Source organism: Muscardinus avellanarius, assembly GCF_963383645.1.
Source record: "Muscardinus avellanarius genome assembly, chromosome: 5".
NCBI lineage: Eukaryota > Metazoa > Chordata > Mammalia > Rodentia > Gliridae > Muscardinus > Muscardinus avellanarius.
The window spans coordinates 58431617-58575795 of record NC_137790.1 but is presented as its reverse complement, the minus strand read 5'-3'; the positions used below and the strand labels follow the sequence as shown (position 1 = coordinate 58575795).

Below are 144179 nucleotides of genomic sequence, written 5' to 3'. Positions count from 1 at the left end.
ATGGGATGGGACTATAGAATAATACAACTTTTCACTTGTGAATGAGCTAATATTGGATGGTGAAGTTTGAAAAAATAACCTTCCTCTTCTAGTAACCCAGAACATCAAAGGCATTAAATAACATCTAAGGAAGATGGGATTGCTTTGAAAGGACCTGGGCTCCTTAACTGCACAGTGGGACTGCATGGACCCTAGCCTCAGGAAAGTGGGCTTGTTCTTCAATAACAAGAATGGGATATTTAAAATAAATAATTTAAAATGATTTAAAATAAAACCTCATGCCGGGCGTGGTGGCGCACGCTTGTAATCCCCGCGCTTGGGAGGCGGAGACAGGAGGATCGCCCAGGTTCGAAGCCAGCTGCGCTGGCATAAGAGACCCTGTTTCCAAAAATAAAAAAAATAGGTCTGGGAGTGTAGCCGGAGGAAGAAGGGCTTCCAGTGACCCCAGTACCACCAATAAAATAAAATAAAATAAAATAAAAAATAAGAAAAAAATAAAATTAAATTAAATTAAACCTCATCAGTTTGTATATAAAGGATACAAGTGCTAGTCTGTCATGTGATGAGAGAAAAGCCTATAATGAGAAGAACAGGAACGTCTCTGCTTGCCTTGTTTTTTCAGCAACCACCACATGTGGGCTGAGAAACACCAGAGGACCGCCATGGGGGTTACAAGTGCCCTCTAAGTGAATTTATGACTTTTGTTCCAACAAACACCAAGTAATTCTAAATAAAGTTAGTGCAGACTTTAACGGTGTAGGACGGCTTGTATTTGATTCGAATGAGCATAAGACTTTACTTAACATAAAAACAGATAGGATTTTTAGACACAATGTATACCGCACCTGGTATAGCCACTAAAGGATTTCTTTATGATCTACACCACTGTCTACCATATCCACAAGCCCTTCCATCTCAGAAAAAGGGTAACTGAGACAGATGTTTACATAGAGCTGGGAAGATACCATCTTCAGACACAGCAGAGAAAGGACGCCTGCGCAAGCGAGCTTAAAAGGTTTCCGGGGCTTGAACATATCTCATTCATGTTATTGAGCTTTTAAATGTCTACTAGATATTGACGTAACACTAAATGCCTTGAACACATTAGAAATCACAGTAGATAAGTTGCCTGAGTGCTTATCTTTAAGTGTATGATAGCTATCATTCTCACTTACACTCCGCCTTTAAAGAAGGGTTTAGGGACTGACTCATTTACATAAACAACAAAGGATTTCTTCATATAAAAAAGAATCAACTAGAATATGATTAAAAAAGCCTTTGATAAAACACATAATTCAAGGAACTTTACTAAAAAGTAAGGTATATATACCATATAAATGTTTATATGAAAAAATCAATCATAGCAAAATTAGAAAAAGTTCTCAAACCAGACATCAAAAGTAGCATCAAAACAAAATCTAAGTATTTATATGAACATGAATGAATATCAATACATAGAATAATATAATGGGAGGAGACTAGATTTGGGGTGTTATCAAGAGGGACTTTCCTTCCCTCTTAGAACTCAATTCATTTACCAATGGTGCTGGTTACACACAGCCTCTGGAGACAGGTGGGCTGGCTTCCAGTCCTGCTTTTGCCACTTTTACATGAACTTGAGATAGTTGCTTAGTCTAATTCTCAGTCTCCTGAGTAGGAGTAGTAACACTATGTGCCTCGTAGGGCTGCTGCTGTAGTTTGGGTCTGGAATGTTCCCTGAAGGCACACCTGTTGATGCAGTGTGCAGTGGTGGTGCTTTGGAGAAGGGATGTGATCATGGGGTCTCTGACCCTCATGAGTGCATTAACCCAATGATGGACTCATAATTTGTTGGCATTATTGGGAGGTGGTGGAATCTTTAGAGCCTAGTGGGAAGAAGTGGGCCACTGGGGGTATGTACTTGAAAAATAGACATCCCTGATGCCTTCCTCATTCTCTCATTTTGCATGGGGTGAGCTGCCCCCTCCACTACACAGTCCCTAACCTCAAGCCCAGTGCAACTGGGCCATTCAACCATAGGCAGAAAACTCTGAAACCATGAGCCAAAATAAACCTTTCCTTCTTCAAGTTGATTTTGTCAGGTATTTTGCCACAGAAACAAAAAGCTGGCTAACATAGCTATTGAAAGAATTAAATAGATTAATGTATGAATATATGTGAAACATCAGATAAATATTAGCTTTCCTTTCTGTGCAGTTAAAATACATTTGAAGCATGATTTTCTAAAGTATCAATTCAGGGCCTAGTACCTAGTAAGTGCTCTGTAGTGTTATTTATCTTTATGGAGCTGACATTTTAAATACATTGCTCTGTCATTGACATTAATCTTCTCTTTCTTGTCTACATCAAATCACTGTTTATTCTACTGCAAATGGTAGTGAATTTGGCAGAATAAGGCCTTTATCAAAAACAAAAAGACCAAGTAAGAAGATAGGGAACTGTGGCAGGGATCTGTCCATTTATCATCCCCGAAGAGATAAAGAAGACATTTGTGAAGCATTAACTTATGGGCCTAGAATTTTAAATTACATTACCTATAAATCTAAGCTCCCTGTGAGTGAGACTTATACCTGGGCATGAAAGTAGAAGAAAAATAGTGTTATTTATCTGCTAACACCCTGTCTATGGCAGAGATCCCGGAATTAACATTGGTAATCAAGACTGTTGAAGAAGCACTGACCAGTCTCAATCAATTCCAGGTATTCTATCTGAGGAAAATCTCTGCAGAATAAATCAGAAAGGAAACAAGAGTGCTGTTGGAAGGAAATTCTTTGGTCATAGTTTGTTTACTGGCTTTGGGTGGTTTTCAGAAGATGGTGGTTCTTTTTTGCCCCTGAAGAAAAAATACGATGCTGCTTTTTTTTTTAAAAAAAAAACCCTCATTGATAGTTTTTAGTTTTATTTTCTTCATTCAAGAATTTGAAAATCTCAAGGTTTGTTTAACTGTAGGTTCTCCAGTATTAGAAGAAAGTAGAAATTAAGTTAGTCTTCGTTATAGTAGACAAAATAGTTTCCATTTTAGATTAAATTGTCTAGCTAATAACTAAAGAGAATGAGATGTTGTTTAATCACTGGTTCCTCTAAGGAGAAACATTGTGGATTTTAATGATGTTAAAAGTTAAATATATATGTGTGTGTGTGTGTGTGTGTGTGTGTGTGTGTGTGTGTGTACAAGCAAATGAAGCATGGACCAAATTGAGTGCACACAAAATAACCTATTAGGTATTATATAAATGCCTTAGCAAAGAAAAAAGATAAACCATTCCTTTTAACATTTAAGATAAGCAAAAAATACATAACAAATAATACAAAAAAAATCCTTAGAAAGGTATATCCTTTACATAATGTTCCCCAGGTCTTTCCATTTTCTTGTGAATGACATGATTTTGTTCTTCTTTATAGCTGAGTAGAATTCCATTGTGTATATTTTCCATAATTTTTCAATCATTTGTTGATGGAGACCTGAGTTGGTTCCATGTTTTGGCTATTATGAATTGTGCTGCTATGAACATGGCTATGCATATGTTACTGTAGTTCTCTGGTTTCAACCTCTTTGGAAAGATACCCAGGAGTAGTATAGCTGGATCATATGGTGGATCTATTCCCAGTTTTCTAAGGAATCTCCACACTGATCTCCATAGCAGCTAAACTAGTTTGCACTCCCATCAACAGTGTTAAGACAGTTGTTCCTCTGTCCCCAAATCCTTTCCAGCATTTGTTCTTATTTGATTTCTTTATGCTTGCCACTTTGATTGGGGTTAGATGGAATCTCAGAGTAGTTTTTATTTGCATCTCCCTGATGGCTAATGATGTTGAACATCCTTTCATGTATCTATTTGGCCATTTGTATCTCTTCTTTTGGAAAGACCTGGAGAACATTATGTTAAGTGAGATCAGCCAAGCACAGAAAGAGAAGGGACATATGTTTTCTCTAATATGCCCTAACTAGGGAATATTAGGAATACCAGTGGGATTCTAGATAATGGAGGGGAAACTTCAGCAAAGCTGAAATGGAAGGGTAGGAGAGGAAGAAGGCTGAGGTTGATTAATGGAGGAGCTACATTCAAATATGTGTAAAAGTATGAATGTAGCATGGTTAACCTGGACACTCATTGTTGGGAGGGGTAAGGGGAAGTGGGGGGGGGAGGGCACCAAACACAGTCTGAATATCTGCCATTTTCAATAGGATCGACAGAAAAAAGAAAAATAAATAAAAAATTACGAGATCTTCCCCCAAAAAAGAAAACAAAAAAGAAAGGTCCATCCTTTAAACCAGTGATTTCATTTCTAGAAAGTTGTCTATAGAGAACAACTGTACAAGAGTCTCAAAATATGTTTAGTGATCTAAACCTAAATATTCATTAGTCAATTAGTTTAGTGAATTAAAAAAATATGAAATTGAATATCATGCAGCCATTACAAATAAAGATTGGTATTAAATTACTTAAAACCAACCCAGGTATATCTGGATCATAAAACTTGGGGTAATTATAAATTTCATTTTTATTATGTTTCTAAAATTTCTTTTCTTTTTCTTTTTTTTTTTTTTGGTGGTACTGGGGTTCCTGGAAGCCCTTCTACCTGCAGGCTACACTCCCAGACCTATTTTTACATTTCTATTTGGAAACAGGGTCTCCTAAGCCAGCGTGCGCGGCTGGCTTTGAACCTGCGCGATCCTCCTGTCTCTGCCTCCCAAGCGCGGAGATTACAAGCGTGCACCATCACGCCTGGCTGTTTCTAAAATTTAAACAATGATTTATCTTAGTGACTTAGCCACTGCAAAGAACTGTTAACAAGGATAATAAGTGATTTCTTATAAAATTATCAACAATTGTTTGGACTTGTAGGTGCATGAGTCCAGGTCTCAAGAGACAGTTGAATATTGAATTTATGCTTCCAATATTAATGCTTCTATTACACTTTCTCTTTTTACTTTTATGGGTGAGTTGTAATCAAACATCAAGATGAAGTTCAGGATGAAAGAGGAATGCACCCAGCACTTAGTGAGCTCCCCCCAGTTTCCCTCCTGCTCCCTCTGCTTCCTTATACCTGATATTGAGATTGGCCTTGATGATTCTGTTTATATACATTGTGTCAACTGAAGTGTTTTCTTCATTAAATCTCCCTCCTCTTGCCCACCTTCTCCCCATCACTTCACTGGAGTTCTTCCTCCTTTATCCGGAGTTCCTTTTATGTCCCCATTTCTCCCTGGCTTCTTCATATGAGGGAAAACATGACTCTTCAATTTTCTGTGGCTGGATGGTCTCATTTAGCATCATATTCTCTAGTTCTATCCATTTTTCTGGGCATGACATAATCTTGTTCTTTTTTGGGCTGAATAGAATTCCATTTTTTAATATATTTTATAATTTCATAATCTATTCCCCTGTTGATGGACACTTAGGTTGGTTCTATGATTTGCATGATTTGGTTATTGTGAATTGTGCAGCCATGGACATAGACATGCATGTGTTACTAAAATATTATGATTTTGATTCCTTTGGAGAGATGCACAGGACTGGAACAGCCGAGTCATGTGCTCTCCAAAGTGGCTGCACTGATTTGCAATCCCCTCAACAACGTGTAAGTGCTCCTATTTCCTCACATCATCACCGGCATTTATTATGGTTTGTATTTTTTGGTGATTTCCATTCTAATTGGAATTGATACCTCACTGTAATTTTGATTTGAATCTCTCTGATTGCTTAAGATATTGAACACTTTTCATGCATTTATTGGCCATTTGTATTTTTTCTTTGGTGAAGTGTCAGCTTGCTCATTTTTGATTGGGTTTATAATTTTTAGTATTGTCTTTTAAGTTCTTTGTATATTCTAGATATTAGTCTTCTATAGAGGAATAGCTTGCAAAGATTTCTCATTCTGTCAGTTCTCTCTTAAGATTCTTGATTTTTTTTCTCCAATATTAGTGCCTCTATTACTCTTTTTAAAAAGCTCTCCACTTTATTTTCTTTCTTGGTGCATTGTAGTCATACATCTTAATGGGGTACAAGATGGTGGAGGCATACAGGCACACATCACCCAATTAGCCTTTACCCAGTTCTTGCCCCATCCCTTCCCCCTCCCTTCTTCTCATGTTTGGCTTAGTGATTGACATTGATATATTTGTTAATGTACATCATCTATTCCTCTTTTAAATTCAATTTGGTGTGGCGTGCACACCTGTAATTCTAGTACTTAGGAAGCTGAGACAGAAGAATCGTAGGTTTGAGGCCAGCCTCAGAAACTTAGCAAGACACTGTTTTAAAAAAATAAAAGATAATACGAGCATAGCTCAGAGTCAGAATACTTTTGTATTCATCCCCAGCATCACACACAAAAATGTTTTTCAGAATATAAAGAATTTTCTATTTATCGGTGTAAAATAAAATGTTCTGCTAGGCATGATGACACATGTTTGTAATCCCAGTACTTGGGAGGCTGAGACGAAAGTCACAGGTTCACAGCCAGCCTCAGCTACTTAGTGAGGCCCTCTGCAACTTACTGAGACCATGTTTCAAAATAAAGAATGAAATAGGGCTGGGAGTGTTGCTCAGAGTTGAATGTCCCTGAGTTCAAACACCAGTACTGAAGAAAAAAAAAAAAAAGAAAAGAAATGTTCTTGTGACTTTTGTTTCTAAAGAAATAAGAGCTTTTGCCTTTCCCTGGATATTTCACTATTTCGGGGCTTTCTTTGTTGTTTTTGTTTTGCTTTGCAGTGTGGTTATTGAGAGAGATGATTTTGAGAGAGAGAGAGAGGGAGAGAGAGAGAGAGAGAGAGAGAGAGAGAGAGAGAGAGAGAGAGAGAGAGAGAGAGAGAGGTAACCACTTTCCTTTTTACCCCTTATGTTTCTCTACTAATAATTATCACCAAAGCTCCTCTATAGCCAATGTGAGGACTAAAAGAAAAACATGCATTAGAAAAAGCATGATGTTTGAAGGTTACTGGCAGTAGTCTTAGAATTTTAATTAAGGATGCTAAAAAAAAACTATACAGAATCACACACAGAAATGATTAATCTTTTTATATAAAATTGACACCAGTGATATTTGCAAGGTCATAGTACCCCATCCTTTACCTGACTTTATCTAATAACCTATAGACAAATTAAGCAGGAATATTATCTCAATAGCCTTCTTTTTTTTTTTTTTTTCCGGTGGTACTGGGGTTTCTGGAAGCCCTTCTACCTCTGGGCTACACTCTCACGGGCCACACTCCCAGACCTATTTTTTAAACTTTTCATTTGGAAACAGGGTCTCTTAAGCCAGCGAGGCTGGCTTTGAACCAGCGCGATCCTCCTGTCTCTGCCTCCCAAGCGTGCGCCACCACACGCGGGGGATTACAAGGTGCGTCACCTCGCCCGGCCCTCGATAGCCTTTTAAAAAGGTTTGACTCTGTTTATTTATAGTTTTAAAGAATTCATAAACAAGGGTCAGATAAGCATAGCAGTCTGGGCTACTCATCAGTTATTCTTCCTTCATATTTGAAGTAGTTTTAGCTCTATTCTATAAAGCCGAAAAATAGTCTCTGTTTAACAACTATTTTCTACATATAAAACAATAATAATTCAAAAAACTACACACAAGCAAAAAGTAAAAGAAAAAGCACATATGATATGCTATCCAGAAATTACTATTATAATTTACAATATATTTCTCTAGTGTGTTACTATGTAGATACAGCAATATTATGAAAAATTGTATCGAAATGCCACACAATTTTTAACCTATTGCTTTTTTTAGTTACTCGCTATTCAAAATTTTATCTAGTCATTCAAAATTCTATCACATTTTTGCCATTTGAATTTAACAAACATTTTTTTAGAGATGCCATATACAGCCCTCTGTTAGCCAATAGAGAGGAGAGGAGGATCAGTCAATGACAGCTCTGCGCACAGACATAGAAGCAATATAAGTCAGGTGAGTGTTAGAAAGGGAGTGAACAGGGGTCTCTGTGTCTCTCTCTGTTTTTCCCTCTCACACACTCCCTCTCCTCTCCTCTCCTCTTTCCCTCTCTCTTTCTGGCCTATGTAAAGAGGACACCCCATGTGTTCTCCCTCTGCCTTCCATCACTATGCCTTGAGATCTGTGGTCCCCAGCCTCACATGGCTTAAGCCCCAAACTCCACACAATTCACAGTTGCCAAACTATGGAATCAGCCAAGATGTCCATCAACAGATGAATGGATTACAAAACTAGGGGATATGTACACAGTGGAATTTTATTCAGCTGTAAAGAAGAACAAAATTACATCATTGGTGGGGAAATGGATGGAACTTGAGAACATTATCCTAAGTGAGATTAGTGAGTCATAAAAAGTAAGAAATTGAATGCTCTCCGTAATATGCAGAAGCTAAGGAGAAAAAAGATCATAGGAGGAACTCTAGACAATGAAGCAGAAACCATAGATGAGCAAATAAAGTGAACTGAGGGTGATGGGGGGGGAGGGAATTCCCTGATGTACATGATGTACATTCACAAACATATCAAAGTCAATCTCTAAGCCAAACATGAGATGGAGGGAGGAGGAGAGAATGGAGTGGGAATTGGGTGAGGGCTAAATATGTGACATGGGCATGTGTGCCTCTACCATCTTGTACTCCATTAAGTTGTATAACTACAATGCACCAATAAAAAACAATTTTTTTAAAAGAAAGGGAGTGGACAGGGTATGACAGAGTTTAACACTCAGGAAATTATACCTTGATCGGAAGTTAGGAAAGCCCTTCCAAGAAAGTGACTTTACCTAGTAATGAGAAAGCAAGCAATGTTCCAGTGTATGGATGTACTTATGGGTATTATTTGTTCCCATCTGGGGCCTCTTCACCTTGTTAGGTCTACCAGGTGTTTATATCTATTTTAATACAAAGCTTTACAACTCTTATTGGCCATCCATATGTAGATAAGCTTTGTTCCCCCTGCCTTTGTCAATCAAGAGACTATTTGTTTTCTAGGCACCCAGCTTTTGATGATTTAAACAGTGGTAACTTAATATTTCTCTGGTTTAGCCTCAATTTCTTAGCTCAGCACACTCTAGGCACACTTCCTATATCCTAACTCCAGCCTGACCGGAGACAGTGGGGAAAGTGTCAATTCCACTCCATGCTTTTCTCATCTGTAAAATGAAGGTAATCATTCCACCTCATAAATGTGCTGTAAGGATCAAATGAGAACATTCATGTGACGCCTGGCTTAAATTTAACATTAATATTCATGTATTTGACTGAACATGGCAGGAAGAGAAAGGAGTGGAAATTTGGTGTCTTATACAACCTTTCCATATTCCCCAAGCGACTGTTAACTTTCAGTCAAGGTGGTTTTTCCGGATTGTTCCTAGCACTCTTGGATGGGAGCGTGGCCACCTAGAGGGGCCATCAGGTCTTCCCGTGCTGGGCTTCAGATCACTCCATTGTTGAAGGGTTTCCCTTCATTCTTGTCTTTCCATTGTTTCAGCTCCTCTCCTCCCAGTTTGAATTCATTTGAGTCAAGAAATACACTGGTCGATATTAATGTTAAATTTAAGCCAGGCATCACATGAATGCTCTCATTTGATCCTTACAGCACATTTATGAGGTGGAATGGTTACCTTCATTTTACAGATGAGAAAAGCATGGAGTGGGATTGACAGTATATTTTATTCTACTCCAGCTAGTCATTTCAGGATTAAAGCATCAAATATTCTTTACATCAAGGAATTATCAAAATCCCTTTTCAAAAGCCATCTTCTAAATTAAACCTCCTCTATGTTTTCTCCCTGATTTGTGGACAGAATTCAGATTTAGGATTTCTTTTTTCTATTTCCGATTTTTGTTTTGTTTTTGCGGGGCATCCTGCTTACATGATATAATTTCCCTAACAAAATTTTAATTTTAATTTTTTTCTGTTTACTAAATTTTCATCTTTGATTTTATATCTAAAGAGAAAAAAATAGAATGAGGAAAACAGATTTATAATACTCAATTCAAAAGAACATTCTGAACTCCACATTATTTAGGAAGTCCCTAATCACATATTTGAGTTAAGAGATCTCTTGATTTTTTTTTTTTGAAAAGGAATCTACTTTACAGCTGAAAATTTTGAAGTAAATATTTTTTCTTGCGTCAATACAGAAACTTAGAAAAGCATAATAGTAGTTGTATATATATGTAATATATATATTATATATATTAGTTTATATATCTATTTGAGTCATGAGAAATGTAGGACTTAAAGAGAGATGTCTTCTCATTAACTGATTATTTGATCATTTCTGTGGATGGATCACAATTTCTGAGTCTCTGAGCCTTGAGTTTCTGTTTAAAGAATCCATCAGCTAATAACTGTCAATATGACAGAAATGTCATGATGATGACACATTTATGAAAGTGATTTGCAAATGTTGAAAGTCTTGCACAAGTTAATTATTTTGAGTTTTTCTACAACAAACATTACAAATATTTAAGAAATAAAAATACTGCCATCAGGCTTTTTATTTCTGTTGACAATGATTTGTAGGAAGTATTTAAATTGCCATATGATTTTACTTCATTTGACAGCTAAGAGAGAATAATATCTGAGATTTTGATTTCATCAACCAATGAGAGTTTTTGTTCATTTAGTGTTTCTTTTTAATCTTTTGAGCCATTGCATTAACATTTCTGCTGTTATGTTCCTGAAGATTTAAAGTTGGGCTCCAGAAGCAAATGGTGGGAATTGCAGTTTGGTATCTGCAAAACTGGTGTCACCGGGACATAACTCACAATGCCCTGCAGGTGTTCTCCATTTCTGTTTTCTCTCTTTTTTTTTTTTTTTTTTTTTTTGCAGGTCTGGGGATGGAACCCAGGGGCATTCAACCTCTGAGCTACACCCGCTGCCCTATTTTTTTATTCTTTATTTTGAAACCGGGTCTCACTGATGCAGATGGCCTCACTAAGTAGCTAAGGCTGTCCACGAACCGCGATCCTCCAGGTCTCAGCCTCCTGAATGGTGGGATTACAAGCATGCACCACCACGCCCAGCTTTGTTTTCTCTTTTTAAGATAATAATTCTGAAGCCGGATGTGGTGGCGCACAGGCAGGAGGCTGAGACCTGGAGGATCGCGGTTTGCGGACAGCCTCAGCTACTTAGTGAGGCCCTCTGCATCAGTGAGACCCGGTTTCAAAATAAAGAATAAAAAAATAGGGCAGGGGGTGTAGCTCAGAGGTCAAATGCCCCTGGGTTTCACCCCCAGACCCGCAAAAAAAAAAAGATAATAATTCCGACTTTGTGGAATGTTTTGAGAACTAAATAAAGCAAGTAATAATATGCAATTATACAGCATGGAGATGAAAAACTTTCTTCCTCCTCCTATCTTGGTTGATTCCTTTAAGTAGCCCTTCCTTCTCCACCCTTTGGACTGACATTCTGGTATCTCCAGCTGAGTCCACGGCCACCTTGCTCCAGCACAGTGAACATCAATTTGGTACCAAATGCAAATCTTCTATTTGGAAGGATCTGGCTGTCCAAGACTATTTCCTTGGTGTGATGCTAATTGCTTGTTCGTACAGTTTTATAGAAACATGAATTCAAATCTGCGTCTTGATGAATGTCTGCTCTTTGAATGTGCACCTATTTGTCACAGAATGGCAATGACGATTCTTTCTCAGAAAGAAATATTTCAGATTTACATATCTGTGGCTGATGCATGAAGTGGGTTTTATAAATCACTATGTTATCACCACCAAAAAATGCCCTCCAGCCATATTAAAAAGAGCCATGACATGAGGCCTATCAACTTGAATGGAAAGGCCATAAAACCATCAGTTAATTTGACATAAAACTGATATATTATGTGATAATGCTTCAAGTAGGACCCGAGACCCCATTCATCATAAAGGCTGTTCCACATTAGGTTCTGAGCTGCGTGTTAATGAAACCGTCACGCTTCACTCACGCTGCAGATTGCACTCCCCAGCTGGCACTGGGGACCTACACACCAGAAAATGTTCCCGTTGAAAATGTGTTTCCTGCACTAATGAACTTTCCTGAAAGAAAGCTACATCAGGACAGAGGTCACACACCCTCTGTGTTGGGGATACAGTGTTCTAATGTGTAAAATGACAGATTAGATCCACAGTTCTAAGAGAAACACATCTGACTCATTTAGTTGGCCAGCTGATAAAAGAAGTGCAGGGGCTGGGGCTTGTATCTCACGGGCTTGTATCTCACAGGGCTTGTATCTTCAGCTTTATAAAGTTCTCCAAGTGATTCTCACCTTAGTCTTTATAAAGGTCTCCCAGTGATTCTCAATATCCCTGGAGTTTAGCTTTCCTGCCCAAAGTATCCCAGTTCTAATGACATTAGCATTGACTGGGATCTTACTCGATCTGCAGAATCTCAGACCATACCTACTGAAAAAGAACCTAAATTTTAACAAGATCCCCAGTGGTTCCAAGCGTGATGGAACAGCATTAGAAAAGTGTTTCAGAGTCTCAGCTGTGCCACTGATTCAACTAAATCAAAATCTCGGGGTAGAACCCAAACATCAGTTCTTTTGGTTTGGGTTTTATTTTTTTCTGTGACTCCCTTTGTGTTTCTAATGTGTGGCCAAGCTTGAGACTCATTAGCTAAGAACCTCATTTACAGTTTACACTGAGGCTTCAGCTCAAGTCCCCAGCATAAGAGGAGAGTATTTACAGTGGCTTGAGGAGAATGCTTCAAACAAGAGCAGAAAGAAGAGAGGCATTCCTGCTGTGCTTCTTCAAGTCAGGTGCAGTGGTTGGGATGCTGAGTGTCCGCCAAGGTCCATATGTAAAGTCTTGATCCTCGGGGCTATGGTATTGAAGGTGCTGTGGATCCTTAAGAGCCAGGGCCTTATGGTAGATATTTAAGAGCCTGCCTCAAAGAGGACTGTGGGACTTCAGGGTCTCTCTTAGTCCCTCTGCTTCCTGGCTGGAGATGTGACTATTTTGCTCCTGCGCACACTCTCACCATGAGGTGTCACCACCTTCCACGCTCACCAGAACTGAGCCCATAGAGGTTCCATGCCTCTGAACCTCCCCAACTGAAAGCTAAAAAATCCCTTTCTAATAACAAGTTGCACTAGGCATTTTGTTTTGGTAATGTACAGCTGATTAGTATACAAAGTATCCTACCATGTTTTTTTATATGTACCTTAAAAACAACTTTGTGAAGCAACAAGTGTTAAGTATTTTTAAAATGAGAGAACTGAGGCCCCAAGAGGGAAGCTTTGCCTCCAAGGAGATGTTAGATTTCTTTAAAAGGTGAGAACATGGTTTCCAGAGTGATAGAAGTAGAGTGATTGATATGTCCAGGGTCATGCTATGAATATCATCAGAACAAAATGAGGAGAAAGATCCAAAATCAAGAGCTTTTTCAGGAATGGGTAAGTAGAAAAATTGAGAAACAAGATCCAACCAAATAGGTAATAGTCCCATGTGGAAATTTGTCTTAACATCTTTGCTCCCTTTGAGCAGCCATAGGATATAATGACTACACTACTGTGCAAATTAATGTTCACTTTCTAAAGTGACTTGAGATGTAATAGGCATACCATAAGGTACACATATTTAAATTACATAATTTGATACATTTTGACCTATGAATGTACTTATGAAACTATCACCACAATACATATGTGTCACCTTTCCTAACTACCTATTCTGTTTTTTTTTTTTTGGTTTGTTTGTTTTGCTACTGGTATTGGAACCCAGGGACATTCTACCTCCTAGCTACACCCCCAGCCCTAGTTTTTATTTTTTAATTAATTAATTTATTTATTTATTTATTGGTGGTACTGGGGTTCCCGGAAACCCTTCTACCTCTGGGCTACACTCCCAGTACCTATTTTTATACTTTTTTATTTGGAAACAGTCTCTCAAGTCAGCGCGGATGGCTTCGAACCTGCGCTATCCTGTCTCAGCCTTCCAAGTGCGGGGATTACAAGCATGCGCCACTATGCCCGGCTTTTATTTTTTATTTTAAAATAGTTTCTAAGTTGCAGAAGGCCTCACTAAGTAGCTGAGGTTGGCCACGAACCTGTGATCCTCCTGTCTCAGCCTCCCAAGTACTAGGATTGCAAGCTTGCAACACCAGTTGTTTTTTGGAATAACATTCGGTCCCTCCTGGACCCTCCCTGTTCTCAGTTAACTATTTATCTGCTCTCAGTCAATATAAATAAGTTTGCGATTCCTACCCTTTTATAAAAAAAAGCTATACAGAATAGACTTTTCTTTGTCTAAGTTCTTTGAATCCATACAGAGAGTCATGCAAATTGTTTCATTATAAAATTTCCACTCTCTTTATTGCTCATGCACTTACCTGTAGAGGCATGTTGAGATTATCCAATTTGGGGATGATATTAGTCATCTTCCTATGGCCCCATGCTTTCATTTATCTTGGCTAAATACCTAGGTATGGAATGTCTGGGTTGTATAGAAGATATGTTTAACTTTTAAAGAAAATTCCAAAATTATTTACCTAAGCAGTATTTTATATTCCAAAAGCAGTACAGGTATATCTTATTTTATTGTGCTTTTGCATATATTATATTTTTAAAAATTGAAGGTGTGACAATCCTGTGTTGAGTATATTGGCATCATTTTTTTCAATATGTGTTCTCTTCCTGTCTCTATAAGTCTTCCAACATTTCAAACCTTTTCAGTTATATCTTCACAATGGTCTGTGATCAGTGACCTTTGACATCATGGCAATTTTTTTTGGCACCACAAACTATTGACATAGAACAGTGAACTTAATGAATGTGTGTGAGCAGGTAAAAGAGGGGTAAGAAAGTGTCATATTTTATTGGTTAATTGACCAACTGGAGAACCAGGATGATTAAAAGACTCAAAATCATGTTACTTGTGAATGAGAGGTATGTGAAATATCCCTCATACCTAGGATAATTATGGATCTACATTAATTCTATCAGTTTTGAACAGGGCTTTTTTATGATACATACCCAAATTGAATACAGTTATCTCTTCCTTGAAATTAGTCTTTTGTCAGTCATTAACATAGCTATGCAAAGCTCATTTAGGTTGGTGTTTACATATAACTTCTATATTTTTAATTTCCACATTTCTGTATTTGTATATTAAAGATGTCTCTTTTAAAATTAAAAAAAAGTTGTTGCTATTCTTTCTTCTTATTTGGTTTCATTTTTATAATCTGAGCTAAAAATCCTAATTTTTAATTGGAAATTTTGGTCAATATTTTATTTAATATAACTACTATAACATTTGCATTGAAACATACCATATTGCAGCCGGGCATGGTGGCCATGCTTGTAATCCCAGTACTTGGGGGGCTGAGACAGAAGGAGCCTACAAATTTAAAGCCAGCCTCAGCTATAGAGTGAGGCTCTCAGCAATTTAGTGATACCCTGTTTCAAAATAAAATATAAGGGCCCGGACTGCTCCCGGAGAGGCCCGGTTCCGGCCTGGGGGCAGGCGACCCTACCCACTCCCCAGAAGGCCTGGTGCCGGGCTGGGGGTGGGCGGCCTGGTGCACTCCCTGGAATGCCCAGTGCCAGGCAGGAGGCTGAGCTGCGGGTACCCAGAAACTTAGTGCTGCTGTGCTGTTCCAGGCTGTGATGTGCTTAGAACAGCAGATCCTGCTCTACGTGGTGAGGCTGTGGGACTCCGCTCTTGGGAGAAAAAATTCATTGCTACTGAGAGCCTGATCCCACAACCTCTTCAAACCACACGTACTGTCTTCTCTTATTCAAAAAAATAAAAAGAAAAGAAAGGAAAAGAAAAGAAAAGAAAGGAAGGAAGGAAGGAAGGAAGAAAGAGAAAAAAGAAAAGAAAAAATATTGGAGAGGGGTTAAGATGGCCGTGGTGGCAGCCAGGATTCTGGAGATGCAGACAAAACATATCCAACTGATCTGGAACTTTTGGAAAAATTCCCTGCAAAGGGGGATTGCTTCTTTCTTACATGCTTAAGAATCCTGGACATCATCTGTAAGGAAGGAGCTCAGCAGAGACCTAGGAGGAAGGCGGTGTTGTCAGCGGCAGCTGTGGTGGCGGTGGAGGCTTGTATTTGGGAGAGGCAGAGATGTGATCCAACCTACCCTGATCTTGTGAAGAAATTGCCCCAAGGGAGGAATGCTACCGTTGCGCATGCTCAGGAATACTGGACAACATGCAGTGTGGGAAAAGAGTCTGGGAAAGAATTGAGATGGTGGAGGCAGTGGGAATGGCAGTGGCCAGTACTTAGGAGAGGCAGAGATCTGATGCAACCCACCTGGATCTTTTGAAGAAATAACCCCAGAGGCAGAACACTACCACCACGCATGCTTGGGAACTTGGAACAACATGCTATGTGAAGAGGGTGCTGGGATTGAAGCCTACCAAGGGGTGAGGCCGGTGCGGGGGACAGCGAGGCCGGAATCGGAGCCTGCCATGAGGCAAGGCCAGTGCAGGGATCTCTGAGGCCGGTATCAGAGCCTGCTGAGGAGTGAAGCCAGTGTGGGGGCCAGCCTGGTCAGGATTGGGGCCCGCCATGAGACAAGGCTGGTGTGGGGACCTCCAAGGCCAGGACTGGAGCCTACTGGGGGTGAGGCCAATGCTGGGGCCACCGAGGCCTGGATCAGAGCCTGCCATGAGGCAAGGCTGTTTCTGGGGCCTCTGAGGCCAGGATGGGAGCCTGCTGAGGGGTGAGGCCGGTGCCGGGGCCACCAAGACCAGGATCGGAGCCTGCCATGAGGCAACACCCATTCTGGGGCCTCTGAGGCTGGAACCAGAGCCTGCCAAGGGGTCAGGCCTGTGCTGGGACCAGTGAGGCTGGGATCGGAGCCTGCTGTGAGAGTAGGCTGGTGCTGGGGCCTCCGAGGCCGGGATCAGAGCCTGTAGAGGGGTTAGGCCGGTGCCTGGGCCAGCGAGGCCGGGATTGGAGCCTGCCATGAGGCAAGGCCAGTGCTGGGGCCTCTGAGGTCGGGATCGGAGCCTGCTGTGAGGCAAGACTGGGGCTGAGCCCTCCAAGGCCGGAATCAGAGTCTGCTGGGTGGCCAGGCCAGTGCTGGGGCCATCAAGAGTGGGATCGGAACTTGCAATGTGGAATACACAGAGATATATCATGGAAAATAAAAAACCAGATGCTTTCCCTAATATGCAAAAACTAGGAAGAAATGGGTAATAGGAGATCTAGCTGAAGAAGGGGCCCTAAAGAGGCGCCATTAAGGTGACCAATCAGAGGGGATGGGATGGGGGAGGATGGAATCTCTTTAAAACTCATGATGTATATAAACAGATGTATCAAAGTTAATCACCAATCAAGCATGGGATCGAAGGAGGGAGAGGTAATGGGATGGGGATTGGGTGAGGGCTAATTGGATGATGTGTGCTTGTACATCCTCACAAGTCTTGTATTCCATTGTGATGTATGACTACAATATATATATATATATATATATATATATATATATATATATATATATATATATATATATATATATATTATCCCCAAATCTAAACTGATACTATAAAAACAGGAGAGAACAAAATCAACCAATACATCAGAAAAGGAGGAGAAAGCATGAACTCTTCTCTATAATAGAATGCTTGCTAATATATGTAGCAGGAATGATGGAGTTTGAAACCAACATTTTGTAATTTTTGAGCAAGTAATCCAAATTTGTTGAAAAGAATCAGTTATTTCTCCACAAATTACTTATAAAGGAAAAAACATTGTTTATGGTGGAGAAACCTTAACTATACGTCTAAAGTGAACCTTAACTATATGTCTAAAGTGAACATCCACAAATTAAAGGGACAAACTGACATCATTTGAGTCCTGTTGTGCTGCCCTGGGAAGGTCACAGCATCACTTCTGTGTTACTCCTGACCCAAGTGCAGAATGTGAATACAGTTATAAAGAACCATTGGAGGCTGGGCATGGTGGTGCACACTTGGCTTGTAATCCCCATGCTTGGGAGGCGGAGACAGGAGGATCGCGCAGGTTCGAAGCCAGCCACACTGGCTTAAAAGACCCTGTTTCCAAAAAAAAAAAAAAAAAGTATAAAATAGGTCTGGGAGTATAGCCCGGAGGTAGAAGGGCTTCCAGGAACCCCAGTACCACAAAAAAAAAAAAAAAAAAAAATAGGTGATGAGATGTCAGAAAGACAAGTTGAGCAACTATTCCAGAGGTTACAGAGAGGACAATTAAATGCAAAGCATAATCCTAGACTAGAACCAGAATTAGTGGAAACATTTTAGAAAGAACTTAATTAAAATAATTAGTGAACATCAAATTTGGAATATGCATCAGGCAAGAATAGTTTATTAATACACACAATGGAATTTTACTCAGCCACAGAAAAAGAACACAGTTGTGTCATTTGGAGGGAAATGGATAAAATTAAGTAGTAGTATGCTAAGTGAAATTAGCCAGTACAAAATGTGAAGGGCCAGTACAAAATGTGTTTGCACTCATATGTGGAAGCTAGAGAGAAACTGAAAAAATAAAGGAGATTTCAGATAAATGAGGGAAGACCTGGGATAGGGAAGGGGAATGGAGGAGGAGGGTGGCTAGGAGAAAGGGAAGATTTGATGATGGAAACAAATCAAATAAAGCTTTTTTCATATATAGAGTTATCTATATCAGTGTAAATATTGTGTGTGGGGAGGGACCCAGAAACATACAATGAATTTTATGTGCATGTATATTTCTGTGACTTGGAACCTCACTATGATGTAGAATTACAATGCACCAATAAAAAAACTAAATAGAAGTCTTAAAAAAACAAACAAAAAATAAATGAATAAAATATAAAATAGGTCAGGGGCATAGCCTGGAGGTCGAGGCCCCTGGGTTCCATTCCCAGGATCACACATACACATACAAAAAGCCCATACTATATTACTATGTGCATACTGTCTTTTGTGTGTTGTTGCACTTTTTTATTTCTTGACTTTTTTGGCTTAATCAAGTAAATTTTATAATTATATTTTCCATTATTATTATTATTATTGTTATTATTATTATTATTATTATTATTATTATTATTTTGTGGTGGTACTGGGGGTGGAACCCAGGGGCTTTCTACCTCCAGCTATACTCCCAGACCTATTTTATACTTTATTTGAAAACAGGGTCTCACTAAGTTGCTGAGAGCCTCACTAAGTAGCTGAGGCTGGCTTCAAACCTGAGTGATCCTCCTGTCTCAGCCTCTCAAGCGCAGGGATTACAAGCGTGTGCCACCACGCCCAGCTTTCCCTTATTTTGATAGTAGTGTTCTCCTTGTGCTTATATTTTCCCTTACTTTGATAGTGTTCTCTTTGTAATTTTAAGTGGTATTCCTATTGTCTATTGACAATAAATTCAGTAAATAGGAGTAGCTTCCTATTACTCATTATTACTTTCATTAACTATTATTGACTCATTGGATGGGGCTGTAATAGTATGTACTTTTTTATTTCTTGAGAAAGTTTAAGAGTCTACATTTTATCTCAGTTATAACCAACATTTTTATTGTGGTTATAAATTTTATTATTTATTTATTTATTTACTTTTGCAGGTCTGAGGATGGAACCCAGGGGCATTTGACCTCCGAGCTAAACCTCCTGCCCTATTTTATATTCTTTATTTTGAAACCGGGTCTCACTGAGTTGCAGAGGGCCTCACTAAGTAGCTGAGGCTGTCCGCGAACTGCGATCCTCCTGTCTCAGCCTCCCAAATGCTGGGATTACAAGCGTGCGCCACCATGCCCAGCTTGTGGTTATAAATCTTAATTAACATTCATTTTAAATATGTTAAGGAGGGGGGAGGGAATGGAGGTAGGAATTGGGTAAGGGCTAATTGATGTGTTCAGGTATGTCCATCATCATCTTGTACTCCATTAAGATGTATGACTACAATGCACCAATAAAAAAATAAAAAACATATTAAGATATTTTTCTTGTTCTTTTAAACATTCTACATTAATATGGGTTTATTTATTTTCTCTTTTGGATGCTCTTCAGTCTTTTCTGTATTAATAAGATTTATGGGAATGTTTCTTCTGCCTGTATTTTTTAAAGTGTTGGTCTATGGACAATAAATTAAGTTTGTGTTTGTTTGAGAGGCATTGACTCTTTAGTTTTGTGGAATATATTCACTGGAAATAACATTCTGTATTGGCAGTTGTTACCTTTCAGTTTTTAAACAAACCATTACATTATCATCTGGCTTTTTTTTCCCTTGTGAAAAATCAGTGGCCAGTTTGAGTTTTGTTCCTTTCAGGCTTAAAACATTTTTAAGATGACATTTTTCTGGCTGGCTGTCTATGATATGCCTGGATATGGTGGTAGTAGCAATGGGTCTTCCTCCGTCTCGAAATACTACTTGCCATTTGAATTGTTTCTTCTGTCTGTAGTTTGATGTTTGTCAGTTTTGAAAAAGATATTAATATATCTTCATATGAGGCTTCTGATGTGTTCACTCTTCTTTCTGTGAATCCAATTACATATGTTAATGTTTTCATTTTTACCTTTTTCTGCAATTTCCATTATTTTCTCTAAGCTTCAGCTGAAATATATTCTCTACGACTGTATATTTTCATTCACTGATTATCTTATTTGCTGTTTCTACTATATTATTAAACTCACCTATTGAACAAATAGATTAGTTATTGAATTTTGTTAGTTTTTAAGTTAAATTGTTCTTAAAATATTCCAATTTACCAAATGTTACTCTATCTTTTAAAATATATCAGTTATGGTTAGAGTTTTTAATCTTAATACTCCAATATATGGAACACCTCTAGGTCTGATTTTGTTATCTGTTGTTTCTTAGTTTTCAGTATACTTTTAGTCCCGTTCATTAGCATATTACTTTTTTTGTTGAGGGCTAGTCATCATGTATAAAAAATTTGGGAAGCTCTGGATTAGGATGATCTCCCTCTAGAAATATTTGCTCTTCCTCAGCAAGCGGGAAGAGCATGAGCAGATCACTTTATTTCAATCAAGCTTGGGCTAATTTATCTATTCTCCTAGGACTTAAAGTTCTCAATGGAATCAACCCAATTTTATCTATAGAATTGTGATAATGACCAAATCTTAACTTAGCTTTTTAGCTTCTTTGCAACTCTTTTCTCACTTCTGTTCTGTCTTGACACATGCACAGCTTAGGAATTGGAAAATACTTCATGAAGGAAAGTGCATACAGAATGTCAAAGTCTTATTCTTCTATGATTCTTTTGTCTCTGGGACATTGATACCTTAGGTTCTAGATTTCTTATTAGCCAAGAAATCCACCCTTTCTTCCCCAATCCAGTGTTTCCTTATGCAATATGTGGATGCTATGTTTTCATCATCATCCATAAGTATGAAAATGTCTTGAGGAGAAAAAGCAGCGTTAAGTACAGAGTTCATCACAGTATACATGCATTCTTTCTGGAAACATGGCTCCTAAAAATGTGGCCATCTCAATTACTTTGTAGTACTTCCATTAGATGTTTTAAATTTTCCAGTTTTTTGCTGGGCGTGGTGGCGCACGCTTGTAATCCCCGCGCTTGGGAGGCTGAGACAGGAGGATCACACGGGTTCGAAGCCAGCCTCTGCTACTTAGTGAGGCTTTCAGCACCTTAGTGAGACCCTGTTTCCAAATAAAATATTAAAAAAAAGGTCTGGGAGTATAGCCCGGAGGCAGAAAGCTGGGTTCCACCTCCAGTACCACCAAAAAAAAAAAAAAAAAAAAAAAAAAAAAAAAAATTTCCAGCTTTTCTCAAAGTAGTATTGTAATACCAGCTTTTCCATAAAAAACAAAATTTTATAAACATTTTAAAAAAACTTCCTAATAACTTTAAAACTCAAGATTTTAAATGTTTCCAATACTTTTTTTTTTCCAGTACTGGGAATGGAATCCAGGGGCACTGTACCGCTGAGCTACACCCCCAGCCCCCCCTTTTTTCCCCCCGTGAAACGGTCTCACTGAATTGCAAAGGGCCTCCCTAAGTAGCTGAGGCTAACCACGAACTGCAGTCCTCTGGTCTCCTCTTCCTGAATGCTGGGATCACAAGCGTGTGCCACCATACCAGGCTTAAATGTTTCCAATATTTAAATACTATTCATATAACACACATGTTAATAGTACTTACAAAATATTTTATATGGCCACCTATAAACCATGACCGAAAAGAATTCTCAAGGGAGGACTGTGCTTCAAGCTATTGTCCTTGTCTGAAGTAGCTATCCTATATTTTTGTGTAAGTTTATTCACAAGGCTCATTTTAAATGACAGATGGTTTTAGGCAATGGACAAGACAATGGTGACAAGACAGATAAAGTTCTGGTAACATGTATCTTACATTGTGAGAAAGAAAATAAACTACACTTTAATTTTTTTATATTTGCATTGTATTTATACATAATGGGGTAAAACCTTGTGTAGACATAAATGCACACATTATCCAGCTAGCCCTCACCCAGTCCCCACCCCACTTCCTCCCCATCCCTTCCTCCCATGCTTGGCTTAGAAGTTGACTACGATATGATTAAGTACATCATATGCTTTAAAGAGTTTCCTTCTTCCCCCCTCCCATCCCCACAGTTAGGTTGCCTTATTTGCTCCTCTATAGGATCTCCTCTTTTACCTGGAGTTCCTCCTATGACCCATTTCACCTTAGCTTTCACATATTAGGGAAAGCATCCGATTTATTAGATTTTGCGACTAATCTTGCTTAGCATAATGTCCTCCAGTTCCATCCATTTCCCTGTAAATGCTGCAATTGTTTTCTTTTTATGGCTGAGTAAAATTCCATTTTGTACATATCCCACAGCAATACCACTTCTGGCTATCTACCCTAAAGAAAGGAAACCAAACTACCGAACTAATGCATGTGTATCTATGTTCATAGCTGCACAATTCACTATAGTCAAACTATGGAACCAGCCAAGATGTCTATCAACTACACTTTTAGATAAGAAAATGTTATTTGTAGTAGTGAAGACAATCCTAGTTTTTGTGGCAGATGAGGAATGAATGCTAGAGGTCACATTTTAGTAGAGAAGTAAATGTAGGGAACATTCCAGGAATGTTCCAAGTGGCAAGCACCTAAGGTAGCATCTTAAAGTGATTGAAAATCAACAAGGCTCATCTCCCATTTTCGAAGAAGGGTTCTAACCGCCCCATTTTGCAATGGCAGTATTTATTGCTTGTGATTCATTTGGCACTGAATGTACATTATGTTAGTGAGTTATATAGAAAGCTTTAAATATACTCTTTTGCAGAAAACATTCAACAAATACTGATGAGCCTGATCATCAAAGGCCTATGCAACTGGACTCCTACATGAATGCTGTTTTCTCCAAGCTGAAATAGCACTCAGAGATTATTCACACTGTAGAGGTGTGTTACTGTGATACTAAAGCCATAATAGTGACTGTAAAATATCATAGTTTGAAAAACTGATGTCATGTGGGTATTCTAAATAAACACCAATATGGTATTTGAAATTAAAAAAGGAATAACATCTGGTCTTTGCCTTTTAAAAGGATTGATCAAATACCACTGACTTTGTGTGTGAATGTATGCCATTGTCAATATGATCCACATTATGATGTGAATCTATAGTGTACCAATTAAAAAAGAAGACTAAAAAATAGGGCTGAAGGTGTAGCTCAAAGGTACAATGCCCCAGGGTTCCATCCCCAGTCTGCAGAAAAAAAAAAGATAAAAAACTCTAATGATCATTAAGGAGTAAATTTCAACAGTTTATATGAGCAGTAGCAAATTTGCTATGTTGGAAAACAAATCTAATAAATGTTCATTAAATAACTGTCAAGCAAGTAGCTTTTTTTTTTGTCTCTACTTCCCCCAAAAAAGGAACTGGTTGAGAAAAGCTAAGTAATTTGTTTGTGATCACACAACAAGCCTCTTTCTACTAATACCAATGATTTCCAAAATTTAATGCGCATCAGAACACCTATGGTGCTCACTCCTAAGGCCGATTCCCAGATGGCCTTCTGGAATATGCATTTCTATAATCATACCACGTAACGAAGTTGTGGTCCAGGAACTCATTAGCTCTTGAAGAACATTTTCGAATCTACACAGCTAGTTACTGAAAACTGCCTAATGAAGAAAATCAGAAACTATGTATTTTTAGAATAAATTAGTAATCACTTGTCATTTTTATCTGGCTATATGAGAATAGTCTCAATTACTCTGATCTTAGAATTCTTACCTATTTAGAACATCTTATAAATTTTGATGATTCTCGCCAAATTTGAATATGAAAAAACAATAAGCCTACTTTTCCTGAAGATAACATTTCTCATCCAAACTAGAATACTTTTGAGAACAAAGCATAAACTATAAATATTTATGTCAAGACCAACACTTACTAACTTGAACCAGCTCAAGCAAACCATAGGAGGGAAAAGTCAAAACTTCTTTCACTATATCCTACAGCTATTATTTCTTCTTGTACATTCAGTGTCACAATCCTAGTAAAATGCAAGCAATAGGCTTACCATGTTTTTAATTTTATTAGTTGGAAGAATATTATAGGAAGAAAATGCCACTTTTCTTGTGCGTATTAATACACAAAGGAAAGCAAGTGTGAAGTCCTAGAAATGAATACTAACTTAGGAAAAAAAGATATGCAATCAATTGTCAAAATGCCTCTTTGTAGCTATGTTCTTGGACAAATTATTATCTTCTTTTTTTTTTTTTTTTGCACTAGGGATCAAACCCAAGGGGCATTATATGCCTGAATAACATCCTCCAAGTATTGAGATTACAGCCATATGCCTTTGTACCTGGATAAATTATTTCCTTCTTGAGTATAAATTTTATCACCTGTAAAGTAAAAATAATAATGTCAGCACTGTATTTATTAGTGGACCAAATGAGGTATCAAACACATTTGAATGTGTCTATAAAAGCTATAAAATGTTATACACATGGAAAATAATTATGAAAACACTATAAGACATATTCTTTAGCAGCAGCTTCAATATTATTGAATATATGCAAATTGTTTTTGATATACATATTGCAATGATAGCAGCTCTCTGGTCTTCACTGGATTTCTGGGCGGGGTAAAGCACGTGGATAATCCCTTAGTACAGGCATGACAGAGATCATAATTCTTTGTTCTAAATTAGTGAGGCCCTCCGCAACTCAGTGAGACCCTGTTTCAAAATAAAGAATAAAAAATAGGGCAGGGGGTGTAGCTCGGAGGTCGAATGCCCCTGGGTTCCATCCCCAGATCCGAAAAAAAAAAAAAAAAAAAAAAGTAAAAACAATTCCATTATCTTTAGCACTTGCAGAACTAGACATAATTTATGGAGCATTATCGTACTATATTCTCACTACTTATCAGCTACTGTGTTAATTCTTCTGGTCTCTTTATTGGAGCTAAGAGTGTCAGGTTGGCGCCAATCTTAGATTTTGTGAAAAAACCATGTGACAGAGCATGAGCATCCTAAAATACTAGGAGTGTCCCTGCCATTTTCTAGCCACATGACTCTGGGCAAGACATACATCAAATGAGAAGATACATCAGAAGATTAATAAGGACCCAATAAAGTCTGACATTCTATGATTCTAAGACACTGCTGGCACTTACAAGTCTAGATGACTGGCTTTTTGGATATTGTCTGTCACATTTTTCTATTCTTTCTCAAAACAAAAGACAAATTTAGGAATAAACAGAAATGAATGTTTGACATAGACATTTAAAGTAGTTTCTGATATATTTAAGATGAAATACACAGACAAAAATGGTTATTCAATTAAGAAACATTTATTCTTTTCCACATGAAAATGAAAGTACAGCTGTAATATGAACTAAGAAACGAGTTGTAAACATGAACAAAGTTTCACAAGGTAAATTGCTACACGACCATAACCTTGGGTTGCTACACAAGATTAAAGGTCCTGTAAATTCTGAATCCAGCAATTGATATATTCTTGGCATTTTACTTATGATGACTGCCATTTTCCCCCTCACATTTTCCAGTCTATTTTTATTACAGAAAAACATTTAGCATATAATTACAGAAATACTTTTTAAATAGAAATTTAAAGTAACTTCCAAATACATTTACACTGAAATATACAGATAAAATAGTTACTGAGTTAGAAAACACTTATTCTTTCATAAATTAATGATACTGAACCTGTGAATATGAACCAAAGAATATCTGTATCACAAAGTAACCTGAATTACTTTAATTTTGAAACTAGAGACATGTACAACACTTACAGCATTTACACAATACTATTTTCAAAATAGGCTTTTGAGTTCTAAGAATTACAGTTCTCAGCAACAAGCTTATATATGCAACTTAGCCCAGTTGGTATCAACTGTGTCACAAGAAGTAATTATGTGCAAATTGTTTTCCCCCTTCCCCAGAACAAGAAAGGGAAATTAAACTTTTAAAGTAGAAAAGGAATTCCTCCAAAATGAAAATAATAAAGGTCCAAAGAACATGTTTATAAAAGAACAGAATATTTCAATTATTCAACTTAGCAAGTGCCTTCATTTGCACGTTAGACTACCACCTCTTTTTGCCACCTCCTGATTTCAGATTCTAGGAATATTTGTTCTTCATCTAATGTGCAAGGCATTGGGAACATATATGTCTTGTGGTGTGTTGGTAAATATTTAAGAACTAGCTCTTGAGGGAAAGAAGTCTTCATGTAGAGCATTTCTTCATCAAGAAATTTATATCAATTTCATGGTATAAATATTCCCTCTATAACAGATTTTAAGCCATCAATATTTTGATTACTGGTTTACAAAATTCCTCAAACTTGAACAATCATCTCTCACAAGCCACTATAAGCCAGTTCCACTACACCACTGTCTGGTCTCTACTCTCAAGTTGCTCACAGTCTCTTCATGGGTACAGATCTTGAGGACAGAAGAGAATAGGAAAGATAGGAATATAATTCAAATAATTCAATTATATTTTTATAGTTAGTTTTAAAAGTTAAAAGGAACACTAAAATCTATGGAAAATTTTCTAGGTTTTTTCTTTACTGTTCTACTTTTTCTCCAAATTTATTTTAGGAAATTGTAGTGTTCTTGACAACAAGTAAAGGAAGAGTAGAATAAGAAGGAAAGAAAAGAGGAAAAAGTCATCTTAGGAAACATACTAATAGCAATCATGTTTACAGAAAAAAAAAACCTATTAAGAGCAAATATAATGTAACTATTAAAATTCCATCTTCTTTAATCCCCTTCAGTTTACAAGTCCTGAAGATTTGTCTTTATCTCTTTGGAGGCTGCATTGATGTGATTAGGTAGCTTCTTTAGCACAATAAGAGAGTACTACTTCACACTACTCACATAATTAGCTCAAAATAAAAGGCAGAACTAAATTTTGGAATCTGAAAACTGGGCTTTTCGTAGTCAGCCACCTTGTATCAGACCTTGGGCAACTGCTGGCTGGTGTGACCAGGAAATTCTTCTGGTAACAAAACATGGAGTCTACAGGTTGGGCATGTCCCCTGCTGCATCAACCAGGGTCTAATGCACTAAGGAGCAAAGAGATTCATGTCAGTCTCTCAGGTTTTGCCTAGCAGAGGCACTATCTATCACTTTTTGTATCAGGATTACCAACCAATATGTTTTCTGGTGGATCTTAAAGCCTTATCCAGTGGATTGCCAAGGCACCTGCTACAACCAAGGCACCTTCCCTGTGGTTTCCTAAGCAATGATCTGGTAGCTGTAGAACACTTTTCAGCTAGCTTATTCTATTAAAATTCTTTCCAACCCCAGTATTCATAATGACTACCAATTCTTCCTGATAAGGAGACGGAAAACTTGCTATATTTTTTCTCTGGTTTATTTAGTTATATATTGTCTTCATTTATAATCCAGAAAAAGTCAAAACGAAGCATATAAGTCACCAATACCTTGTATAAAGTGAATCTCATGTTTGAAAGCTAAATCCCTAGATGATGAATAATCAGATTGTTTTCTATGGTAACAATGGTAGTAATCTACAACTATGAATTAGATGTCTGTTAAATCATTTGAGTACCGATTTTCCAAAAACCAGTTATTTAGACCTGTATAAATAATGGAGAGCAAGGTCTGATGAGACAGGATTAAGAATAGGCACTATATATGAGGGCCCACTAACTCTAAAAAGTAACCCAAGTGAATTATGTGATTTCTGTTCAATGGGCAATGATAAAGAATAGAAGTTTTGTTCAACATTTACTTTGATAAGTTGTCAGGACTTTCAAAACTTCAAATGAGGAAGTCAGATGGCTAAATTATCTTTTTTCAAGATCTTTTGGGATTAACCATTTTGCGTCTATCTTTTCATATCAAAGCAGATGCAACAAGTAATTTTGTACCAGGCACCACATATTTTATCTTTGAAGTGTTTTACATTGAGCTTGAATGAGCTGGTTATTTCCACTTCCCTGGGAAGGCTTTCTTGTGTACAATTATCTTGTCCGGTGTCAAATTACATCTCTCTATAGAGGACATGGATCATAAATTGTATATGAATGGCACTTACACAGCAGAAACACTAGGAGTTAATCCATATAAATGTTAAGAATAAGTAACATGCCAGCCTTACATTTTTCTAACATTAAAATTTAAGCTTGAGCATCTTCAAAAAACAAATACAGAACCCTGGATAGATGATTAAGATAGTCTTATGCTTTACAATAATAGGTAGCCATCATTAGACAGGGACAGAGAACACTATGTAGAATTTATAACAAGTCAAAGCATAGTGGCACAGTTGTGTTACAAGTTCTGTCAGTACACTGTCAAGACAATCAACATTTCTCCCAGTTCTATTCAAGGAAACCAGATACTGTGCACTGTTTAAATCTCAACATTGTTTCCTTCTCCTGTAAGGTGTATGGAGATCAGAGAAAGCACAGTTCAACCATGGCCATGTACAGGGGACAGGTACAAATGTTTCTGTGTGGTACCCAAAAGTTAAGTACAGAGTTACACACAGTGGAACTGGTAACAACGGATGATGATGCCTGTGTATGATTTTAAGTAAGGCAGTGTGAATCTCACTTAGCTAATTAATGATAAAATATTAACAGGACAAATTTAAAGAGTTACCTGAGAGTGGAATTTGTGTGCACAAGGCAAAACTGAAAGGTTTTCTGGAGACAGATTTTCATGACAGATCACACAAGGTTCCTCTTCTTCCTCCTCAGCCTCCTAGGGAAAAATACACAAAATGTCAAATTTAGCCTATTTGTTTCTCCCAAATCTAAATGTGTTCAATTTAGCAACAATTTCAGCCTCACCACATTGCTGGCTCCTTCCCATGTGGCAGAACCTTGTGAACTGAGGGGCCTCCAGGCTGGTTTTGGGGGCTGGGGAGCATTAGATTGTGGTGAAGAATGGCTAGGTGAAACACAATTACCATTTGGCACTGATTTTCCTTGACTCTAAAAATAAGAATATTATATTTATTTTTTAGAATTGTTCTAAAACAATATAAACAGAAAATTGGATGCCACAGGATATAGCAAAAGTTAGCAAAAGCACAATTAGATTCATGAGAAATCTTGACACATGTTGACAATACATGTTACAACTAAGTAAGGACAAAATCAACTCTCTCTATATTTTAAAATTAAAATAAATCCTTCCAGATAATTAGAAAAACCCATTAAGAATTAATCAAAGTAATCTACAGAAAATTTCAAGGTCAGTTTTATTCCAGAATGATCCAGTGAACCAGGTGCCACTAGAATACCGGTGATAGGTACTCCAAAAAGAATTCTTGCATTATTTGTCAAGTTAAAGTCACTGAATGCTTTTTTTACTGCTAATCAATTATCAGATATTATTAGAAGTTACTGATTTTCTAAACATGTTATAGAAATAATGAAAACCGCTAACTATTAGAGAGATGAGAGCAGTATATATATATATATTTTTTTTTTTACCTGAGATTTCTTGGAATCAATAAATTGGGAAACCTTGCAAACAATTTCATCAAATGTCAATCCGGATAAGGACTTCCCATGAGCATCTCTGAATTTTCGTAAGAAATCTGTAAGCTCCTTTCTGAAAAAGATTGAGGACAGAGAAGCAGTGATTTTCCCTAGACCTTGAGGATGTGTGCCTTCCAAACAAAATATAAAATCCTATCACATGCTTATAGAGAGTAATATACACGTGACTCTTTAGATCTTTGATCTAAAAAAAAAAACGATTGAAAAGCATTTATGTTAAGCCAAAATAAAAACTAATTGTGCATATGAATGATATTATGTTCACGAGTGACATAATTTAGTATTTATTTTCTTTCCAAAAAGAAATTTTTAACTTTTGTTTTGAAAGCTCACTATTGTGAAAATTGAGTTTACCTACTTATGTACTGAAATCTTTATATCATCTCTCCTAAATCTCCCTCAGAGCTACAATACTCTTTTTCTTAAACTATGTTGCTATCGGTCTCTCTTTTATTAGTCTCTCTTTTCTTTACCAGTGTGAATAGTTTTACTTTTGTAAAACTCATAGAGAAAATAAAAATAGAATAGGAAAGCAAAGATTAAAAGGTATATTCATTATACAGTAAAATAATCTACAATAATTGGTATGTTCTTTTGTAGCTTACAAATTATATTAATCCAGAGCCCATATCCAAATTTTTCTGTTTTGTTTTTTGCAGTTCGGGGGATTGAACCTATTAGGTGCATTCTACCTCTGAGCTTCACTCCCAGCCCTATTTTTTATTCTTTATTTTGGAACAGGGTCTCACTAAATTGCAGAGGGCCTCTGTAAGAGCTGAGCTGGTCATGAACCTTCGATCTTCCTGTCTCAGCTTCCCAGCTACTAGGATTACAAGCATGTACTACCATGCTGGGCTTGCACCCACATTTTTGATAGGAGAGCAGGATTAACTATTTTGCCTTCCAAATGAAGTGTTATAGCATTAGCATTGTACAACTAGTTTTGACTTATGATTTATTTTATACTTGCTTGTTTATAACAACAGTATAGAAATTCTATCTTTTCATAATTTTGTTATTGAATTTATAAAACCATAATCTAATCCTGATAGCAATAACAGGCACAGGAAAGTGCTGGTCTTCAAATGAACATACTGGTGAAAACTAGGATTATTTCCTTGGATATGAGGGATTAAAAAAAGAAAACTTCATTTGTATAAAAGTAGAATTAAATATTTTTTGTCAAAGTTGGACTATGAAAACCTCAGTAAAATCATGAGTTCTTGAATTCAGCTGTGTTATTTAACAAAGAAATCATAAAGACCTTTAATAAAATTTAGGAAATAGGAAGCTAAAATCTGATAATATTTGGGTTCATATGGCATGCAATTATCTTAAAATTATTTTGGAAATACATTATTAAAGTAATTATTACAGCTGGTGGCACTAAAATTGAATAGGCTTACCCCTACTTATACTTTTAGTAATGAGCAAACCTAAATTTAAAAAGCTATTTTTCATGATTTAAGACTATTAGTATAGAAGTTTAGCATTTATATTGAGCAGTATGCCTTCTTGGTAAATTTCATTTTCCTAAACAAGGCCATAGTAAAGAAATATCTGTACTTTTTTGTGTGTATTTTATTTCTCTAAAATGTTTCATTGCCATGATTAGGACTATAGAAACTATACCACTAAATATGTTCTGTAACCACTAAATAAAAACTAAGGTACCTGCTCTGTTGTGGAAAAGCAGTTTTCAGTCTGTCTATAATCCTCTCCCAATTCATCATGGTAGGATCACCTCCCAGGCTTGCAGCACCGGAAGGCCCAATATCTCCCACAGGGGTTGGCATAGTCCAGGCTATGCCAGTCATCTAGGAGCAAAGAGCTTCTGTTAGTAACATTCCATGCCAGTATGACATTTCCATACCTCAGAGAATGAGTAGAATGAAGAGTAATACTGACTTATGCATTTTAAAAGTTACTTTTCTTAGCTAGTGCAACAATATTTTTAATTTGTTATATAGCTATTTTAAAAATAGGATATGCTTCCCTCAGTTATTATAGGCATGTACAGAAATATAACCAGGGTATTTATTGCTATACTTTTTTTGTGTGTGTGGGTCTGTGGATGGTACCTAGAGGCATTCTACCTCCGAGCTACACCCCCTGCCCAATTTTTTATTCTTTATTTTGAAACAGGGTCTCACTGAGTTGCAAAGGGCCTCACTAAGTAGCTGAGGCTGTTTGCAAACCGCGATCCACCGGTGTCAGCCTCCCAAATGCTGGGATTACAAGCATACGCCACCATGCCCGGCTGCTGTACTTTTTTTAAAACAGCAGAAAACTGAAAAAAAAGAAAAAAAAAAACCCTAAAGTTTGTAAATAAGAGAATGAATAAATAAATACATTATGGTACATCTAATCAAGTTTCTAAAATGGATTTATATATTTGAATATGAAAGATGTCCCCAAGATTGTTTCTAAAAATGTCTGAGGCGCACCGGGCGTGGTGGTGTATGCTTGTAATCCCTGCGCTTGGGAGGCGGAGACAGGAGGATCATGCAGGTTTGAAGCCAGCCTCGCTGGTTTGAGACCCTGTTGCCAAATAAAAATATAAAATAAGTCTGGGAGTGTAGGCCGGAGGTAGAGGGTTTTCAGGAACTCCAGTACCATAAAAAAAAAAAAAAATGTCTGTGGCACCAGTAGTGGTGGTGCACGCTTGTAGTCCTCACGCTTGGGAGGAGAGACAGGAGGATCGCTCAGGTTTGAAACCAGCCTTGCTGGCTTAAGAGACCCTGTTTCAAAAAAAAAAAAAAAAATCTGGGAGTGTAGCCTGGAGGTAGAAGAGTTCCATCACCCCATCACCTGTACCACTAAAAATGTCCGTGGCACAGTATTTCCCTTCCTTTGGTATTAAAATTTTTTAAAATTTGTATGTATACATACACACAGGAAAAGGTTTGTAAGTTAAATCATGTGCTATCATGAAAAATTAGCCACTACTAAAAGTAATGAGAATAACTTATACGAAGTCCCATAAGGAAGGAGCAGACTATTCAGACTATTGCCCAGAAACTCAATGTATTTCGGTACAGAACTTTCCCAGTAATCAGAAAGTAATATTACTGGAAAGGTTAAGGTGCTTCAATGTTTTCAATAAAATTTTATCAGTTGGCAAACCACTTGAAAAACACTAATAAGGTGACAAAAAAAATGTGGAACCTATTTAAAATACTAAGTCTTATTTAAATTTTTTTTAAAAGATAACTTTTTCAACAAATGTGGTTGGGAAAACTGGTTATCCATGTATAGAAAAATAGAATTAGACCGCAGTCTCTCACCTTGCATAAGGATCAACCCAAGATACATAAAATACTTAGAAATTACATCAGGAGCCAGGCATGGTGGCTTATGCTTGTAATCCCAGTACTTGGGAGGCTGAGACAGGAGGAGGATATAGAACAGGTTCGAGGACAGCCTTAGCAAATAGTGTCATCAACCTAGTGAGACCCTGTTTCAAAACAAAAATAAAATAGGGCTGGGGATGTATTTCGGAGGTAGAATGTCCCTAGTTGCCACAAAGAAAAGAAAAAGAAAATAGATCAGAAATTTTCAATTACTAGAAAAGGACAAAGGGTCACTCTCTAATTCATAGACACTGGTAGATTTCCTCAATAAGACCCCCAAAGCTCCAGAAATAAAAGCAAGTATCAATAAATGAGATAGCATTAAGTTAAAAGCTTCTGTGGAGCAAAGGAAACAATCGAGAGTTTGAAGAAAGCCTCTGCAGAATGAGAGAAAATCTTTGCCAGCTATTTCTCTAGGAGGACTAATATCTAAAATATACGAAGAGCTTAAAAACATTTTTGGGGGGTGGAGAGGAGGAATGGGAATGGCGTATTTTACCTCTGAGCTACATTCTCAACCCTATTTTTTATTCTTTATTTCGAAACAGGGTGTCACTAAGTTGAAGAGGGCCTAAGTAGCTGAGCAGCAAACCTGTGATCCTCCTGTCTCAGCCTCCCAAGTACTGCTGGCATGTGTCACCAGGCCCAGGTTAAACTTAACATTTAAAAACCAATTAAATCATCAGGCGTGGTGGCGCACACTTGTAATCCCCACGCTTGGGAAGCGGAGACAGGAGGATCATGCTGGTTTGAAGCCGCTTTGCTGGCTTAAGAGACCCTGTTTCCAAATAAAAAATATAAAATAGGTCTGGGAGTATAGCCCGGAGGTGGAAGGGTTTCCAGGAACCCCAGTACCACCCCCCCAAAAAAAAAATCAATAAAAAATGGGCAAATGAACGAAAGCAACACTTCTCAAAGGAAGAAATGCAAGTGGCCAATAAATATAGTAATCTGGAAAATGCAAATGAAAACTACACTAAGATTCCAATTCCAGTTAGAATTGTAATCAAGAATATAAACAATAATAAATGCTGGTGTGCTGGTGAGGATGTGGGGAAATAGGAATGCTTAGACAGTGTTGGGATTACAAATTAGTATAGTTGCTATAGAGATCAGTATGGAAGTTCCTCAGAAGACTAGGAATGGAACCATCAAATGTGACTGTGTGGCCCAGAGGAAGTATAGGCCAGCTGAGGATAAGACCCTGCTCACCCTGTGTAGCCGCAGATGAGCATTTAGTTATGTAAAGGATAATGAGGCAGGTCATCCTGATCAGCTGCAGATGTGTATATAGTTACATAAGCATACCTAGGTAGTACACTACATGTATATGCATGTAACACTGTATGACAGGCATCATTTTTCCTGGAACCCTTTATAAGGGACAAGTCTGTAAAAACTGCTAATGTTCTCCTCCAGATGGCAACTCCTCATGCTTTTTTCTTACTGGGGATATCATTGCCAAAATCTCCTCTGCAACCACAGCTGGTCTCTGACAGGGTCCCTGACAACTAGCGTAATTGGCAGGAGGAGGTAAGTACCCTTGTACCTCTCTGGAGAAGTAACCCCATGAGAAGATCCCAAATGAGATATGGCTCCCAGCCTTTCTGGGATATTTCTGAAATATCCCAGAATATCTTTCTAGATATTTCTGAAATATCTAGTGGTATGGACCCCGCTAGAGGATGGAGACGAGGGACTTCCCCAGCTGAAAGAAATCTAGATGGCTTTAAAAGTGCTGGAGCCGCAGATTCCAGTGCATATTAGGAGCTCTGTCGGCCAGGCTGCAGCAGTGGAGGTGCAGAGGCTGGCTGGGTCTTAAGAGTGACAGGGATGGTGTGGCAGCCCTGGGTTGTGTAGGGCCCTGCAGAGGCAATGGTGTCAGAGATTGGAAGAGAAATTAAAATGCCACAGTGCTTTTGGCATTCTGGCAGCAGCTTCGTCCAAAACAAAGGCACACCCCTTTACCTCCCAAAATAACCAAGGGAATAGCTAGTGATATACATAATATACATGCGGTTGACTTTCTCCTAGACTAGGGACTTGGCTGGGGAACCTTGTTAGTGAGGGAACTGGCTGACCTGAGGCCACATGTGTTATTGAGTATTTTACTGGTTCCTCCTGTAATGTGCAATGAATCCTGGCACTAGTTGACTAGTTGATATGGAAGCAGACACCACCCTCCTCTTTGGAAACCTGGACAAATCTACTGGATATAGGGTTGCCATAGGGTATTATGAAAACCATCTCATTACACTCTTACATGCCTTAGTGATTCTGGGAATCGGATATCTGCCTCCTAAGAAATACAACATGTATATATTCCCCATACCTGAGTATAACGGGGGTGGGGGTGTGTGTGAACATGTTACATGGACTGACTATGTAAACAAATACTGGTAAATTTCAGCTATGGGTGTATGTGGTAAACACCATCACCAGAGGGCATCCTCATCATGCTCCCTTACAACTCCCTTAAGCCATGAGGATTGTGAATGTACAGTAGTACAAGTTATCAGGGGGGCAGGAGAAAATTGGACTAACTACACTAAAGCTAGATGAGGCAAGCATAATTTGCCCAATTCAAAGCCCATTCAACTCTTCCATGTGGCTCATGAGAAAACCTGACAGTTTCTGGTGCATTACAGTGGACTATCAGGAGTTCAATAAAGTTGCATTGTCTTTGCATGCAGTAGTACCCAACATTTCAAAACTAATGGATCATCTTTTACATGAACTAGGACAGTTTCATTATATTGTAGACTTGGCAAATGCCCTTTTATCCAATGACACTACCCTGGAAAGGCCAAGAACAACTTGCTTTTACCTGGTAAGGGTGGCAATGGACCTTTTTGGTATTGCCCCAGGGATATCTGCATAGTCTCCCCTTATGTCATGGCCTAATGGCATAGGATTTGGCCTCTTGGCAGAAGCCTTAGGCTGTATGGTTGTACAGTATATTAACAATATTATGCTAACCTATGATTCTCTTATAGTGTTAGAAGCAGCTGAACGCAGTCTCCAAGCTGCTCTCCATGAATGGGGGTAGGCCATCATCAACAAAGACAAGGTCCAAGGACCTGGGTGCTCTGCCAAATTCTTGGGAGTTTCTTGGTTGGGTAAGACAAAAGTGATACTCAAAGTAGTGATAGATAAGATACAAGTGTATCATCCTTGACCATAAATGGTCAGAAGTTACAGATGTGTTTAGGTGTTTTGGCAAATGTTTATACCCAACTTAGTTCTGCTCATGTGCCCCTTACACTGTCTTGTTCATAAAGGTGCAATCTGGGACTGGAACCCTGAAATGGAAAGTGCATTTACTACCACCAAGAGGGTGGTGGCACTGGCACAAACTCTGCAGTGAGTAGACGCAGCCCTCCTTTTCCTGCTAGCGGTCCAAGTGGATGACACAGTTTTGGATGGGGGTTATGGCAGAAGCAAGGCACTAGGACTAACCCAAATAGATTTTGGTCACAGCTACAGTTATGGAAAAGAATAGTGATGTGCTACTCTCTCATTGAAAAACAGCAGGCATCTATGTTCCCCTCTTAGTTTGTGAACCCATTACAGGTACTGGGTCAGTGATGGTGCAGACTACCTACCCTACTGAAGGTTGGCTGAGGTCTTGGACTCAGACTCCCTAGACAAGGATAGCCCAGATACCCACTCTGACAAAGTGGGGCACATGCTTAGAAAAACAAGCATGGTTTTCTAGTAGCTTTTTGTCTCAAAAGTTACATACTTTCCTGGGGTCAGTACAGTTCCCAGTAACAGCTCCCTTAGAAACCACAGAAGTTCCTATGTAGAAGGGAAAGTTTTGTTTGGGTCAGTGTACTTCTGAGTGGCAGCCCCCTCAGAAGTAGGGGATGCCCCACATCCTTATGAGGAAGGAAGAGCCTCTATTGAAGCACAGTATACTGATGGCTCCTAGCATGGGCAACAGCTCTCATGGATGGCTGTGGCCTTTCAGCCCACCACAATAACACTTCGGTATGAGACCAGTGCTAGAAGATTCAGTCAATGGGCTGGTCTCTGGGAGGTCTGGTTAGATCTTATGAAGGAGATTGGTCCCTTGCATATCTATACAGAAAGCTGAGCAGTCTACTGAGAACTAATCTTGTGGCTGACCTTATGGGCAACACAAGACTGGTTGATTGAGCATCATCCAATGTGGGGCAAGGATATGTGAGAGGACCTGTGGAAAGGATGTCTCTGCAAGTTCCAGGGCAAAAGCCTTGGCAGGCCCCTGGTAACAATGCTGCCAATACTTTAGCAAACGTGTGGGCTCTCTTATTGCTCCTGGAACCCTTATCATTAGCATCATGGTTACACAAGAAGCTAGAACTTATAGGTACCCAAACCATGGGTACTGCAGTCTAGTAGTAGGTATAGACTCCTACCCACACTCAAGGGCAAGATGCTATATAGCAGTGTCTTTGGTGTGCAGAACACCACCCACAGAGATGAAGGATTCCTACAACCCTTAGAAAGGTTCCCTGTGGTACTCAACTTTTCAAAAAATGGCAGGTTGACTATATTTGCCCAGTGTCTGTGGATTAGGGACTCTGGTATATTCTGATGGCCCTGGATGCAGTAATAGGTTTAGGTTTTGCCTACCTGGTAGCACAGACTAACCAGCAACATACTATATCCACCCTTAAATAGGTGTGTGGTTGGCCCTGGTAGTGGCAAGTGACAGAAGTTTTCATTTTATAGGCCAATAGATGAAGACTTAGACTAACAAAAATGACATGCATAGGCAGCTGCATGTTCTCTACCAGCTCCAAGCAGCCAGAATGACTGAATGCTTTAATGGACTCTTAGAAGGAAAGTGAAGGCCTTTGCACCCCATTGGAAGAGGTGGTGGACAAAATTGCCAGTGGCAATGAAGCTATTAAATGAGTAACCTTCCCACATTGTGTAGGCCCTCTTGGTTAAGGCAATAGCTGGAATGGCCCATGTTTTGAAGGTAATAGGAAGCTTGAGGGAACTCTGGTTGCAACCAGAGGTGAGAGGAGGAACCTTCTTATTCCCTGAACCTCACTGTCTAGGGACAGTCATGATGTGTGCAGGTTTTTTGGAGGTTTGGGTTGTACTGTTGAAGCCATGGTGCCTGAGACAGAAGGCCCTGTTACAAGTGAACCCTGGGTTAGCTGACTGTCCCTGCATGGTACAAGTCATGCTTGCCACATGGTTGGAAGGCACAGTTCTGAACAGTATGCATGTCATAAGGCTATGCCTCTATTCCTTTGTATTCATGGAAGATGTCCCCACCCCTTTACCTCCTTCCCAGGGCACTCTGGTGTGTTACCATCACCCTGGAGGGGCTACTGTTCTCTTGTAAGATGGGCATGTCACCTGTATCTTCTTGAAAGAGAAGGAGTTCCCTATGATGGGCTCTCTCTGCTCTATTCTACTGTCCAAGTTAATGGCAGGGAATATCTTGCTTTTCTGGTCACATACTTTTGCAAGACTGCATTAACACCTCCCAGTGCTGGGTCTATATAGAATTAACAGTAGAAGAAGCCGAAATTTTCTGTGGTTAATCATTCCTACTATTGCAAGCAGCATGGTTGGAAGGCACAGTTCTGAACAGTATGCATGTCATAAGGCTATGCCTCTATTCCTTTGTATTCATGGAAGATGTCCCCACCCCTTTACCTCCTTCCCAGGGCACTCTGGTGTGTTACCATCACCCTGGAGGGGCTACTGTTCTCTTGTAAGATGGGCATGTCACCTGTATCTTCTTGAAAGAGAAGGAGTTCCCTATGATGGGCTCTCTCTGCTCTATTCTACTGTCCAAGTTAATGGCAGGGAATATCTTGCTTTTCTGGTCACATACTTTTGCAAGACTGCATTAACACCTCCCAGTGCTGGGTCTATATAGAATTAACAGTAGAAGAAGCCGAAATTTTCTGTGGTTAATCATTCCTACTATTGCAGACTGCAGACTACTAGACAAACCTGAGTCACAGCAGCCCATAATGAGATGGACAACATTGCATAATAGAAGACTTATTGTGCTAATAAGTCCTAATAATGCCTGCCCATCGGGATATGCTATAGAAAATGGATGTGGCTGGTTAACTGGAGAATATGTAGAACTTGTAAGTATAAAACACCTTTTTGTATATTGCAGGTGAATTGGTTTGTGACCATTTGAAAGGCTGAATTGTTGCCTCAAGAACTATGTCAGAATGTTACTCGGTTATTGGATATCAATTGGTGGTAGATCCAGCAGAAACTAGAAGCCTAATGATTCTCTCCCAGCCTCTGGGTTTGTGGACATTATAGCTGGCTGTACCTCCCTGCCCACTGGGCAGGAAGGTATACCTGGAGAAGGCTGTGTGTACAGAAACAAAAACTCCCAACTCTTCCTCATAAACCTAATAATTGGGACCCTATATACAACCACTGGCACTGTGTATACTGGACCATGGGTAGTTTTACTCTTTAACCTTGTTTATTCCAAGGGGTAGTACTATGGATGTAGAACTACAGGTAAACTACATGTTGCTAAAGCTTTAAATACGTCCCATCAGGCTTCTTCCCTTTTGACAGACAAGATCATCCAGATGTGGGAGGTGGTTCTGCAACACAAAATGACATTAGCTATGTTCCCTACTGCTCAGGGTAGAAGGTTTGCTCTTCTGCCGGTAGAGTGTTGTGTATACATTCCAGACTACCAGCAGCAGCTACAGTAAACCTTAGTGGAGTTGGATACAAAGGTATTATTTAGGCCTTACATGAGAACCCACTTACAACTTGGTGGAACTCCCTGGGCTCCTCCTGGAGATGGGTATTAACTATCATCACTGTGTGACTAGAGACCTGTAGTCAGCTATTGCACCCTCTATTGCTGTTGTGGTCTATGGGCCTAATGTAATGCTTTCTGGGTGAAGTCTCACACTACCATTCTGTAGGGGCAGAGTATGGGGGACAGAGGAAGTACAGGTTGGCAGTGAGGATATAATTCCTGCTCAGCCACTGCAGCTGCAGATAAACATTTAGTTATGTAAGGATGATTAGGCAAGTCATCCTGCGTAGCCACATATGTGTCTATAATTAGTTAAGCTTTACTAGGTAATACAAAACATGCATGTGCATGTTATGCTGGTGTGATGTGCACAATTTTGCCCAGAACCCTATAAAAGGGAGGGGTCTATAAAATAAAGTTGCTATTCTCTTCCAGATGGCACCTCCTTGAGCCTTCTTGACTCTGGGTCAAAACTTTCCCTGTAACTGCAGAGCATCCCTGACAGTGACCCAGCTGTACTACTCCCACTTATCTTTTCAAAGGAACTGAAGACAGAATATTAGAGTAATACATGCATTTCCATGTTTACAGCAGCACAATTCACAATAGCCAAATTATGGAACTAACCTAGGTGTCCATCAACAGATGAATGCATTATAAAACTTGTATGTAAATACAATGGAATTTTATTTGGGCAAAGAAAATTGGGACTTCCGGGAAGATGGCGACCGAGAAAAGGGGGGCTTAAGAGCCCCACTAACAACCAATCTCCATTAACACAAAATCAGCGCCTTTCATAGCCAGAAAACACCATCACCAGAAACAAAAAAATCACCAGGCTCCAGAGAGAAAGCGGACTGAGAACAGAGCTCAGAGCCATGGAGGAGATAACCGGCCTCACGCCCGAGGACGCGGCAGCAGCGCCATACTGCCGGCGGCAGCGGCAAATTCACCGGAAGGCTACAGCAAGCCGAGGTGAGCCGCTGCGGAACAGCCAGGCGGGATTTCTTGCTGCAGGTAAAATCTAAAGCTCGCAGTGGCTGAGCTCAGCACATGCCGCAGGGATTCAGAGTGAAAATCAAAACCAAGAAGAAATACACCAGCCTCACGGCCTAGGGCGTGGCAGTGGCGCCATATTGCCACTGGCGGCAGCAGCAGAGAATTCACAGAATCCAGTACAGCTACATCTGCGTACTCAAGAACAGTGAGTCAAATTGCGGGCCACAGAGGAGAAATCCCAGTACTGTACTCCCTGGGACTTGACCCAGTGGGGGAGTGGCGGTGGCAGAGATATCACACCATAGGAGAACGTGCAACCTGGCACCCCCCACAGTCTAAAGCAGCCTCTATCGACTCTCTGGGTCGGAGACTCTGTGATACAACCCAGTAAAGGAGTAGTGGGGTCTGAGATACTACTGACTCGAGATCCAGAACACCTTAAGTGAAGTCATAGTGACCCAAGGGAAGAACCCAGAGAAGGCACAAACTTCCGAAATCATGGGAAAGAGGAATAATACTGGAGCAATGAATGCCCACAACCCCACAACATCAGAACCCGATAAAACAGAAAATCAGAGATTTCTAGAAGATCAAATCAGGAAAATAACTGTAGAAATAATAGAGGTGCTTCGAAAAGAACTCAGAGAGAGCCAAAGAGAGATAAAGGATGCAATTAATGAAGTAAAGGCCTCAAATCAAAGAACGAACAACCGATTAGACCATATGGAGAACAGAATCTCGCTCTTAGAAGATGATCATTCCAAAAATGAACGCATAGTTTCTAATCTAGGAAAAAATATCCGACAGCAGGAATCTGATATTGAAGAAATATGGGCCCATTTTAAGAGAGCTAACCTAAGAATAATTGGAATAGAGGAGGGAAAAGAAAGTGAAACCAAAGGGATCAACAATCTCTTCAAGGAAGTAATAGCAGAAAATTTTCCAAACATAGAGCAAGAGGTCGATACACAGGTCCAGGAAACTTATAGAACTCCCTTTAGACAGGATCGGAGAAGAGGATCCCCACGCCACATAACTGTCAAAATGACCAATGTGGAAGCCAAGCAGAGAATCTTAAAGGCAACAAAAACAAAGGGCCAAGTGACATTCAGAGGCAAACCAATTAGAATCACTCCAGACTTTCCAAACCAAGTCATGAGAGCCAGAAGGGCTTGGAGTAACATATTCCAAACTCTGAAAGAAAACAACTTCCAGCCAAAAATTTCCTACCCAGCAAAACTTTCTATCAAATTAGATGGAGAAATAAGAAGCTTCCATGACAAACAGAAACTGAAGGAATTTTTGTCTTCAAAACCAGCACTAGAGAAAATACTCAAAGAGATTAACTACAAAGAAGAAATAGGTAACACACACCAGAACCAGAGAAACAAGAGTTTCCATCCAACAGACAACTAAGATTTGTTATCTGTGGAGATTCATTACTTATGTTAGTCTTTTACCTATCTCTAAATGGTATTGTTTGCTTTTATTGTTGTTAATTTTTAGGATTTCTAGTTGGAATATTAATATACCTTTAGATATAGCATTTGGAAATATTTTATCCCATTCTATTAGTAACTGTTAACTCTGTTTACATTGTCTTTGGATATACAATATTTTTTTTTTATTTTTTAGGGAGTTTGTATACTCTTCTGTTGCCTGTGCCATTGAAATCATATCCAAGAAATCACTGCCAATTTCAGTGTTGTGAGGTTTTATGACCCAGATTTTCTTCTAAAAGTTTATAGTCTTAAGATTTATATTTAGGTCTTTTATCTATTTTGAGTTAATATTTGTATATGGGATTAGGTAAGGGTCCAACTTTATTCTTTTCCATGTAATTATTATGTTTCAACAATATTTAGTCAAATATTATTATTTCTACCCCCAAATGTTCGTGGAAACCTTGTCAAAAATAACTTGACAATATAGGGAAGAATTTAGCTCTAGGCTTTTATTTAACTCCAATGGTTTATATATCTGCCTTTAGAATAGTAGTACACTGTTTCAATTATTGTAGCTTTATATGGTTTGAAATCAGAAAATATATATCTTCTAGCTTTGTTCTTTTTCAAGATCGTTTTGGGTATCTAGAGTCTATATTCCATATTAGGATAGTTTTTTTCTGAAAAATATATAAATATATGATAGTTTCACCTAAAAAAAAATAGAAAAAAAATATTCTCTGGTAAGAAAGAAAGTAAAAAAAATATTGAAATGTTATCTTTAAGTCATCAAAAGCTTGGTATCAGACAAATGAAACTGTTATGTGAGATTATCATTTTTAATTTTGGATAAATTGCTATAATACTAGATGTCAACCACTAAGCCAAGCATGGGAGGGAGGGATGGGGAGAGAATGGGGTGGGGATCGGGTGGGGGCTGACTGGGCGATGTGTGTATGTATGTCTACAAAAGTTTGTATCCCACTATGATGTATGAATACAGTGCACCAATAAAACAAAACAAAACAAAACAAAACAAAAAAACAAAACCAGATGGCTGAGATCAGCCAGTCCAAAAATTATGAAGGGTAATTTTTTTTTTTTTTTTTTTGGTATTGGGTGTTGAAACCAGAGGCATTCTATTTCCGAGCTACAACACCCAGCCCTATTTTTTATTCTTTATTTTGAAACAGGGTCTCACTAAGTTGCAGACAGCTTCACTAAGTAGCTGAGGTTGTCTGAGAACCTCAATCCTCCTGTCTCAGTCTCCCAAATGCTGGTATTACAAGGGTATGCAACCACGCCTGGCTGTAATGTTTACTCTCATATGTGGAAGTCAGAAATTGGGAAACAAAAGGGATTTCAGATAAATTAGAAGAGATACCAATAGAATAGTGAAAGGAAATTTGAGGAGGGGAAAAGGAGACTTTATAAAGAAAATAGTTAAAATAATATTGTGTTCATATATGAAATTATCAAGACCAATCTCAATAATATGTACAGGAAGTGGAGGGGAGTATGGTGGGATCAGGAAGAAAATAGACCAAGTGCTGTGTGCACGTGTATTTCTATCACTCTGAACCTCAAAATGATGTACAAGTACACTGCACCAATAAAAGTATAATAAAAATGTGTATTTCAATAAGAGAATGTTGGTTCTCTCTATAGAGAATGTGTGTGTACACACCTACATACACACACAATTAACTGCCTTAGAATGTACTTATGAGAAAGTGACGATAAGATCATTTCTTTAAATTATATCTAACATCATTGTGTGTGTACATGCACGCATACACGTACATATGTATGTGACTGGGTATTGTATCCAAGGGCATTCTACCTCTGAGCTACACCCCCCAGACCTATTTTATTTTGAAACAGGGTCCACTAACGCGAAGGGCCTTGCTATGTTGCAGAAGTTGACTGATAACCTGGGATTCTCCTATCTCAGCCTCACTGGGATTACAAGCATGCACCACCACACCTAGCCAATATAACCTTTAGAAGATTATTTTAATAAAAAATTAAAATTAAATTTTTAGCCAAAATTACAAGTAATATTTATAGATACTTTTTTTATAGTTTCTTTATTCCCTCATCAAGCTTGGGGAAAGCATATTTGGCTTTTTGTAATAAGAAGATATAATTTTAGGGTATATATTACTAAGTGATGCTATTTATATATTTTTGTAGGTATAGGTGAAAACTGTGTGTTGTATTTGTGTGTACATGTAAATACATCTTTTGTGAGCATAGATGGACTTCCAGGAAGATGGCCACGGAGCAAAACGGGGCTTACGAGCCCCGCTAACAACCAATCTCTATTACCACAAAATCAGCGCCTTTCATAGCCAGAAAACACCATCAGCAGAGAAATAAAAAATGTAATTTTAAGGGACAGAGAAAAAGAGGGCTGGAAAAACGAGACACCAGAAACCAGACCGCAGTGCTGCAGCCGGAGCCGTGGCATGATGTGGCGGGCTCCATTTTGCCTTGCAGCACCAGGCTCCAGAGAGGAAGGGAACTCATAACAGGGCTCAGAAACCAGAGAGGAGATACGCCGGCCTCACGCCTGAGAACGCGGCAGCAGTGCCTTACTGCTGGCAGTAGCAGCGAGTTCACTGGACGGCACCAGACCAACACACTCAACAGCCCACCAGGCTCCAGAGAGGAGCGGCGGACAGCGAGCCGAGGTGAGGCGCTGCGGAACAGCCGGGCGGGATTCGGCATATTTCTCGGCACAGGGAGCATCTAAAGCTCCCAGGGGCTGGGCTCAGCGCACCCTGCAGGGACTCAGAGTGGAGTTCAAAAACAGAAAAGAAATACGCCAGCCTCACAGCCGAGGGCGCGGCAGCGGCGCCATATTGCTACCGGCGGCAGCAGCAGCGAATTCACCGAGTCCACGACAGCTCCACCTGTGCACTCAACAGTGAGTCAAATTGCGGCCCCTAGAGGAGAAATACCAGTACTGACTCCCAGGGACTTGACCCAGTGGGGGAGTGGTGGTGGCAGAAATATTACACCATAGGAGAACGCCCAACCCGGCACCCCCCAAGGTCTAAAGCAGCCTCGATTGACTCCCAGGGTCTGTGACTCTGCGATACAACCCAGTAAAGGAGTAGTGGGAACTGAGATACCATAGACTTGAGATCCTCAGCACCTTAAGTGAAGTCGTAGTGACCCAGGGAAGAACCCAGAGAAGGCACAAAACTCTGAAATCATGGGAAAGAGGAATAACAATGGAGCAATGAATGCCCACAACATCAGAACCTGATAAAACAGAAATTCAGAGATTTATAGAAGATCAAGTCAGGAAAATAACTGTAGAAATAATAGAGGTGTTTTGAAAAGAATTCAGAGAGAGCCAAAGAGAGATAAAGGATGCAATTAATGAAGGCCTCAATTCAAAGTACAAACAACCGAGTAGACCACATGGAGAATAGAATCTCGCTCCTAGAAGATGATCATTCAAAAAATGAACGCATAGTTTCTAATTTGGAAAAAAATATCTGACAGCAGGAATCTGATATTGAAGAAATATGGGCCCATTTTAAGACAGCTAACCTAAGAATAATTGGAATAGAGGAGAGAAAAGAAGGTGAAACCAAAGGGATTAACAATCTCTTCAAGGAAGTAATAGCAGAAAATTTTCCAAACATAGAGCAAGAGGTCGATACACAGGTCCAGGAAACTTATAGAACTCCCTTTAGACAGGATCGGAGAAGAGGATCCCCACGCCACATAATTGTCAAAATGACCAATGTGGAAGCCAAGCAGAGAATCTTAAAGGCAACAAAAACAAAGGGCCAAGTGACATTCAGAGGCAAACCAATTAGAATCACTCCAGACTTTCCAAACCAAGTCATGAGAGCCAGAAGGGCTTGGAGTAACATATTCCAAACTCTGAAAGAAAACAACTTCCAGCCAAAAATTTCCTACCCAGCAAAACTTTCTATCAAATTAGATGGGGAAATAAGAAGCTTCCATGACAAACAGAAACTGAAGGAATGTATGTCTTCAAAACCAGCGCTAGAGAAAATACTCAAAGAGATTAACTACAAAGAAGAAATAGGTAACACACACCAGAACCAGAGAAACAAGAGTTTCCATCCAACAGACAACTAAGATTGGTTATCTGTGGAGATTCATTATTTATGTTAGTCTTTTACCTATCTCTAAATTGTATTGTTTGCCTTTATTGTTGTTAATTTTTAGGATTTCTAGTTGGAATATTAATATACCTTCAGATATAGCATTTGGAAATATTTTATCCCATTCTATCAGTAACTTTTAACTCTGTTTACATTGTCTTTGGATATACAATATTTTTTTATTTTTTAGGGAGTTTGTATACTCTTCTGTTGCCTGTGCCATTGAAATCATATCCAAGAAATCACTGCCAATTTCAATGTTGTGATGTTTCATGACCCAGATTTTCTTCTAAAAGTTTATAGTCTTAAGATTTATATTTAGGTCTTTTATCTATTTTGAGTTAATATTTGTATATGGGATTAGGTAAGGGTCCAATTTTATTCTTTTTCATGTAATTATTATTTTTCAACAATATTTAGTTAAAAGATTAGTATTTCCTCCACCAAATGTTCGTGGAAACCTTGTCAAAAATAACTTGACAATATAGGGAAGAATTTATCTCTAGGCTTTTATTTAACTCCAATGGTTTATATATCTGCCTTTAGAACAGTACTACACTGTTTCAATTATTGTAGCTTTATATGGTTTGAAATCAGAAAATATACATCTTTTAGCTTTGTTCTTTTTCGAGATTTTTTTGGGTATCTAGAGTCCATATTCCATATCAGGATAGATTTTTTTTCTGAAAAACAAATAAATAAATGTATGATAGCTTCACCTAAAAAAAAAAAAGAAAAGAAAAAAATATTCTCTGGTTAAGAAAGAAAGCAAAAAGAAATATTGAACTGTTATCTTTTAGTCATCAAAAGCTTGGTATCAGACAAATGAAACTTTTTTGTGAGATTATCATCGTTAATATTGGATAAATTGCTATAAAACTAGATGTCAACCACTATGCCAAGCATGGGAGGGAACGGGGTGGGGACCGGGTAGGGGTTAACTGGGCGATGTGTGCATATATGTCTACAAAAGTATTTTCTTTATACCATTATGAAGTATGAATACATTGCACCAATACAAAATAAAAAAATAAATAAATAAATACATCTTTTGTTTTAGATCTGTGGAATAATTTAGTTTGTTGTGACCTGGCTTCTTTGCTTTTCAATCTACCCAAAAACCATGCTAAAAAATCAATTATCCAACAATACCCTGCATTGTTGCCTGTTACAAAAGTTAAACTGTAATCATGAGGATTATTTAATATAGAATGTTTATCTTTTTATCTCAAAACCAAACTAATATCAGTTAATGGAATAACTAAATACTATAGGTAAATACCTTTAGTTTTTGTTTTATAGGAAGTATCTATTCAATCATCATTATTAACATAATGAAAAAGAACTAGTTAGTATATCATTCATCAAGAAAGGATCTTACCAGGGGGCCTCTAGGTTGGCCAGCGGCAGAAATGACCCCAGGGCAAACTGTAGGCATTTGAGGAACAGTAAGTATAGGTCTGAAGAAAGAATCTTTCACAAGTGGTCTGCCCAAGAACTGTTGCATCTAAAATATAAAAAATAAAAAAATGAAAAAATCGACACACATTTGCTTATGTCAGCAATATGAGAAATAAAAGAGTGATTTGATCACATGGTAGGTTCATTCCCGTTCTTCTGAATCTTCCATACTGCGTTCCAAAGTGGTTGCACTAATTTGCAATCCCACTAACAATGTATTAGAGTTCCCACTTCTACCCCCTCACCAGAATTTGCTATTGTTTGTGTTTTTAGTGACTGCCATTCAAATTGGAGTTAGGTGAAAACTCAGGGCAGTTTTGATGTACATCTTTCTGATTGCTAATGATATTAAACATTTCTTCATACATTTATTTGAACTTCTTCTTTTGTAAAGTGTCTACTTAGTTCACTTGGCCATTTTTTGATTGGGTTATTTATTTTCTTGGCTGGTTCCATAGTAATGCAATGAGGAATGTGTAGCTATGAACATAGATACAAATGCATTAGTTTGGTAGTTTAGTTTTCTTTCGTTTGATTAGATAACCAGAAGTGGTATTGCTGGATCATATGGTAAGTTTGTTCCCATTCTTCTGAGAATCCTCCATACTGTTTTCCAAAGTGGTTGCACTAATTTGCAATCCCACCAACAAATATTCAAGTTCCCACTTCTCCACATCCTCGCCAGCCTTTGTTTTTGTCTGTGTTTTGAATGATTGCCATTCTAGTTGGAGTTAGGTGAAATCTCAGGGTAGTTTTGATTTGCATCTCTCTGAATGCTAATGATGTTGAGCATTTTTTCATGCATTTATTGGCCATTTGAATTTCTTCGTGAAATGTCTATTTAGTTCCCTTGCCCATTTTTTATTGGGTTGTTTTCTTAGTGCTGAGTTTCTTGAGTTCTCTGTATATTCTAGATATTAGTCCTCTTTGGAGGAGCAGTTGGCAAAAATCTTCTCCTATTCTGTTGGCTCTTGGTTGAGTTGTTTGGTCTTCTTAGTATCATGTCATCTGCAAATAGTGAAAGTTTGAGCTCTTCTTTTCCTATTTGTACTCCTTTGATTTCCTTTTCTTGCCTTATTGCTATGGCTAAAGTCTCAAGTACTATATTGAAGAGAAGTGGTGATAATGGACATCCTTGTCTTGTTCCTGGTTTTAGGGGAAATTCTCAAGGTTTTTACCCATTTAATATGATGTTGGCTGTGGGCCTATTGTAGACTGCCTTTATGATGTTGAGTTATGTTCCTTCTATTCCAAATCTCTGCAGTGCTTTTAGCATAAATGAATGTTGGATTCTGTCAAATCATTTTTCAGCTTATTGAAATGATCATGTGATTTTTAATTTTGGTTCTGTTTATATGATGAATTACATGGATTGACTTTTGTATGTTGAAACAGCCTTGCATTCCTGGGCTGAACACTACCTGGTCATGGTGTATGATTTTCTTAATGTGGTTTTGAATGCGTGTTGCTACTAGTATTTTGTTTAGCAGTTTTTGCATCTAAGTTCATCAAAGATATAGGCCTGTAGTTTTCCTTCTTTGAGCTGTCTTTATTTGGTTTTGATATTAATGATGTTGGCTTCATAGAAAGTATTTTAGAGAGTCCCATTTTTTTCTATTTTACAAAATTGATTGAGAAATATCAGGATTAGCTCTTCTACAATGGTTTTATAAAATTCACTTGGGAAACCAACTGATTCTGGGATTTTCTTTGATGTTAGGCTCTTTATTGCTGTTTCTATCTCTTTGATTGCTATTGGTTATTTGTTTTCTTAGTGGTGACTTTCTTGAGTTCTTTGTATATTCTATATATTATCCCTCTATTAGAGGAGTAGGTGGAAAAATATTTTCTCCCATTCTGTCAGCTCTCTGCTGAGGTTCTTGATAATTTACTCTGCTGCACAGAAGCTCTAGCAATACCACTTCTGGGTATCTACCCAAAAGAATGAAAGCCAAACTATCAAACTAATGCATGGGTATCTGTTTATAGCTGCACAATTCACAGTTGCCAAATTATGAAACCAGCCAAGATGTCCATCAATAGATGAATGAATTACAAAACTGAAATATGTACACAATGAAATTTTACTCAGCCATAGGGATGAAAATTATATCATTTGCAGGAAAATCGATGAAACAGGAGAACATGATGCTAAGTGAGATTAGTCTTTCACAAAAAGTAAAAACTTGGACACTCTCCTTAATAAGTGTAGGGAGAAAATAGGTCATAGGAGGAACTAGAGACAAAGAATGAGAAACCTTAGATGAGGAAATAAGGTGACCTAACTGAGGATGATGGGAGGGTAGAAGAGAGAAACTCCCTAATGCACATGATGTACATTCACAAACATATCAAAGCCAGTCACTAAGCAGAACATGAGAAGGAGGAATGGGGGAGGGAATAAGGTGGAAATAGGGTGGGAATAGGGTGGGAAGTAAGGAAGGGCTAAATGAGTGATGTGTATATGCATGCCTCTATCATCCTGTATCCCATTAAGATGTATGATTACAATGCACCAATAAAAAAAGATTGATTTGAAATGCACCAATAAAAAAATAGTGACTTAAAATCCAGATACAAAGCACATTACAAGCAATGTGTTAACAATTTAGATCTTAAATGCTCCCCAAAAACCCATGTGGCCTGGTCACCAGTCTGTGGAACTATAGGCAGAACCTTTAGGAGGTTGGGCCTAGTGGAAAGAAGTTAGGTCACAGATAGCATTCCTTTGAAAGAGACAAGAGGTCTCTGGTCCTTTCTCTCTCTCTGCTTCCAAATGCCATGAGGTAAACAGATCCCTCCTTTACACACTCCCTGTCATGATGCATTGCTTCGGCACAGGCCTAAAGGCATCTGGACCAAGCAACCATGGACTAAAACCTTCAAAAGTATGAGCCAAAATGAATCTCTCATTTTTGTTAGGTTGTTAATCTCAGGTGTTTTGCTACAGTGAGAGACAGCTGGTTTGGAAATAATGTAAGTCAAAACAGTAGCTTAAATATACAAATATTTGAAAAGGCAAAGGGCAGTGAGATGTAGAAAAGAGCATTAAGGAACTAAAAAAGGAACTTGGTTTTATTTCTATTTTCTTTATAGATAGCTACTTAAGTAATCTTTAAGGTTTTCTCCCAGTTTCAGTAATATAGGACTATGTAAAAGAGAATCTCAGGGCAGGCTATTTTGGTGGATAATAGTATTGATATCCAGAAATCTCACAAAAGCTCTCAAAGTTATCCATAGAAAATATTGCTTTTTTTATTACATACTGAAGGTATCACTTGATGGACTCACAACTCTGTATTGAGCTCCATGGAGAATAAAAGGATAAAGAAAGGTGATCTAGGGGATAAATTCTCCTTATAGTGACGACTTGTAGATATGCTTGTGGGTCATTGTACTTCCCAAGGGTTTATGTAAAACTGACCTTCTTAACAACTGTCAATGGAAGAGATACCTTGTTTAATAGAGAACAGAAAGGGACAGATTTATTAAGCAATTACCATGTGTCGGGACTAGCACTAGAAGAAAGTTCAATAACAATTTGTTGAAGTAGAAAGGTGAACATTAATAAAGCTCTAAGTAATGGTCCTAAAATAGCAAGTGAAAAATTAATGGGAAATTATATAATTGATAGATTAGGTTGATATTATATTTTAATACCACTAAAATACAGACATTATTTGTCTTATAGGTAACAAAACATTTTTGAAACATCTGAAGAAGTATAAGATTGAACTAAATATTAGTATTAAATTTTTTATAATTGTCTTAAGTAAGGTAATGGTGTTGTGATTATATCCAGTAATCTTTAAGGTGGTGTGATTATATCCAGTAATTCTCATATTTTAGAATATATCCTAAAGTATAAATGCATGGAATTATATAATATCTAGGGTTTGCTTTAAAATATTCCAGTGGAGAGGAACAAGGAGATTATATAAAACAAAACTGTCAAAATGTTAATAATAAGAATAATAAGCCGGGCATGGTGGCGCACTCAGGCTGAGACCTGAGTATCTCAGTTCGCGGACAGCCTCAGCTACTTCACAAGGCCCTTTGCAACTCAGTGAGACCCTGTTTCAAAAATAAAGAATAAAAAATAGGGCTGGATGTAGCTTGGGAGTAGAATGCCCCTGGGTTCTATCCTCAGTACCGCAAATGAATGAATGAATGAATGAATAAATAAATAAATAAATGGACTAAAAAATAGGGCTTGGAGTATAGCTCAAAGGTACAATGCCCCTGGGTTCCATCCCCAGTACTGCAAAAACATAAATAAAAATAAAAACTAGGGCTGGGGATATAGCTAAGAAGAGGTAGAATGCCCTATGTTCAATTCCCAATACCATAAAAAAAATGTTGATAATATTAAAGATAGCTTTTGGGTTTGTAGAGGATCATTATACTATTATACTATTTTAATATATGTTTCAAAAATTTCATAAGTTCTTAAACAATGAATGAATGAACGGAAGGTATTAAGCTTTGGCAGCTTAGCAAGACTTTCTCTTAAAATTAAAAAAAAAATTAAAAAGCGCTGGGGATATCACTTCTGGTTAGATAGCCCCTTGTTCAATTCTCAGTACCACAAAAAACAAATAAAAAGAAGAAAATAATCACTATTATCTAATATTTCTCTGAGAATCAAATAAGCCAAAATACAGAAACAAGATATTACAAAACACATAAAAACAGTAGATTATATGCCGGGTATGGTGGTGCATGCTTGTAATCCCAGCATTTGGGAGGCTGAGACATGAGGATCGTGGTTCGCAGACAGCCTCAGCTACTACTTAGTGAGGTTCTTTGCAACTCAGTGAGACCCTGTTTCAAAATAAAGAATAAAAAAATAGGGCTAATGGTGTAGCTCAGAAGTAGAATGCCCTTAGGTCCCTTCCCTAGTACTGCAAAAAAAGAAGAAAAAACACTAAATAATAGGGGTGTAAAAAAAAAAAAAAAAAAACGGGTATAGCTTGGAGGTACAATGCCTCTGGGTCCCATCCCTAGAACTGCAGAAAACAAGCAAACAAACAACCCCACTAGGTTAATCTGGGAACAGTTCACATTATCCAAGATTTCTCAGGTTAGTTCTCTATACACTTAAAAGTCTGGTGACCATTCCTTACAATATTATAATCTCAGATACAGATGGAACTTTAATGATCAGATCTTCTAGAACAATTTCCTAATTTACTGATAGAAAAACCAAAGTTCTGGGCAGACGATTTTTCCAAAACCAGCATAAATCTTCACAGTGTTAGGAAATAAACCCAGTCCTCTTCTGAGTATTTCCAAGGTAAAACCTCCATTTATAGCAAATAACACACAAAAATTTCTAGCATTTTTCCCCCAGAGTATTTCAGTGATACTCAATGGTCACTGATGCTTGCATTTTAACACAACCATTAGTTTAATCAAACATGGAAGAAGAAGCACAGTCAGGAATACAAAAGATATATGCGTACCCCTCAGACTATTAGCCAAGGATGCTTATAAATTGCCATTGAGCCTGCCCGTGGGTTGTGTCCTTAACTAACCTCAGGCAAGCCACATACAGAAGGTCTCCAGTGGAATAATGGTCTAGAGGGCCTGGGGGTCAAGGTTTCACTATCAGTTATAGAGTGTCACTGGCATTTGTCAGTCAAGGCTTATGCAGGTCTGGTTTCAGAAAGCTCCAAAAAATAACTCTATCTAGCTTCTCAGTCTCTGGAGTTACTTTACATTTAAAGTCATGGGGAAGTTAATCACCTGGTGACTATCATCTGCTAATTATATTAGCAGGTATGGATATAATTACATCTGGTATTCAAAACATGTGCCTATTCCATTTTGGACATAAATTTAACATACTGCATATTCAGTGTTTTACATGTTACTATTTTATAAAAATGTGTCATGTTTCTTACCAGTATCTCAGGATTAGGTGGTGGTGGAGGAAGCTGGACTGGAGGCAAGGAACTCAAGGCAAACCCTTGCTTCACCTTGTTGATTTGTTCATTGTACTGGGTCTGACAGAAGAGAGTATGCATTTTAGAGCAAAATTAACTTTAAAAATAATATACAGGGATACTTGATGCCACATTAAATAACAGAACGTTATTAAATACTACTTTGTTAAATTAAATAATTTAAATTTAATTAAATAAGTGGTTCTCGATCCACTGATAGAAATAATATAGTTTCTGACATAAAATCAATTATATAAACCACTATACCTATATGTTAACAGCTATATTTTAGAAGTATCTGTTGATTGACAAGAAACAGTGCACAAAATTCACTGTTCCTTGTGATAACTTCTTGTGTTTCCACAAAATTTTCAGTTCTAAAATAGGAACCACTGATAAAAAGTGAATAATGAGTCTAAAGACAAACATGTATAACAGAGCTACTTCTAAGTGTTCACTTTTAAAAGCCTGAAGGAAAAACTTTGGGAAATATTTATTAAATGTCTACTTTTTTTTTTAAATCTCAAAAGCTGGGCCTTTAGCTTGCTCCAGAGAGGATTTATTCTTAGATTTTACCGAATATGAGACTCCAATCCTGGAAGCTTATCCAGGATTGCTGCATGTCCTTAAATTTTTTTGGCATTGTGCCCATTTTGTTGTACCTTATTATTTAGTAATTAACTCATAAGAACTAGAAAATAAAGTTTTATAAAATATTTAGAAGTTTCCAACAGAGAACATGTGAGTGGAAGAAAATAAGGATAGAGAAACAAGGGCCAGCTCTTTAAAGACCAGCAGAAGTGCTAAGTATCACTGAAGACTAAGTAACAAAAGAGCCTGAGGAGAAACAATCAAAACCACCACCAAAGCAGAAGCCGGACAAGTCTGCATTGCTTTGTGATAGCTTTTCACAACTAACAATCATTGCCTTTCTGCTGGTGGCAGTGTGAAATCATGAAACAATCAACATTATAAGTCAACATTTTTATATAAATAATTTACAGCTGGGCCTGGTGGCGTACGCTTGTAATCCCAACATTTGGGAGGTGAAGACTGGAGGATCGAGGGTCTTGGTTTGCGGACGGCCTCAGCTACTTAGCAAGTCCCTTTCAATTCAGTGAGACCCTGTTTCAAAAATTAAGAGACTAGCTGGGCATGGTAGCGCACACTTGTAATCCCAGCATTTGGGAGGCTGAGATGGGAGGATCGCGGTTTGAAGCCAGCCTCAACTACTTATTGAGGCCCTCTGCAACTCAGTGAGACACAGTTTCAAAATAAAGAATAAAAAATAGGGCAGGGGTGTAGCTCGGAGGTCGAATGCCCCTGGGTTCAATCCCTAGACTTGCAAAAAAAAAAAAAAAAAAAAAAAAAAAAAAAAAGACTAAAAAAATAGGGCTGGAGTGTAGCTCAGAGGTAGATCTCCAGTACCACAAAAAAAAAAAAAAAAAAAAAAAAAAAAAAAAAATTTACAAACCAAAAAATATTAACTGAGTTACCTCTTTGGATTTCTTTTGTATGGTCTCAATTCAACTAGATCAAACTAAGAATTATTTTAAACTATGGAATAATTATATACAAAGTTAATACTAAAAACGAGAACAGGTCTACTTGATTTTCCTTTTAATTCTGTAAATACATTATTATTCAGACCTAGTTAAGACACCTATTTCTTACTAGTGTAGAACTGGCTTTGAAATTCTAGGAAAACAAGATGGAGGAACAAATTTTGAGTTTATCATTCCTAAACTAAGGATCTAAAATGTCGTAGGTATGAGTGTCAGATTTTACATACTATCAATTATGTAAAAATAATCTCAAACTGAACATAAACTTTGGTCACTAAATTGGAAAAAAAAAAAGTCCTTCCTTAAATTTCTCTCTCATTGCTTTAATGTTAGATATATTTAAGTATATACCACCCACAATACTCAGATAGTTTGTTCTAAATATACTTTGGGACTTACCCTGAGATATGCAATCTTGTTTCTAACATCTGTCACAATGGTATTCCAACTATCTACTGCAGCCTTTAATTGAAGTGATTCTAGGTTGCTGGTGTAGAAAAAGGAGACACAGAGAAAGCTCTTTCTTTTTAAATAAAACTTAGGTTTCCAAAAATTCCATTATGTTCTGTAGCACACATGTAAACAATAAAACAATAAAATTACCTCCATCATTGACAATTACCTCAAATAGGATCTAAGATGTATGGAAGAGCTCATTACTAAAACCAAAAACTCCTAACACATAAGCATTCCTTTCTCAAGGGAAAATACAGCTTAGGCTTCCAGAATACCAATTCTTTCCTACCTTGGTGCTATTTTTTAAAAACCTTTGTATAGGAATATCTGTAATGAAGTAGGGAAGTAGAGAACACCCAAACACAGAAATTTCTTGTGTCACCTAATGCAAGAGGATTTTAAAAAATGACTCATTTAGCTGGGCGTGGTGGAACACGTTTGTAATCCCTGTGCTTGGGAAGTGGAGACAGGAGGGACGCACAGGTTGGAAGCCAGCTTAAGAGACCCTGTTTCAAAAAAAAAAAAAAAAAAAAAAAAAAAAATATATATATATATATATATATATATATATATATATATATATATATATATATATGTATGTATGTCTGGGAGTGTAGCCCGGAGATAGAAGGGTTTCCAGGAACCCCAGTACCACCCACCAAAAAAAAAAAAAAAAAAAAAAAAAAAAAGACTCATTTGGAAGCAGGGTTTTGACTATCTTCATATTAATACTGGCATCCAAGAGCTATAGCTAGCCCATCTGATTCTTTTGTAAATTAGAAAAAGATACCATCTCTGCTAGAGAAAATTGAAAACAAGTATATCTTCTGTGAAGATGAATGAAATTACTTTATGTAGTATATCAATTATACAAATACAGAAACTCTTTCAAGTTACAGCCAACAAATAATTAAGATAGGAGCAACTTTGAGATCTTCATGGTCTACCTTTTCTAGAACAGATTTTGTGTGGAATTCCAAAAGGTCTGTTTGTAGCACTGACACACTTGTATTACACACCCAACAATATTAAAAGAGAAGTTATCACTAAGATCATCTCATAAAAACAGGTTTCAAAATGGTCTAATTTTAGCCAGGCGTGGTAGCGCACACTTGTAATCCCAGCATTCAGGATGCTGAGACAGAAGGATTGTGATTCGTGGACAGCCTCAGCTACTTAGTGAGGCCCTCTGCAACTCAGTGAGATCTACTTTCAAAATAAAGAATAAAAAATAGGAAAGGGAGTGTAGCTCGGAGGCTGAATGCCCCTGGGTTCCTGGGTTCCATCCCCAGACCCGCAAAAAAACCCAAAAAGGTCTAATTTATCCAGCATCCTTTCTCCCTCTACTAAGGAAAGGTTGATCACTTAAAACAGTACTTCTCAACTTGAACGCTCATCAGTATACACTGGGAATTTGCTAAACACATCAGAGATTCTGATTCTTTAGACTTAAAGAACAATGATGATCATTAGAAACAATGCTATCTTGTCCCAAAGATTCTAATTTAATTGAGTCTTTAATTCTGAAGATACATCCCATAAAATTATAAATTAAAATTTCAAGCAATCTAATTGATATTTGAAAACTAGTTACATAGCATAACGTAAAACTGCCTTTAATCTGTGATCTTAGTATCAATACTGATTTTTTCCTCACTGTATTCCAAAAGTAAGTAAAATCAAGCATTAGAAGGAAAAACAATTAGAAAAAAGTTTTATGATATGGGTATCTCTGACAGAAACTTTTGATATATTTTCCTGTGGAGAAAGAGAAAAATCAGCATCTACTACTATACTCAGTGATTCAGCAGAATCAACAAGGTACAAACATCAAGGTGACTAAATCACTTTTGAAGTATATGTAAAAAAGAGCTTCTCAGTCCAAAGGCTCTGATATACTATATGTAAACACATTGTAAATTATGTTTTACCTTGGAAACACTTGTGAATCTCTAAGATCAAGATGCATTATGAAGGAAAGGTTACCTTGCTGCCATGTGAGTCACCCTGGCAAGCTGACTGAGACACTCTTTTTCAGTCTGCTCTAGATGAAGCAAACCAAAATCTCTGCGACACTGTAAGAAATACACCTACAGATTTTTGAGAGAAAAAGAAATTAGTTGAAAGTGTCTTTGTAAGTGAATATTCTCAATTAACTCAAGTAAATTTTAAGCTATTATTTAATCTCTTCCAATACCACACAAACTTTCTGACCATCCAAGAGACATTATGCTTTTTCATCAATATAATCTTGAAATTCTAATTTTCATATTCAATTGTTACTGGGTTAGTAAACACTCTAGAACATTAGTTTTCACCTTGCACCTGTACAGAAATCATTCTGGAAATTTAAAAATGATGTCTCAAGTCCTAGTGATTCGAATTTAATTGATAATGGATATATAGCGTGTGTATCAGGACTTTAAAAATATTTTTTTAGAAAGATCTGTTTTATTTAAAAATCTGTAAGATTGTAAGATTTAGGTACACAATCAATACCTTTCACTGGTACCATGAAGAAGGGTGTAATACTAAACCAGAGTCCAAGATTATCCAGATATAGTTGACTTTTAAAGCTCAGGTAATTCTAATACAATGCAAAGTTTGAGAATATTCAAAAGAAATACTATTTTTCCCTGATAAATAGGTAAGAAATTAATCAGACCACACAGAAAGGGGCCTTGAGAGTTTCCCCCATAGTGAGAACCTTTTCTACATTATAACTAATGGACAATCCATTAGCCTCTGTTTTTTTTTTAACCACTAGCCACTCAATATTCACTATAAATTATACACTTGGACACTACTGTTACAAGTTTTTCCTTTCTAAAATTCATAATGAATGTAAAAATAAACTTTTGTCTAAAAATCAATGAAAAAACAGACATTTCCTTTAAAGGTTATTATTATTTTTTCCCTTTTGTTAAAGCTAATTTGATACTATTGCCATGGGTTTTGGATTCACATATACTTCTTGGTTGAATTCTGAAATCCCAAGTATACTTGCTAGAGAATAGAGCTTACTAATGACAGTGGTGGAAAGGTTTGTAATGCTTTTAATGTCAGCAAGCTTTCCAAAAATGTGAATCATTGTATATCAAGTTTGGTTACCTATAAGTAAAAATAACATACATATATACAATCATAATTGTTTTGAGATACCCTAGCTTCTGTGTTTTAAGCTCACATAGAAGAAACTGGTTGAATTTCTAGGTCTAGAAAGAAAGGTTTTCTTTGACATTACGGTGTATGATAGTTACGTATTTTTGGAAGATTATATGGAAAAGTGGCAGAGGATGGAGACATGATGGTAGCTTAGAAGTCGTGACTTCAAGAAAAATTTCCCTTTCTCAAGATGTCTGTATATACAACATATTTCTTAAGAGTCATTGAAGGAAAATAACATAAGATCATAAACACTGAAGTATTCATATAAAACATGCCAAGGAGTCCAAAAACCACAAGAATTTAATCTATGCTTTCCTGGCTAGTTCCAAAGTATATCATTTCTGTTTATTAAAAATTCAGTCTTTTTTTATTCTTCAGTGTACTAGTAGTATACAAGTAAATTGTCTCTCCTTCATCCCATTTCCTCACATTTTTTTTCTTTACCTCGGCTGTTAAGGCTCTGCTAGTTTCTGCATTCACCTTGTTTAAGTACGTTTTAATTGTGCTTTCCAGATTATGCTTTTCCATTTCCCAATGCGATCTGAAATAAGATCGTTAAAGAGTTAGCACCATTATAGCAAGGATGACCTTTTTCATTTCCAGAGAAGAAGAAATATACAAACTATATAATGAATAAAAAATTATTTTTTGGAATATTATATAGCATATAAAAGCAAGAGAAATCATTGTTCAAACTTTATGGTTACCCTTTCCTACCAAGAGTATATTCACATTTTAATATACTTTTTGGTACATTTTAATTATATATCATAATGAGATTTAGAATAATAGGAATATACATGCACACAGCACTTGGTATGTTTCCTTCTGGATCCTCTCTGTTCCTTCCCCTCTCTGTACATATTATTGAGATTGGTTTTGATAACTTCATACATGTACATAGCATTGTTTGAACTGTTTCCTTCATCAAGTTTCCTTTCCCCCTCCCCAAATTTTCTTCAATGATTCTATTATTATCTCTCCTCATTTAATTGAAAGCCTTTTTATTTTCCAGTTTCTTTCCAGCTTCCACATGAGAGAAAACATACATTTCACTTTCTGAAACTGCCTAATCTTACTTACCTAGGGAGAAAAAGGGTCATAGAACAAACAAGAAGAGAGAAACCATAGATGAGCAAATAAGGTGACCTAAGGGAATTAAAGGGAAGAAGAGGGAAATTCCCTAATGTACATGGTGTACATTTACAAACATATCAAATTCAATCACTAAGCCAAACATGAGAAGGAGGGATGGTGAAGGGAATAGGGTAGGAACTGGGGAAGGGCTAAATGAGTGAGGTGTGCACATATGTTTCTACCATCTTGTACTCCATCAAGATGTATGACTATAATTCACCAATACTAAATTAAAAAAAAAGACAGACACTCAGAATGGTATAGCTGGGTCATGGTGGGGGGGTCCATTCCTAGTCTTCTGAGGAATCTCTACACTGATTTCCACAGTGGCTGCATAAATTTTCAATCCCACCAACAGTATATAAGTGTTCCTAGTCCTTCACATCCTCACCAGCATTTATTACTGTTTATATTCCTGATGACTGCCATTCTAACTGGAGCTCAATAGAATTTCAGTGTAGTTTTGGTGACTTGCATTTCCCTGATTGCTAATGATTTAGTTCAACATTTTTTCATATATTTCTTGGCCATTTGTATTTCTTTTTTGAGAAAGAAATACAGCTCAATGCTCATTTGATTGGATTTTTTTTTATGTGTTAAGTTAGATTCTTTATCGAGTTAAGACATTAGTCCCATCTCAGAGGAGTAGCTGGCAAATATTTTGGTTTTCTCTTTAGACTCTGGATTGTTTTCTTTGGTGCATAGGAGCTTTAACATTTCTGTTGTTTATAAACTACCTACTCAATGGTGTTTTGATATAGCAGTCAAGCTAAGCAGGACATTTAACTTTTCTAGATCTCAGTTATCTCATATGTAAAAATGAGAGAAAGTTGTATTATCATTAAAAAAGGCCATTGTGAAAATTCATTCAGAAATATACATAAAATATTTTGTGTCTGGCAGATTAAGTACTAAATAAATGTTAGTTACTATATTTTACATTTTCCCTTTCAGTGTCCTATATACTGGGACTTGAGTCCCAGAATTCTTTTGCATATAAACCAAAACAAAACAAAAACAATTAAAACAAAAATATAGTATTTTAATAAGGATAGCAACAAAACCCATCTTTAAAGTTTTATTATTAGAAACTATCCCTATTTGCAGAAGACATACTATACTAAGAAGACCCAACAAACCCAACCAAAAAGCTTATAGAACAACAAATTTAGCAAAGTATCTGGATATAAAATCAGTCTTAAAAATTAGAAGTTTTCCTGTATGCCAATCATAAAGCCACTAATACAGAAATCCAGAAAATATGTCCACTCAAGATATCCAACACAAAAATAAAATACTTAGGAATAGAAGGTAAAATGTGGGGAATTATTAAGGTCTTCCCCTTAACTTTACTAAGAGAGTACTTCCCCATGTCCTTGACCATTGTGGGGAACCATTAAGGCCTTCCTCTTATCTTTAATAAAAGAGTACTTTTGACTGTCCTTGGACCAGAGTCAACAAGGTATGATGTCATGCAATTAAGATTCTCTCAGAACATTGATGCTATTGTTCTGTCTGTGAGATAAGATTAGGTTTGTGTTATACCAGGGTCTTGTTTGGCTTGCCCACAAGATTATGTACTTTGTACTTGCCTTGCTTGCATTCTTGTGTAACCTGAAGCTAGAGACTGTATAAATACCACAAGAGAATAAACCCAGGGGCGCCCAGCAGAGACTGGCTTGAATTCTTTAATCCTCACTCTTCTCTTCAGAGAAGAGTGTACTTTTGACAGCTGGCTTTGGCAGTAAAAGACCAGTACAAAAAATATAAAATATTGAAAAAGAAATCAAGGAAGACATTAAGGAGATGGAAAGATCTTCCACATTCTTGGATGGGCAGAATAAATATAATCAAAACTGGCAATTCTTACAAAAGTGATCTACAGATTTAACACCATACCCACTAAATTAACAAGGTCATTCCTCACAGACATAGAAAAATAATTTAAATGCATTTGGAACAACACAAAACCAAAAGTAATTCTCAGCAACAAGAACCATAAGGCATCACAATACCTGGCTTCAAACTATACTACAAAGCCACAGCAATAAAAACAGCATATTATAATAGATGACTCAGAAACAAACCCACACTTATGGCCAATTGATTTTTGATAACAGGGTCAAAAACACACACTAGAAAAAAGATAGCCTCTTCAACAAATGGTGGCAAAACTGGTTAACCAGATGCAGAAAAATGAAAATAAACCTCACTTTCTCATCCTGCACAAGAGTAAAGTCAAGATGGATCAAAGACTGGAAATTAGATCAGAGAACTTGTAGCTCCTTGAAGAGGGTATAGGCCCAACACTTCAACACACAGACACAGGTAAAACCTTCTCAACAAGACCCCAAAGGCACAACAAACTAAAAGGTGCATCAATACATGGGTTTGCATTAAACTGAAGAGCTTCTATACAGCAAAGGAAATTATCACAAACCTCAAAAGAGACCCAAAGAATGGGAAAAAATTTTGCCAACTATTCCTTCGCTAGAGGACTAATATCTAGAATATACAGAGAACTAAAAAAATTCAGTACCAGGAAAACAAATAACCCAATCAAAAAATGGGCAAGGGAGCCGGGCGTGGTGGCGCACACTTGTAATCCCTGCTTTTGGGAGGCGGAGACAGGAGGATCACGCTGGCTTAAGAGACCCTGTTTCCAAATAAAAAAGTATAAAATAGGTCTGGGAGTGTAGCCCGGAGGTAGAAGGGTTTCCAGGAACCCCAGTACCACCAAAAAAAAAAAAAAAAAAAAAAAAAAAAAAGGCAAGGGAACTAAATGGACACTTCACAAAAGAAGAAATTCAAATAAAAATGCTCAACATTATTAGTAATCAGAGAGCTGCAAATCAAAACTTCTCTGAGATTTCCCCTAACTCCAACTAGAATGGTAGTCATTCAAAACACAAACAACAAATTCTGGCAAGGATGTGGAGAAGTGGGAACTCTAAAACGTTGCTGGTGAGATTGCAAATTAGTACAACCGCTTTGGAAAACAGTATGGAGGATCCTCAGAAGAATGGGAACAAACCTACTATATGGTCCAGTAATACCACTTCTAGATATCTATCCAAAAGAATGGAAACCAAAGCACCAAACTAATGCATGCATATCTATGTTCATAGCCGCACATTTCACAATTGCCAAACTTTGGAACCAGCCAAGATGCCCACTGACAGATGAATGGATTGCAATACTATGGGATATGTACACAATGACATTTTATTCAGCCATAAAGAAGAACAAAATTACAGGGAAATGGATGGAACTGAAGAACTTTATGCTAAGTGAGATTTGTCAGTCACAAAAAGTAAGAAATTGGATGCTCTTCCTAATATAGGAAAGCTAGGGAGAAAAAGGGTCATAGGAGAAACTCTAGACAATGGAGAAAACATAGGATGAACAAATAAGGAGGCCTGAGGGTGATGGGAGGGGGAAAGGGGAAATTCCCTAATGTATATGATGCATATTCACAAACATATCACTAAGCCAAACATGAGAAGGAGGGAGAAGAGAGGGAATGAGGTAAAATTGGGGAAAGGCTAAATGAGCGATATGTGCAGCTATGTCTCTACCATCTTGTATTTCATTAAGAAATGACTACACTGCCCCAATAAAAAAAATTAAAAAGACTCTAAAAAAAAGAAACATCAGATGCTTAAGGACCTAACAAACACTGATGAGAAGTTTCATAATAACATTGTAAATATCATTAAGTTCAGAGTTTATTAAAGAAAAAGATATAAAATACTCAAGAAGATATATTAAATGAACAAAGGGATTTTTATGCCATAAAAATAATGTAAAATTAGCCTAAAGAAAAAAAAAACAGACTTCATTAAAAAATATTTCTGGAGAGCTTCTGGCAAGATGGTGGTTGGTGGCAGCAACACATATCAGTCCTGCTGACATTTGATCTCTATTGGTGTGAAAACAGTGTCTTGAGAAGAGAAAGAAACTAGCATTAATTTGAACAAAGTACTTAGAACTGAAAGGGGGCACGAACAAACCTAGAAGGCAGAAGAGAGAACAGAAAAGTACTCTACCTGCTTCCAATGGCAATAGCTGTTGGCTCCATGGTGGCACCATTTTGCCTCACTGAGCTAGGACTGCCAGAGATTCCCAGCAAAAAAGTCATTGACTTGAAAAGACATAAGCAGCTGCAGCTCATCAGAATTATGAGAGGGCAGCACCTCCTGCCCAGACCCGACCTGATCCAGAGAGGCTGAGTTTGGTGGCGCTTGTAATCCCAGTGCTTGGGAGGCTGAGATAGAATGATTGCACAGGTTCAAAGCTAGCCTCAGGTACTTAGTGAGGCTCTCAGCAACTTAGTGAGACCATATTTCCAAATAAAGTATAAAAAATATAGGTCTGGGAGCAGAGCCAGAGGTAGAAAAGTCCCTAGGTTACACCCCTGGTGCCAACAAAAAAAAAAAAAAAAAAAAAAAAAAAAAAAGAAAGATCCAGAGGGCAGTTCAACAATAGCAGATTAAAGATGGTGACTTTGAGTGACACAGAAGAATTCTAGATGGGCTGAGATCTACAACTCAACCACTGGAAAAAATGCTTCTCTATAAGGGAAGAAAAGCAGTAAAAAAAAGAAAAAAAGTCAACAACAACAAAAAAAATTGAAAAGTCGCAGAACCAGAACTAGAAAAAAAGAGTAGAGACCAATAAAGTTTTCTGCAGGACCTGCCCAGGAAACAGACAAGGGAGACCAGTGGTAATCCCACCTGGGACAGGCTGAGCTGGAGATTCCAGAGACATCAGGAAGAATCTATGGATTGCTGTGAGGCTGACAATGACAGCACATCAGCAAGAGTGCTGGTATTAAGAGAAAAATTTATAGCATTGAGTGCTTACATAAGAATAACAGAAACTTGACAAACAACCTAATGACATATATCAACAACCTTGAAAAATAGGAATAGTTTAATCCCAAAGCCAGAAGGTGGCAGAAAATAATTAAAATCAGAGCAGTAATAAATGAAATAGAGAATAAAAAATACAAAGGATCAACAAATAAAAAAGCTCGTTCCCCCGCCGGGCGTGGTGGCTGCACACTTGTAATCCCCGCGCTTGGGAGGCGGAGACAGGAGGATCGCGCAGGTTCGAAGCCAGCCGAGCGCGCTGGCTTAGGAGACCCTGTTTCTAAATAAAAATATAAAAATAGGTCTGGGAGTGTAGCCCAGAGGTAGAAGGGCTTCCAGGAACCCCAGTACCACCAAAAAAAAAAAAAAAAAAAAAGCTTGTTCCCTGAAAAGATTAATAAGAGTGATAAGCCCCTAGCCAACCTAATCAAAAGAATCAAAATCAACCCAGATCATTAAAATCAGAAGTGAAAAAAGAAAACATCACACAAGTGAGCAAATTCAGAGGATCATCAGAAACTATTTTGAAAGTTTATATTCTAATAAACTAGAAAACATGAAAGAAATCAACAGATTTCCAAACACAACCTACCTAAATTGAGGCAGGAGGATATAGAAAACCTAAACCATCCAACAGCAAGCAAAGAAATAAAAATAGCAATAGAAATTCTTTCTTTCTTTCTTTCTTTCTTTCTTTCTTTCTTTCTTTCTTTCTTTTTTTTTTTTTTGGTGGTACTGGGGTTTCTGGAAACCCTTCTAACCTCCGGGCTATACTCCCAGACCCATTTTATATTTTTATTTGGAAACAGGGTCTCTTAAGCCAGCCAGGCTGACTTTGAACCAGCGGGATCCTCCTGTCTCTGCCTCCCAAGTGCGGGGATTACAAGCGTGCGCCACCATGCCTGGCTAGCAATAGAAAGCCCAGATCCAGATGGGATTCCAGCAGAATTCTACAAAACATTTAGAGAAGAACTAAACTCAATACTTTACAAGTTATTCTGTGAAATCAAAAGTGAAGGAATTCTTCCAAACTCCTTCTATAAGGTCAGTATCACATTAATATCAAAATCAAATAAAGATAACTCAAGAAAATTACAGACCAATATCATCGATAAACATGGATGAAAAATTCTAAATAAAACACTAGCTATAAACATTCAAAACCATATCAAGAACACTGTACACCACAACCAAATTGGTTTCATCCCAGAAAAGCAAGGCTGGTTTGATAAACACAAATCAATAAACATTATCCACCACATAAATAGAACTGAGAACAAAAGTCACATGATCATATCAACAGATGCTAAAAAATCATTTGACAAAATCCAACACTCACTTTGTTAAAAACATTGCAGAAAATTGGAATTGACGGAACATATCTCAACATCATTAAGGCAGTCTACAATAAACCCTAAGCCATCATCATATTAAATGAAGAAAAACTGCATGAATTCCCTATAAAATCAGGAACAAGACAAGGATGCCTACTATCACCATTCCTTTTCAATATAGTCCTTGAGACTCTGGCCAGAGTAATAAGATAAGAGAAGGATATCAAAGGAATTCAAATAGAAAAAGAATTAAAATTATCTTTGCTTGCATATGCATGAGCCTCTATCTAGAAGACCTAAAAAGCTCAACCAAAATACTACTAGAGCCGATTAATCAATTCACAAAGTAGTTAGATACAAAACCAACTTAAAGAAATCAGGATCTTATCTATTTGCCAATCATGAATCCACAGAGAAAGAAATACAGAAAACAATCCCATTCACAATAACCTCAAAACCAATAAAATACCTAGGAATAAACCTAACCAAACACGTAATAAACCTCTGCAATGAAAATTATAAAATATTAAAGAAAGAAATTGAAGAAGACCTTAGAAAATGGAAAGATCTCCCTTGCTCTTGGATAGGCAGAATAAATATAATCAAAATGGCCAATCTTTGGCAGGAGGCGGAGACAGGAGGATCGCACAGGTTCGAAGCCAGCCTTGCTGACTTAAAGAGACCCTGTTTCCAAATAAAAGTAGATAAAAAAAAAAAAAAGGTCTCAGAGTATAGCCTGGAGGTAGAAGGGCTTCCAGGAACCCCAGTACCACTAAAAAAAAAAAAAAAAAAAAAAAAAAAAAAAAAAAAAAAAAAGCCATTCTACCAAAAGTGATCTATACAATCAATACAATCCCTATCAAAATACCAGTGTCATTCTTGATAGACCTAGAAAAATCAGTCATAAAGTTCATATAGAGAAACAAAAGACCCAGAACAGCCAAAAACAATTCTCATTAACAAGAACCATGCAGGAGGCATTATAATCCCTGACTTCAAATTATACTACAGAGCTACAGTAATTAAAACAGCATGATACTGGCACAAAAACAGGCCCACAAACCAATGGAACAGAATAGAAAATACAAAAACAAACCCACATACTTACAGTAAATTGATCTTTGACAAAGGGATCAAATACATACGCTGGAGAAAAGAAAGCTATTTCAATAAATGGTGCTGGAAAAACTGGCTATCCACTTGTAAAAAATGGAACTAAATACTCACCTCTCACCCTACACAGACATCAACTTGAGATGAATCAAAGACCTGGAAGTTAGACTACAATCTACGAAGCTGTTATAGGAAGGACATACACTCCAACATACAGGTACAGGTAGAAACTTCTTCAACAAGACCCCCAAAGAAGCTCAGAAAAAAGAAAACAACAACAACAACAACAACAACAACAACAACAACAACAACAGGAATTAACAAATGGGATGGTAAACTAAAAAGTTCCTGCTCATCAAAGGAAATCATCAAGAATCTAAAGAGAAAGTCTACAGAATGGGAGAAGATCTTTACCAACTATCTCTCTAATAGGGGACTGATATCCAGAATATACAAGGAGCTTAAAAGAAAAAACCCTAGCAAATTATACTACAGATCACAGTAACTAAAACAGCAGGGTACTGGCACAAAAGCAGGCACACAGACTAAAGATGCAAATCAAAACTACACTGAGATTACATCTAACCCAAATCAGAATGACAATCACAAAGTCAAATAAGAAAGAATAAATGTTGGTGAGCCTGTGGTGAAATAGGCATTCTTCAATCTATTGGTGGGATCTATATATTGTCCACCCACTATGGAGATCAGTGTGAAGAGTCCTTAGAAAGCTGGGAATAGATGCATCTTATGATCTGGTCATACCACTACTGGATATCTTTCCAAAGGGGTTGAAACCAGAGAATTACAGTAATATATGCATACTTATGTTCACAGCAGCATAATTCATAATAGCCAAACTAAGAAACCAATCTAGACATCCAACAACAGATGAATGGATTACAAAACTATGAGAAATACACACAATGGAATTTTACTCAGCAAAGAAAAAACAAAATTACATCATTTTCAAGAAAATTGAAGGATTTGGAGAACATTAAGTGAAATTAGCCAATCACAGAGAGTAAAGGGTCATTTTTTTTTTTTAAATATGTGCAGGATAGAGAATAACTAGGATACAAGAAATACTCCAGATGATGAGGAGGAACCTCAGGGGAGCCAGGGAAGAGATATAAGGGTAGGGGTGGAGGAAGACAGGTTCATTAATGGAAATACTACCATAGACTATGTTATGTGTATACATGTAAATTATACCAACATCAATCTGGGTACTTCGTATTGGGAGGAAGGTACATGGGGAGAAGAGGGCACCAAGAGTGTGTGCATGTATGTCATTGTCAACATGATTTACATGATGATGTGAGACTATAATGCACTAATAAAAGCACAAAATAATTTCTGCCTTAAATACCAAAAATATGAAGAGAATCCACAGAATTAAAGATAATAGTTAAAAATCATATATCTGTAAAAAAACTTATTTCTACAACCTAGAAAGAACACTTAAAAATTACTAAATAGACACTATTAAAAAATGGTTTAAGGATTTAAATAAAAATGTATCCAAGAAGACACAAAGATGATTAATAAATATATAAAAAGATGTAACAAAGTCACTGGAAAAATGTAAATCAAAAGTACAATGACATCTTACTATACTTGGTAAAATTAATACTTATAATTTAACAACTATTGGTGAGAAATGTAGAGAAATAAATATTCTCATATGCTGTTAGCTGGACTGTTAAAAGGTGCAACTATCTGGAAAATAGTTAAACATACAGTTTATGGGTGACACAGCAATTCCACTCCTTGGTATATTCTTAAAAAATAAGATGTTCACAAAATCATATATCTAACTATTCATCAACATTCACAACATTATTCCTAAGAGGCAAAAAATAAAAAATTGGAAATGAGCCATATTCTCATCAAATTGATGAAGATATTTAAACACAAGAATTTATGTATCCATAAAAAGAGTAAGCATTGATACATGCTACAACATGAAGAGATTTTGAAAACTTTATGCTAAGTCAAATAAATTAATCCACAAGGGGCCACATGCTATATTCCATTTATATGAAATGTCCATAATAGACAAATCCATAAAATAAAAAAGTACATTAATATTTGTCAGAGATGGTATAGAAAAGAAAATAACTTTTAATGGGTAGAAGGTTTTTTTGGGGGGAGTGATAATAATGTTGTGGAAATAGATGGTGGTGAAGGCTATATACCTGTAAATATACTAGAAACAACAACAATAATAATAAACAATACACTTTAACAGGTTGAATTTTATGCTATATGAGTTACGATCTCAAGGAAAAAGCTGTCATAAAAAAAATCACCCAGAGAAAAATAAGTGAATCAGAATGAAACTTGGCCAGTTTCACAAAGCAGTCATACGAGTAGTATTGATTAGGGTAAAGAAATAACTCCTAAATTCTAGTCTCTATTAGTTTGTCCTGGGATTATAAATATGATGATGAAATCTCTTGCAGTAGTTTTCTAGAAGCAGAGCTAAGATGACCATGTCTTCCAATATGCCTAGGATACTTTCAGTTTACATCTATTGTCCCAATGTGATTACTGTTATTGCTGAAAATAATGTTCAAGAATACTCAGTTTGGATGATAAATTATAAGTACTGTAGTCAGAACATTTTGAGTGAAATAGGCCAGAAAAGGTATACCAAATGAAAATAAAATGCTAAGTTTGTACCTTTTCATGGAAAGCTGCTCTTTAAGATTCTTGATTTCATTATCTTTAGCATGGATTTGACGCTGTAATCTAGAAAAAGAAAATGGTTCATAAAATGTTAGAAATTATTTCCCATTAGCACAATAGAAACAGCTTTACTGTAGTTTAAAAGGGAACCAACTGTGTATAATTCGGACCACAAATCATGAGTTGAAAAATAATAACTATACTTATGATGGTTACTCTGGATTGTTAACTATATTAGATTAAGAGATACCTAGAAAAATGTCTAGGATTAAGATACTTCTGGATGCATCTGTAAGGGTATTTTCCCCCCAGAGTTTATTGGCATTTGTAACAAAAAACAGGGAGCAGATCCACCCTGAATGTGGACAGCACTGATTGTGGATGGAACAAAAGGCAGAAGAAATCATAGCAGATTCAAGTTAGATTCTTCCTTTTTTTTTTTCCTTGATGGTACTGGGGTTCCTGGAAGCCCTCCTATCTCCGGGCTACACTCCCAGACCTAGTTTATATTTTTATTTCAAAACAGGGTTTCTTAAGCTAGTGCGGCTGGCTTCGAACCTGCTCGATCCTCCTGTCTTTGCCTCCCAAGCACGGGGATTACAAAGCGTGCGCCACCACGCCTGGCAAGTTTGGTTCTTCTTGAGCAGGGTAATCTACTGTAGATGTCATCACCCATGGACATAGGACTCCAGCCCCTTAATTCTTTCACCACAGATTCTCATGGAATTTCCAGGCCTTCGGTCTCAGGTAGGAGCTTCATTATTGATTTCTTTTGTTCTGAGGCTCTAGCTTCTTGGGTTGAGCAGCTAGCTACTGATTTCTACAGCTCAACAGCACACATATAGCCATTGTGTGGTTATTTGGCTTCTGATCATGTGAACCAATCTAATAAATCCCCTTCTATCAAAACATTATATATATATATATATATATATATAGATAGATAGATATAGATATGATGGTTACCACTTGATTTTAAGGACTACCTATTTACCTTTAAGCTCTTTTGAAATTTATCTCTTATTTCTGATGTCCGATTTACTGACTTCAGTGGAAAGGGAACTAAGTTCTAACTCAATAAATCAGAAAGTCAGAGAGAAGAGTTATCTTGTATTCCAGTTCAGTGACTTGGAAATCGTTTCTCCATTAGACTTTAGTTTACCCACTAGAAAACAAGATATGATATCTTATTTTCTAAGCCTGTTGTGTGATTGAGAACTCTAAGTTTCTGAAAAAGATATTAAGTCATGTAAATTATGAAAGACTTGAGGCCTCAAAGATATTAGACCCTTAATATAGAAGTAATGAGGCTGTGTGCAAAGAATTTTAATTAAAACTATAAATTATACCTTAGGAGTCACTCATATGGTATAAGTATGGAAAGATTGAATAAAACTATGTACATAATGTTTTAGAATTTTTAGAATTTTTTAGAAATTTTATAATTCTAAACTTATATTTAGAAAATAAAAAGTGGGTGACCTTAGAAAATAATATTCAAGAAACTATGAAGAGAAATACAAATGATAATTTTGGTTGACCCGTAATCATATGATATTTGAAGTTTCTCCCTGTGCTGCTATACTTATTGTATAGCCGGGCTTTATATAAACATGCTAATTAGCTTCAATATCGAGACTTATAGAAAAAGTATATTGTCTTTAAGTTTCTGATAAGTCAGAATGTTGAGATATATAGAAGTTTTGGCTAATATATGTTTTGAAATGCAAAGTTCTTGAAACAGTGACTTCAATGTTGGCTAGACTGTTTATTACTTGATTTTAAAGACTACCTATTTACCTTAAAGCTTTAAGCTTTTTATAATCAATGTTCTGTTGGACTGAAGATGCAATGAAAAAAAAAGATCTCTATCTGTACAAGAGATTATGTTCTCAAGTAAATAATAAAAATACAAGCTTTGTTACTGTAACACACAGGGATATATAGACATAGTTAAAAGCTAAGTACTGTCAAGTATCAATGATGGGGGTACATTCTGAGAAATGTTAGGTGATTCTGTCATTGTGCAAACTTCATAGGGTGTAGTCACACAAACCAAGATGGCTATCATGTCATTAGACACATTAATCATATGGGTCCATCATCACATGTGCAACATCCAAAACATTATTTTATGTGCATGACTAAAATAAGAGTTGTAAGACTGCCATATTATTTTTCTTTGTATATGTCCACTATTTCAGTATTTTACTCAGTTCAAATGCAGAGTGGGCAATAAGAGTTGACAGAGCTAGTGGAAAATTCAGAAGATCTGAATTCTTAAATATTATTGAGTAAGATAGATATAGTTCTTATCAAGCTTAGATATGAAACAGCTATATATGTTCAGGAGTCATAACTTCTCAGTGCTATTTTTCTCAGAATAAGTTGGGATTCTTAGATTTTCTTTTCTATCCAAATCTAAAGTTCTCAAGCTAACTCTGGTTGGCTACCACATTTATTATATAAATTTTATTAATAACAATTTCTTGATATTTACTAAGTACTTTTTATAGTTTATGCAAAATAGGTCACTTTTATATAAATCTGTTAACATTTATAAACACGTATTTGCAAAGCATTTACTGTAGGAATGACACTGTATTATTAAACAAAAAATACATTTTGCTTCCATACAACCTCCATATGCTAAGGTAAAAGAAAGCAGTATTTATAATTAAGAAATAATTATATTTTGCTGGGAGTGGTGGCACATGCTTGTAATCCCCGCGCTTGGGAGGCGGAGACAGGAGGATCGCGCTGGTTCAAAGCCAGCCATGCTGGCTTATGAGACCCTGTTTCCAAATAAAAATATAAAAATAGGTCTGGGAGTGTAGCCCGGGGGTAGAAGGGCTTCCAGGAACCCCAGTACCACCAAAATAATAATAATAATAATAATAATAATAATAATAATAATAATAATTATTATTATTATTATATTTTATCACACACTCTGAAAAGTTTCAGTGATTTAAACAACAAAAAAGGCTCAAAACCACATATGAGAACAGTGTCTATATATTCCTTTCTGCCTAAATGCCCAATTTTTTCCTCTCATCCTATCTAGTCTTCAATGCTTTTTATTTTGTCTTCAATAAAGCTCTTTCTTCACTGACACTCTTATTAAAACCATCAAAAGTATCCTCTTTAGCCTATAAAATTCTTATTAAGTAAAGACAATTTTAATAGGTATTTACATGTATTTTTGAAAAGTTATTTTGAAATAATTTTATATTTACATGTGATATAAAAGTAATGAATGTCATGTACCTTTTCTCCAATTTTCCCCAATGGTAATACAGTAAAAAATTGTAGTATAACGTCATAACCAAAATATTGACAATGACACAGTCAGGATACTGAACAGGTCAATCATCATAAGGACCTATCATTTTGATCATGTATAGCAACACTTCCCACTCCCATTCCTTCCTTACAACTTTTGGACCACTAATCTGTTTTTACATTTTTATAATTTTGCCATTTGAGGAATGGCAAATAAATAACATTTCAAAGTATGTAAGTTTTGAGGATCAGGATTTTTTCAACTCAGTGTAATTTCCTGATGTCTGGAAGGTTTGTAGTGATAACACTATTTCATTCTGGGTGGTGGTAATTTATGTTTTTAATTTTGTACTTTTGCTGGAGGCTTAGCAATTTTACTGGACTTTTCAAAGAAACACCTTTTTGTTTCATGGATTTTCTCTATTTTTGTTTCCATCTCCATTATTTCTAATTTTTACCATTTCTTTCCTTGTTTGCTTTAAGTCTATTTCAGTTTTTCTTTTTCTTAGGATTTTAAAGTTACTGTGCCTTCTTCCCAGTCTAAAACTGAGCAAAGCTCGTTTTAGCAGGAATGCTGCACGGCAGACATTCCCTGGAACAAGTGCGCGGCATTTCCTTCTGAGGAATAGTATTAGGCATGGGGATTTGGGGAATTTTGGAATTGGCCTTGTTACCAAAAAGATACCCGAGACTTATGTTTTTAATGGCTTCAAATTATTTAAAATAATTCAAGATTCACTCCCTGAAGCTTTAACATTTATGTATGAGTTACACCTAAACTTCCAAATGACCCATCTAGCAAGAATTCTATAGACTCAGACAATAACAAGCAGAACAAGCCTTAAAGGCAACCAATCCTCCCCAGGTTTTTCCTAGCAAATATTAACAATACACCTAAAACAGAGCCAAGACTTGTTCCCACTGTCATGAATTCTAAAAGGCCAGCATATTTCATCAGAGGTAGGCTAGTGTAGAGTGGCTACTGACCCCCCAATAACCCTGCCCCTTTTGGTTGGACAATGGGTACGTGGACAGCAGCAGAATAGATGGGTACCCAGGCACAGCCTTGGGACATGGGAAAGTATAAAACATTCCTCTCCTTAGTAGTGCCTATTGATTAAAAAACAATAATGTAAATCAATCAGAGAGTATGATTAAAAAACAATAATGTAAATCAATCAGAGTATAATGCTTAGCATAGGATATTATTTTGATATTATATTAGTAGTTAATAATAAACTTCTGATCTTTTCCATGGTTGCTTGTAAGAGGAAATGTTCCCTTGAAAAAGAAACCGGCTGTTTGTCACCTTGCCTTGATTAGTTCTTTGTATACTTATTGATGTATTAATTCTAAAAAAAATTGTAAGAGTAGAATGTAGCAAAAAAAAAAAAAAAATATATATATATATATATATATATAATGCCCAAACCAAAAGTAGGGAGAGCAAAAAAGTAAAATAAAGAGAGCAGCTTCACTCTCCATTGCGTCTGTATGCTGTTTCTCCGCCGAACTTCACTGACTCCTCACTCCACCACTCGCGGACCCCCGACTCTTGCTAGGGCTGGACCCTGGCATAAAGTGAGAGTTTAGATTATCTATTTGAAGTGTTTTACTCTTCTTTTTCCTAATGTGTAGATTCAGTGCTATACTTATAACTATGTTAGCCATTGTTATGGTTTGCATATAGTATGTCCCCCTGGAAGAGTTCGTGTATTTGATGTTCAGAGGTGACATAATTGAATCATGAGGGTTTTAATCTCATCAGTGGATACATTCATTGTTGGACTAATGGATTACTTGGGTGGTAACACAGGTAATGAACTGAAACCTCCAGAACTGTGAACAAATAAATTTTTCTTCTTAGTTGTGATCATCATATATTTTGGGTGGCAGCAGTGATAATGCTGAAACATCTATGTACAACAAATTTTAATATATTGCATTTTCAAGGTAATTCAAATCCCTTGAGATCTATTCTCTGCTGCATGGATCATTTAGACATGTCATTCCAATATATTTGGAGGTTCTTTGCTATACTTTTGCTCTTGATTTCTAGCTTGATTCCTCTGTGATCCCAGAAAATGTTTTCTATGATTTTCAACTCTGAAGTTTGTTTTATAGCTCAGAATATGGTCTATCTTGGTATATTTCCTATTGGCACTTGAGAGTATTGTCACCCCATGGAATGTTCTATACATATAGATTAGATCCCATTGGTGTTCAAGTCTCTTACATCCTGGTGCTTTTTCTCTGTTTGGTAGTACCATAAAACACTAAGAATGGGGTTAGAAATCATCAGCTATAATTGCAGATTTTTTTCTTTCTCCTTCTACTTCTACCAGATTTTGCTTTGTGCATTTTTGAGGCTCTGATGCTTGGTACAGACACCTTTAGGTTCTTATATCCCTAGTGGATTGATTTCTTTTATCATTATGCAATGTCCCTTTTTGTGCCCAGTAGTTTTCTTTGCTTTGAAGTCCACTTTATCTGATATTAACATAGTTATTCCTGCTTGTTTTGACTAATGATTTCATAGTTTATTTTTGACTATCCTTTTTTTTTTTTTTTTTGGTGGTACTGGGGTTCCTGGAAGCCCTTCTACCTCCGGGATACACTCCCACGGGCTACACTCCCAGACCTATTTTTTAACATTTTTATGTGGAAACAGAGTCTCTTAAGCCAGCGAGGCTGGCTTCGAACCAGCGTGATCCTCCTGTCTCCGCCTCCCAAGCGCGGGGATTACAAGCATGCACCACCACGCCCGGCTTGACTATCCTTTTACTTCCAACTTTCCTATGTTAATTTGAACTGAGTTTCTTATAAATAGCATATTATTGAAATATATATATTTACTCTTTGTCTTTGAATTGGTATACTTAGGCCATTTACATCTGAGGTAATTATTGATATGTTAGGGCTTTAGTCTGTAATTTTATTATTTTGTTTCCTTCATTTTTGTTTTCATAACTATTTTTTTAACCATACTGGGAATGGATCCCAGGACATTCTACCTCCGAGCTACACTCCTACCCCTAGTTTTGATTCTTTATTTTAAAACAGAGTCTCACTGAGTTGCAAAGCGTCTCACTAAATAGCTGAGGCTGTTTGTGAACCATGATCCTCTGGTCTCAGCCTCCCAAGGATTGGGATTACAAGCATGTGCCACCATGCCTGGCTTTAACTTCTATTTTTAACAGAGTAAAATGCATTTAATGTCATAACTTGTGTTTAGTTAGTGAATAGGAGCTAAAGTCTATAGAAAGATATACCAAGCAACTTAATAACCTTTATTTGTGGCTACTTAAGAGTTGGTTAATATTAAAATTGAATACCAAGAGATGCATTGGCATTATTCTCCTTTATGTTTCCCTTAGCTTTTTTTAAAATATACTTTTATTGATGAATTATAGTTTCATGTTATAACATAGTTCTGGGTTATAGGGACATACATCCAACCCAGAACTTGTTGAGCCTGCCTCTGATTCCCTTTCTACTTCCTCTCCTCACTCACACATGAAACTGAGATTGTATTTAACATCAGTGGAATTGTTTCCCTTATTAATTTTCCATTCTACACTCCCTGAGATCTCCTCCATTGCTCTATACTTTCAAGGTACTTTTTTTTTTTGCAGGTCTGGGGATGGAACCCAGGGGCATTCGACCTCCAAGCTACACCCCTACCCTATTTTTTATTCTTTATTTTGAAACCAGGTATCACTAAGTTGCAGAGGGCCTCACTAAGTAGCTGAGGCTGTCTGTAAACCGTGTTCCTCCCTCCCGAATGCTGGGATTACAAGTGTGTACTACTACACCTGGCTTATTTAGTGTTTTTAATTATATCTTTTTGCATAGTTTTCTCAGTGGTTGAATTAGATATTAAAATACATATATACACAAGCATAATTAATCACCATCTGCTGGTATCCATCTTTTCCTACTTGAAGTGTAATGTAGAAATCTTATCTCATTTAACTCCCTTTACCCTCCCACTTTTAAATTATATTATTGCTTTTTCTCTACATATGTTAAATTCGGCATGAGATGATCTTTTAGTCAGCTATTCTCTTGTTGTGACCAAAATATCTGACAAGAATATAATAAGAAGGTAGGTTTATTTGGCTCACAGTTTTAGAGGTTAATAAGTCCATAGTCAACAAGCTCCAAGGCAGAAACTGTGGTGGCAGGGCATATGGCAGAGAAAAGTTGCCTTTAGTAATGGTGGTAAGAAGGAGAAAGGAGGGGGATGAGGGATGCAGCCAGGGACATAGGAACTCCCCAGGCCATACCCCCAATGACCTACTTCCTCCACAGTGCCCCACCTCTGAACCGAGCTACACTGGAGACATGCTTTCAACACATGAGCCTTTTAGGGGACATTCCAAACTCCAACTATTAAAGATGGTATTATGACTTAAGAATTAGTAAAATTAGAACAAATTAGTTTTCCCATTTTATTCATTTGGTTAGTCTTCCTTTCTGAGAATCCAAGTTTCTATTTTCCCTTATGTTTATGAACCTTCCTGCCAAACATGGAGCACTCTTGTAATCCCAGTACTTGGGAGACTGAGACCGGAGGATTGCAGGTTCATGGCAGCCTCAGCTACTTAGTGAGGGCCTCCACAACTTAGTGAGACCTTGCATCAAAGTACAGAATACAAAATAGGGCTAGGAGGTGTAGCTCTGAGGTAGATATCCCTAGGTTTCATCCCCAGTACAAAAAAAGAAAGAAAAAAATGAAAGAATCCTTCCTATACTTACATTTTAAAGTCTGATAGCAATAAATTTTAATACTTTTTCTTTGGTTAAGGCTATCATTCCCTTACTTCCTACAGAATTTTTTGCTGTATATAAGATTAACTGTTCTTTTCCTTCCTTCAATCCTTTCAGAAATTATGATTATTGATGAAAAATCTGCTATTATTCAAATTCATGTTCCAACATAGGTTAGAATAATCCCCCTTTATCTATGCTGTTGCTTTCTTTGATTTCAGCTATTCCAGGTCAAACATGGACTAAAATATTAAGTTGAAAATTCTAGAAATAAACAATTTGTAAGTTTTAAACTGGTTACCATGCTGAGTAGTGTAATGAGATCCTGCATCTTCCCATTCAGCCCTGTGAGGACCTGAATCTTTGCTTTGTGCAGCACATTCACAATGTATACATTACCCACCCATTATTCACTTACGTATCTCAGTTGTCAGATCACCTGTCTTGGTATTGCAGTGCTTGTGTTCAGGTAGCCTTTATTTTACTTAACAATGGTCTCAAAAATCCACACTAGTGATGCCGGCAACTTTATTATAATTATTATAACTGATCTACTTTATTTTACTAATATCTCTATCTACTTTTATAAACAATCATGAGTATGTAAGTATGAGAAAAAAACATGCACATAGGGTTCAGTTCTAACTGATTTCAGGCATCCACTGGGGGTTTTGAAATATATTCTCTGTGTTTAAAGGGGAACATTTCTCTCACTCTGTTTTCAAGATTTTTTTTTCTTAGCCTCTTAATTTTGTAAATTTATGTATTTTATAAAGTATGGAGATTTTCCCATTATTCCTTGAACATTCTTTTTTAGTCTACTTTCGCTCTGCTCTCCTCTTGAACTTTGATAAGGACTTTAGCTCTTTTCCTAGGCCCAAAGGTTGTTAATACTCTTATCTTTTACCCCTCCCCAACAATCTATTTTCTCATTCCTCTTCAGATTCTATTCATAATGTAAATTCTATTCATAATGTCTCCAAGTTCAATGATCCAGTCATCTTCACTCTACTAGTAACTATGTCCAGCAATTTTTAATTATAATTATTTTTCTAGTTTTTATAACATCATGTATTCTTTATTATAACTTATCATGATCTGAGATTTTCTAGGTTTTTTCTTTTAGCTTTTTTTTTTTTTGAAATGAAGGATTCTTACTATGTTGCCTACCCTAAACTTGAACTTCTAGGCTCAAGCAATCCTCTTATTTTAACCTCCTATGTAAATAGGACTACAAGCAAGTACTACTATGCCCAGCTTAGGTTTTCATTTGTTTTGAGAAAATTCAATTTTATGAGTTTTTACAATGGTTGCTTTAGAATCATTGTCAGATACTTCCCACATCTGAATTGTCTTAATATTGCAATTTATTGGCCTTTTCTCTTTCATGTTGTGATTTTCCTGGTTCTTGCTATGATGAGTATTTTATATCAGATTACACCTTAGATATTTTGGATATAATGACTCTGAGTTCCATTTAATCTTCCTGTTTTTTGCACAGTACCCATGTTGAGATGTAATATAAGGGCCATATGGATATGCATGCTCCACTTCACCTTGTGCTCTACTAACAGAACTTCAGAAAAAGTGGGCACTAAAGCATACCTCCTCAATAGAGATGAGAGGTAAGGCTCCCTTTTGAGCCCCATCAATACCTTCCCATGAGAGAGAGGCACCAAATTCCACAGCCTTTGTGCCCCTAAGTGGAGTATTTAGTTAGCTTCTGGCTAGTCCTGATAACACCAGGAAAGAAAAAAATAAAAAAAGGATTCCTATCTACTCTGTTTATTACAGAGTAGGGGCAAAAGTTTCCTGTTTTGCTTCTCTGCCATGGGGGTAGAAGGGTGGGGTGGGGGTAAAATGGAATACCAATTAGCCAAGAATTAGCTTTCCATGGGGTGAAGGAATGATAATGCCTAGTATTGATTTGTCCAGCCTTGAACTGCCTTGTTTAGTCTCATTGATACTGGAGAGAGGTAAAGGCTCAGCTCCCAGCTGGACTACACTGACAACCTAGCAGAGGAATAACCTCTTTCTGCTTCATGGAGATTAGAAAATCAGCTGCTTAGGTTCAATCCTCAGAACTAATAATAAGTAAATAAAATAATAAAATCAGCTCCCTTCTCAGTATTGCTAACAATACCCTACTAGGAAATTGGATATGCCTCCTACTTTTGTCAGGTAGGTAAATCAAAGTATACTGAGTATTTACTATAAGTGGTATAGGAGTGTTTGTTATTTTACTAAAATAGGTTGGTTACTGTCAAAAAGGTTTCCTGAGCCGGGCGTGGTGGCACACGCTTGTAATCCCTGCGCTTGGGAGGCGGACAGGAGGATCATGCAGGTTCGAAGCCAGCCGTGCTGGCTTAAGAGACCCTGTTTTCAAATTTTAAAAAAAAGTATAAAATAGGTCTGGGAGTGTAGCCTTCCAGGAACCCCAGTACCACCAAAAAAAAAAAAAAAAAAAAAAGGTTTCCTGTTTTTAAAGTTTCCTTTTCTTGATTCTTTGGCCAGAGGAAATAGAAATTCCTTGGATTTTTTTTTTTTCTTCCTATGCTTACTGGAAATTCTAGTTTGGAGGCTTCTGGAGTACCCTAACTGGGATATATATGGGAGGCAATAAGAAAATTTGTCATTTTGTTTTCCAGTGTTTTTCGACAATATGTTTTCATCTTCATTCTTTTGGGGTATTACTATATTTGTTATATCCAAGATATTTAAGTTGTTATATCCAAGATATTTAAGAGCAAGAAGCTATGAGGAAGGTGGCTGCTATATCTTGGTGAACCTAAATATTCATCTGTTATAAGTGATTTCAATTCTCACATGTTAACGCATACTGTCCATTATTTCATAATGAAAACCTCAGAAATCTTGGTATCTTTTACCTGAGCCTTACATAATTATTCCGATGCACAGGGTGCTGATGCTTGGTGAATGCTGAATGTTGAATGCTCCTTGTGTGTGGCTGCTTTTGTTGTCATAATAAAATGAGAAAGGCACTCATTACTTCCATTTTAAGATGATAAACTCCCTAGAATGGGTTTGAAGCAGTCTTAACATAAGTGTACATGGGCTAGCTTTCAGTGTTGAGGAGAAATATCTTTAGATTGAATAGGAGCGGCAGCTCATCTGCACTGACAGAATTGCTTTTCTGATTTGTAATGTTAATATGACATATTTCTGAATTGATTACTGCCTTCCATTCTAAAGACAAAGTTTTAAATCCTGAAGTATAGATAAATAAAATACATGATTGCAGTCAGCTCAGTTTACCCAAGCTTTCTAAGGCCTTTACCTCCTTAAAGGATCTTTCTTACTCCAAAAGAGACAAGTCTGAAGGTGTTGGCAAATGAAATTCTGGTACCCAAACTACGACATATAGTCATTTGGAAAACATTTTTCATGTTCAAGATACAAAGTGTGGGAGAAAATTTAAGACCTAAAATGCTATCAAGTGCTTCTGCAATTTTATAAGTTGTATCTGGGACTCCTTACTCTAAAACATTCCCTGTATTTTATCTATTTTTCCTATTTGCATTCTTAAAAATGCAAGGGATTTTGAATTGGATATCAAGGGTGGCTGATCTATTACAGTACTCCTGTTTTGTAAAATAATGTATTATAAACTATGCTACTATTTTAACATATATATTGGAGGCAGCAATAGTAAAAAAAAAAAAAAAAAAGAAGAAGACTAAAGCAGGTCACTCATTTTTCCTTATTAGGTCAGTCAGATTTTTTTGGATTGAGTAAGTAAACTGGAAGAAATGAAAAAAGTCTCCATGAATTTTGTTTTTAATTCTTCGGGCTTAGAAAACAATTACTCTCAGAGACTAACATAAAAAAAAGTACTCAACTGATTCCATGGGTGTCTTTGGAAAATGCACTTATCATATGCTGTAAATAAACAGCCAGTCATTGATCACAGTTTTACAGAGTCTTGACCTGAGAATTAATTATCCTTCTCATGTAATTCTATTATCTTCACACTTATTCAATCAGTACAAAACTTGCTATATAGAGTAAACAGTTGCTTACTTCTCAATCTAGTTGGCAAAGAAAAAATTTGGTTGGTTTTTAAGCAACTACAGGCTTGTTAGGAGTTTCTACTGTGCAGTTACAATGCCACCTAGTGGCTAAATTAAATTAAACAGATAAGAATTTCCCTTTTATCAAAAAAAACAAGCCTGGTATGGGAGTAATCCCAGCACTCAGGAGCCTGAGACCATAGGATCATGGTTTGCAGATAGCCTAAGCTACTCAGTGCTTTGCAACTTAGTGAGACCCTGTTTCAAAATAAAGAATAAAAAATAGGGCAGGGGGTGTAGCTCAGAGGTCAAATGCCCCTGGGTTCCATCTCCAGACCTGCAAACAAACAAACAAACAAACAAACAACAAAAACAAACAAAAAAACCTTGTACTTACTTAGTAGCTTTATTGATTCCAAAAGCCACTTGTTGATTAAGGGATGCAATGATTTTATCTCTCTTTTTAATTTGCATTTGATTTTCTTGCCACCGAAATGTCACTGTTTTCAACTGTCTTTTGAAGTCCTGGTAAAGGAAAAACATTATTTTAATTAATTCTGTTCAAGTCACTTGAAATTAAAATTTTAAAAATGTGTTCTTTTAAGAAAAAAAATCAAGTTTAACATTTGAAATACTTCAATCTAATGGCAAAATACTTACTTCACATTGATAGTGCAATTTAAAAAGTTGCTGTTGATGTGCAAGCCTTTCCTTCTCAGTTTCTCCATAGTCTGTAGTTACCTTGCTGGTTGAGCCCTATTTAAGCAAATTAAACAATGCATGTTTTATCTTCCTCTAAAAAAAGCACTAACTTTAGTTACTTATACTCTTTCTCGGACTTTATGTCTCAATTCAAACACAACTACTCTGATTAGACAAACTCACCCCCTCAACCACCCCCAATTACAGCACTAATATCACAGTTACTTCTCTGCTGCTGCTATTACTGGAAAATTGTACCCGTATGTTTATTATTTTTATTGGTGAGTTTTTTTTTTTTTTTTTTTTTTTGGTGGTACTGGGGATGGAACCCTTCTACCTCTGGGCTACACTCCCAGACCTATTTTTTATATTTTATTTGGAAAGAGGGTCTCTTAAGCCAGCGAGGCCGGCTTCGAACCTGTGCAATCCTCCTGTCTCCACCTCCCAAGCGCGGGAATTACAAGCATGTGCCACCATGCCCAGCTATTGGTGAATTTTAATTATAGAGAATAATGGGTTTCACTCCAGGTGAAAAAGGAGATCCTACAGAGGAGCAAATAAAGCAACCTAACTATGAGGATGGGAGGTGGGGAGAGGGAAACTCTTTAAAGCGCATGATGTACTTATTCATATCGAAGTCAATCACTAAACCAAGCATGGGAGGGAGGGACGGGGCTGGCTGGGTGATGTGTACATCTATGTCTACACAAGTTTTTTACCCCATTATGATGTATAAATACAATGCACTGATAAAAAAAAAAGTTAAGTGGAACTCAGGGAAAAAAAAGAATAATGGGTTTCATGGAGGCATATTCATACATGAAAATAATAAATTTTGGTCTTATCTATCCCCAATGCTTACTGTTTTTAAGTATTTTCTTTTTGATGTGTTTATTGTCCTAATACAATCAGATTTATACTCATTCCCACTTTAAGATAGTAACATGAGTAGTAATTTCCCAAGGGTTATGGAGATAATAAGTGGAAGAGCATGACTTCTGAGTCTCAGTTGCCTAATAACTTAATCATTGTACCCTACCATCTTACTTCAATGTTTTATTTCTTCACTATTAAACACTGTGACAATAGAGACTATGTCTTAACATAGGTGTGTTTTTTTAATTGGTGCATTGTAGTCCTACATATTTTTTTTTCCAGGTCTGAGGATGGAACCCAGGGGCATTCGACCTTCAAGCTACACCCCCTGCCCTATTTTTTATTCTTTATTTTGAAACCAGGTCTCACAGAGTTGCGGAGGGCCTCACTAAGTAGCTGAGGCTGTCCGTGAACCGCAATCATCCAGACTCAGCCTCCCGAATGCTGGGATTACAAGCGTGCATCACCATGCCCAGCTGTAGTCCTACATCTTAACGGGATAAAAGACTTGTGGAAACATACATGCACACATCACCAATTAGCCCTTACAGGATCTCCACCCCATGCCTTCCCCATTCCTTCTACCCATGCTTGGCTTAGTGATTGACTTTGATATTAACATAGGTTTTGAAACTATATATATATGCTAGATAGTTTTTATATAAATGAATATACATTTTTTGGAAGGTATGCATTTTGATTATAATGTTGGGTTCATACAGTTCTCCTGGTTATTGAATAAAAATCAATAGCTCCCTATTTTTAACTTTAGTGTGACATCCAAAGAGGATGTTATTTCAGTTAAAATGACTATTTTAATATTGTATCTGAGAGCTGATATACAGTATTAGTACAGTAGCATTTGCCTGTAATCCCAGTACTTGGGAGGCCTGCACAGAAGGCTCATAGGTTTGAGACCAGCCTTAGCTAGGCAAGACCCTATTTCAAAAAAACTGGGCTGGGGGGAGATGGGGGGCTTAGCTTGGAGGTAGAATGTTCTGATGTCTTGGGTTCAATTCTCAATACCCCTCCCCCCACAAAAACACTGCATCTAGGAAGGAAAAAAAAGGTATGACAATTACATGAATGCTCTACTACCAGCTACAGAACATTTGTACTAACAAATATTCCACAGATAGTAATTTTTCCTATATAACATATGCCATTGCATTTAATCTATGAAGTAGGTCATTACTACTTCTCATGGGTGGATAAAAAAAGGTGTTATTTAAAAATTTCATTTTATATTCATATGCCTTTTCACATAGAGGTATATCATTTCAATCAGTGACTATTTCTAAAAAGGAGACAGAAGAAAGTTATTCTACATTAATACTTTTTGTAAACATTTGATGGTAACAACCAGATTTAATTTAAAAAGAAGGCAGCTTTGTTTTTCTAAACTATTTTTCTCATGACATTTAATACAAATGGGATTATACTTGTTGTTTTTTTTTACCCTCCTTGTGGTATTCAAAAACCATCTACAAGGTAATCAACTTTGCTGAATAGTTAAGACCAGGAAATGTTTTGAGGGCTAATGTAAAAAATTTCCAACTCTTAGGGTTCATTTTCCCCCTTACCCTTCATTCCATACCTCCCTTAAAGTTTTTTCCTTTTTCTCACAACAGCACAAACTACTGAGCTTTTTAAAAAGTCATGCTATTCAAAGAGCCTGGGAGAAACAGGTAACAACTGTTTCTAGGAGTCATCCAGGACTATACCCTCTCTAGTAATGCTTACCTGCTCTATCATATCAAGAATATGCAATTCATCAAGGCTACAGAACTTGTCTTCAGTTGCAGAATCCTCTTGAATATCACTTGCATCATCTTTCATAAATCTACCGACTTGAAATGGACTTGTTTGTTCTTCCTTCAACTGCTCTTCCTTTTCTACCATATATGAGCTATAGGGATGACATAATCAATATGATCTTTTATAGTTGTACAGTACTTGTCATCTAAGCTATTATTTCCCAAATAAGCATTGTACTATTTTCATGAGATGGTCAGCTTTAGAAGGGTTCCTGATCAAACAAAAGTTTCAACAGTGCTCATACTGTGCCTTTCTCTTGAAACTCACAATAAATATTATCATATTTGAAATAGCACTTAATTAGGTACTTAATTCTGTTTACCATCAGTGTTAAGATTTATGAGACCACAGAGTTTAGTTTTCAAATTACAACTGTTAACTTCAGTTACTTTGGGGAACAATATTTTAAGAAAAATTAGCAAGCATTTCAAAATCTGCTATATTATTTTATCATCTATTACAATACTTTTTCTCCCCATAATATTTCTGACAGTAGGTTGGTTTATTAAACTTTAGTACTTCAGTCCGATATGAATTTAAACAGAGGGTTACATATAGGGACATAAAGTAGATTACAATATGAAGGTTTCTTTTATGATATAACTTTTAAATAAAACTATTGTTACAAAGAATTTCAGTAACTAAACCACCAACAGGAACTACTTAAAATGTAAATATACATATAATAGTAACTAATTTTTATAATTTTTATAATTAGGTCAAAAATTTAAATACATGCTGTCAATCTTCTAGTTGGCCTACTATTTAATAATTGTGAATTTCCTCCCAAATCTTACTTAATAGTAACAAGAAGTAGTAAGTAGTTTTACTTGTAACATGAAGTATAAAACTTGATTTTACTAGTATATAAAAATCTTCAGGATATATTATTACATTTTTAGACACTGACATTTAGAAATGTGACATCTATTATATGTAGAATAATTAATAAAACACTTAAAAAAGGAGTCATTAGGCATCACTGAGCTATTGTAGATTGACCTAAACACTTTGGAAAGCTCAATGAAATGAAAGGCTTATATAGAACTGGTTCCAAACTCAATTTTCTAAGTTACATGAAGAGCTTTAAAAAAAAAAATTATGTTTCCAGGCATTCCAACAATGCAAAATACAGATTAATTTGCATTTTTTCTAAAATTTTAAGTACAATAATAGCATTGGGATAATATAAGAAAATGATCATATTCCTAAGAGATTCAAACTAAAGTATGAAGAGAAAATTACAGTTATATTTGGGATTGAAAACACATAAAGAACAAAATATCAAAGGAAGTATGTATGAAATAAACTATGAAAAAGTGGTAACAACTGAATATATGTACTATATAGGGATATATGTACTATAATATAGGTATATATAATATATATATATATATATATATATATATATATATATATATATATATATACTATTCTTTTTAGTTTTGTATGTATTTGAAAATTATCATTTAAAAATAAAATTTCTGGGTGTATTGATCATAATACAGATTAGTTCTACAGTGTAAGCAAAATAAGCAAAATGATTGATGATAGCATTTTATTGTTATTAATTTACTTTCATGGCTTCTAAACCTAAAATTATTCCAATGGCTCAACTCGTTGCCAATGAAATGAAACCCATCTTGACTAATGAACTACTTTTTGTACCAAGTGGATTATGTCCATAATAAATTTATCTATTACAAATGATAGCTGTCATGTATAAAAATATGTTTTTACTGCCATTTTAAAGATGTCTTAATTTTTGTCCTCAGAATTCTCTGAAGTTACTAATACTCAGTTACCAACTTTTTGGTGGGAATATAATGAGCCCTTCATTAGACTATCTACCCCGTCCTTCATCTATCATTACACTGCCATCAATTATATGGTTGTTTTCAAAATTCACTGATAACTGTTATTAATAAAAAAAAGAAGCCAGGTGTGGTGGTACCTGCTTGTAATCTCAATACTTGAGAGGCTGAGACAAGAGAATTGCAGGTTCATAGCTAGCCTCAGCTACTTAGGCCCTCTGAAACTTAGTGAGACACTCTAAAAATATAGAATAAAAAAAAAGACTGGGGTTATATCTTGGACATAGAATGTCCCTGGGTTTCATCCCCAGGACTGCAAAATAAATATATAAATACGTACATATTGACACAAGAAAAGAAAAAAAGAAAGAATAAAAGAGAGCTCAGGTTAAACAAAAACAAATGCTTTTATAAATAAAGGTCACTGAGACATAACAATAATCTATCATTCAAGTCTTAGTCTAGAATTGGCTAATTACAATGTAGACTATATTTAAAAATACCTCACGCTTAACTCAAATTAGTCTTTGAATGAAGCAGTAAGCATTACATGACTCTTGAGAATCCTTCTAGAAAAATGATGAGACTCACTACTTCTAAAGCAAATGATAAGTTAAATTTGTCACTTTCAGTAAAATACCAGCAACTTATCAAGACAAACAATAGTCCTTTCTTTTCTTAGCAAGAAAATATTCCAAAGGAAGGCTGTGCATCACTGATAAAGCACATCTTAAAAATATTACAAAAAAGAAAAATTAAAAAATGAATACTTACACTTGCTCTTCTTTTGAATCTTTACTCTGAAAAACAGAATCATGAATTAGTAATCTATCAACCATGTCAATACAGCACTGTGAAATGACCTCAATTAGGACAGTGTTTCTCAAACATTTTTTGATCATAAACAAAGAAAGTAATACATTTTATGTCAATGTACTCATTTATATATCTTTACTCAAAAGTATAAACTGAAATATAAATTTCTTGAAATACCCATGATATATGTGATGAGCCATGGTTGTGCTATTTTTTAATTCCTATTTATTCTATTTCCTTTTTTAAATGGTGGATTCAATTCAATAAACTGATTTTATAATTTACCACTGAGTTATGACAAATAACTCAAAAATCTTTGATTCATACAATAGAAGTGAATATCGGGGTTGAATTTGTACTTATTGGTAAATCTTGAGACAGTGTGTATAATTCCCATTTATTTCTACACTGATCACAAGAATTCTTGGAAACCTATATGTAAAGAGAAAATCAGACGTATATATTAAAAATATAATTTAAAAAAGTGTTAAGGAGATCACAATTGTAAAGAAATCTTAAAAATCCCCAATTTTATGTTCATTAAAGCAAAACTATAGCAGTAACATAGCAAATAAAATTAAGACTACTATACTAATAATATCTACCAAGGATTCCAAGATACTTCAGTGCCTCCTTCTCCACAGAAACAATACTATATGAACAAATTTGTTTTGCTTTATCAGTTTACTAAGATTTTTATGTTAGTTCTGACTTATGTTCAATGAGCAGTGCCAATTTGATTCCACAATTTAAAATTATTTCCAGTGTGCTTGGATACCTAAGCTGAAAAGAACTTAGCTGCTCATAATAAATATACCTAGTATAATAGATTATATTTCAAACTTCCTTTTAGCTCTTCCCATGTCAATCCACATAAACATCTCTTACATGTATCTCTGCAACTTCTCTTCTGTAGAGATGCCACCCAAATTGAAGGGCTGCATTTATTTACTGTTATGTTTATTTCCCAAAGACTTCATCACAAAAAAAATCTATTCTTTTGCCTACTCTATCTCTGATTGGAGAAAAGAATGATTTCATTAATCCCCTAAATGAGTTATTTTACAATTTGTTTATATTAGAAACTAAATGCTAAATACCTAACCGAAGAAAGGGAATATATGGAGTAGCTATGAAATCTTGTACACATATTAGTTAGCAGTTTTTTGTACTGTCCCCTTTATTTTCTATACAAATTTTACTTTTCCGTCATATTCAGATTGCTGATTCATATTTTCAGGACTATTATTAGAAAGGTATGTTATCAAAAATAAGCCAAAAACATAAGATACAATTTCAGGTAAAGATTGTCATTATATTTCGTATAGCACAAGCAAATTTCCATATATTAAAGTTTTCATGAGAATTCCTGATTAGAGAATTTGATTGATTTCACTGTTTATAAACTGGTTGCATATGCTACAAGTAGAGTTTTTTTTGCATCTACAGTAGCAGTAATTTGAGTATATGAATAGGACTATTCTATACAAAATAAATGCATGCACAACTTTTAGCATTTTTAAATGTTTTACAGTTTAGATAAAAGATATAGCTCTCTTCTAATGCCCAAATTGTATCTTGATAAAATATTATTTTCAAAAGTACCTCAACTTCTTTTAGTAAAATAAACTAGAAAAAAAGTCTTAGGATATTAAAAAGCAAAAATGAAAACAAAACAAAAACAAAACACCCAGGTATTTACTAATATTTAATATGAAACTTTTAATATAACTATTTTTAGTTGTATTTTTCTCTACTTAATTTCAGTTTAACATTTTCATTTATGTAAAATTCAGAATTTGAGCATTACTATATTTTAATTTTTTGGAAGTAAAGAAGAAATATATATACCTTTGGAATTTAGCTTTGGGATAGCTGTGAATTTACTTGGCCAGCTTTATGTAGCATTAGATTTGGGACTTACCAATGTTTTGGCAAAAACAAAGCATATCACTAATTTTATGAATAAGACTATATTATCAGATAAGAACTATCTAAAAGTAAGAAAAATATTCATATGTATATTAAAAAGCAATTTAAGCTGGGCACAATGGTACACACTGTATTCTCAATACTTGGGAAAGTGAGACAGGAGGATTGCAGGTTCACAGCCAGCCAGTAGTAACTAAGCAAGACTGTTTCAAAATTAAAATAAAAGGATTGGGAGTATAGCCTAGTGGTAGGATACCTTTGGGGTCAATCCTCAGTACCACACAAACAATTTTAATAACTTTTGAGTGATGTGAGTTATAATAAATGATGGTTATGATAATATATTTATATTTTATTTATCAGATTATTGTATAAATTACCTTTGATCTTGACCTAAATTAATATCTTGCAAGTTATCTTTATTAAATTTCATCAATGACTAAAATTTGTGCATACTTTCAAATAACTAATAGTATGGTCTCACCAGATTATAGTTGGAAACTATAATCAATCAGTATGTCATAAAAAAGATATAATTTTAAATGCACATTTCTGAAGAGCTTCTGTTCTGCAAAGAAACTCTCAAGAAAATCAATTGAGAGCCAACAGAATGGGAGATTTTTGTCACCTACTCCTCCGATAGAGGACTAATATCTAGAATATACAGAGAACTCAGGAAACTCAACACTAAAAAAACAAGTAATCCAATAAAAAAATGGGCAAGGGAACTAAATAGACACTTCACGAAAGAAGAAATTCAAATAGCCAATAAATGCATGAAAAAATGCTCAACATCATTGGCAATAAGAGAGATGCAAATCAAAACTACCCTAAGATTTCACCTAACTCCAACTAGAATGACAATCATTCAAGCCACAAACAACAACACATGCTGGCAAGGATGTAGAAAAGTGGGAACTCTAAAACATTGTTGGGTCCAAACAGTGCCGGAGCAGAATGGGGAATTTTGTTTTTCCTGGTGACATGATACTTAGTAGAATCATCTGAAATTTTTATTCAAATTACCCCAAAGCCTATTTCAGGTCTCCACAGTACTAATTCCTGGATTCACACGGTGCAAAATAAACTAAATACATCCCACTTTTGTGTGTTTCAGCCTAAGTCAGCAAAACAGGTTTTAACTTCTCATTTTTAAGTGCTATTTTTAGGTTTTCATGGTTAACCAGTATTGTGAGTATTGTCTCATAGGCTTGAAGCTTTCAGACATCAGCTGGTGGTATGAGCGGACCCAAGAGAAACAGCCCTTTGGATGGCCATATAGACATACTCACCCATCTGATCCCCTCATCACCAACCTGCTTGCATGTCACCCTAAAGCTGGGGCCCCCAACTTCATCCCTGTCCAGCTTGAAGCAGTTTATGACCGACTTGGCGTCCTTATTCCTTTGCTAATAATAGATACATGCATGTAGGGAAAATGGGGGAAACATGGATGGGGATTGAGCTCATGTTAACTGTTAATAAGAATTGTAAAAGTCAAAATATATTTTCTATAGTTCTCTTTGGCCTGACAGGTGTCAGGAAGTTACTAGACAGAGGGAGGAATGTACCAGTATTGGGAATGGCCTAGGAAGATTTGAGAAAGCTCTGATTATTAATATATTTCAAAAATTGGTGAAAGGACTTGGTTTATGCCAAAAAAGCAGGAAACTATTCCAATGTAAATTAACCTAGATAAAGGTAAATTAACCTAGATAAAGGTAATTAGCAAGTCTATAAGAGAGGGGAACTAGGACTTCCTCATCCTCATTCTAAAGACAGTTTTTCATAATTGGATAATCTAGCTAGGATGGGAGGAGGGGGTCAACTTTCGATCATGACCTTCATGAAAAGAGACACCTTGGCAGGAAAGTACGGGGAGGTACCTTACAGGGTAAGAGGAGGTACTTTACAGGGACCTTTTTTTTTTTTTTTTTTTGGTGGTACTGGGGTTCCTGGAAACCTTTCTACCTCCAGGCTACACTCCCAGACTTATTTGGAAACAGGTTCTCTCAAGCCAGCGAGGCTGGCTTCGAATCTGCGTGATCCTCCTGTCTCCGCCTCCCAAGCCCAGGGATTACAAGCATGCACCACCACGCCCAGCTTACAGGGGATTTTATTACATCAGAATTATGGGCACAAGATGGAGGGTGTCGTGTATAAAAAGTCTGTTCTGTGTTTTGTACTTCGGTGAATTCCTTCGAGCCACCCCCCATGCCACTCCTGAATGGTGTGGGGCTATAATTGTCTTCTGTATTTCTATCTTTTTAATAAACTCTTTTAAACCTTAAAAAAAAAATTGTTGGTGGAATTGCAAATTAATGCAACCAGTTTGGAAAACAGTATGGAGAATCCTCAGAAGAATGGGAACAAATTTACCATTTGATCCAGCAATACCACTTCTGGGCATCTACCCAAAAGAAAGAAAACCAAACTACCAAACTAATGCATGTATATCTATGTTCATAGCTGCACAACTCACCATAGCCAAACTATGGAACCAGCCAAGATGTCCATCAACAGATGAATGGATTACAAAACTGTGGAATATGTACACAATGTAATTTTACTCAGTCATAAAAAAACACAATTATATCATTTACAGGAAAATGATGGAACTGGAAGACATTATGCTAAGTGATATTAGTCAGTCATAAAAAATAAGAAAGCAGATGCTTTCCCTAATAAGTGAAAGCTAATGAGAAATGGGTCATAGGAGGAACTCTAGATGAAAAAGGAAATCCTATAGAGGAGCAAATAAGACAACCTAAATGAGGGGATGGGAGGGGGGAAGAAGGAAACTCTCAAAAGCACAAGATCTGATTAAATATATAGAAGTCAACTACTAAGCCAAGCATGGGAAGGAGAGAAGGGAAGGAATGGGGTAGGGATCAGGTAGGGGCTAACTGGATGATGTGTACATGTACGTCTACACAAGTTTTTTTTTTTTTTACCACATTATGATGTAGGAATACAATGTACCAATACAAAAATTAAAAAAGTAAATGCATGTTTCGGACTAGATAAACTAATATTTTTTCACTACAAAGTTTGCATAGGACAATTAGCTATATGCTTGACTTAAAAAAACTCCTCAGTCTTGTAGTTTTCCAAGCAACTAGGAGACTTTTTGATAGGACTTGTTTATTTTTAACCATAAAAAATTGAGAAAGAAGCAACAGAAGAAAGTTGTATTTATACCACTTGGGGGTACACTATTGAATTGTTGGCACACTCTCAGACATAAAGAATATCAAGATTTCTTAAGGGTTTCAATAATGTTTCTGAGCATAGTAGAGATATAATAAAAAAAGAAGCTGTTATTAAAACAATGAGCAGGCATTTTTCAAATGGCAGTGGTATGTAGAAATCAAGAAAAATTTCATGTGACTTTCCAATCTGTTTATATATTTAAATATATAAGTTATGATTTAGAGACATGCATACTGTTTAAACCATTCAAAATAAAACATACGTACTCTTTTCTATAACTACATATTCAATAAGCTATTGAATCATTCATTCATTCTGTCTACCTAAACTAATTTAGGTTCTAACAATGAATTTATACATTAAACTCAAATGGACATAATCAGACATTTCTCTTTTATAATGCTAATAAAGCCTCTTACCTTCTTATTCTTAGTTTTTTTCTTTTTCTTTTGTTTACTCTGAACCTAGGGAACAAGAAATGAATCATTCATTTAGTATTCAATTCAAACTGTATAATGGATTATTTCATAAACTATTTCCTCTAACTACTGATATCTTTTGTCTTCTAATACTATAAATTGTATTTCTTCCTACTTTTTATTAAAATCTTTTTTTTTTTTTTTTAGTTATTATTAGGAAGCAGGGCGTGGTGGCACATGCTTGTAATCCCAGTACTTAGGAGGCTGAGACAAAAGGATCACAAGTTTGAGGCCAGCCTCAGCTACTTAGTGAGAATGTTTAAAAATTTACTAGTGTACATGACATACATTCAAAAACATATCAAAGTCAATCCCTAAGCCAAACATGAGAAGGGGGGGGGGAGGGAGTGGGGTGGGAAATTGAGAAGGGCTAAATGAATGATGTGCGTATGTATGCCTCTACCATCTTGTACACCATTAAGATGTATGACTACAATGCACCAATAAAGAATATACAAAAATTAATGAATGAATTAATTAATAAAGAATAAAAAATAGGGCTAGGGGTATAGCTCAAAGGTAAAATGCCCCTGGGTTCCAACCTCGGTACCAAAAAAAAAATTATAATTATTGTTAGGAAAGATTATAGAAGAAAGTATTGGGGAAAGAACTACTCCAATTCAAGTTCTATATGAACACTATGTTAAATATAAGTTAAGATTATCAGAGATACTTTAAGTATAGCATGTACAACTAAAAGCCCGAAATAAATTATTCAAATATCAATGAAAGCTTATACCTCCTGGAGATCTTTAACAGATTCTGTTGAAGATTCGCTGGGTATAGAGGTTCCATCTTTATTAATTTCTGCCAATTGTATTTCAGAGTTTGATTTCACATTTATATTGTACTCCATGAATGGTGGACTTAGTTCTTCTTCCTCATTCTGTAATTCTTCTATTTCAATACCTAAATATTAAAGATAAAATGCTTGAAATCTGGATGTAAGCAATTTTAGCCTATCATGATCATAAAAATATTTGTATGTATATATATGTTTATATATATTTAGATTCTAAGTATTAAATATTATAGAACTTAAGTAAACTCTACATACTAAGTTTTTGAGTCTTGACACAGGCCCTACTAATAACTACTTATATTAAGATAAAATATGAAACATAAAAAAGGAGAAGCTAAAATATCTTTTCTTTTTTCATAATAGTGATATCAGCCACCTATTATATAACCTCTTCTTTGACACGATGCTCCCTGTTATTGTCCCAGGGATTCAGTCTCAAAATTTTATCATGAATGATCTATCATTTAATTCTAAACAAAGCCATGGTGGTTTTGTCTTAAGAATAATTTTTAACTGTGAAATATTGATTATATTAAAGACAAAAAAAAGCACAAAAATGAAAATTAAACAGGTGTGGCAGTATGTGCCCTTAGTGCCAGCTCCTTAGGAGGCTAAGAAAAGAGGATTACTTAAGCCCAAAAGTCTGAGGCTAGCCTAGGCAAAAAAAAGCTCCATCTAGGAAAGAAAAAGCATTGGAAGGGAAGGGTTAACAAAATAACAACTCACCACCAGGCAAAAATAATACAGCTATAAACAAGAGATTATTGCTTAGATAAAGAGCACATATGAACAGGTAGAGCAAACAGGTAAGCATTTTTGCCTGTTGAAATGAGGTGTACTGTGAGTAAAAAGCTAAAACATCATCCTTGGTAAACTCTGGAGTATATATGTACTAAGACCAAGGCAGAGAAAGGCTCATTCAAGATTTAGCTAAGCAGTATTCATTTGAGCACCTGATTTTCTTAGCTTTTAGGAAAACAGATATAATTTATTATACAATTTATATAACCAAGTATAAATTCTGTAGTTATTTTTTAGATATCCCAAATTAAAAGGTCACTTAAACATATTTTTAAATATACTTACGCCGCCGGGCGTGGTGGCGCACGCTTGTAATCCCCGCGCTTGGGAGGCAGAGACAGGAGGATTGCGCAGGTTCGAAGCCAGCCACGCGCGCTGGTTTAGGAGACCCTGTTTCCAAATAAAAATGTAAAAATAGGTCTGGGAGTGTAGCCCGGAGGTAGAAGGGCTTCCAGGAACCCCAGTACCACCAAAAAAAATATATATATATATACTTACGTTGACTGCCAGTTATTGATTGTAGAGCAATTCCTGTGGTATATAAAGAAAAAACTTTAGATGTACAATTGTAAATACAGCCACCAAATGTCTAATGGGATTTTATAAAAACCCATAGAATTTTACACAGCACCAATTTATTCTATCACTAACTCTAAAAATAAACAGCTTTGCTCATCAATGTAGTTTAGAAAAGCCACAATCTTTAGTTTATCACATAAAGGTTATAAGTCCATGATTAAACAAAGAAAACTAAACAAAATTCTGAAAGTTTATGATAGAGCCTAAAACAGCACTTTAAGCCAATCAACACTTTCCTACTTATTATTAGTCTAAGGCCATGAAGGAATAATAATCAATTAGGAAGCAAATTTACCTTAAAAGTTTTAGTCTATTTTAGCAATTTGAATTATCTTGATTAATAAACTCTTCCCTTGCCCATTAGTATTTATTGAGCACCTATAATGTTATTAGGCTGTGTTAGGCTCTAGAGATTAAACAATGAACAAAAAATACAACCTTCATGGAGACTTAGTGGGGACAATGGATGTTGATCAAATAATCAGACATATAAATAAAAACTTCAGCTTTAATAACTGAGGAAAGAGATAAAAGATACTAAGAAAGTTTCTATTACAATGAACCAATATCTATTCAGACTACCCAAATGAAAATTTCTTGAAATGCCTTGAATTAGTTCTCAAAACCCTTTCCCAAATATTACATTGCTTTCATGAATTTGTTATTTAAAATATTGATAGAGAAAATGCATTTATTTATTTATTTATTTATTTATTTTTGCAGTACTGGGGTTCCTGGAAACCCTTCTACCTCCGGGCTACGCTCCCAGACCTATTTTTTATATTTTTTTATTTGGAAACAGCATCTCCTAAGCCAGGGAGGCTGGCTTCAAACCTGCACGATCCTCCTGTCTCCGCCTCCCAAGCGTGAGGATTACAAGCATGCACCACCACGCCCGGCCTGAGAAAATGTATTTTTAAAAAATACACCCAGTAAGTTAATTTATAAGTCAAGAGTTTTTGTCTGACATTTTCATATAATCAAAATCTGTGTATCCTTAAATTCATCAAATGAAGGTCTTAATATTATTAAGTAGGAAAATAAAGATATCCCAGAGCCTTAGTTAAGAGGGCTGGCATTGAGGCAAAGCAATTACCTCTGGAAAAAATCTGGACCAGTTCATAATTACTAGAAATTTGGGAAGTTATATATTTTAATAACAGTAGTGCTCATCACTTACTCATTAGACTCATAACTTGGAACCAAAACAGTTACCCTGAAACAGCAGAGCAAGGGTTTCAGTGATGCTGACTGGCTGAGAAGCAATTCTGGGAAGCAGGAATTATTGATATTTCATATATCAACAGGCAAGTCTGGAAATAGCCACTGCTAAACTCAGACACTTACAGTATCTGATATTTTAATTACTCATAGCCAATGGATAGCTCTTAAAAACCTAAATATCAAAGTTTGGCTAAAAAGGAAAAGTAACATATACACTGTGTCTATAAAGGCATCCTCAAACATTATAGTCCCTATGTTTAATGGTTTTAGACATTCTTTTAGAGAAGTGATAAAACATTTTAAATAAAAACTAACAATATTTTATTTTCATACAAACTTCTCAATATGAGAAAAAATCCTGTGGAATGTATTCTATGAACTCTTTCTTAAATCTTGTTAATGCCAAAATTCTCAGTTTCCTGCATCATAATAAATTTTTGTGTTTCTGTATCTTATTTTCCTCTTAAAACATCTTTTAAAGATCTTTCCTGTCTTTTTTTACTTGGTTAATTTCTACATATCATTTAAGAATTCCTTAAATATATTTTTTTTTCAGGAAGTTTTTCCAGACTCCTTTGAGCTAGAATTTTCCATGTGTTCTGGAAACATCTCTAGCACTATAAATTTCATTACCTTCTTAATGAGTCCATTTTCCCAAAACCATGAGTTCACTGACTCGCCTATTACATTGTGCATGGGACAGAGAAGATACTCAATGAAGGTTTATTGGCTGAAATAAACAATTATTTAGTACCTTGTTGATAGCAGGATAACATCCTCTGGATGATTTCTGGTACTGGTATGCCTAGGTAGATTGATAGCTGATGATAATCAAGGGAGATATTCTCAATGGGATTCTCCTTCACTTTGTCAATATCCTCTTGCTTCATTCCAAGGCGTAAAAGAATATCTGAAACTTCTTTCCAAATTGAATGAAATTGTGTCTCAGTGAGACCATTCATCAAAATCTCACTAAGCAGGATATCCCTGTATTTGCACAGCCTCAGGATGTCTGCAGACTTGGAAAGATCGGAAGAAGATGGTTCCATATTCCAGCCTTTTTTGGGTGCAGGAAATACATTCAAATGTTTTATGAGGGCTAATAGGAGACATAAGTCAAACTGTTTGGACTGTGGTAGCTCCTTGTTTGGAGGATAAAGCAGATGCCATGATCCACCCAAAGGGTGATTGGTCCAAAGATGGTTGTAATAGGATTCCAGCACATTCTTGTGTATTAGCAGCTCTTTTTTCAAAAGAGGGGGTGGCATTGCCTCATCAAATATTTGCCGGACAATGTCAGTACCAGAAATAATAATTATATGAAGCAGATGGTAGAAGTAATTATAATCAAGTTTGAAGATAGGCATTTCATCTGAAATTAAATTTTGAGAAAACAAGACATTCTACATTGATGTTATTTTTCTACATGATCTTTTATATTGTGTTCAAAGCTCCTGTAGAACATGAAATATTCCAAAAGAATGAAGTATAGTATAGTCTTTGCCATTTCTAGTCCTCAATAAGCATCCTCCTTTCTATCTAGTTGTCAAAAAAATCTAAACAAAAACAGTAAGTTCCCAAGCAAAAGTAATCACAAACACCATTCTCTGCCAGAAGCCTTTCAACCATTCAAGGTTTGGTTCAAGTAATTGAGCTTTGACAACCAGATGGCATCAAAGTATTAACCCTCTAAAATTCATAAACTGTACCAAGAATGGTAACTGCCAATATTCAAAATTATACTTTGTTAGTCAACTCTATCCAACAAAATTTTCTATGAAAAATGTTTTATATTAACCTGCACTGATATTCAATGGGTTCTAGGAATGTTCCTTATCAGAATGTGGAACTGAGTATTAAATTTTATTTCATTTTAATTCATTTAAACTGCCACATAGGCTAATGGCTATCAGCTCAGATTTATATCAAGAGACTTCAGTTAAAGAAGCAGGCACTCCAATGGAGTGATGGAGGGGTAGATGGGAGGAAAGTGGGGGCAGAGATGTAAATTAGGTAACAGTTTAAATAATGCTATGCACATATATAAAATTACCAATGCCAATCTCAATGACATGTACAGGGATGGGAGGAAGGAAGTGGGATCCAGAGAGAAATGCACCAAGTGTTGTGTGTATGTATATTCTTATCATTCCAAACCTCGGAATGATATATAATTGTAATGTACCAATAAAAGTAACAAAACAAAAATATATAGTGATCTAGTGCTTGGTTACACAAACCAAGTATGGTCAGCAAACCAGCAGCAGCAGTAGTAGCAGCAGCATCAACCTGGGATCTGTTAGAAATGCTGAATCTCAGAGCCTGTTCTAGAACTACTGAATTTACATCTGCATTTTAACAAAATCAGGTGACTCAAATTTATACAAAGTTTGAGAAGCACTGATCTGGTAAAATTCACATTGTTATACATTATTAATCCCTCAAGACAGATTTAATTATCAAATAGGTATTTCATCAATGAAATAGAATAAAGCATGAGACAACTATTTGGTATTGTTTCAGTTTAGTAGTACTTCCTAGGAGGAAAGTAGACTGAGTGGTAAATACAAAGTAGAAAGGATCTGATATATGATAGTATTTGTTTTCTGTATGAATAACAAAATATGTTTAAAATGAAGCTTAATTATTTTATTATTCATGATTTTGCTTTAAGATATTTCAAAAATTCATTTTTTGTTTGATACACTTGATATACACTATGGAAGTGAACAAAATTAAAAAGCAAGTGACTCAATAACCGTTCTCTAGGTAGCTAAATAAAAGAGTTGGGAAGATTCATCTCCCTAGAAAGATGACCTCTGCATTAGGACCAAGGATCTATAAGTTCCCCAAATGCTGAAAGAGAGCCTTTCCTAGTACATTTGTAAGTAGCTGGCAACTAAGTTTAGACTACGTGGCTCTAAGACAAAGTGTTCACCTCTTCCACGTTAGGCTGTTCTTTATGCTTGCTCTATTAAAAAGGAATGCAATAAAGGAAAGGGGGTTGGAGAAAGCCCCTGCTAAGGCAAATCTTATCTTCTGTAGTTATGCATAGTTATGGAGTCATAACTATGCCCCAGACCTAGTATACCTCTCTAGAATGACAGAGTAATATGAGGAGCAAACACCTGCTGACCTTTCTGTCTGTGAGTCCCAGCCCAAATTAAGTGCTGTTTGCTGGTATAAACCCAAATCTAGACAATGGCAAACACAGATGAGGACATGATTATTAGTGGCATGATATACTTTACAGATAAAGAACTATAAGAACTATGAAAATACTTTTCAATAAGTAATATGAAAGTAAAATAATACCTTTTGTACTAAATTTTAAACTGATTGGTCTTATATCAGTATCGGTTATTTTCAGAGACATCAACTTCTTATAACTGTAAATGAAAAAAATTAAAAGTCAGTCAAAAATTAGGGTATAAGCATTTTCTTATTCTCTTCTCAACCTTTTGGAAATAATTCAAAAGTGAAGGAGAAACAAAAATGAATAAAAATTACCAATAATGACAATCTTGAATTTTCATTTTCATCAGAAAGTAGCACAGGTAAATTTCATACAAAACAAAAATTCATGTGACATTTGCTCTTTGCCCTTCCTTTACCACACAATTTAATTTTCTCACAATAACTATTCAAGAACACCTAACTTAATGATTAAAATCAACACAAATAATTTAGAAAATATAGAGAGACATAGTAAGCTTTATTAAATAGACTAAACACATTGAGCAAATAAAAAAAAATTAAATTTATGGCTTGACTTTGAAATGATCTCTCCCACAACAACAAAAAACAAAATAAATACCTAGCAACATTAGAATGCAAGATTAATCAGGATGAAATTTGGTAATGACAATTGTCTTTTGATTGTTGTTAACTGATCTTATCTCTAGTACCACTGTAACACTACCAATCACCTACAACAAATTTTAATTCTTAAAATATGAAGTATTGGATAAAACATTTAAGTAAAAAGAATTCTAGACTGGTATAAAACCAGTGCTGAAAAACAGCAATATCTAATAAACTTGAGAATATGCAAAAAGGCCTAGAAATTGCAATTATACATATATTTTCTGAAGAATTTTCTACATATTTTCAACTGAAGACATGTATGAGGGCATTCATTATAGCAATATTGTTATAGCCTGGAAACATAATTTAAAAAAATGATTAGGGAAGCTATATTTTATGTTTAAAATTATAACAATGAAATTAAAAAATAGTAAGAATCAATCACATAAACATAATATATACTTTTTTCATTTTATTTTTATTTTTTATTTTATATTTTATATATTATTTTATTGAAAGTAAATGTTATACATTTAATCTGTATTTGGTGCCCTCTTCCCCCCTCATTTTCCCTCCCCCCCCAACAATTAATACCCAGGCTAACCTTGCTATATTCGTACTTTTACACCTATTTGGAAGTAGCCCCTCATCAATCAAGTTTAGCCTCCTTCCTCTCTTAGCTTTCCATTCAAACTTTGCTGAAATTTCCCTTCCATTATCTGGATTTCCTCTGGTGTCCCCAATGCTCACTCGTTTGGGCATAATATATACTTTAAAATGCATAAAATGTAAATTTTTGAATGCATATAAAATCCAAACCAGAAAAAAAACTATCTGATAAGTAACAACATATTACAAAATTAATATGCAGAAAATAACACAGAAAAACAGTAACACAAAATATGAGAAATAGAAATACAATATTTTAAACTTTTTTTTTTTATGGTACTGGGGTTCCTGGAAACCCTTCTACCTTCAGGCTACACTTCCAGACCTATTTTATATTTTTTTATTTGGAAACAGGGTCTCTCAAGCCAGCGAGGTTGGCTTCGAACGTGCGTGATCCTCCTATCTCCACCTCCCAATCGCAGGGATTACAAGTGTGTGCCACCATGCCTGGCTAATTTTCTCATACTATATATTATACAGTGTAATATTTGAAAATAGACTTTGATAATTTGAAAATGTCTATTTTAAATCCTAGAGAAAACACTAGGAGGGAGAAAAGGTAAAACCAACAAAATCAAGAAATTTAAACAAAAGAAGAAAATTAAAAACAACAAGGAAGATGGGGTAGGTTTAAATATAACTCCGGAGACAATTATAGAAAATTTATATGGAATAAAATTCCCAGTTTAAGAGGGTAGAGATTTTGAGATTGGATATAAAAAAACATTAAGGCCTAGGCTAACTACAAAAATAGTCTTTTTAAATATAATAACATTTATAGGTTGAAGTAAATGAATACAAAAGTATATACTGCATAAAAACTAATCATAAAATGCAATTGAAAGAAAAAGAAATAAAAAGCTAAGGTGGAATGAGCTACACTAATATCAAATAGTTTCAAAGTAGAAATATTTTAGGCACAATGAGACTGTTACATATCTTTCAAGAAAAAAAAAATCTCAGATGTGTATGTAATATCTACTAAAACAGATACTAAACTACACAAATACAAAATAGAAAAAACAAAACATAGCAGATTTCTTTCTCAGTATCTGATAGAAAAAGCTAATAATCAGTAATGATATAGGACATATAAATAAAACTATAAATTAACTTTGTTTATTGTAAAGAATACTCCACACAAGAACAGTATATATATTCTTTTCAAATACAAATAGAAGATTCATCAAACTATACATTATGAATCATATGCCAAACCTCCACAAATTTTAAGATTGTATTATAAAAAATATATTCTGTGATCACAAGGAATTAAATTAGGAATGAATATGTAGAACAATAGCTGAAATATTCCCAAATATTTAGCAAGCAAGCCACATATTTCCATGTAACTCATGCTTAATACACATACACACAAATTCAGAAACATTCTTTATTGATTAAAAAGAAACATAATCATAAACCTCTACCAAAAGATATGGGACACATTTATTTTTTATCATTATTATTATTATTATTATTTTTTTTTTTTTTTTTTTTTTTGGGTGGAACTAGAGATAGAACCCAGTGGCATTTTACCTCCGAGCTACACCCAGCTACACCCTCAACCCTATTTTTTATCTTTTTTTTTTTTGAAACAGGGTCTCACTGAGTTGCGAAGGGCCTCACTAAGTAGCTGAGGCTGTCCACAAACATTGATCCTCCAGTCTTTGCCACAGAATGCTGGGATTACAAGCAGCGCCACCACACCTGGCTTATGGGACACATTGAAAACAATACTTAATGCGAAGTTAGTTTGTAAAAAAAAAAAAAAAAAAAAAAAAACTCAATTCAATGGGAAAGCCTTTATCTTAAGAAAAATAAATATAAATTAAATCTAAGCAAGTAGAAATAAGTAAATAACAAAGAGTACAAATCAGTAAAACTAAAAATTGGTAAGAAAAAGTTTAGTAAATTGATAAAATCTCTAGTTAAAATGATGAAAAAAGCAAAAGGACGAAAGACAAGTATTGTCAACACCAGGAATAAAAATGTGACATCACTACAGATTCAATGTTTCTTTGGCTAAAGAAATCAGAAAAATTGAAGCTGGGTAACTATGACTGTTGAAGAGATAGAGAAATACCAGAAGGAAAAGAGAAAAGAGATCTCTAAATGTCTAGCCACATGTATGACTGACCACTGAACCATGTAAGTGTGAAGTGTGGAACAAACTCAAAGCAGCAGAGCTAAAGGCAAAAAAGATCTGGACTAAAACTGGAACCACTACCAAAGAAAGTTCACAGTTCATAACCACTCAAATGCCTATCCAAACAGAAGTAAATTATCTATTGGGGACTAATGGAATTCAGCATCTCTGCATCTATTATATGTATTTACTTGGTAACAGTCATTATGCTATGTGCTGGTAATATGCTGGTAATATGCAAGTAAGCAAACTAAAAGTTCTTGCCAGAGAGGTCACATTTATAGGGAGAAGACAGTAAATATTTTGATGGAAGTAGGATGTATAATAGAAACACCTATTTGCAACTCATCTAAGTAAGGCTTTCCAGAAGTTTTAATTAGGTGAAGTCAAAGTAGCAGAGCATTCTATGCTAGGCCTATAAAATACTAAATCAGTTTTACTTCTGATAAAAATATGGAAATTTCTTGAGATAATACACTCAAGGAAGTAAAAAAGTTCAGTAGAGTTGGTAGTCTGTATAACTAAAAGCAGCTCAGTACATATGATGAGTCAATAACAAGAATTGCCACTAGTGAATTCAGCAAGCTCCAAGCTGACTGAAGAGCCAAGCTATGGAATCTGAACTTATTTTTAAGAGTAATGAGAAACCTATGAAAGATTTTCAAACATGAAAGTGAAGTATTTCAATTTTAACTTTAGAAAAGTCCTCCTGATAACTATTCTAGAGAAAGGCAAGGTTAGAGACAGATCTATTAAATAGAAGCTGTTTCAAAATTACAAATAAGATGCAATGATAATCTCATTTGGTTTAATTAAAGGAATAAGTAGGATGTAAATAAGGACAATTTTCCAATATATTTAAGAATTTAAATTTATAGTACTTAAGAGTTAGTGTTGGGAGTGGTGGTGCACACTTGTAATGCCTTTAGGAGACTGAGATAGGAGGATCGCAGTTTGCAGTCAGCCTCACCTACTTTGTGAGGTCCTTTGCAATTCAGACCCCGTTTCAAAATAAAGAATGAAAAAATAGGACCGGGGGTGTGGTTTGGAGGTAGAATGCCCCTGGTTCCATCCCCAATACCGCAATAAATAAATAAATAAATAAATAAATAAATAAATGTTACATAGTAGTGTTGGAAGAAAGACTAAGCATCTAGTTTGAGACATAATGAATTATAGACATTTGTGAAAAATAAAAGTGGAGATATTCAGGATACAGATAGATATAGAGGTCAAGATTTTAGGGGAGAGATCTATGCTAAATACAGATTTGAATTTCATTAATACCTAAAAAACCACTGATCTTTTAGATATTAATGTAACATTTCTGGGTAGACTAAAAATGGCATATATTTTATATCTGAAACAGAAGAAAAAGAAAACATTTCATATTGAAACTTCTATTTCTAATAGCAACTCTCTTTATCTCCAAGAATTCCTAGTGTAACTTTCATCTGTGGAACAGGAAGATTCTAATTGTGAATTAAGTTTATAGGCCTGGATGAGCTTTAAAGGGTAAGAGAAAGTTTTTGTAATGATCTGTATTAAATAGCAACTTTAAGAAAAATATGTTTTACTTTCAGGAAAGGATTATTTTCACATTTAACACAAAAAGTTTCCACATAATTTCACCCTCCTGATTTAAAATGTCAATGTTTAGAGCAGTGGGGATAGAGAAAAGAACAAATTCAATATGATTTTTATACATATAATACCTTAAAATTTAGTGGTGCTTTAATAAATATAACATAAAAGAAGCAACAAAAAATACACATATGCTCAAAACAAAAGAGAATATTTTAAGTTTACCTTGCTCCTAAATTTTCAATGGCTATATATTCATCCTTTCTCACAACTTCAAACTGTAAGTAATGAAAAAAAATCTGTAAAGCAGCTCAATTTCCAAAATTCTTTAATGTTAGTTCTTAGACTTAACATTTGAAAAAAAGACAGTAAGAATGAAGTCACATGTGCATGTATTCCAATAGAATTAAAGGGTAACAATACACAATCTTGTTCAGACAACAAAGAGTTGCCCTTAAAAAGTTCTAATTTACATCACTGTGAAATTTAAATGTCATATATATGAAAACAATATATGTATATAATATAGAAGTAAATAAGATTCATCTATAAAAATTTTTGGTCTATTAGTGAAGATTCAATAAGATATTATTAAAAATAAAGGTATATGATATACTCTCACAAACATATCAATCACTAAGCCAAACATGAGGAGGAAGGAGGGAGGAAATAGGGGAGAAATTGGGAAAGGCTAAATGAGTGATTAGTGCCTGTATGCTTCTACCATCTTGTATTTCATTAAGATGTATCACTACAATGTATTATATATATAAAATCTGAGTATATTTTATATAACAGGTATTATATGTGAGTTCTATAGATGTTTTCACAGAAAGGTATTCATAAACTAAAAAAGGTTCAGAAAGTAAATTTATTTTTTAACCTTAGTTGGCAAAGAACTAAATAAATTATTCTTAGTTCATGATATTTTTACTTTTTTTTTTTTTTTTTTGCAGTACTGGAGTGAAACACAGGGGCATTCTACCTCCAAGCAACACCCTCAGCCCTATTTTTTATTCTTTATTTTGAAACAGGGTCTGAGTTGCAAAGGGCCTAAGTAGCTGAGGCTGTCCGTGAACCATGATTCTCCTGTCTCAGCCTCCCAAATGCTGGGATTACAAACATGTGCCACCATGCCCAGCTTCTACATTTTCTTATTATTAAAAATGATTTAAACACTATGTATAAATCATAGAAATAGAAAGGACAGAAGTCTAGTCACCACCAAAGAGGACTGGATTAGGATCCTATCATGATTTCTAAATCTGTTTCAAGTCAAAAATACTATTCCAATGAAGGAAATCAAAGAAAATAAGAAAATGATACTCACCAAAATTTTAACAATTCCAGGTACGTCACATAGCAGCATCCTTACCATATCACCTGCACAGCCTTCCTTCAAACATTTTTTTCCACTAAAAGTCTAAAGTTATAGAAACACAATAAAAATAGAAAAAAAATCACCATTGTGCAAATCTGAATGTATTTAAATAAATAAAAAATTAAGAGCATAAACTGTCATATGCTAAACAGAAATGTGAACAAACATCTAAGAACTGTTTAAACAGCTACTAAAAACATCTATTTCGAAATCTTTAAGGAGCTATATTACAACCTAAAATGTATGTGCTGCCTCAGAGAAAACAACTTTAAGAGACATTTACTAATTAAATTAGCATAGTCTGAATGTATGTCATTTTCAATATGATCCGCATGAAAATAAATTTAAAAAATTTTTTTTAAAAAATAGCATAAAAATACTGAATTTCCATCAGATACTTCAGGATTCTAGAAAAAAAGGGAAGGATAAAAATGTCAAATCCTCTGGTTCTGACCTGGGTATTTCCTCTGGTTAAGTTCTTTGTATTTCTTTTACTCTCTCTCTCTCTCTCTTTTTATTTTTTTTTAAACTGGATCAATATTAATGTATCAAAGATCAAGGAAACTAAGAGCTATTTACATACCACTTAAAAATGTATAGTAGTGCCTTATATGATTATACAGTTCATAATGTTGGCTCATCTGTTTTATCTGTCAATCCTCACAATGACTCTATGAAATAGAATTTCCTAATTTTCACTTTAGACCTTGGAAAAATTTGTTTCAGAATAAATTACAAGTTTAACATAATAAAATTAGTAAGTGGTTCAATCTGGACTTGAATTCAGATTTCCCAACTCTGTGTCCAGTACCCTTTCTACTATACTACAACTGCTTTTTAAGATTTTTCTGCTGCTTACACAGTAAAAATCCTACAAAATTGAAAATTACTATGGTTCATTAGCTCACTAATAAAAAAAAATCAATAGAGAATTGGGCTTTGGAATTTAACTTCAGTTTTCATGAGGAAAACTAAAATTATTATGATTAATATAATATAAATATAAATATGAAAATTACATTAAAATGTCCTTATTCTTCACTTTTAAAATAGAAATTATGATTTAAATTGTATACTTATCTTTTCTGTGGGTTAAGCAATTCTACTCTGATTCTATGACCTTCATATGAATATATGCAACTACTTGAATATTTGAAGAATATTTCTATTCTTCAATATTGTCTCAAGAGATGCACACAAATTAACAGAATCACTAGGTAAAGCAACTAACAGAATGTCTCCTATAAATAACTATTTAATTAATAATGATAATGAATGAAGACTTGTATGGAAATATGCATCAGAGAGAAGTGAGAAAGAAAAGGAGGAGGAAAAAACAGGAAAAATATGAACAGAAAGAAGTAAATGGAACTGAGGACAAAAAGAAGAAGAAATTCTGTAGTAAATTTTTAAAATGAAAAAACAAATATAATACCTGATCATGTTCACCTGGATACTTTATATTCTTGAACTTTTTCCAACAAATTTTATGGAAATAAATACAGCAACTTTCACTGCACATTAACTGAAAAAATCCCTTGAAAAAAAATAAAGTGAATGATATAGAAACAGTAATTTATATAGATAAAGAAAATACAACCTTCTTAAGTTACTTAAAAATTATTCTATAACTGCTGATTTTTATTTGGTATTAAAAATTTGTGAGCAGGGAATGAAGATCACCAAAAAACTTAACATATCATTTGTATATCATAAAAGAAAGAAAAATTTGGAGACTTCAAAACAAGGGCAATGATGTATACAAGTCAATACAGTTTTTCCATATGCTATGTACACAAAACGTAGAAAGTGACCTTTATCAAAGAATGTCTGTCTACCTATCTTCATCTTCATTTTTACATTCCTGTTTTACTCCAGCTCCAACTCCATACCTATATTCTTTGAATTTTCTCTACCACTCATCACCAGACCTCAGATTTGCTCCTTAGAGACTAAGAGTAGTTTGGATTTAGAATGTTACCCTAGCCCTCACGGAAACAATGTAGCAATGTTTGGAAGCAGGGCTTGGACATTTCTGTCCTTCCCATGTGCCCTCCCTGGGAACTATATTCCTCTCTCCTTTATTAAAAAAAAAATTTTTTTTGCTTAGATTACAAAATCTAAACTGCATGCCCAGGACTTTCTGCTGCTATATGTGTTCACTGACTGGAAACCTGATACTTTCCTGGGAAACCTTAGTACCATATAACCAAGTCACCTAAACCAATACTGAATGTTCCTGGCCCTGAGAACTGCATCTTACAAGACCCACCTACCAACCACTGTCTTATCCTTATGAATGCATCTTGTCCTTCTTTTCTCCACCTTCCACATTTGTTATAGGCATCATGCCTTACAATTGAAATTTCAGTTATCTTATAGATGTGGTATCTAATTTGCACTGAAAAGTCACATCTTATCTCACTTTGTATTTTCACACTGTTTTGTTCCTATTGATCCAGAGAGATCTATTAAAAGCATTCTGATTAAATTTTTTCAAGTCACAACTGGTCTCATCCATCACCTGCACCCCCAAGACACACAGAAGAGATATAATAACCACTTATTTAGTAACATTATTCCTGAGGAGTGACAACCGTTCTCTTTAGTAAAATACTACTACTTTCCATCTCTAAGGTTGCTGACTACAAAGTAAAAAATTTTTTTAAGTAATTCTCCCTTTATGATTGCAGGGAAAGTAGTTACAATTTCAATAGCATGTATTACAAAAACTTTAGCAAAGCCAACTCATTCTTTTATTAATTCACATAATATAAATAATCGAGCTTATTTTGAATCATTTTGAATCTGAGTTCTCAAAGACAACTTTTCAACTGTGTTACCATTGTAATTAAGTATTCTTAAATGGTATTTAATATTAATTTTTATCTAAGTTTAATTTTATAATTACATTTTAAAAATTCTCAATCAATAATTACAGTACCTTATAATTTGTGTTCTTTAAAATGTCAGCCTCACAAGAGCGCTCACAGTCTAGATAACTACAAATAGTCTGTTTCATTATATTACTTTCAGTTGTCTTGATGAAGTTTTCAAGAAGATCCTAGATTTTAAAAATAAAAAGAATTCACATGAATTACTAATAGGAAAATAATACTTAATGTTTAACTTAAATAAAGTATCCATGGTATGTACCTTTTGAAAAAAAATATATATATAATATAGTAATAGAACATAGTTTCCTCAAATTAAAAAAAAATTTATAAGGCAGCCCTAAATCGATACACTTTTTTACTGAGTGATATAAAAATGGAGAAAGAAGAGAAATACAATATTGAAGATATACTTCTCTTCACCATCCTAACCCATAGCATAACTTGGCATGTTCCTATCAAGAATTACTTGCTTTAATACATATATGTATGTATATATATCAGAACTGGTCTCTAAGACACTATGTCAGCAGTAGAATTGCTATTGCAGTGCAGTATTCCACTTACTGCCATTATGAACAAAAGTACACTAGAAAAAGTATTTTTCCAATGAGAAGAGTTATGACATGAAATATAATTTCTCTTTTTAAAATCCAGATTGGAAAAAGATGTGTCATTAACCAGTCGAAAACTGGTATAGATATTTTCATGTTAAATCAATTAAGAAGACCAATATGACACTGAGTAAAAACTACCTAAAAAGATAAAAAACACTTAGAAGGTATGGAGAAATGAAGCCCTCATACTGTCTTAATATAAACTGGTAACAAATTTCTGAGAGAATATATAGAAATATAAATCAGCATCTTTAAAACTGTGTGAATACTTGTTTCACAATTCTATCTCCAAAACTTATTGTCAGGCATGGTGTCAAATGCCTGTAATCCCAATATTTAGGAGGCTTCGACAAGAGGTTCAAGACCAGTCTCAGCAACTTAATAGGATTCTTAGCAACCTAGGGAGACACTGTTTCTAAACAAAAAATTTTAAAAGGGATGGGGTATAACCTGGAGGTAAAATGCCCTGGGATCCAGCCCCAGTACCAAAAACCAATAAAAAAATTTTTTTTTTAGTGTGCGTGTATATGTGTGGTACTAGTGATAGAACCCAGGGGCGCTCTACCTCTGAGCTACACCTCAGCCCTATTTTATTTTTGCAGTACTGGGGATGAAACCCAGGGACATTCTACCTCTGAGAGACACCCCAGCCCTATTTTTTTATTCTTTATTTTGAAACAAGGTCCCACTAAGTTGCAGAGGGCCTCATTAAGTAGCTGAGGCTGTCTGCAAACCACAATCCTCCTGTCTCAGCTGCTTCCCAAATGCTGAAATCATAAGCATGAGCCACATGCCCAGCTCCTATTTTACTTTTGAAATTGGGTCTAAGTTTCTGGGGCTGGCCTAGAACCTATGATCTTCCTATCTCAGCCTCCCAAGTACTGAAGTTACAGGCTAAAAACATATTCTAATGGAATGTTGTAAAAAAATATGCAAAGATAATTTTACATAAAAGTTAAAAACTTAAATGTTTATATACACTAATTATTCAGTAACAGAGAATGGATTAAGCAAATAAAGCAGTAAGTAAGTATTATGCAAATTAGGCATTACATAATCTAATCAACGGAAAATTTTAAAATATACTTCCAGGCCACAAATAAATGTTTAATACATCAACTTAATAAAAATAAAGGGGTTGATGTGTTTATGTATGTTTATGTGTATATGGAGAGACATATAAAAATTCTTAAAAAGTTTCTCCATTTGAACATTTAAATTTTACTTTTATCTTTAGACGTTGTTACACTTTCCAAGTGCTTTGTACTATAAATTAAACAAAATAATGGTAAATATATTTAGAAAAAACAATGTTTAGCTGTAACCATGAAGTACCAGACTAGTATGAATATTAACCTTGTTATGGGAAAACACAGCTTCTCTCAACTTGTTGAATCATATATTCTGCTCTAGGGAATGAAATAAAAATTGGTTCTTAAATTAAAAGCTAATTTCAAATAAGAGAATTTTCTTGCTATACAACATGATAGTTTATTTAAACAATACTTTTCAAAGATGATTCTAATTAGTTACAGATGAAATGTTATTCCTAAATCTTACTTTATTATTAAATGTTATTATTATTAAATGTTATTCCTTATTCTTACTTTAAAAGTTGTAAATAAATCTTCATCTTGTGTAGGATCTACGTCAAACCAATCATCATCTGTATCTCCAATTTCTTGTAAGCTTTTATGAAATTCTAGCAGTCCTCCATTATATCTGCAAGACATTTTAAAATAGGATTAGTTTGAGCCGGGTGTGGTGGTGCACACTTGTAATCCCAGCATTTGGGAGGCTGAAACAGGATGATTGCAGTTTGTGGACAGTCTCAGCTACTTAGTGAGGCTCTTTGCAACTCAGTGAGACCCTGTTTAAAAAAAAAAAAATAGGGCTGGGGTTGTAGCTTGAAGGTAGAATGCCCCTGGGTTCCATCCCCAGCGCTACACACACACACACACACACACACACACACACACTAGTTTGAAGAGATAAATGATATGGCACCATAGTGAGACAGTGAGGCAGGTAACCCATTTTTTTTGGGGGGGGGGCAGGGGTAAGTATGGTTGTGATAACTTTGGTATATTATAGAAATACAAATACTAGGATTCTCAGCTATGGTAGATTAGAATGAAATACTGATGGGAGATAGGTTATATAATACCTCAACTTGGATGGCTTTTGCTGTTTTAGCCTTGAAAAAAAAAAGAACGACAGGCAGAGATTAGAAGATCTCTATGGTAACATTTTAAAAATTCTCATCTTTAGACTAAAGGTAGGCTAAAAGAGTAAGCTGAAACTACAGCCCAGGATTTAGTCATAAGGGGAGAAAAACTAAAAGACAGCAAATGGACAGCCTTAACAGGACTACTATACTATAATCTGGGCATTGACAGGGAATGAGTTGATTACCTAATATTTTGAAAAAAGGTATTTAAGTGAATCACTTAGAAACACTGAATCTTTGATTCCTCCTGAATCATCTGCCAGGCAAATACCTCTTCATTGTCAGAGAGCAGCCTTCCTTTACTTAGAGACCTCGTGAAAATATCACCTGAGACACATCTCTCAGAAGATGATGCCCCTAGCCGGGCGTGGTGGAGCACGCTTGTAGTCCCTGTGCTTGGGAGGCTGAGACAGAAGGATCACACAGGTTCGAAGCTAGCCTCAGCTACTTAGTGAGGCTCTCAACAACTTAGTGAGACCCTGTTTCCAAATAAAATATAAAATAGGTCTGGGAGTATAGCCCGGAGGTAGAAAGCCCCTGGGTTCCACCCCCCCCCAAAAAAAGAAGATGATGCCCCTTTTCCTCACAATCTTCCTCACCTTTCAGTCACTACCTTCTGACCAGTATGTCTAGGGTCAGATATAAAAAGAATTAAGAAAAAGACAGAGTCTCTGTCCAGGAGAAAGCTTATTCACCATTAGAATTACAGAAACTATTGGTATATATATATTTAGATAGAAACATGTATAAAAGTGGATCTCAGGAGTATGAAACCAATGGGCAAATATAAGGCTTATTGAGGATTGTATATTGATTTGGAACAAATCTTACAGAATTCAAGCCTTACTTTCCTAGCAAGGTCACCTGAAGCTGGTCCTAACATGCTGCTAAGGCTCCTAGAAATTTGCAGTGATAGCCTATGATAAGCAAGGAAGAAATGCTTAACATTTCTTGGCAGAGTATTCAAAGACTGAGAAGACAAGGAAGGTGAAATGTTAATGGACTTAATACATAAGAACAAAGAATGCAGGCTGGGCATGTAGCTTTGTGATAAAGTTCTTGCCTAGCATGCATGGGGCCCTGGGCTCAATCCCAAGCACCACAAAACAAAAACAAAACAAATTAGAACCCATCAGTAGCCATTGTTCCTGGAAATGCTCAGTGGACACTTCATTCATTAAAGCAGTAAGGGGTAAAGACTTATGAACAGCACTAATGCCTTGAGAAGCTCGGTGGTTGTTCTCCATAAGTGACTGATAAAAATAATGTTTCTTTTTTTTAATATGCCATAATTGGTGCATTGCAATTTCACATCATAATAAGGTTCAGAGTGATAAGACTACTTGCAGATAGCACTTGGTATACCTTCCCCCATATTCTGTCCCATTCTCTCCCCTTCTGTATAAATGGGCTTTCAAGTAACAATGATCTAGAAAATCAATTCTCTCCAATCAGTGGAGAGTACAAAGTAGTGTGCATATCTGAGGGAAAGATAACAGTACGTATTTTTGTCTTACCTCAGACTATGTTAATTCTCCTACTCTGCCACAATACAGATCACCTTTACATTCTGCAAAGCATTTATACTAGCTCACTACGTTGATGACATTATGCTAATAAGACCTAGTGAATAGCAAGTAGGAAGTCTTTAGGATACCCTAGCAAAAAACAGGCATGGCAAAGGATATGAGCTAAACCTTAAACAAATAAAAAATTACAACATAGGAATACTGATTTGGCCCATCAGTGAATATGCAACAACATACTTGGCCCTGTTTGCTCAAGATAATCCCTGAATTAATTCCTCAGTTGTTACTGAACCACTATTTTCTCAGGGAGACTGCTGAATGTTCTCAGACCCAGCGCTAGTAAACACTTCGATTGTTTTCTGTATTTTCCTTCATAGGTCTTTACCATTTATCACACTTTATAACTGATTATTTTATTAAGGTTTATATCTTTCACTAGACTGTCAGTTATGTGAGGACGAGAAATATTTTGAAACCCTTTGGCAAGCCGCATGGCCCTTGGCCCCCGGGCGGGGGTCAAGCGGGAAACGCCTGCCCCCTGGAAGAACCGGGCCAGACTGCAGGGCCCTGGGACCCCGGGCGGGGATCAAGCTGGCATGCATGCCCCCAGGAAGGTTCGGGCCAGGTCAGGCTGCAGGGCCCTGTCCCTCCGGGCGGTTGGTCGAGCAGGGAACACCTGCCCCCCGGAAAGGTTCGGGCCAGGTCGCAGGGCCCTGGGTCAACCGGGCGGGGGTCGAGGGGGCACACCTGGCCCCCGGAAGGACCGGGCCAGGCCGATGGCCCTGGGTCCATGGGGGGGGGGGTCAAGCGGGGCACGCCTCCACCCCCGGGAAGGTTTGGGCAGGGTCTTGGGGCCCTGGGCCCCCAGGCGTGGGTCGAGGGGGCACGCCGGCCCCTGGAACTTTCGGAGGTCCCAGCCACAAGGCCCTGGGTGGAGGTCAAGCGGAGCACACCTGCCCCCCGGAAGGTCCGGAGGTCCAGACCACAAGGCATGGTGTCGGGCAGGAGGCCAAGCCCAAGTTGCGGGAGGCCGGGTACCAAACAGAAGACCTAACTGCGGGGACAGAGGAACCCAGCTCTGCTGTGCTACACCAGGCCGTGGTGCACTTTGAACAGCAGAATCTGCTCTGCGTGGTGAGACTGTTGAACTCTGCTTTTGGAACATGGGACAACCTGCTGAGTGAAGAGGGTGCTCGGATTGGAGCCTGCCGAGGGGTGATGGGGACAGCAAAGCTTGGATTGGAGCCTGCAGTGAGGCAAGGCTGGTGCTGGGGCATCCGAGGCGGGGACTATAGACTACCGAGGGTTTAGGCCAGTGCTGGGGCCAGCGAGTCAGGGATCAGAACCTGCCATGAGGCAAGGCCAGTACTGGGGCCTCCAAGGCCATGATAGGAGCCTGCTGAGGGGTTAGGTCAGTGCCAGGGTCAGAGTCGGCCATGAGGCAAGGCCGGTGCTGGGGCCTCCAAGGCTGGGATCGGAGCCTGCCAAAGGGTTACGCCGGTGCTGGGGCCAGCGAGGCTGGGATCGGAGCCTGCCGTGAGGCAAGGCCACTACTGAGACCTCCGAGGCCGGGATCGGAGCCTGCAGAGGGGTTAGGCCGGTGCTGGGGCCAGCGAGGCCAAGATCGGAGCCTGCTGTGAGGAAAGACCGGTGCTGGGGCCTTCGAGGTCTGGATTGGAGCCTGCTGATGGGTTAGGCCGGTTCCGGGGTCAGCAAGGCCGGGATTGGAGCCTGCCACGATGCAAGGCCAGTGCTGGGGCCTCTGACGCTGAGATCTGAGCCTACCGAGGGGAAAGGCCAGTGCCAGAGCCAATGAGGCTGGAATCGAAGCCTTCCGTAAGGCAAGGCTGGTACGGGTGCTTCAGAGGCCAGGATAAGAGCCTACCGAGGGGTTAGGCTGGTGCCAGAGTCAGCAAGGCTGGGATTGGAGCCTGCCATGAGGAAAGGTCGGTGCTGGGGTCTTCGAGGTCTGGATTGGAGCCTACCGATGGGTTAGACCAGTTCTGGGGTCAGCAAGGCCGGGATAGGAGCCTACCATGAGGCAAGGCCTGTGCTGGGACCTCCGAGGCTGGGAGCGGCGCCTGCCTAGGGGTAAGGCTGGTGCCAGGGCCATGGAGGCTGGGATTGGAGCCTGCCGTGAGGCAAGGCCACTACTGAGGCCTCTGAGACTTGGATTGGAGCCTGCCAAGGGGTAAGGCCGGTGCCAGGGTCAGCAAGGCTGAGATCGGAGCCTGCCGTGAGGCAAGGCCGGTGCTGAGACCTCCGAGGCCAGGATCGGAGCTTGCTGAGGGTTTAGGCTGGTGCTGGGGCCTCCGAGGCCAGGATAGGAGCCTGCTGAGGGTTTAGGCCGGTGCCAGGGCCAGCAAGGCTGAGATCGGAGCCTGCCATGAGGCAAGACCAGTGCTGGGACCTCCGAATCTGGGATCAGAGCCAGCCCAGAGATTAAGCTAGTGTGGGGGCCAGCGAGACCAGGACCTTCCTTTTTTTTAGACCTACACTATTCTTTTTTTTTTTTTTTTTTTTAATTTTATTTTATTGGTGCACTGTATTCATACATCATAGTGGGATACAAACTTTTGTAGACATACATGCACACATCGCCCAGTCAGCCCCCACCCGATCCCCACCCCATTCTCTCCCCATCCCTCCCTCCCATGCTTGGCTTAGTGGTTGACATCTAGTATTATAGCAATTTATCCAAAATTAAAAATGATAATCTCACATAACAGTTTCATTTGTCTGATACCAAGCTTTTGATGACTTAAAGATAACATTTCAATATTTCTTTTTGCTTTCTTTCTTACCAGAGAATATTTTTTTCTTTTTTTTTAGGTGAAACTATCATATATTTATTTTTCAGAAAAAAAATCTATCCTGATATGGAATATGGACTCTAGATACCCAAAACAATCTCGAAGCAAAAACAAAGCTAGAAGATGTATATTTTCTGATTTCAAACCATATAAAGCTACAATAATTGAAACAGTGTAGTACTGTTCTAAAGGCAGATATATAGACCATTGGAGTTAAATACAAGCCTAGAGCTAACTTCTTCCCTATATTGTCAGGTTATTTTTGACAAGGTTTCCACGAAGATTTGGTGGTGGAAATAATAATCTTTTAACTAAATATTGTTGAAAAATAATAATTACATGGAAAAGAATAAAATTGGACCCTTACCTAATCCCACATACAAGTATTAACTCAAACTAGATAAAAGACCTAAATATAAATCTTAAGACTATAAACTTTTTAGGAGAAAATCTGGGTCATAAAACCTCACAACATTGAAATTGGCAGTGATTTCTTGGATATGATTTCAATGGCACAGGCAACAGAAGAATATACAAACTCCCTAAAAAATAAAAGAAAATATTGTATATCCAAAGACAATGTAAACAGAGTTAAAAGTTACTAATAGAATTGGATAAAATATTTCCAAATGCTATATCTGAAGGTATATTAATATTCCAACTAGAAATCCTAAAAATTAACAACAATAAAGGCAAACAATACAATTTAGAGATAGGTAAAAGACTAACATAAATAATGAATCTCCACAGATAACCAATCTTAGTTGTCTGTTGGATGGAAACTCTTGTTTCTCTGGTTCTGGTGAGTGTTATCTATTTCTTCTTTGTAGTTAATCTCTTTGAGTATTTTCTCTAGCGCTGGTTTTGAAGACATAAATTCCTTCAGTTTCTGTTTGTCATGGAAGCTTCTTATTTCTCCATCTAATTTGATAGAAAGTTTTGCTGGATAGGAAATTTTTGGCTGGAAGTTGTTTTCTTTCAGAGTTTGGAATATGTTACTCCAAGCCCTTCTGGCTCTCATGACTTGGTTTGGGAAGTCTGGAGTGATTCTAATTGGTTTGCCTCTGAATGTCACTTGGCCCTTTGTTTTTGTTGCCTTTAAGATTCTCTGCTTGGCTTCCACATTGGTCATTTTGACAATTATATGGCGTGGGGATCCTCTTCTCGGATCCTGTCTAAAGGGAGTTCTATAAGTTTCCTGGATCTGTGTATCAACCTCTTGCTCTATATTTGGAAAATTTTCTGCTATTACTTCCTTGAAGAGATTGTTGATCCCTTTGGTATCACTTTCTTTTCCCTCCTCTATTCCAATTATTCTTAGGTTAGCTCTCTTAAGATGGGCCCATATTTCTTCAATGTCAGATTCCTGCTGTTGGATATCTTTTTCTAGATTAGAAACTATGCATTCATTTTTGGAATGATCATCTTCTAAGAGCGAGATTCTGTTCTCCATGTGGTCTAATCGGTTGTTTGTGCTTTGAATTGAGGCATTTACTTCATTAATTGCATCCTTTATCTCTTTTTGGCTCTCTCTGAGTTCTTTTCGAAGCACCTCTATTATTTCTACAGTTATTTTCCTGATTTGATCTTCTAGAAATCTCTGATTTTCTGTTTTATCAGGTTCTGATGTTGTGGGGTTGTGCACATTCTTTACTTCAGTGTTATTCCTCTTTCCCATGATTTCGGAGGTTTGTGCCTTCTCTGGGTTCTTCCCTTGGGTCACTATGGCTTCACTTAAGGTGCTCTGGATCTCGAGTCTGTATTATCTCAGACCCTACTACTCCTTTACTGGGTTGTATCACAGAGTCTCCGACCCAGGGAGTCGATAGAGGCTGCTTTAAACTATGGGGGGTGCCAGGTTGCACACTCTCCTATGGTGTGATATCTCTGCCACCACCACTCCCTCACTGGGTCAAGTCCCAGGAGGCACAATACTGGGATTTCTCCTCTGTGGCCCGCAATTTGACTCACTGTTCTTGAGTACGTAGATGTAGCTGTACTGGACTCGGTGAATTCACTGCTGCTGCCGCCGCCGGTGGCAATATGGCGCCTCTGCCACGCCCTCGGCCATGAGGCTGGCGTTTTTTTTCTTCTCTGGTTTTGATTTCCACTCTGAATCCCTGCAGCGTGTGCTGAGCTCAGCCACTGGGAGCTTTAAATGCTGTCTGCGCCGAAAGATCCCGCCTGGCTGTTCCGCATTGGCTCACCTCGGCTTGCTGTAGCCGTCTGCTGAGTTCGCTGCTGCCGCCGGCAATATGGCGCTGCTGCCGCGTCCTCGGGTGCGTGTGTCTCCTCTGTGGCCCTGAGCTCTGTTCTCAGTCCGCTTTCTCTCTGGAGCCTGGTGGTTTTTTTGTTTTTCTGGTGATGGTGTTTTCTGGCTATGAAAGGCGCTCTTTTTGTGGTAATGGAGATTGGTTGTTAGCGGGACTCTTAAGCCCCGCTTTTCTCGGTCGCCATCTTCCCGGAAAAATCTTTTTTTTTTTTTTTTTTTTTGGTGGTACTGGGGTTCCTGGAAGCCCTTCTACCTCCGGGCTACACTCCCAGACCTAATTTTTATACTTTTTTATTTGGAAACAGGGTCTCCTAAGCCAGCGCGCACGGCTGGCTTCGAACCTGCGCGATCCTCCTGTCTCTGCCTCCCAAGCGCGGGGATTACAAGCGTGCGCCACCACGCCCGGCTAGACCTACACTATTCTTGATACCTAAAATATTGCTGGAGCCAGAGAGGTCGGGATCAGAGTCGTCCGGGTGGCCAGGCCTCTACTGGGGATGTCAAGAGTGGGATCGGAACATGCAATGAGGCATGCACAGAGAAATACCACAGAAAGTAAAAACCAGATGCTTCCCCTAGCTTGCAAAATCTAGGAGGAAAGGGGTAGCAGGAGGAGGTCGAGTTGCAGAAAAGGCTCTGTAGAGAAGCAATTAAGGTAACCAGTCAGAGGGGATGGGATGGGGGAGGATAGAACCTCTTTAAAACTCAGGAGGTACAAAAACAAATGTATCAAAGATAATCACCAAACATGGTATCCAGGGAGGGAGAGGGAATGGGATGGGAATGGATGAGGGCCAAATGGATGATGTGTGCTTGTATATACTTTCAAATCTTGTATTCCAATGTCATGTTTGATTACAATGCACCAATAAAAAAATAAATAAAAAAAATCTACTAGGTTTAAAGAATAAAAGATCATCCTGAAAAAAAAATTAAAAAAATAAAATAAAAAGAAAACCTTTGAATCCTCAACACCCAGTACATTCTTGAGTATAAGAGATAATAAGTAAATAAAATAAATGAATGATGCTAGAAAGGCTAATGGGCTCCATGTAGGAAGCAAATACATAATCTATATAGTTTCCTCTGTAGATTTTCACTTTTTAAAAACTGGTAATACACAATGTTCCTCAAACTCAACATTTGGCTTCCTTCAACTCTTTATATGCTCTTATATGTTAAAAAATGATTCTAAGTCAATGATGATAATATTAATAAATATTAATAACTACAACCATAATTTGAGAACTACATTTTGTATGTCCTGGGCACTCTGTTGATCACCTTTAAAATCATTATGAGGTGGACACTATATTGGTTCTGTTTTAAAGATAAGAAAAAATATAGCTTAAAACCATTAAATTTCTTAGGATAATTGCAAAAATATATCTGAAAATATATCATTCAGACTCTGAAGTCTATGTTTCTAATGTCAATGCTAAACTTCCTCTTATTCCGTGGTCTGTTATGTTTGATACTGAATATTCTCATGTACATTAAATAAATTATTATTTACAGGAAAAGATGAATAATAATAAAATAAACTAGTCTGAGAGCATAATATCCTGATCTTTCATAAACTATGCAAACTTTATTCCCATGTCACAGTGTGAAAACTGACAAAGCTCAAAGATCTATCCATTATTTAAAATCCTTACCTTTTCTGTGCACATCGAAGTAAACCACGTCCAAAATAAACTAAAGACATAAAGTTTTCACAAATTTCGTTTTCCTGGATCACCATCTTCATCACTAGAAATTTGTTCTCAGCTTCTGTATAATCCTGTAACATCATAAAACTCGACTTGGCTAATATGAAAGACATTTCTTTCTCTTTATGATAAATAGTTATTTCCCAAACTAGAGAAATTAAGGCAGCTGTGGGGTCTAATTATCTGATCATTTATTTATAACTCTAATCTTAGCATTCACATTTGTGCTCAGAGAAATCAGGTATTCAATACTTACAATATTTATTTACAAACAGAAGTTCTTTAATATTTCAAAGTGAAAATTTTAACAATTTTTTAAAATCTAAAATTGGTATTATTAGCCATAATAAGGGCCTTTCTGGTGATTACTGGAGTACAATTCTTTGACATTTTTCTTAATTTTTCTACTTACAGTACAATTCTTCCTAATTTTTCAAACTGGAAATAAATGATTTCTCGACTATATATATAGTCATTTTTGGGGAAGCACCATCTTTTTCATGAGCAATATAGATTTAGAAGATATGGATCAATTCTAATAGATGTGGGCTAAGGTGTTGCTCAGCGGTAAAATACTTGCCTTGCATGTACTACGTCCTGAGTTTAATCCCTGGCATCACAAAAATAAATTTTAAAAAGTAACAAAAATTCATTCTCAATTATAGTAGATTCTTCATTTATAATTTATAAAACAAACATATTGCTATTGTTCTCTCTGGAAAAAATAACCTAAAAAAAGGTGCACGGCCTCGTCTAAAAATATTCTCTAACACATCCTACTAAACAATAATTAGAATTACATGAAATTATTTAAAATAGAAATGTTCTCAGTGTGGATACTTATGCATTATACTTCAACTAATTAGTAAGTCATATTTATATATTTAATTTATAAAACCAAGTAAAGAGTATAGATTTAGAAAGACAAAAAATATCAAGGCTAGAAAGAAAATATAGTAAAACATTAAAATTAGGAACAAAAAGATCTTGAATTCATAAGAAACTTTAAAAATTGTCTAGTTAATTCCAAGATTTTTATTTATTTGCATGTCACTTCATTCTACTAAAAATTTGAGGCAGGACTCATATTTTATAAAAAGGCGTAAGATTAAGACCAAACAGATTAAGTTAAGCTAGAAAGTGAATTATAATGTATTGAAGAAGTGAAAAAAAATCATTTTTATTGTATATAAATATAATCTAAAAGATACACACAGCTTTAAAAAAGTCTAAAATAACTGAAGTTATAAGCTAATATTAACATTTTTCTATATTTTTAGTTTTATAAAATAATTCTTGGCATAATTAATAAGTCACTAGCTTTAATTTCTAGAGAAGTTTAAGAACAATATTTAATTATGCTAAACAAAGTCTACGTATACAATTCATAGTGGGCAACTAACACATGCTACATACCTCTTTCTTTCCTCTTTCAGTAAGTGCTACTCCATATAGAAATAGTAATGTTAAATAATAACCAACATTAATTTGGTATACCTATAAAGAAAACATATGTTTATTTATTATTTATGCAAACATACTTTTCAGTATGCAAGTTTAATTAAAAATACTAGGCCTACTGAATAATTATTAAACATAGAATAAAATTATCATTATATTACCAGTTATCAAATAACTAGAGAATGCATTTTAAATATATTTGATAATCTGATACAATAATTTCTTTTTTGTTCAGTACTAGGATTGGAACCCAGGGGTATTCTACCTTCGAGCTACATCAAGCCCTATTTTTTATTTTTTATTTTGAAAAAGTTCTCACTGAGTTGAATGAGTTGCAAAGGGCCTCACTAAGTAGCTGAGGCTGTCCACGAACCGAGATCCTCCTCTCTCAGCTGGGATTATAAGCGTGTGCCATCACACCCAGCCAAATAAAAAAGAATTTGATTAAAGAAAATGAAAGCATGACATCAAAATTCATTACATTAAACTTTTCAAAAAAATTCTTTTTCTCTATTATTATGCAATATTTTAGGTATCAAGAACAGTGTAGGTCTAAAAAAAGGAACAGCCTGATAATCTACCATGCAACTTAAAAAATACAATTCTTTCTCCTCCTACATGGAAATTATTTACTCTTTACATATAGATTTTGTTAGAACTATGTAAACTTTTTCAATGAAAAATTAAGACATTCTGATATTTCCTCCATTTAAATATAGTCTGTGAAAAATTACAAAAATGAAAATAGATTAAGGATTAGAAAAGGTAGGGACAGAGAAGAAAGGTGAGTGTGATTATAAAGCAGCATGAGAGTTTTGTGAACAATTCCTTTATTTTAACTTTGTGAGAGTGGTTACACAAATATACACTGGTGATAAAATGTCATAGAACTATACACACTTATGCATTAAAAACAACAGAGATGTCCTAAACCTGTTATCCATATTAAGCCCTGCCTGAATGAGGGTGGTCTTGAAGACCCTGGACATAACATCTATCATACTACTCTCAATTTCCTAGTTTCCATAATGTACTATAGTCCTATAAGACCATATATACTTTACATATTGTAAGAAATATACACACACACACACACACTTTATATATGTAAACTATATAAACTTATAATAGTTTATATATATATACCATATGGTATATGTATATACCATATATATGTAGTTATCCTATAGGAGGCAAATCTGGTAGAGTACACTGAGGCCTCTCTCTGCACTTTGGTTTTTACACAGCTGTAACTTCTGTGAAACTATCTCAAAATGAAAAGTTTAAAAATTTTCCAAAGAAAAAATATTTTCTATTCTATTTGTTGTTAATTTTATGTTAACTTGACTGGCTACAAACTACCAAGACTAAATATTATTGTTAGGTGGGTCTGTGATGTTAGGTCCATAGAGCTAATCCTTTGAATTTTCCTCCTAAATATGGGTGGGCATCTTTCAGTTCAATTAAGGGTCCGATTCAATTCAATTTCAATTAAGTGTCCGAATAGAACAATACACAGTGGAAAGAATAAAAAAAGAATCACCTTTTTTTTGCGGGGAGAGTACTGGGTATTAAACCCAGACCCAATCTACCTCTGAACTACACTCTATTTTTTTTTGAAACTGGGTCTCACTAAGTTGCTGAGACTGGCCTCAAATTTAAGATTATCCTGTCTAAGCCTCCTAAGTACTGGGATTACAGGAAGGTGCCACCATACCCAGCAGGTATTACCAGTTTTGCTTCTTGGCTGCCTGCCTCAGGAGGCACATCTCAATTTATTCCCTTGGATTGGGATTTATACCATTGGCTCTCCTTGTTCTTAGGCTTTCATAAGTAGGATAAAACACTATCAGCTTTTCTGGGTTTCCAACTTGCAGACAGTAGATCCTGGAGCTTCTCAATTTCCATAATCACATGAGCCAGTTGCTCATAATAGATCATAAATTTACTCCTCATGATAAATCATACGTATATATGTTTGTGTATTCTAATATACATATTTTCTGGTATGAATGTGTATATGTTTGTATCAGACATTATTTGTTTCTCTTGAGAAAACGGACTCCACTACGTGTGTGTGTGTGTGTGTGTGTGTGTGTGTGTGTGTGTGTGTGTGTGTTACTATGGAAAAAATCCAGAGGTATTCTCCCTCTAAGCTATACCCCCAGCCCTATTTTATTTTTTAATTGTTGAAATAGGGTCACTAAGTTAGAGAGAGCCTCACTAAGTTGCTGAGGCTGGCCATGGACCTGTGATCCTCCTGTCTCAGCCTCCCAAGTACTGGGATTGCAAGTGTATACTATCTTGCCCAGCTTCCACAGCTTTTAAGCTCTATACCAATGAGAAGTGTGATCCTATCTTTTGTTATGTGAATTTATTTCACTGAGGTTGCCCCATACCATAAAGAAGAGTTTTCCAGGTACATATGCATAATAAATATCCATAGGATATAAAAGTTTCTTTTTTGTACTTTCCTAAATGTATTTGCTCACCTAGCATGCTTATAACCAACAATATATACATCTGTCAGACAACTGACTGGAGTAGAAAGTTTGACTTCAAACTCCAGTGGAAATAGGCATGGTGTTCTCAATGCACTAAATAAGTATACAAATAAAAATTTCCTGTAATATCTAACTAGTTTTGACCTTAACTTTCCTATCTGCAAAGGTAGTATAATGTCATACATAGTTCAGAGCATAGACCCTAAAGCCCAGAGTATATGGGCTATATGTTAATTCTACTACTTATTACCTGGTAAATTTAGGACATTATTTAAACTTTTGTCTGAGCTGGGCATGGTGGTGCACGCTTGTAATCCCAGCCCTTGGGAGGCTGAGACAGGAGGATCACAGCCTCAGCAAATTAGTGAGGCTCTCAGCAACTTAGTGAGACTCTGTTTCCAAATAAAGTATAAAATAGGTCTCCAAGTATAGCCTGGAGGTAGAAAGCCCCTGGGTTCCATCCCCAGTACCACAAAAAAATATACTTATGTCTGGGTTTTCTAATCTATAAAATGAGAATATAAAGTAGGACAATTATGAAAAATAAATAAAACTAATCCTTACAAAGTGCTTAGAACAATGGCTATCATATAGCAAAAACTAAGCAAGTGTGAGTTACTTTGTAATTTTTTTAAAAAACACCTTCATACAAGAGAGCCTGTTGTTATACATTTAAAAAAATGACAGTAGGTAGTAATGCTAAAATTAAAAGGTAGAAAACAACTGGAAATTTAAAGATGTAAGCAATATAAATTTACAACCTAAAGCTCTAGCTTTTCTATCTTATCCCAATTATCAAGAAATTTCCAAGTGCTAGAACAAAGTGGTTACAGAGATGTTACTGGCAACTATACCATACCTCTCCACCCCTGCATATGACTATTGCCTCCTACAAGGTGATCTCATCTCTCCTTGCTGGTTTTAAGGGAAAACATTTCAACTCAGCTCACAAGTTGCCACCACAAGAGGGAGCTTATCCAAGATTCACCTTTAAGTAATGAGTAAGCAATGTGCATGTGTTAAGCTGATCTTATACTAGTCTATTCCACCAATTGGCAATTTCTTCAGAGAGAAACAACAGGTAAGCAGCATCCCAGAACTTCTTGGAATACCAAGATGCTAACTTTTTTGACTGATCTTTTGAATTTATCTACAATTTTCCTTAAGAGTACCTATCACTTTTTAGGATCCTAGTCTTGAGAGTACAAAATAAGGACTATTTTTCAATTTTCTTATAATCACTATAATATGGAATATGGTGTCCTAGGATTCACCTTTTATGATGCTTGGGTAGTACTTTTTCGAAATTAACCCTAATTGATAGTTCGACATGTATGCAAACTTAGTTTTCTGACCCAAGCAATACATAAAATTAAAATATATATTTCCTTCTGATCTCCTACATTAGCATTTCTAGTTTTTCATACATTTTCCCAAGATTGTTCTATTTTACTTGGCCTTAAAAACAAAGATATTTTTAAAATTTTACCTATAATAGAAGTTTCAACTTTTATAAATATAGAAATGTCAGAGAAAACAAAGGCTGATAAATAGGAGGAAAGATGAATTTTTTCTTCATTTTTCACTAACAAACATTCTATGTTTTGTCATATAGAGCATGAAGATCTGAAATGCATATACATTGTGGAATAAGTAAATCAGGCTAATTAGCAATATATAACCTCACATATCATTTTTTGTGGTGAGAAGACCTAAAACTGCCTCTTTTTATTTTCAAGAATGCAATAAATTGCTTTTACTTATAGTTACCAGGTTATTTATCTTTTTAACTTATTTCTCTTATCTAAATAAAATTTTATATCCTTTGATCAATGTTTCAATCTCTCTTCTCCTAGCCCCTGATAACTGGTATTCTATTCTATACTTAGATAATTTCAATTTTTTTTTTTAGATTCTATAAATAAGTGAAGTCATACACTATTTGCCTTCCTGTGCCTGGTTTATTTTTTCAAGTTTATGATTTCATTTCTAATTTAGAAAGTCCATTTCTAACAGTACAAGTTTCTCTTAAGATAAACAAGTGTCAGTAGGAAAGAATAAGCTAATTACAGAGATAACAGTCACATAAGAAAGTATAAGACACAGGAAAGCAACAAACTTACATGTACCCTTCTCTAAAGGTCAAAGAGGAAAATACAAATTGGCATATACTTCAAAATAAGCATGCATTAGTATTCTGTAATTTAAAAATACTGTCCAAGTCCATTAATTCAAATACTTACAGTATAATTAGTAGCTTGAATGTTCCTAAGTGCAGTTTCCAGTTGTGTTATCAAAAAATGTAAAGTTAAAGCAGGAACAATTTCTTCTCCATTCTGGCTATTAGCTGTAACCTCTCTCTGTTGAAAATAGTTAAGTTGAAAATTTCTTTAAGTACAAATATGTAACAATGAATTCCACTAGTATGCATAATCACAATGCACCACTATAAAAACGTAAAAAAGTTTGAAAAATAAATTTAAAATATTTCTTTAAGTTAGTATCTATAGATTTTTATATTATACAAATAATGCATACTCACTGTGGGACATTGTAAAGCATACATTAGATTAGTTCAATTAGACTGCAGTATAAAATGACTTGCTATTGTATGGGTATTAATGTCAGCATTCATATTTACCAGAGTTTCAAGGCTGAAGGAAGATTTTACCTATACTAGAGAATAGAACTGTGAAAATTACCACTTTCCTCTGAAGTAGAGTACATGCAATATAATTGAACTAATCTAAATGTATGCTTTACTATGTCCCATAATTATTATTTACATAGATGAAATGAAAGAAAGGACTATGTCTTATCTTTGTGTCCATTCCTCAATGCTTTACACCCACAAATACTTGGCTTAAATTATTATATTAACTGTTTAATGATATATGATCTGTGTTAACATATACTTTTGTTTAACTTGGTTTGCAGTATATAATACTTTTTTTTTGGTGGTACTGGGGGTGGAACCCAGAGGCGTTCTACCTCTGGGCTATACGCCCAGGACCCATTTATATTTTATTTTGGAAACAGGGTCTCACTAAGTTGCTGAGAGCCTCACTAAGTAGCTGAGGCTGGCTTCGAACCTGTGCAATCCTCCTGTCTCAGCCTCCCAAGCGCGGGAATTACAAGTGTGCGCCACCACGCCCGGCAATATATAATACGTTTTTATTTTTCTCCTAACTAGATTCTTTTTTATTCAGTCTTTCCAGTAGTTATTCTAATAAATCTCTTATCAACATGCATTCATTAAAATAAATCTATTATTACACTTTATAAAAAGAACTTACAAGCTCAAAGTTTCCAAATTCATTTTACTAAGCCAAAATTATATCACCTGAGTTGCAGATTTATATATCCAACCATTTATTCAACATTATCTCTCGAATTTAAATAGACATGCGAAACTGAAGTTACATCTCTGTCAAACAGTCTAGGTCATTTCAATCAATCCTTTCAATGACAATTTAAAAAGTAACATAAAATGTGAACGCAATTTATCTGAAGGCAATGGAAAGCTACCAAGGCACTGAAAATCTCTGGAACAACATGTAGGAGAAGTAGAAGGGGCAAAGACAGAAGCCTGACTTTAGACCCACTTTTCTCCTTACAGCAAATGCTACATTCAGTTGTGGCTGAGAGGCTAGGTATCAATTTTCCCCGTATCATTATCATTATCAATTTTTATCTTTTTATATTATTTATTTATTTATTTATAGTTGTACTAAGCTATAACCCTAGCCCTTTTAAGAAAATTTTTGAAACTTTAAGGGTTTGTTTTTTTTTTGTATTAGGGATAGAACCAACAGGCACTCTACCTGCGAGCTATACTCCAAGCCCTTTCTATTTTTATTTATTTACTTACTTATTTATTTAGGTGGTACTGGGGTTCCTGGAAACCCTTCTGCCTCTGGGCTACACTCCCAGACCCATTTTTATATTTTTATTTGGAAACAGGGTCTCTTAAGCCAGCACGGCTGGCTTCAAACCTGCGCATTCCTCCTGTCTCCGCCTCCCAAGCGTGAAGATTACAAGCGTGCGCCACCACGCCCGGCTATTTTTTATTTTTGAAATACTTAACATTCTCACATTTAATGGACATTGTCCTCCTGTCTCCACTGCCTCCCAAGCAAGCGTGCGCCACCATGCCCAGCTATTTTTTTTTATTTTTTATTTTTTGGTGGTACTGGGGGTGGAACCCAGAGGCTTTCTACCTCCGGGCTATACTCCCAGACCTTTTTTTTTTTAATATATATTTTATTTGGAAACAGGTTCTCACTAAGTTGCTGAAAGCCTCACTAAGTAGCTGAGGCTGGCTTCGAACCCATGTGATCCTCCTGTTTCAGCCTCCCAAGCGCGGGGATTACAAGCGTTCGCCACCATGCCCGGCTTTATTTTTTATTTTTTAAATACTTAAAATTCTCACATTTAATGGACATTGAAAGTCACAGGATACCTGTTTATTTATTTTTAACTTTTATGTTGATCATATTGAAAATGGCATACATTCAGACTGTGTTCAGACTATGTTTGGTGCTCTCTCTCACCCCCACTTCCCCCTTCCCCCTTCCCAACAACGAGTGTCCAGGTTAACCATGCTACATTCATAGTTTTACACATATTCGATGTAGCTCCCCCATTAATCAACCTCAGGCTTCTTTGTCTCCTACCCTTCCATTTCAGGTTTTATGAGGTTTCCCCTCCATTATCTAGAGTCTCTCTGCTATTCGTGATAGTCCCTAGTAAGGGCATATTAGAGAAAACATATGTCCCCTCTATTTCTGTGCTTGGCTGATCTCACTTAACATAATGATGTCCAGGTCTTTCCATCTTCTTACAAATGACATGATTTTGTTCTTCTTTATAGTTGCTAGAATTCCATTGTGTGTATTTTCCATAATTTTGCAATCCATTCATCTGGTTCCATATTTTGGCAGCACAATTCATAATAGCGAATACATGGAACCAACCTAAGACTATTTTTATTTTGAAACAGGGTCTGGCTAGGTTGCTAAGGCTGGCTTCGAATCTGCTATCCTCCTATCTCGGCTTACCAAGTGCTGGAATTACAGGTATGCATCACCACCACACCCACTTTAAGACACATCTTGCTAACCTGCCCAGGGCAACCATGAATTTGCAGTCCTCCTACCTCACTCTCCCAAGTAACTAGAATATACCTAGCTCAATTTTTATCATTTTATCAATCATATAAATTCTGTATGTATTTGTGTATATTGCATCTGCAAGTTGTCTTCTATTTTCTAGTCTTGTCTGTGTGCACTGCCAAAAACAAGTAACAAATCTTTTAGTCAATAGAGTTTCATAATAAGTTTTAATATCTAAGTCACCTAATTTTCATTCCTTCTTCCCTAAACTTCTCTTAAAACATTTCTATGGTTTTGTTTCCTCTTATTTCTTATTTGAAAATTAAAATTATCTTTCAGTAACAACAAAAAATTGAAGAGAAATTAGGTGATTTTTATAATGTTAATTTAGGGAAAATTAATAAACATTAGTTTTCTTTAATTAAGAGCATGGCTATTTTCATTCTACTTCTATATATTTGTGTATAGTTGTTATATGTAATTTATCTCATGCTTATAAAATGTGATTTATAGCCGGGCGTGGTGGCACACGCTTGTAATCCCCATGCTTGGGAGGCTGAGACAGGAGGATTGCTCAGGTTCAAAGCCAGCCTCAGCTGGCTTAGGAGACCCTGTTTCCAAATAAAATATAAACTAGGTCTGGGAGTGTAGCCCAAAGGTAGAAGGCCCCTGGGTTCTATCCCCAGTACCAGCACAAACACAAAAAAGGTTTATAATAAATTTTGTTAAGATGGAATAAAAATTTAAAGAAAATTGAGAGCTTTATTACATGTATCTTTCTACATGCTTATTTTCCAATTAAGTCAAATTCCTATCCTTACCTTTAATAGAGTTTTAGAGATTTTTATTATTTCAGTATGAACGATTGATTTCTGAACTTAATCGTGAATAAAACAACGTGAATACTTGATAAAATTCAGATTTTATCAAGTTCTGATTTTTTATCAGGTTCTGATTTTTGAATACTAATAGTGGGTTCTGATACTCTCAAGAGAGTAGTTTAGAATAAACTGTGAGAACTACTAGTTTTTGTATACATATCTAAGAGCGATTCTGGGTATTTAACTTTTTTTGCTACTATAAATAAACACTTTCCACTATTTTTACCTACTAGTAGGCTATGCATATATGAAGGCTACTGCTTTCTATCTCATGTTTCTGGGTGATTTCTAAAATTTTAGAGGGAAATAATATCCCACAAAAAAGTAAAATACTTAGGAATAAACCTAATCAAGGAGATAAAAGACCTCTACAAAGAAAATTATAAAACACTGAAAAAGAAATCGAGGAAGACTTTAGAAGATGAAAGACTGTCCATGTTCTTGGTTAGGCAGATTATCACCAAAATGGCCATTCTTCCAAAAGTGATCTACAGATTCAACACAATACCCATTAAATTACCAAGATCATTCTTCACAGAAATAGAAAAATCAGTCCTTAAATTTGGAACAACAACAAAAAACAAGAATAGCCAAAAAAGTTCTCAGCAACAAGAACCATGCAAGAGGCATCATAATACCTGACTTCAAACTATACTACAAAGCCATAGTAATAAAGTAAGCATGGTATTGGCACAAAAACAGACACATAAACCAATGGAGCAGAATAGAAGACTCAAATAAATATGCACACATAAAGTCAATTGATTTTTAAGATAAGGGCCAAAAACATACACTGGAAAAAAGATAACCTCTTCAACAAATGGTGTTGGCAAAACTGGCTAACCATATGCAGAAAAATAGAAATAAATCCCACTTTTTCACTTTGCACAAAAGTCAATTCAAGATAGATTAAAGACTTGGAAATCAGACCAGAGACCTTGCACGTCTTTGAAGAGGGCATAGGCCCAACACTGCAACACATAGGCACAGGTAAAAACTTGTCTCAACAAAAACACAAAGCACAAGAAACTAAAAGGTGGATCAATATGTGGGTTTTCAGTAAAATGAAGAGCTTCTGTACAGCAAAGGAAACCATCAAGAACCTCAACAGAGACCCAGCGGAATGGGAGAAACCTCTGATAGAAGACTTTTATCTAGAATATACAGAGAACTCAAGAAACTGAGCACTAAGAAAACAAATAACTCAATCAAAAAATGGGCAAGTGAAATAAATAGGCATTTGCACAAAAGAAGAAATTTAAATGGCCAGTCAATGTATGAAAAAATGTTCAATATCATTAGCAGTCAGAGAGATACAAATCAAAACTACCCTGAGATTTTACCAAACTCCAACTAGAATGGCAATCATTCAAAGCACAACAACAACAACAACAAATGCTGGTGAGGATGTGGAGAAGTGGGAACTCTAATACATTGTTGGTGGGATTTCAAATTAGTGCAACCACTTTGGAAAACAATATGGAGGATCCTTAGAAGAATGCAAACAAACCTACCACATGATCCAACAATACCACTTCATAAAAAGTAAGAAATTAGCTCTCCCTACTATGTGGAAGCTAGGGAGAAAAAGGATCAAAGGAAGAATTCTAGATGAAGGAGGAGAAACCACAGATGAGGTCTAACTGGGGGTGATGGTGGGGGGAAGAGGAAAATTCCCTAATATACATGATGTACATTCACAAACATTTCAAAGTCAATCACTAAGCCAAACATGAGAAGGAGATAGGGGTTAGGGGTTGGGGGAAATTGGGGAAGGGCTAAAAGAGTGATCTGTGTATGTATGCTTCCATCATTTTGTACTCTACTAATATGTATGACTATGATGCACTAAGATAAAAAAAGGAAACAACGGTAGTATCCCATCAGTTGATGATTCACTCATAAAGGAGGTAAACTACCTTAGTTAAGGTTAAAATTACTAATGATGTATTCTTTCATACAAAAGGCAAATGTGGTCAAACCTATGGTATGTGTCACTCCTCACCAAGTTAACTGCCACAAATAAAAGAATATTTAACTCCAGAAAACACTATTAATTAAAGAACAGGTTCCTCTCATCTACTAGAAATTATCATATATTATTTAGTACCTAAAAAAACTAGTTGCAAGATGAAAATTTACTAGATATTCTTTAGAATATTTCACTCATAAATTTAAAAGTTTTGCATATTATTTCTACTTTATGTTTTTGAAAAATAATTTGTCAACATTTTACAAATTAGAAAATCCAAAGTCGTTCCTTGTCCCAGAGTAGCACTGACATCAGTAGTGAAAAAATCATATTTCCACTATTATTCTTAAGAGGCTAGCACAAATTAATTCTATTTAATTAAAATAAATCTATATTCAATATTGACAATATAGCCCTTTAAAAAAGATAAAGATTTTGAGACCTTAGCTACACTGTATAAAGAAAAATCATATACAGAGAGCTGCACTTCCTCACCAAAGACAAATTATGTTACCTGCATAGTCTGGAAGGAAAAATCTTCTTCTATGAATTTCTTAATGTGAGGATCCACACCTTTTGGTAGAGTATTAATTGCACTTAATAACTTCTTCATTTCTAATAGTAGGTTAACAGGCACAAGATCAGTGGTTATGTCCGTTTTTTGTTTGTCCTACAAGACATTTATATATTAAAAATTTACACAATTATATATTTTTAATTACTCTGATAAATATAAAAAAGTATAAAAATAACAAAATTCCTACTATATATAGACCACTGTAACAGAACCATAAAATGCAAGTAAGAATAAGACATTCTCTCTGTTCATGAATTTCCATGTCACATAGATTATACTACGTATCATAAAAACTATATCGAATTTTTTATTTTTACATTACACAACTGATATTAGCTACTAAAACCTCACAATTTAAAATGAGTAAAGTTGTAATAATTTGTTTTGTAAACAAAATAGAATTACTTTTATCTCAATTCAGGATCTTGTGACTTCATGAATTAATTTTTCATATTTAATAAAGTAATTATTAAATGATTAACTAGCAGTTCTATAGTCAAGTCCTGCTAGATTGTCTATTAATAATAGTTGTGAAGAAATGTTGGAGAAAAGAGATGGATAAAGGGCCTGGAACAGATGGATAACAGTCTTCCTTTAAACATTAACAAGGTATTTTGGGAATATCATTGGCTGTTCATCTCTAATAATCAGAACCACCAGTTTCTCACTACAGAAGCCAAACAGAGCTTGAATTACTGAAAATGGCTAGGTATGGTGCAGGATGACTCTGACTGTCAGACTTCTGACAGACCTAATCAAAAGAAAGTGATTAGGAATCAATAAAACCTATGGCAGGACTCTACCTATTCACCTCTTGTGGATTTAAATCTTAAATTAATATTTCTCTATCACCATCCACATACAAAAAGAGCACCTTAAATTTTATAATTTTTCATACATAAAAATATCCAAACATTTGGAAAACCATCAACAGTTTGCTAAATCTCTGATAAAAGCATATGGATATTCATTGTCCTATTCTTTCAAATTTTCTGTAGATTTGAAATTTTTCCAAAAAGTTTTTAAAAGTCAAAAAAATAACCAGAAAATCCTTATAAAGATTGAGCAGTGTCAGTTAAGCATGGCAGCACATGTTTATAATCCCAGTACTTGAAAGGCTGTGACAGGATCACAGGTTTGAGACTAACCTCAGCAACATAGCAAGGACCTCAGCAACATAGCAAGGACCTCACAATTTTAATTTTTTTAAAGTTATTTGTCAAAAAAAAATTTTATGCTTACTCTATTTTGACAAAACTGATTAAGCATCTAAGTCTAATTCAGGTCAAAGTGTCCGTATTTTTTATATTCTTAATTGAGAATTCAGGTCAAAGCATCCTTATTTTTGTATTCCTGAATATCTAGATATGTCTTTTCTCAATCTAATCCCCTGGGCCTTAGCTTAACTCTACAACCATATGTACAACTGCACATAATGTATCTGTTCTGCAGTATTTTTATGCAAACAAATACTAAGCTTATTTTATTTTCTGCTCCCAAGTTATTGGAAAACCTTTGCAAAAGTTATTAACAAATGGACACCAATTATTATATAAAACTATGTAGGAAAAAACTATATGCAACATAAAAACTAAACAAGAACAAAAAGCAGTCATTAACTATGACATATGGTTTTCATGTACATATTTTAATCTATCATAAAATATGTTGTCATTGGGAATAAAAGCCTTATATTTAGAAATAACTGAGGGATGGACGGAGGGTAGGAAGGAAGGGAGTGTGTGGTAGCACATGCCTGTAATTCCAGTACTTGGGAAGTTGAAACAGGTGATAGCATGTTTTAAGGCCTGCCTCAACACCTTAGTGAGACCCTATTTCAAAATAAAAAGGGCTGGGGTATAGCTTAGAGGTAGATGTTCCTAGGTTAAATCTCCAGTACCAGGTAAAGAAAGATAGACACACAGACAGAGAAATGTATGATTTCTTTTTTCTCCTTTTGCAGTACTGGGGATCAAATCTTGGGCCTCATGCATGCTAGATAAGTGCTCTGGCACTGAGCTATATCCCCAGCTTTTTTATTTTTATTCTTTAAAATTTTCAAGTAAGGTCTCACTAAATTGTCAATGGTAGCCTCAAATTTATATGAACCTCTTGCCTCAGCCTTACTGGGATTATAGGTATGCTAAATGAACCTGGTCACAAATGAGAAATTTCTTAAAATTGATTGTTGGGACGTATCTAGATAGTTTAATTTAATTAACTGTTAATTTTAATGTACCATCTGCCAATTTTAATTTTAATGTGAGAAATGATCTTTAGAATGGTAATCTTGATATACAGTATCAATCATCTAGGATTTAATCATGACTATTTTACTTATGAAGATAGGAAAGTGGACTCATTTAAAATTTTTAACAGATAAAGTTAATAGAACATCATATTCTCATACATACTTAGCTGCTATTAATGAACTAAAAGTTAATGAAAATTAAACTTTCTCTTACCAGTTGGCTGGTTGGTCTTTCTTCATTATTCTCAGTTTCTTCCACGGTCTGTTCCTCCACATCAGGATCCCTACTTTAAATGAGTAACAAAGGAGTCCTCAGAGCCTCTTCTCAGGAAGATCACAAATTACAGTAGTAAAGAATCAAACAATTTTTCTGTCTGAAAGTTTCAGAAGTATAACCATCGTGTATCAAAGTCTAATAATGGTGAAGGTACTATATCTTTTTGGGAACTCAAATTTAAAAAAAAGAGGTTTTGGTAAACCATTATTGGATGGTGGTAGAAAAAAACAGCAAGATGCTATTAAAAACTCTACATCTTTAATAAACTCATAATAACCAAATGGGTCCTATTAACACTGGGAAAAACATAGTGCTGTACCAAGCTTAAGTAAAAAGGTCCTTGAAAAGGTTGTTTATTCTATGTCTTGGTATGGGTATATAAAAAAATACCAAAAGTTAGGAAAAGAGTTGTCTTATATAGATCATTTAATTTTTGTTTGGGCCCCTGAATTTTTTTTTTTTTTTTTGGTACTGGGGTTCCTGGAAACCCTTCTACTTCTGGGTTACACTCCCAGACCTATTTTTAAATTTTTTTATTTGGAAACAGGGTCTTTTAAGCCAGCGAGGCTGCCTTCGAATCAGTGCAATCCTCCGTCTCCACCTCCCATGCGCAGGGATTACACGTGTGCGCCACCACACCTGGCAGGGCCCCTGAATTTTTAATTGTCCAGTTTTCTAAAGAATATTAATTGAGGGAGAATATCATATTTAAAAATTATTAACTATTTTAGTAATAAATAACACAGCAGGTTTTGCTTTTAACATTGACTCAAAATATGAACATACACAGTATTATGTAATAAACTAAAATTTATAAAATTGCTTTTGTATCATGATGTAGGAATCATAATATATTATTAATACAATATTAACTCTATATACTAGCACATATAAAACTAAGGTGAGAAACAATGATTTATTCAGAACTATACTTACCAAATAGTACCTACTTTACATTTATGTATTCATTTAATAATCATTTACCATCTATTGTATGTTAACTGATTTTGTCAGAATAAACAGGGACAGATACACAGTATAGTATTATACACATTTTCAGACTCTTAAGAGTTAAACAAAGGATGATTTATACACATAAACATTATTTTACAAGATGACTCTCAGTGGTCTTTAAAGTACATTGGTAAAGACAAATCTATTAGCTATTTCTACTTAAAAAAGAAATATAGAGCCGGGCTTGGTGGCACAAGCTTGTAATCCCAGGACTTGGGAGGCTGAGACAGGAGGATCTCAGTTTGCTGACAGCCACAGCTACTTAGTGAGGCTCTTTGGAACTCAGTAGTGAGACCCTGTTCCAAAATAAAGAATAAAAAATACGCCTGGAAGTGTTGCCTGGAGGTAGAATGCCCCTGGGTTCCATCCCCAGTACCACAAAGAAAAGAAAAAAAGAAAAAAAAGAAAAAAAATACAGAACATCTGAGCTATCAAGGAATTAAAAAGTATTCCAACAATATTCTGAAGTCTTTCATGCTTTGAGAAAGAGTAGGAAATGTTCTCAAAAGTATACACTATTTCACGATCATTTCACTCCTTAACCTAAAAGTCCTTATTCCCAGATGCATGTTAAAACTAATTGTGAAGCTTTAGACATATTCAGACACTCAAATCCTGCTTCTGAGATTGAGTCAAGTATCATAAGCTACTATATTTTTCATAGAATTTATAACAAATTTTGATATATAAGTCCAACTAATCCTCACTTCCTTCTCTATACAAAATAAAGATAAACCCCTAGGCCAAAAAGTCAAAATTCTCCCCAAGAATTATTCTTATATTGTTCTTTTTTTTTTTTTGCTGTTTGCTATTCAAATGACCTTCCATCCTCCTGTGCTTCTACACTCATCAAAATGTTTCTCATTCTTTAAAGATCAATTCAAATATCACTTTGTGAAACCTGAATCCAGTCACTATTATTCCTTCCTCCACATAAACTCAGCATCTCTACAATTATACTCATGCAAAAGGATACTATTTACTGACCAAAGAGTCAGTAAATACTTGTGAATATATTAATAGGTCATATTAATTAGTATATGTGGCAATTCAAGAGTGGAAGATCTCCAATAATAAACAGCTCTTTGGCATGATATGGTAGATGTACAGGCAGCTGAACTTGCACTGGATGGAGGGAAAAAGTATCATACTATCTTCTGTGTTATGCTTAAGCTACTCTCTAAAATATAGGGATAAGAGCACCCACTTCATAGGGCTGTTATATGAATTAACATTTGTGAATGCATTAACAACAATGTCTCATATATAGTACATCTACATAAATGTTTAAATTATTTTGGTGAGAATCCCCAAGTATGATGTGTTGTAGCACATTTTTCAATACAGTATTAGCCCTACAGAACTTTTCTAAAATTGTATGTCACCCAGTCCATAGTCTTCCACTGATCAAAGATGCTACATCTTTGTATTGAAGTATAAAGTCATTTAATTCAAATGTCCCAATATTATGAGAAAAAGTCAAATATCATATCTTTCCAATGTATCAAATGTAGTTGTTTTTTGTCAACCTTTCTCTTACCTCACGAAAAATTCTTCTGGTAGAGCATCCATGTTGTACAATGTTCCTTTATAAAATTCTTCTTCTAGGGCTTGCAAACTGACTTTTACTACTGTTATTTAAAACTGTATGGAAAATAATATTTTAATTAGGAAAATTACTTTCTTTTCACTCACTGCAAAAACAGTTCACAATTATTTAAACAATTTGACATGGCTATAAAAGAAAAATACAGACTTAAAATCCAAAAATAATTTCTGCCTAGACCTTACTCTACTTATTTTTCCAGGCATATATATATTTTATCAATTTATAATCACATAGAATAGAAAATGTTCTACTCCATCTTTTCTATCACTGAATATTATATAAAAGCTCCTATGTTAGACTTCTAGTAAATTTTCTCATTGTCTACACAACAGTTGGTTGATAAAATAGTTCTCATATACTTAATATTACAAATAACAAGTTCCATGATAAATTCCATTGTCCCTAACACTTTTTCTATACTTATGATTGTTTCCTTGCAATAAATACTCAGAAGTAGAATTCCTAGGTTAAACGGCACATTTTAGGGGCACTATAAATTGAATTTAAGGCATTCTACCTCCAAGCTACATCCAAGACTTTTTATTTAGATTTTGAAACAGGGTTTCAGTAAGTTGCTGAGGATCTCACCAAGTTTTCAACACTGGTCTTGAACCTCGGATCCCCTTGTCTCGGCCTCCCAGGTACTGGAATTACAGGCATGCACCACCACACACAATTTTAAAAACGCACTGCTAAGTAGTTTTCTGAAAGGGTTGTACTTATTTTCCACAGAAGTATTATAAATTCCTGCTTAACATAATAGTACTTTATTTTGTTTTCTTTTCATCTAAGAATAACACATAGCTACTTTCTCCCCGAATTATATGATTTCATAGCTCAATAGGTGAGGTAGGATGTAAAAAGATCTTGAACCCCCTTGGTTTGAGTATCAATAGGCTTGTGGATGTTTTCTGATAAAAAGAAAAATGTACTGAGATAACACAAATGAAAATAAAAAGGAACTAGAGTATCAATAATATCTATTTATATACCCATTTATTCCAAGAACAACTGTTCTAAAATTAGTCCTATCCAATCTCCTTTATTGAAATGTTCAAGCCTCTAGATTCAGTGCCCTTTTCTAGTCTGGCTTCTCTTTCTAGTCCCTCTCTGTAAGGCCAAGAAGTGTTATAGCAAGCATACGCATAAGTACTGCTAAATGCTCTGGGGTAAAGGAAGAAATGATGAGGTGAAGAAAAAGTGGTACCCACAGCAGAAAAAGAAAACAGATCTCCACTGTCTTGCACAAGACTAGATAGTTTCTCATTTGTTGTGTCTATAACACTTTTACTTCAGTAACTAGGTAGCCAGTTTCTCTAGCGGCACATTTAATATATGCCCAACAAATTAGGTTAATACAACTTTTGCAGAATCATTACTGAAAGGCATTTCAGCATAGGTAATTAACAAATCAAGAAAATATATTTCACAAGATGAATTATAAACCATCTATTATGAATTCAGATATTAGCTCAAAGAAACATTATTTTTATATGATGTTGAGGCCCCCTAAAAACTCAAAAAGCCAATTCAAGTGGATATGGTGGTACAAACCTGTAACCCCATTACTTCGGAAGTTGAGGATAGCAAGTCTGAGGCCTGCCTCAGCAACTCAGCAAGACCCACAGTAACTTTGTAAGACCTTGTTTCAAAAATAAATAAATAAAAAAGGCTTCAGGTTTTAGCTAAGAGGGAGAATGCTCTTGGATTCGATCAATACACAGTCACACACACACACCAGAGATTTTTCTAATACCTTGTAACTTGTTGGTCCTCAAACAATTCTATCAGTATTACAACTCACTTATGTAGAATCTGTTTCTCCTTGGTAGATTATTTATGTCAAAGTTTTACTCTTATTTTAAAAACTTGGTGAGCAAAATTATGTAAAGTCATATTTAAATTTTCACTTTCTACTCAATTACTTATGAAAGATACAATCTAGAGCTAATAATGAAGTAAACAAAGGTCATATAAACCATGTGTGTGCACATGCATGCGTGTATAATACTGGGAAGAGCCCACGGGCATTCTACCTCTGAGCTATACTCGTAGACCTATTTTATTTTTTCCTTTGAAGCAGGGTCTTGCTAAGGTACTATGATGTTGCTGGCCTTTGATTCTTGTCTCAGCCTACCAAGTACTAGAATTACAGATGTGCACCACTACATCCAGCTTGTCATTCTATGTATATACTTGCATTGGTGCAGTGTAATTATACATACATCATAGTGAGATTCAAAGTGATACGAACATATATGCACACATCACTTGGTGTATTTCCCTCCCTAACCCACCTTATCTCTCCTTCGTTCCTCCCTGTACATGGCAGTAAAATTGGTAGTGATACCTTCATGTGTCCAATATCTGAACTATTTCCTTCCCCAATCCTCCTTTTCCCTCTCATTTGTCTTTTACACCAGATCATATCTCCATCATCTCATTAAAAATCTGTACAGTTAGGGATACAGCTTTGAGAATTTTATGATTGTGACTAAACTATTTTTCTTTTATGGTTTATATACACCTGGCTATTGCAATAAACAGTTAAGACATTATTTGATAGCCATTCCTTACAAATGTATGCCTTTTGTACACAAAATAGTCCCTTTGTTTCCAGAATTTATAAAGCTCAGACATAGCTATCTCCCTCTCTGCTAAGGTCTTCTTTAATCAGTGAAAGTTTTCACACATTACAGAAAAGATGAGGAAGGAAGGAAAGCCTTCTGGCTACAGGGTAAAGGATGGAAAGCCTCTGCTAAGCTATTCAGTGTTCATCTTTAAAAAAAAAGGGTGAAAAATAATAAATCAGAAGATACTTAGATCCCTAATTAAAGGAGCTAAGGAACACTAGTGGCTTTCTTTTTCAACCTGCTTAAAATACAACCCGAGATGAATCTCCGGTAGAAGGGATCAAATAATCTCATCTTTTCCCAGGACTGAGCAGGTATGTGTGGCAAACTCTAGGGGCGTTAGTAGCAGTAGCACTTTATAGCCTGTTAGAGAGGAAGGCCTAAGTGCCTAGCAACAGAAAGGAAGTCACAAACTGAAATGTTACCACTGTGCTTCTATCATAACCCAAAGGTATTTAACATTCTAGAAGAGGCTGTGACATACCTTTAAAATCAGGGTTCACACAGGGGAAAGGGTGAATCTAATTTCTCCTGATGATTTCAATAGACTTCCCTTGTCAGAAGGAAACATAATTTAGTCTGCCTTCCTGAAACTGAGGGGGCTACTCTTCAAAAGGAACCTGTTCAGATTCCTGCTGGTGAATACCAGCGCAAGCTTAAGTGCATCAATTTACAACGTACCTATATCTATCAACCAAACATTATATCTGAGGGCTATGTTTTACTAGTAGAAAAGTAAAATATAGCCATCTTTTCTTGATAAACAGTAAAATGTCTTTTGTCTTTTACTGTTCCCTCTGAGTGCTGGGCTCCCATTTTTTCTCATATTTACAGCAATTTATAACAATAATTTGTTTCGTTATAAAAGTGGGTTGTTTCCACTTTTAAAGCTATACTTATTCATATCAAAGCAGGAAGAGCTCTTGTTTATATTAATCATTCATTTAAAATTCAACTATGGCCAGGCGTGGTGGCGCATGCTTGTAATCCCCACACTTGGGAGGTGGAGACAGGAGGATTGCACAGGTTCCAAGCCAGTCGCGCTGGCTTAGGAAACCCTGTTTCCAAATAAAAAAATATATAAAATAGGTCTGGGAGTGTAGCCTGGAGGTAGAAGGGTTTCCAGGAAACCCAGTGCCACCAAAAAAAAAAAAAAAAAAAAAAAATCAACTATGGCAGTACTGTCACCTCTCTACACTGTATGTGGACATATTTTTCTAACAACAACAACAACAACAACAACAAAATCCCACTGAAGTGTTCATCTTAACTAAGTCACCTGAGCAAAGTAGAGGCTCTAATACTAACAAATTCACATTTCAACGGGTGAATGGACGTCCCATGAATTGTTCACCTTTGTCAATTCTGGCACTTAGCAGATTATAGAATGCCAGAAAAAAGTGAGAATCAGTATAAAAACAATAAAATTAGAGTCCTTTTTTTCCCCAAGGCTACTAGCTTAAAAACAAAGCAATATATTTGGTATTGTTTTCAGCAACAAATTTTAGTTATTGACAATTTTTCTTATGCAAACTAAATTGGTGTTTTTCAATCTTGACACTATTGATATCCTCAGCTGGATAATTCTTTGATATGGGAAGTTGTCCAATATTGCATTTTTAGGATGTTTACCATTCCTCTACACCTCTTAGCCCTATTGTGGAGCCCAAAAATGTTGTTTTCAGATGTTGTCAAATATCCCTTGGAGCAAAAAATTGCCCTGGGTTGAGAAACATTAAGTTTCAAAAAAAAGTTGAGAAAAGTATACAGGCCTGCATTGAAATAGCAGCTGTTCAGTCTTACAGGAAATTAATACGTTTTCTCTGTGTTTCGGTTTCTTTACCTGAAAAAATGAGGATAAAGACGACACCTATACCATTGGGTTATAAACTGTTACGGGAACACCTGGAGCATGTGTCACTATCACAATCATAATCTTTAACTGTTTAGGCTTACTGAAAAATGTGTTCACGTTTCCTCTAATTCTCTAAAGTGATAGAGTATTACTACTGTGTGGAAAGGAAAAATAAAATGTAGGAAATAAGACAAAAATTATTTTTCAAATACATTACACACACTACAAATGGCAGCTTAATGTATATTATTCAGTACCTTTTATTCTTATATCAGCCCAAACTGCATCATTATGCTATTGTATGAATATATCACTTTTACCAGATTTCTACTGATAAAAATTTCAGTTATCATTGCATTTGATTTAAAAACAAAAGTTTTGCAGCCAGGAGTGGTGGCACATGCTTGTAATCCCAGTACTTGGGAAGATGAGACAGAAGAATTACAGATTTGCAGGCAGGTCCAACAACTTGTGAGGCCCTCCACAACGTAGTGAGACCCTGTTTTAAAATAAAGAATAAAATAGGGCTGGGTGTATAGCTCAAAGGTAGAATGTTCCTGGGTTCTAGCCCCAGTACCACACACAGAAAAAAAAGTTTTGCTTTTATAATGGTGCGTTAAATGACCTTGAACATGCAACCTGATAAAAATTTTAAAGCTATTTTAAAAGGCTGGATTCACTGTGTGAACACTAAATTAAATATACTGAAGAAATTGAGCCTGTTAACAAACAGATTCTGGCACCACTAGTTATTACTTTTGCTAGCTTTTACCAAAAGAACTAAAAACAAAAAGGTTCAAATGTGAAATGTTAAAATTACATTGTTTTGAATGTAAAACAGAATAC

The 144179-nt window shown here is 36.0% G+C and overlaps 1 protein-coding gene across 1 annotated transcript; it reads right to left on the bottom strand.

The window, feature by feature from the left end:
• Positions 1-27336: 27336 nt before the first annotated feature.
• DZIP3 (DAZ interacting zinc finger protein 3) lies at positions 27337-138808 on the bottom strand (the record flags this gene model as incomplete). The annotated part of the gene is made up of 31 exons (XM_080696711.1): positions 27337-27447; positions 29015-29116; positions 29206-29349; positions 29854-29974; positions 31597-31739; positions 48015-48140; positions 54001-54102; positions 56007-56094; positions 58050-58153; positions 59676-59772; positions 70378-70446; positions 82870-82997; positions 83133-83228; positions 85794-85959; positions 88457-88482; positions 94063-94107; positions 94862-95031; positions 96224-96256; positions 98283-98900; positions 100844-100917; positions 105963-106015; positions 107068-107160; positions 108554-108655; positions 110063-110182; positions 112237-112351; positions 121132-121256; positions 122602-122682; positions 127394-127510; positions 133632-133787; positions 136160-136232; positions 138777-138808. The coding sequence occupies 31 exons, from the start codon at positions 138806-138808 to the stop codon at positions 27337-27339; spliced, it is 3630 nt and encodes a 1209-aa protein (XP_080552837.1).
• Positions 138809-144179: the final 5371 nt, after the last annotated feature.